Source organism: Archocentrus centrarchus, chromosome 4 (genome assembly GCF_007364275.1).
Source record: "Archocentrus centrarchus isolate MPI-CPG fArcCen1 chromosome 4, fArcCen1, whole genome shotgun sequence".
NCBI lineage: Eukaryota > Metazoa > Chordata > Actinopteri > Cichliformes > Cichlidae > Archocentrus > Archocentrus centrarchus.
In genome coordinates, this window is record NC_044349.1 from 38,407,958 (window position 1) to 38,523,138 (window position 115,181).

The following is a 115,181-nucleotide window of genomic DNA, read 5'->3' on the forward strand; positions in this document are numbered from 1 at the left end:
CCTACAACATCCAGAGCCTTCAGGAACTCAGGGCGAATCTCGTCCACCCCAGGGGCTCTGCCACCAAGGAGTTGTTTAACTACCTCAGTGACCTCACCCCCAGTGATGGTCAAGTCACTGGGGGTGAGGTAAGAGACTTACCTCATCTCCCGTTCCCTTGGGAGAAGGGAACGGGAGATCGACAGGCGGATCGGGGCTGCTTCTGCAGTGATGCGGACGCTGCACCGGTCCGTCGTGGTGAAGAGGGAGCTTAGCGTAAAAGCGAAGCTCTCGATTTACCGGTCGATCTACGTTCCTACCCTCACCTATGGTCACGAGCTTTGGGTAGTGACCGAAAGAATAAGATCGCGAATACAAGCGGCAGAAATGAGTTTCCTTCGAAGGGTGGCTGGCCTCTCCCTTAGAGATAAGGTGAGGAGTGCGGCCATCTGGGAGGGGCTCAGAGTAGAGCCGCTGCTCCTCCACATCGAAAGGAGCCAGTTGAGGTGGCGCCGGCATCTGATTAGGATGCCTCCTGGCCGCCTCCTGGGTGAGGTGTTCCGGGCATGTCCCAACGGGAAGAGGCCCCGTGGTAGACCCAGGACACGCTGGAGAGATTATGTATCTCGGCTGGCCTGGGAACACCTTGGGGTCCCTCCGGATGAGCTGGAGGGGGTGGCTGGGGAGAGGGAAGCCTGGGCTTCTCTGCTTAGGCTTCTGCCCCCGCGACCCGGCCCCGGATAAGCGGAAGAAAATGGATGGATGGATGGATGGATGGAAAACACATCATATTAAAAGAATCTATGATTATGAACACATATGCTTCTGGTGGATTAAACTTTCTTGATTTTACTACCCTTAATAATACTTTAAAATAAATTGGATTAAACCATTTTTACATAATCCCACATCTATTTGGAACTTTATTCCTAAACATATCTTCCCTGTCATTGGAGGTCTTCAATGTGTACTTTTATGTGATTAGAAAATAGAAAATCTTTCCCTCATCCTGTCAAATTTCCATAAGCAAATATTATTTATATATTACCAAATCAGGACAAACAGTCCCCTCAAGGTGCTTTATATTGACCCTACGATAATTCAATTGTGATTTGCTGTTGTCATGTATCCTGTTCCTTCTGGCATCCTAATGTTACAAAGAAGTGCTAAAAATCCCGCTTCTGTACCTTCCTTTGACCCCACATTAACATCAGTGGGCCACATATGTTTTTCTGTCACATCCGCAAACAACCGTAATATTAGATCATTATTTCAAAAGGATATCATTACTGCCCCCGCTGTGGTTCAGTACTTGTCTGGTCTTTTTGGTGATCTGGACTGAAGCATGTGTGGAAGCTCCCGTATGATACCTGCTGACAAACACAGGGAAGGGAAGTGTCTCATAAGCTGATTCATAGATATTGCCCTGTTACTCTACTGCCACCTTCTGGTCAGAAGTAATCCGTTACGTTAAAATGAAGACCGATGTGCTGTTTGGTTTCCACCATATCAAAAGTGAAAAAACCGAAAGACTTATATGTTATAAATCTGATAATAATTCTAGGGAAATATCCTAAACTTAAAGCAAATTTTGAATTTGTCCCTTTTAAAATTTCAAAAGGAAAGAGAACAGTACAGCAAAAGCATTTCTGATTCAGGTCGTAAAAAAAGCTATTAAAACATATCATTTGTGTTCCCTATTTGATATATTTATTTGTAAACACCCTGGCTAATGTTATTCTTATCTGTTCAAATGTATATTAATAACTGCTTGTATGCTGGTTAATGAGATTAATTAAAATAACAAATTACACACTACATCAGAAAACGGTTTCCAACCGCCAGGAGCTGAAACATATTTTACTATCCTGAATGTTTAAAGGGTGCTGCTGCACTTCAGGTACAGGCTGGGGGACAGCGGAGCGGAAGCGCCTAGAGAACACGTGACCACAGGTGACACAGGAAGTGGCTCTGAGCAGTGGACCTTTACAGTACATACACGCGCACGGAAGGTGAGTCCGTTCACGGGACGTCCGACTTTAATCTTTAAAACCGACAGAAATCACTGACTGAAGTGCAGATCCACCTGTGAGCGCTGCGCGAGCCTTTCTGTGACCTCCAAATAAAACCAATTAAATCTGACCTTGATTTGTGACCTCTGTTGGTGGTTTGCTGTTGGATCACTGCAGTTGTTGCCAGATTTTGCGATACAAACAAGCAACCGGGGTGGGGGCACAGGAGGAGGGGAGGTGTTTCTGTCTGATTTCTCAGACTTTTCTTTCTGAAAGTGCTGTAACTAAGTTTAAGGATCTAATTCCTTCATTGTTATGCTCTTCAGTGCCAACACAGTGCAGAGCAGCTACCTAAACTCTGCTCCCAGTGAGGTTGATTATCTCGTCAATAGTTTTACATCCTCACTGCGTATAACTTTGGATACTGTGGCTCCTCTGAAAAGGAAAGCTTCAAATCAGAAGTGCCTGACTCCGTGGTATAATTCACAAATGCACAGCTTAAAGCAGATAACCCGAAAGCTGGAGAGGGAATGGCGTCTCACTAAATTAGAAGATGCTCATTTAGCCTGGAAAAAGAGTTTGTTGCTCTATAAAAAAGCCCTCCGTAAAGCTAGGACATCTTACTACTCATCATTAATTGAAGAAAAGAAGAACAACCCCAGGTTTGTTTTCAGCACTGTAGCCAGGCTGACAAAGAGTCAGAGCTCTGTAGAGCCGAGTATTCCTTTCACTTTAACTAGTGATACTGTTGATCATAACATTTTATTACAGAGATTAGAGCTTGCTATAGGTATTAAAGGTACTGCACTGCAGTGGTTTGAATCATATTTATCTCATAGACTCCAATTTGTTCATGTAAATGGGGAGTCTTCTTCACACACTAAGGTTAATTATGGAGTTCCACAGGGTTCTGTGCTAGGACCAATTTTATTTACATTATACATGCTTCCCTTAGACAGTATTATTAGAAAGCATTGTATACATGTTCATTGTTATGCAGATGATACTCAGCTTTACCTATCAATGAAGCCAGATGACACACATCAATTAGTTAAACTGCAGGAATGTCTTAAAGACATAAAGGCCTGGATGACCTCTAATTTCCTGCTTCTAAATTCAGATCAAACTGAAATTCTTGTTCTCGGCCCCACAAATCTTAGAAACATGGTGTCTAACCAGATACTTACTCTGGATGGCATTACTTTCCTGCTCCAGTGAGGAGCCCAAGTGCTGGAGGCAGTGTGGAAATTCAGAACCCAACCACTGGCATATATTTTGGGATTGTACAGTAATAAGACAATATTGGATAGAAATACATAAAAATATCGAAAGTATCTTTAATATAAAAATACTTTTTAAATTTACTTTATTTTAGGAAACACAGAATGACAACATAAAATACTTGTATCAAATCTTAATTACACTGTGTTGTTGTTTGTTTTGTCTTATTTTTTCTTATTGTTGTAAATGGAAATGTTAACGTGAAGGAATTTTGAAATTGTTCAGACCAGAACTTTGACCTTGAGGTCATTTCAATCTTTTGCCAATGTTTCAAAATTAAAGAATACACACACACACACACACACACACACACACACACACACACACACACACACACACAGACACACACACACACAGACACACACACACAGACACACACACACACACACACACACACACACACACACACACACACACACACACACACACACACACACACACAGTGGCTCAAAAAAGTAGTTAGCCAGCCACTGATTGTGCAAGTTCTCCTACACAGAAAGATGAGATGACTTTACAAATAAAGTCTTTAAAAATCCTACAATGTGATTTCCTGCATTTTTTTCTCATGTTGCCTCTCATAGTTGAAGTGTAGCTATGATGGGAATTACAGTCTCTCATCTTTGTGTAGGAGAACTTGTACCATCAGTGGCTGACTAAATACTTTTTTGCCCCACTGTATATATATATAAAAAAAGGGCAATAAACAGCAACAGGCAGTTAGACCTCTGAGTGATGAGTAAGTCAAACGACCCTCCTCAAAGGTAATTAAACTGCTGTTTAATCAGAGACTGAAGACTTGAAGCACCAAAAATAGAAATTTCAAAAGTCTCTTACCAGAAAGAGCAGCCACAGAGTCCAAAGGGTCATTGAGCCTGTAGTTAATCTGTGTGAGTGACTCTGCCTGCCTGTACAGGCAGCTGAGAGAAAGGAAGGGTCGCTAAAGAACCACCAGAGCCGGAGCAGGTTAGAAAAGGCTGAGTATGGAGGTCCACTGGAGGAGTTCCTGTCACAGATACAGGGACTAATGACAGAAGTCATTCAGACAGCTCTGAATACTGAGGACCTGTGTGTGAGCTGAGCATCAGGATATTTGAGATATTTAACAGGTGAAAAGCTCCTGGAAACTCTGCAGGACATAATCCGGGACTCTGAGAGCCCCTCCCTTATGAAACATGTCAGGAGCTCATGATTTTTTAGTGTTAATGGATTATGTTGATTATAATCTTACAGGAGACCATGGAAAAGAAGCTGGTGATCATCGACACTGACTGCGGCATAGACGACGCTCAGGCGATAATGATGGCCTTGGCGGCGCCTAATGTCGAGATCCTGGGCATCACCTGCGTGTTCGGGAACGCAGCGGTCGACAACGTGTGTCAGAACGTTCTGAGGGTGCTCTCAGTGTGTGAGCGTGGAGGGGTACGTTTACTGAAGCCGAATAATGATTGTAAAGGTAATAGGACGACACTGTTTTAAACACATCCACAGAGGCGGTGTGGACTCCTCAGAATCAACTTTCAACATGCAGAAGAAACGTGTGCAATAATCAACACTGAAATCTAATGCTTCTAAAGTTTTAATGAGACATAAGCACAAGATGCAGTTCAGTTCTGCTGACTTTGTTCAGCACATGAGGCTTCCAAGAAGACCTTCTGGCAGCAGGCAGGGTCTCCTGGGCCTGTGTGTGGAGGAAGAGCCACAAAGCCTGAACAGCTACAGAAACTGTCTCAGTGGCAGACCTTCTCTGTGGAACAGTTTCTCTACAAAAACACATTTTAACAATAGAAACCAAACATTTCACTGTTTAAACATTGTTCTTAGCATTGTTGTTTAATAGTGACAATAAAAACGCTATTCTATTTAAACAGTGAGTTTTATCTATAATTAGACGTGCAAATTAAGACCTACTTAAATTTGTACCTTTCCACTGCTGCACAGCAGTGTGATCATGTTTCACCTGTTCTTAAATTGCTGCACTGACTTCCTGTGAAATGCAAGATTCATTTTAAAATCTTCTTGCTCACAGAGAATTCTTGCATGGGCTTGCTTCGGGTTATTTATCAGATCTTTTACAATCCTGTGTCCTACACTGCTCACTTAGGTCCGGCGATCAGCAGCGTTTAGTAATTCCAAATTCATTCCCAGTTTCTGCTCCAAAGCTTTTCAGATGATCTGATTCAGTATTTAAATCCTAAACTTGAACCTTTAACAGCGTTTTCACATTCAGGCTCGTTTTAACTTTTCTTCTCTTCTCTGCCTCACGGATCTCCCGGTAACCTCCGTATAGGAAGTCTGTGAGTCTGATTCCAAAGGGTATTCCCCAACAGGCAATGCAGAACCTTATTTTTATTATTGATTATTTATTTTTATGTTCTTAAATGATCTGTTTTGTTTATTGGAAGTGTTACTTGCTGTGCGACTGCAGTCTGTGGTGCTACAGAAATAAATGTGACTTTAACTGAATTTATGCTTTTTTTTTTTTTTCCTTACTTTTGTTCTCTGTACTTTCTGTGCTCATTATGAGTATAGCTGCAGATTCAGAGTGAGTACAGAGTAGGTCTGCAGCAGTAAGCACACACACACTCATGGGACTGTGTGATAGGCTGCTGTAATTAAGACTGCTGTAATGGCTGCTGGTCAGTGCTCAGGGCTGCAGTTCACATGGTAACAACATCAGTGACAGCATGAGACACAAAACTGAAATCTGTCTCTGAACTTCTTCTTCTTTGGGTTGCTCCCTTTAGGGGTGCCACAGCAGATCATCTGTATCTGATGTAGAGATGTTGAAGTCTTCGCTTTCTGAAACAGGCCATCCATAGTGACATTTTCTAAACAGCTACCAGCAAGTTGCAGATAATTGTCCTGCTTTCCCCAGCTTTTATCATCAGTGTGGCTTTGTTGCATTGTGGGTCACAGTGTAGACTCTATTGTCAAAATTAGAATAACCCAGACCTCCATCTGATCAGATATCAGCCATTTAATAATAAAAAAACAGCACCATTCACATTCTCACACACACACACACACACACACACACACACACACACACACACACACACACACACACACGCCACACACACACACATTCGGAAACAATGACCTTTCTTGGCACAGCCCCTCACTGAGGCCCCTCTGAGGGCTTTTAAACATTCCTGTAAATTGTCCATTGAGTGTTCAAACAGATGAAATTTGCCTGCCTTCGAGGGTCATTAACACCCTGAAACCCTGCGCGGTTTCCTGCTGTGCTTGTTCACAAAATGTTGGTTTAACCCAACTAGGAGAACACCTCCTGGATCAGCACACAAGTTCAAGGAGATTTGGACTCATAGTTTTTGTGAAATCTTGCTAACAGACACAAAGTGATCTTCTTACTCCAAAACCATCTTTGGTATTTGTAACTAATCTTGCTGAGTATGATTACTGAGGTCAGGCGATGTGGGTGTGTGATAAGGAAACCTGGCCGGCAGGGTTTACAGCTCAGTGTGGTGCCAGCAGAACTCAGGTGCTAACTTCTTCCTGCAGATTCCAGTATTCCGAGGCTCTCCCAGCCCTCTAGTCGGAGCTGGAAACTCACCCAGGGACCACTTTGGAAGCGATGGACTCGGAGATGTGATAAAGGAGAAGGATCCGCAGTGGGAGGAGAAAATCCAAAAGGAGCACGCAGTTAATGCAATGATAAGACTGGTGTCCGAAAACCAGAAGCAGGTTCCAAAAATCCTTCATTTAGACGTGATCACGAAGTGTAATATGGTTTACAGCGTTTGGTTTCTTAAACCACAACAGCTCTCTCTGCTTAGTTAGGCACAGATTATGATTTCCTCTGAGAAAACACTCATGAGGAAAGCGTGTCCTCCACAGGTGTCCTTGGTGGCCCTCGGCCCACTCACTAATCTGGCGCTGGCAGTCAGACTTGATCAGCATTTTCCTCAAAAGCTCAGGGACCTGCATATCATGGGTGGCAACATGGAAGGTAAGACAGTCACACGGTGCTTCAGTCCCAGATGTTTAGGAGTAATTAACGGTGCTTTTGTCTTTGCAGGAAAAGGAAATCTGTCTCTGTGTGCAGAGTTTAACTTTGCCATGGATCCAGAGTCGGCCTATATCGTTCTCGAAGAGTTCCTCTGCCCTACTTACCTGGCATCGTGGGAATACGCGTGCAGAAACGCACTGTCGTGGGTAAGACATGTACTTTTGGAGAACTGCTTAACCCTGCAGCGTGTCTCACTTCAAACTGAGATGCCTGATTTGTGCAGGACTTCTTTGAGGAGCTCATCAATCAGGACGCTCCAGCTGCACGCTTCATGAAGATGATAACGTCTAAATGTTGGGCCTACTCCAAAGAGGCCATGATGAAAAAGAGAGATGTGTATTTTGGGCCGGGCTTTGTTTCTTATGACGCCTATGCGATGGCTGCCTGCATCGACAGCAGCGTGGTGACAGACAGCATCGAGAGTCCCGTCCGGGTGGAGCTGCAAGGCTCCATCGCTCGAGGCATGATGGTGCTGGATCGCATGAATCAGCTGCAGAAGAGCCACAGTGTGTTTGTTCTGGCTAAATGTGATGCAGCCAAGTTCAGTGAGCTTCTGAAGGAGTCCCTCAGACAACCCTGTAAGAAGTAACGCTGGGACTTCCTTCATTTTACAGCTAAATGTGTATTTGAGCAAATTACTACAAATGACTCTTTGACCTTTCACTCAATCAGCCAATTTTCTGGCCACTAGGGGGCAGCAAAAACATTAAAACTGTGTTATTAGACTGAAAAATATTCCCAACACCTCATAAACTGATTTTTTTTCTTTTTTTTTTTTTTTGAACACAAATTTTGTTTTTTTTAATAACGTAATGCAACATTTTACTGTTACAGGCTACGGTGATTATTATTTCCTGAGTTACAGGCTCTCAAAGACATCAGGGTGGAACCATCCATCTATCATCATCTGTTGTGAGAGGCAGGTACACCTGGGCGGGTCGCCAGCCTGTCCCAGGGCTGACAGAGACAGCCATTCACACTCACTGCTGACACCTGCAGCAGAAATCTACATATTTCCAGGGCTGAGAATCACATTTTAGCGCTGTTACACCCACTCAGTGACACATGCTAAAGATGAAAGCTGCACCCATGTGCGTTAAAATGCAAATATTGACACAGGAGGAATTAGAGCTGGAAGATGAGCCAAGCATCCACATGTAGGTAAAAACGAGCACAGTCACCTGTCACTTTAAAGTTTACCCAGGATGCCCTTTGTGCCATTTTCTTCAGTGAATGATCAGAAAGCAGATCAAACATCCAGGGTCCCAGTTTAACAAACTTTGAGCAATAACAATAACACTGGTCCCTGTGGTAATCACTTGGGGCAGTGTCCCCCAAACTGGGAGAGGGGATCCAGCAGATTCCTGGAACGACATCTGAGGTCTCTGTCCAGAAGAGCACAGTCCTGGGAACAGCTAAGATACTGTGCAGGACCCTCAACCTCCCAGGCCTCTGGTAGAGGACCCGAGCTTGGAGGGCAAAGACCGGCCGCAGGGCGAGTGGGGAATTCTTATATATTTGTGTATTTAACATTATAGGCTTTGATTATAAATTTTTCCACTTGTAATCCCTACAAAACGTTTTGCAGTGCAGCTCAAAACTGTAGATAAATCGACTTTAAACCAGCTCCCCGTGTCTCAGTCTAAAGCCAAACCATCAGGGAAGTTATACTCAGATGTTTCCCTCAGCAGAGCTGAGTGAAAGTAGGCCTCAGGTCTTCCACATGTCCAGTAACACAGCTCCTGATAAACAGTGGATGAAAACATCACTGAGAACTGACAAATGCTCAAAACAAGCCTTTTCATGATCAACATGTCTTCAGACAAATAATAAAAGACCAAATATAAGGAGAACCTGTCATATCTCCTGTTCCACTGTTTGATGTTCATATTAAATGTGACCAAGGTTTCTAATAATGAGCTCAGTGTGTGTGTGTGAGCTTCAGGCTGCCCTGCACACTCATGTTTATCTCTGGTTTTTGGGCCCTCGGGTCATAATGAGAGCTAACAGCTTGCTTCAGACAGAGGATGAGCTGAAGGGCTGCACTGGGGCCGGTATCAGACAAAGGAGGATTATTTTGAGCTGTAATCATACAGAGCTGCTCTGGTAGACTGAGAATAAAAACCTGAAGCTTGAAATAAGCTTCCTGTCCTGTTTAAATGTAATATAAAACCCAGATGCACAAGTTTCTGCTGAAATCCTTTATTTGAATTTGCTGACAAATTGAGGTGATGTACAAGTCAAACCTCAAACTTAAATATTTTTTGATCACCTGACCAGTTTATTCCCACAGACAGCTTTGATATTTGGAGGGCTAGGCCCGTGCTTGAAAAAACAAAGAGGGGAACATGAATTTCAGATTTATTTAAGATCTCTGCAGCCAAATAAAAACCTGGTGCAATGGTGCAAAAACTGACTTCAAAACTGCCAACAGGAACCAAACTGATGGTGAAATCAGGACATATGGCTTCAAATACGACGTCTGTTCCAACATTAATACTGAACTTTAGAGATTCTGCTCCATGTTCCGCCTTTTAAAGGAGGAATGCAGCATCATCAGCCTTTCTATATCAGCAGGGGTTAACGTTCACTGTGCCATTACCTCTTTAAATTTAGGGGCACCTGTTAAAAGAAATCCAAATAAAAGTTAGCATTTCTGCACCCCCACCCCTCGTGAATAAAAAGCTGCAGAAACCTAAACGCAGCACCGGGCTGCTGATCGCTCCAGGCTGCTTCCTGTCGAGACCCTAATTACAGAAGAATCTGATTTAGCGTACAGAGGGCTTGTCTTAAGTGCTACGGCGTGGCCTTTTAGTTGTTGTTGTTGAAGGAGCTGGGCCAGGGCTCAGAGCTGCGCCTGTTCAGGCTGGGGCCCCACATGCTCCAGGTGTTGTAGGTGCGACTCATCTCTGTGGAAGCCACCGCGGCCGGAGATGGTGCGGAGCTGCTGACCAGATCGGTCAGAGGTGTCGAGTTGGTGGTTGGAGGGAAGGGGTTTAAGGCTGGATCTGCATTTGTTGACCAAATGGAGCTGCTGAAGGGTGTCGTCGTAGACCAGGGGTTGCGGCCACTTCCCAGGAGTGACTAAGGGGAAAAAAATATATATTAATAAACAGGAAGTGAGAGTATGTGTGAGCTGCAACAAGCCACAGACGGGGTCTTACTGTGGTCGGGGCGGGCGGGGGGCTGGAGCTGCTGGGCCAGGAGTGCAGGGGGTCGCTGGGGGTCGGTGTGTTCCAGATGGAGGAGGAAGGGACGGCGGTGGTGAACTCGGGCCAGCTCTGCGGCGGCTCAGATGGCTTTTGGAGACTCATTCCACTGAACACTAAAACCAACACACACGTTTTAGCTCAAAGGCGGTGAACACGCTGCCAAACACGCTCTGCGTTCCTCTACTTACCCGTCAGGTTGAAGGGGTTGTTGGACCCAAAAGCGGAGAAAGAGTTGGCTGACTGGTAGTTTGGACTGCTGGCTGTGTCGACTGGACTCCACAATCCAGAGCTGTGAGAGAGAGAAGAACCAGTAACCAGTGTAAATCTGGCTCTAAGATACCGATCCTAAGTTGAGTTATTGTGAGGCCACAATCACAAAAATGCAGAAGTGGAAATTTCTGCAACAATGTGCTCATCTGTAAACAAAGACTCAGCCAGTCCAGATCATGCTGCTCTTGTTTTTTTCTGCATAGCATGTGAAGCTGCAGGTATTTATAGAAGCCAATATTACATACAGCCAGGCCCATACGCGTTTGGAAAATGACCCGAGCTCTGTGGGATTCAACATCAAGCACTCAAGATGTGTTTGAAGTGGAGACTTTCAGCTTTAACTGGAGGGTTTCTGAATGTGAGACTGTTTACAGGCTCCTGTTTCCTGTCCTGTGGACAGATCTGATGCTGCAGAGCTGCTGAGGAAGAACATGCAGAGCTTTCATTGTTTTAATTGTGGACTGATCTCTGAACTGAAATGTGACTAAAAACCTGAAGCACTACCAAGTAACTTGGACTCTCCTCCTCCCTAAAATCCCCCTCGTTAAGATCAGCTCACTGAGCAGCAGCTCAGGGTACTGCGTTCCCAGCTGTGAGCCATCCACCTGTGCCAATAACTCGTCCTGATAATATCTCCCTCCTAGTGGCAACTATCACAGCCAGATCAGACACAGACAACAAATACTTATTTCAGCCCAGCAAACTGCCTGCCTTTGGATTATTTCTCCGTTCTCCTCCTAAAACATTAAAAGTGAAACTCCTACAAATACACTTCCAATAGTCCTCAATATGCTCGTTTCCATGGCTTCCAGGAACAAGCTGACCACAGGTTTTAAATGCCATACTTGCGCTGGTGCAGGCTGTAAGTAAATCAGGTTATAATGCGCTTTATTACCTGTCCGAGCTGTCGCTTTCAAATGATCTCATGTGCTCCAGACTCTTGCTTTGGCTGTCGGTTTTACCTGGGCCAGAGCCACCTGAGGGGAACAGAAAACATCCCATAAACAAACCGCTGTAAGAAAATGTTCACACTAACAAAGGATTAATTCATGCTACATATTCACCTGGGCTTTTGTCATAACCTTTAGTTACGGCATCAGCAAAGGTGAGGTTCCCATTTTTGCCTGGCTGTGGCAGGACTGCAGAGACTTTATTTCCTGGGGCCTTCTTCTGGTTCATCTCACTGTGAACACACAGCAAACGTTACCAGAACAGCATGCACACAGTTCCAGCACGCTGTCTTTGAGCTCAGCGCCTCACAGTGCTAATGGGAGTATTAAACGGCTGCATTTGCTCCTCGTGAATCAGTGGATACCTCTTGCTGCTGACCACGCTGCTATAGGTGCCCCGGGACAGTAAGCTGGGGGAGGTTGGTGGAGGGGAGCAGGCTCCAGCTGTGGCTGATCGCTTCAGGAAAGGATCGGCGTTTATTGTCTGGATGGAGATCTGTTGAAGACTGTCTGCCGCTGTACATGGAGCGCAGGAGCAAAGCAGCTTGTTAGACTGGCAGGAGACCGGTCTGAACGCGATGTGACTGAGTGGCTTGGGTCTGGACTTACGGATGCTGTTTGGGGGGAAAGGGACGTCCCACTCGGGTGAAGCGCACTCCTTCTCTCCTTCAGAGCTGCTGCTGTGTCCCGGCTCAGTCACTTTGGGGAAAAAGGAGGTTCCCCCGTCCTCCAGCCTTCCATCTACTGTGAAAAAAACCACATCAAACCACCAAAATCATTCCACAGGAAGTACCCCTGACATGTCTCTGAGCTGCATACTGGCCCTCATGCAAGCTGTGAGAAAATTACACAGAATAAAAGCACTGTGTCCATCTGATTTAATATCTCTGGCTCATTCCATAAAAAACAAAAACTCACCCGACCCCCTCACAGTCAGCTGACTCAGTGTTTAATGAAGCCATGCAAAGTTTTACCTTCATCATAAGAAAATACTCAGAGGTATAGGCTCTCGAAGTACATGGGGTTGAAATTTGGCACTTTTTATTCAGGAGATGCATTTAAAGCTATAAAAGGAGATTTTTCATATGCTGCAACTTTGTGAGCAGCAAACATCAGATCACACATCGAATGCTGGTTTCTGCTCCTCTACGTCACAGACATCAACCCGCTGCAGGTTATTCACTCTGATCATCACAAAAAAGATCATGCAGAACTAAAATATTATATATTGGCTTTAGACTGTGACACGTGGAGTGTAGCATTGATTCAGTTAAAGTGATGAGCACTGTGATGCGTTTTTCTGTCCTGGAAATTTCATGTGGATTTCTGTACTGTACTTATGAAGTTATGACGGCTGGAAAAGATAAGTGCTCTGAGGTTAAAGGTCAAACAGCTTCATTAAATATTGTAAAGCTAGGAAAAAGAGCTGCTTCTGAGGGGGTCAGATATGATCGAGGAAGGAGCCTCATCTAAAGCTGAAGAGAGCAGCAAGCAGATAGCATTTAAGGAACTCACATCTCTGTTTCTGTAGAGGTCTCGTCTTTGTGATGTTGGTGAGAGGGTGGAGAGACTTGGATGGGAAGTTCTTCCGTTGTTTGGTCTCCAGCGGTGTTACATAGGGCAGCTCCAGGGAACTGAGAGCAAGAGCGATTTGTCAAAGAGAGCACTAAGTGAAAGCAGCTGTGCTTACTTTAACCTTGAAGTTACCAAGTGGATGAGCCCAACATTATATTTCTACGTGCCAATGTGACAGTTTTTAGATATAAATGATGACGTTAGACGCGTGTCGGCCTTCAGAGCTCTGCTGTCAGAGGCTTTACTTCTACGGGGTGGCTGTAGCTCAGTAGGTAGAGCAGGTCACCTACTGATCGGAAGGTCAGCGGTTCGAATCCTGGCTACTCCAGGCTACATGCCAATGTATCCTTGGGCAAGATACTTAACCCCAAGTTGCTCTCCGACCGTTCTGTCGGAGTATGTATGCGTGTGAATGTTAGTTAATTAAAAAGCACTTAGCTTTGTAAAAATGAGTGCATGGGTGAATGCAAAACAGGTTGTATAAGCGCTTTGAGTGCTCTGACTGAGTAGAAAAGCGCTATATAAGAACTAGTCCATTTACCATTTACAGTAGGTGACAGATTGGAACGGAAACTAATGTGGCTGCAGCTCGACCGTCACTGAGCAGATACTTTATTTTGTTACAAATCTAGAAAATTTGTAACAAAATAAAAACATCAGATATTGAAAATTTGTTAAACATCAATCTACAGTATTTCTGGAAAATTTATGGAAAACCAAAAATCTTTCTGCAATATTTTGTTGACCACTGCAGAATTAATACTCATGAAGAACAGAGCAGCGAATTTAGGTCACCGGGCGGCTCGATACCGGCTCAGCTGATCGTCGTCTCATCGACAGCGGCCCTAAAAACGATTTCTGTGGAGAAGGTGAGGTCATAAATGTTTAGTCGTTTAAGGCAGTGGCCCCCAGCCTTTTTTGAGCCACGGACCGGTTTAGTGTTAGACGGTATTTCCATGGATCGGCCTTTAAGGTGTTGCAGATGAATACGCCACAGCACTCTCTGGTTGCCATGGCAATGTTTAAACATGCCTTCAAAATAAGATGAACAAACACAGCAGAGATCGTCTCAGTCGGAGTCAAATGGCCCAGGAATTTCATCCAACTTGTAAAAAATCTGGCTTAAGTCTTCCACTTGGACTTCAGACAGTTTGGGATCTAATATTGAATTTTGCTGTAATCGCTTCATTTCTGGATTTGCTTCTCCAAATTTTATAATCTCAGACTCAGATAATAAGTAAAACTGAAGTAATGTAAGTTATTTATTCTTTAAGCGCGGACCGGTACCAAATGACCTGTGGACCAGTACCGGTCCGCGGCCCGGGGGTTGGGGACCTCTGCTTTAAGGTTCAAATTCAAACCTGGATTTTTCTGCTGGGTTCTCCTTCTTTGTGGTTCCTTGTTTCTTGGTTTTGAGTTTAATGAGAAAATTTGAGGGTTCTTCTTTTGCCGTTTCCGTGGTTCCTGTCCCTCCTTTCTCTTTTGCTGGCTCCTGGAAAAAGTGATGCACATTCAGAAACAGAAATCAACACAGACTTGACGAGCTGGGCTGTACTGCTTTCGTTTGCATGCACCTCTTTAATGTTTGTCTCCGTGTCTGGATTGGAGGTCTCTGTAGTCGTGGAGGAGTTGTCGTCATTGTCGTCTCCCTGAGTCTTTACTGTTGACTTTTTCTCCTTCTCTTCCTTCTTCTTCTGGGCTTTTACTTTGCGCAGCTTCCCTTTGGATTCCAACACTGCAAACAATATCAGCACACACTTTAAAAGCCTGTGAGAAGCTACACAGAGTTTCTCCTCTGATTCAAACTGGCGTGTGTACCTTTGCTTTGTATGGAGTTCTGCTCCCGAAGCGCTTCGGTACTGAGCGACTCTGGACGGTCGAGGTCGTTGTCCATGGCTCCTATGAGGTTGGCATACTCGGCTTCATCGGGGCAGATGCCTCTGTGAGGCAGTGATGAGCTGCCTAAACTTTGACTCTGGAGGTCCAACTGTTTGGTGCCGCGACCTTTGCGGTTGGTTAGCTGGCAGGCGGGTGGAGGGCCTTCTTGGCCTGAGGCTGAACTTCCTTTGGTGAGCTGGGAGGAAGGAGCTTGCATAGATGGGCGGGTGAAGCTGATCCTGGACCTGTTACCCTGGCTGTCGGAGTCTGACGAGGTACGGCTGCTGCCCTGTCGGCCTCCACGAGCTGCTCCGTTGCTGGACGCGTATAGACCTCTGGAGCTCTGGGCTGAGTCGCTGTAGTCGTTCAGCCTGAGTGTTCACAGAGAAGTCCGGTCAGTTACTCTGTACATGCTGCATCTTTACGGTTTCATTTCAGGTTTTTACTGTGCTATATTCTTTGTGTCATTGTTACACATTTCCTCTTTCTCAGGTGTGTCAGGTGAAGTCTTTCAGGTGGAGCGTGAGAAAGATGTTTTCCCTGCAGGGAGCTCATCAGATTCCTGCTCCTTTATTGAAGGTCTAATTTAATCTTGGGACAGAGGACCATGGCTTTATTTGCTGTTAAGTTCATTATAATTAGCTTCAGAGGGAAGTTCAGGGTTTTTAAGGTATTTTATTTCTGATGTAAATAAAAGAACTCTTGTTGGTACACCGAATCTCGGCTGTGCCGTCCTCTTTACACATCGTACTCGTGGAGACAAGTTGAGCCTCCATGTTTTTCTGGGACGTGTACCGGGAGAGACCCATGCCCCTGCACAGCCACAACCAGATCTCAACATGCAGAGGATGCCACACCAAAGACTAAGAGTACCAATGAAAGTTATTTTATTTACCCCAGAAACAGAACAAAGGGAGACCTGCCACCCAATGGGCCGCAGGACCTGGATCGTTCCCTCCCAAAACTAATTAAACTGTAAATGAACTAAAGAACAAATAAAGCCAAGAAAAAAACAGGCTAGCTGGGCCTCCATCCCCAATAGGCCCAGGAAAGGAGCAGCAATCTGGGTAAGGAAGAGAGACCTTCCTTTTGCAGCCTCCTGTCCATACTCCACAGATACTCCAGCTGACACACCTGAGAAGGAAGGAGGAGATGAAGAGAGTAGAGAGAAAAGACACAGAGGGTCAACCTGTAACAGCCACTGATTTCCACATGAATTTATAAAGTAGTGAAACTGTCAGTAAGTACTGCTGTGGTGCAGCTTTCTGCCTCTGCAGCAACATGCCCTCAGAGACCCACAGAGAGATGTGGGCTGCCTCACCGCAGGCTCTGCTCGTGGACAATTATCAAGACGCTAACTGGCGGTAATCGAAGATGAGAATATGTAAATAAAAACATAAAGACAACAAAAGGCACAAGCTTTTTCATACCATGGTGGAATGAGTCGGAGACATCGTGAGAGCACCACGCCACTCAAAGTATCCTGACTGAAATTTCTGGGGAATTCGGTAAACAGGGTGACAGGAGTTAAAACGTTCAGGGGGAAAAAAAAAATCTTATTTTGGGGCAAAATGAGAAAACTTCACAGGAGGTCTGTTGATTCTATAGTTAATGAAACGCCTAAAGACGGCTGCTGAGTGCTTCTAGAACAAGTTTGCTCTTAATTTGAATTCTGGCCTGGATTAGGACAGCATGTGATAAAGAAATTACTGCCACTATAAAGTTTTGCTTTGTGCTCTGACTCAGAGCCTCAGATTAAAATGCAAAATGTGTGAATGGCCGGAGATAACAGATAATGAGCTGTTACAGAGCCACACATGGTAAAAACTGTGGGCAGCGGTTAGCCACAACCAAACGGCCAGCAGCTATCTTCTCAGTGTCAGAGGCATTTAATCCCATTAAAAAGGAGCAAATCTGTGTTGAAGAACAAGCAGCTCCTGCAGCAAACGTGCTTTAACAAAATGAGACCTTCTTCAGTTGTTACCAAAGTTTCACTGCAGAAAACAAATTCGGTAAACCATGTCTGGCTCTGTAACTGCCTTATAAGAAAGGTCATGAACTGAGGAAAATGTGTCTGACACATCTGAGGTGGTGCAGAGCTCATGAGCAAGCATGGAGAGTCAACAGGAAACCTTTAGCTGCTTCCACCTCCCAAAGAACTGAAACAGAGCTGCAGACACACGAAGCTGCTTTTGTCTCATTACTTGTTTTGAAGAATAATTGAGGGTGAAAAATATGCTGCTTTGGGGTTGTGTAAACGGGACAGAAAGGAGAACTAAAGAGCCTCTAAGTCTCAACATCGTGGGGTTGGCTGAGAATGTGAGACTGAGGAGAGTCCAGCTGCAGGCACGAGGAGATCTTAAAGATGGCTAAAATTCTTAAAAGAAGACTCAAATAGAAAAAAAAAAAATCTGCCAGCTGTGGTACACAAACATTTGCACATGCCACAGATCCCATGTACAGTGGTGTGAAAAAGTGTTTGCCCCCTGCCTCATTTCCTGTTTTTTTGCATGTTTGTCACACTTAAGTGTTTCGGAACATCAAACCAATTTAAACAATAGTCAAGGACAACACAAGTAAACACAAAATGCAAGTTGTAAATGAAGGTGTTTATTAGTAAAGGTGAAAAAAAATCCAAACCATCATGGCCCTGTGTGAAAAAGTGATTGCCCCCTAAACCTAATAACTGGTTGGGCCACCCTTAGCAGCAACAACTGCAACCAAGTGTCTGCAATAACTTGCAATGAGGCTTTTACAGCGTTCTGGAGGAATTTTGGCCCACTCATCTTTGCAGAATTGTCCTAATTCAGTTACATTAGAGAGTTTTCGAGCATGAACGGCCTTTTTAAGGTCATACCACAACATCTCAATAGGATTCAGGTCAGGACTTTGGCTAGGCCACTCCAAAGTCTTCATTTTGTTTTTCTTCAGCCATTCAGTGGTGGACTTGCTGGTGTGTTTAGGATCATTGTCCTGCTGCAGAACCCAAGTACGTTTAAGCTTGAGTACACGAACAGATGGTCTGACATTCTCCCTCAGGATCTCTTGGTAGACAGCAGAATTCATAGTTCCATTTATCACAGCAAGTCTTCCAGGTCCTGACGCAGCAAAACAGCCCCAGACCATGACACTACCACCACCATATTTTACTGTTGGTATAATGTTCTTTTTCTGAAATGCAGTGTTCCTTTTACGCCAGATGTAATGGGACACACACCTTCCAAAGAGTTCCACTTTTGTCTCATCGGTCCACAGAATGTTGTCCCAAAAGTCTTGGGGATCATCAAGATGCGTTTTGGAAAAATTGAGATGAGCTTTAATGTTCTTTTTGCTCAGCAGTGGTTTTCTTCTTGGAACTCTACCATGCAGGCCATTTTTGCTCAGTCTTTTTCTGATGGTGGAGGCATGAACGCTGACCTTAACTGAGACAAGTGAGGCCTGCAGTTCTTTGGACGTTGTTGTGGGGTCTTTTGTGACCTCTTGGATGAGTCGTCGCTGCGCCCTTGGGGTAATTTTGGGCGGCCGGCCACTCCTGGGAAGGTTCACCACTGTTCCATGTCTTCGCCATTTGTGGATAATGGCTCTCACTGTGGTTCGCTGGATTCCCAAAGCTTTGGAAATGGCTTATAACCCTTTCCAGACTGATAGATCTCAATTACTTTCTTTCTCAATTGCTCCTGAATTTCTTTGGATCTCGGCATGATGTGTAGCTTTCAAGGATCTTCTGGTGGACCTTACTGTGTCAGGCAGCTCCTATTTAAGTGATGTCTTGATTGGGAACAGGTGTGGCAATAATCAGGCCTAGGTGTGGCTAGGGAAATTGAACTCAGGTGTGAAAAACCACAGTTATAGTATGTTTTAACAAGGGGGGCAATCACTTTTTCACACAGGGCCATGATGGTTTGGATTTTTTTTCACCTTTACTAATAAACACCTTCATTTACAACTTGCATTTTGTGTTTACTTGTGTTGTCCTTGACTATTGTTTAAATTGGTTTGATGTTCCGAAACACTTAAGTGTGACAAACATGCAAAAAAACAGGAAATGAGGCAGGGGGCAAACACTTTTTCACACCACTGTAGTCTTTGTAAAAATGTTCTGCACATATTTGCTGCATGAGTTTTATGTCCTTCATCTCAAAAATCAATTATCTTTACCCAGATGCGCCTTCACCTTTCAATACACCCGTTTACGTCCCGTGATCGGGCTTACGGGTTACGGCTCGACCTTTACACTTACTTTGAGTCACTGTGAATTTGCACAATTTCCCTGAGATTAAAGGGTCTCCCCGTTTCCAAGGTGGAGTTGGATTCCACGGACACACGTCTCTTGAAAGGCTCCCATATGCTTTGAGCCTCCAGGTACGCTGTGGTGATCACCAGCAGAAACATGAAACTGCAAGAAACAAAACAAAATGAAAACAAAATGAACCATTTGTGAGGCTCAGATCAAGTTTTATGGAATCTTCATTTGTTCTTACCAATAAATCATATTCCAAAGCCACGGCAATGTGAACTCAAACGCTGCTTATAAAACACTCACGGGCTCAACACACGCTCACACAGATGTGACCTACCCTAAACCTGAGTGCATCACAGGCTGCCTGCTCTGCTTTTTGGGCTGATGGAAGGAAGATTTTTGTACATCTGGCTCATTAATAAATACCTGACTGCTGCAAACTCTACACTGCAGAAAGCCAACTTAAACCCCAGAACTCAGCTCTGTGTGCAGCTCTGGTTTCAGCGACACTCACCTCATAATGACAGACACAATGATGTAGAGCTCCAGCTCCCAGGTGGGTCTGGGCAGGGTCTCTGCACATGTGGCTAACATGTGATAGGGCAGCGAGGCGTTGAGGACAAACACAAACTCTGAACCGCCGCACGACACCAGCTTCAGCTCCCGGATCACTCGAGAAGAAGTGAAGTCGGGTGTAAACCTGACAAGAAAAAGACAGAAAGCCCTGAGCAGCGTGCAGCGTGGGCCACCTGAAACCTGTTTCAGGAGAGGAAACACCTAGAAGGTATCTTTGGGATTTATGAGCTAATTTATGAGTTATTTATAGACACCGAGATGTGTCCATTTAAAAACTGAAGGGTGTGGTTGCTATGAATGTTGTTTGTCTTTAATGAACATCTGAGAGGCTTTTGTTCGAACGAACACGCCTGACAGCACATTTCTCTTTCTGTTATTTCTTCCTGTGCTTCACCTGCCTGAGCTGCTCAAGTCCAGGTTCACAGACACAGAAGTAAATGAAAGGGTCGCCTGTGTACAAAAACAGACAAATACCTGCAAAACGTGCAGTAAAGTTCAAACTTAATAGTCAAGCAAATCAATTAAGCCAATAAAACCAATATACCTGTTATTAAGGCTACAGTAACAAATATTACTGAGACATGAGAAGCATATCTGAATTGTATTCAGGTGTGTCAGCAGCTGGGCGTTTCTGTGTTAACACAACAACAACAGTGCTGTGGAAAAGTACCGGGGAAACAAAGAAACAAGGTCATGAAAACCCATTTATGAAACGCCACTCAGCTTATTCTTCTCATATAAAAACACGCTTCTGTTCATTGTTTGCTTTTACATTAATTTGTTCGAGTCATGACTTGTAGGACTTTATTCTAGAAAACCCTTTTTATTTTCACTGCTTTCAGATATTATATATTCTTTCACATTCTGGTAACCAGCAATTCGTCAGTTTGGTGCAACTTTTATTGTGAAATTAGAAAGTAATGGCAGTGAAAATATTTCATCATCCATTCATGGCTGGCACTCTTCAGCCTGCAGGTGTTTCCACCTGTTTTGCTTATCTCACTGTTGTCATGCACCTGGCAGGGCAGGTAAAGCACACCATTACAGGTGAGTGAAGTTTAGCCTTTGCTGCTTCACAGGAGTCTTAAAACTGTTTTCAGTAATGATTCACTGAAGCAATGTTAAATTACACACACACACACACACACACACACACACACACACACACACACACACACACACACACACACACACGTGCAGAGAAAACACTGATGTGGAGGTGTGTGCAGCTCTCTTACAGTATGATGAGGTCTTTCGAAGTATTTGGCTTGAGTGAAAACTCTTGGCAGTTGAGAACTTTGAATCCGAAGCCTTCGCAGGCCTGCCCGTTGATTTCTGCTGATTTGATGGTGATCGGGAGCAAGCCCGTGTTCTCCACTCTGAACGTCCTTTTCAGAGTGAAGTTTGGCTCTTTTACTTTTGTTTCTGAAAGAAGGACGGGCACGGTAAACACTTAATGTTACTCTGTTTCAAAAGAGGAAAAGACAGAGAATGTACTCATAAACCTACTGGACTAAATCCTGTTAACAGCACGGCTCACTGTGTATTTGGATGCTTTTAAGATAGTATTTGTAAATGAGTAATAATATTACCTTTTCCCTGTATTAACTGACATTTTTTATTTAATTTCATTGAATTTACTGAATTAGAGCTATTTGACTTTATAAAACAACTCTGTTTCTGCCCTCATAACTGTGTATTAGTTATAGTGGGGCTGCTTTTGAAAATGCAGCACTGTTAAATCCATGTAATGCTCTTTAATAGGCCAAGCACACAGTTGAAACTGACATGAACCTCTACTGCTCAGCAACATGTTTGACTTGTGTTTCCTGGGCCGGCTGCTGATTGGCTGAAACCACCACCTTGGCTGTCACAGATTTCTATAAGAACATGTGTTGCGTTTCTGATATAAACTCACTCTCTGTACAGTCTTTCAGCAGAGCTTCAGTCATCTTAAACCTCAGCGAGCTGCCTTGTCCTGGAAGTTTCCCTCCAACTTTCAGGCTCTCTGTCGTGCCTCGTCCATGAAGTATGATCGTGTCGATCACAGTCAGGTTGTTCCTATTCCCCAGTAAAGTGATTAACTTCAACAGAGGAATGCATTTTTTAGGTTTGTACCATTAAAATGTGGTGCTACCTGACTATTAGGAGGGAGGAGACACTGTGGTTGCCAACGGGAGTGAACCTCACGTTGAACGACTTAACTTCTCCAGGCTGCAGGAGGAGGTTGTACACAAAGGGCCTGGTTGGTCCTTCTACAAAGCCTGTACTGCTCCTCATTAAGGACGTCTGTCACACAAAGACACAGGCTGTTAGAGATAAATGATTTTCCACATGCTGTCACATCCACAGACAAGAGGACAGTCATTAGCAATGCAACGAGCAGCTGATTTGCTGATTTCCTGAATAACCACAAAGTCGACTCACTTGATTTCTGTGAACCTGGAACTCTAAGGTGTTTGTGTCGATGTTGATGTTGGACAAATTTCCTAAAGGAAACCTGGGAAATGAAAGCAGTGAAGAAGATCGTCAGTGTAAGTATAAATAAAGAACAAACTGGGGTTTTGTGGTGACTTCTCACCTGTCGGCCAGTTTTCCAGAAAACACAGAAGGGTTGGGTAACAGTGCCAAGGGGAGCACCTGGACATAAACAGGGACATCTGCAGGGTTCTGCAGAATCACCTCCTCATCCTGTGGAGAAATGGACACCACACCTCAACTTCAAACACTTCTAAACACCCCTGTGTCTGTGTGCTAATGGGAGGTGAGCAGCTTGTACTCACAGAGGAGCTGTTGGTGTTGGTCAGGGGGAACGTGATTCTCTGCGAAGAGTTGACCAGCGAAGGCCACGTCAGGTGTGCGGTTATTTTCGCCTGCACATTTTTCTGGAGGTCTGTGTTAACTTCAAAGACGGCTTCAATCCTTTGGTAAGAAAAGAAGTTAAGTTCTCTAAAAACAAATAACTTTCATTTAATACCAAGCTTGAATCCCTAACATGCTTACTGGTGCCCAGAGTGCTCGTTGAGCTCATTCCATCGTCTGAGGAGTTTTTGGTGAAGATCTACATCAGAGTCCCAGATATCCTCCTGCAACGCCAGCCCGTGAGGTTTGGACTCAGCTGTGGGAGGGGAGGGGAGGGGGGAAAAAGAATCTATAAGCCATTTAATCCAGACCCGCAGGAACGGCACGGATCGATGATAACGGCGAGATGTAAAAATGAAACATCCATATATCTGTCTGATAATAACATCAGAAATAATACAGCGCCGTCAGTAGTTGTTTTTGTGTGCTCCTGAGCAGTCTTTACTGTTACTGACAGACACCTTAGTTTCTCCTTTCCCTGCTCTCAGTCTCGTTGTGTGTGCACCTTCACACACAGAGTGGAGCACAGACGGGCGAAGTGAACCAATCAAGCTGTTATGTTACTGAGTCCCAACAAATTTTAAACTGAACGTAATGAGAGACAGGAGCTGATGGGGAAAATCGTTGTCTGAGCTTTTCAGTTGCATCGTCTCATAGAGACCAAAGTTTGCATTCAAGGAAAAAGAGCAAACAAAAACCCCTCAAAGAAAAGCTTCTTTCATGCTATGTTAGCGCTCCTGCAGCTAACACACATTAAGCACAGAACAACATAGAAATGAACTGAACTGCCTGGCCCACTGTCACTGATATCCAGTCCAGCTTTTTGATCAGACCAATATCAAACCCAAATTTCTGGATGGGTGCATCCTGACTCTGATTCTTCCAGTTTCACATTTAGCAAGGTTAGGGAATTATTGGACAGGAATTATTATTATTATTATTAGCAATTATTTTGTTCCATCCTTTATTTGATTCGTGGGTTCAGCTGCTATCCCATTTGTTCGTAATAATTAAAAACTTGAAAATGAGCACGTTGCTCTAGATGGGATTAAACCTAAAAACGGTGCAGCGAGCTGAGTGGGTGCCAACATTCTGCTGTTTTGGATTTGTTTGTGAGGGTGTCAAAGTTCACAAGATGGTCAGCAAACTTGACCTCTCTTTACCTTCAGGTCGAGGTCAGATTTTTAGTAGATGCATCTATGGTGCGAATTTGAATGTCTTCGGTCACATCGTTCGAGTTATGGCCAACGTTAAAGTTTCTGTTGAACAGACACTGCCGAGGCTACGACAGCAGCTCGACTTTTCCTTTGAAACAGCCGAGCTAAAAATGGCAGCAGCTCGTTGTTTCGTGTCACTGCAGCCTCAGGGTGAAAAACGACACAGGAAGTGACTCTAAAATGACCCCCCCCCCCCCCTCCTCATAGACATAAATCCAGTCCAAAAGGGGTGTTGTTACTTACACACTTACACACACACACACACACACACACACACACACACACACACACACACAGAGTTTAAAAATTAAAACTTACATTTAAGCACAAATGGCAGGCCCACATAACAGTGATCACCACACTGCAAGCCGGCATCAAAATAAATATTTGCCACCTGGAAAACATGAAAAGATTCAAGTAAGTTTGTGTCTAAACAGAAAGAACGGCCCTCGTTTTGTGTTTGTGAGGGCTGGGATGATTTTCCCACCTTAGATTTCCGTCGGGGCTCCAGCTCGTCTTTGCTGTTGCGGAGACGTTTGTAATAAAATCGAATGTCTTCTGTCAGGGAGCGGATCTGCTCAAGTCTCACTTTCTGTGTGAAGGCGCTCTGTATGCTGAAGCTTTGATGAACTACCTTCCCCTAAAGAAGAACACATGTAACTTAATATAAGACCTGAGGGATTAAACAAGAAGCTGGCTTTTTTTTCTTCTTTCAACACCTTCTCATCTTTACTGGTGTGAATTCAGTCACGAAATCTTACAATTTAAAGTTACTTACAGGAAATGAAGGTGGCAAGATGATGTGTTTGGGGGAGCTGTTCAATGTGCCCACTGCGATGACAGCTTTCACCGGGATGGTTAATATCTGAGGCCCCGCCAAAAAACAAACAAAAAAAAAAACATAAAATCAACACAACAGCATTGTAATGAACACGTTTTAATGTTGAAATAACTGCCTGAAAACTGGACTGCAGCCGGCCTACCTCATAATCTGTAGTGAGGTGCACGGCCCCATCGTATGTGCCCTCCAGAGCTTTGGCCACGAGTGTCACTCTGAATGCTGCATAATAGCCGGATGCTAATATGACCTGTAAAGACAAAGTTTCTCTGCTTTTTAGCACCGTGTGGGCAGGCTTCAACTTCTCTAAAGAAACCTGTGAAGTCTCTCTCTCGGTTGGAATAACAATCTTTTATCACTGTGATCGACAGATTGCGTCCATATTTGAGACGTGCAGTAAACTTGTTTTCCACAAAAAGGGAATAAGAAATAATTCATATATTAATGACTGCAGTGACTCTTGAAAAGCCAAAACTAATCAGGCACATATTTCATATCTTCATATTCATATCATATTTCATATCAATGTAGATTTAAGACACTAAGCCAAAAAAACTTAACTCCAGAAGGCTTTTTGGCTTCTTGAGATGCTCCTCGGAAGGGAAAAGTTTAAAACCAAAGAATTCCAGATGAATTCTGAATTTCAAAATAAAAGACAGATTTACTGGATCTTTTTCCTCAGTTAGCAGCAGCAGGATTAAAAATCAAGTCTTGAGCTGCTGAAAGTTTATTCCCACAAAACTGATCAAAACTCCACATTAAACTCATCATTTTTTAAGTCATCACTTTAGGAAGGTTGTGTATTTCAAATCCTGTATCAGATATACATTTTACATGAATTTCAAACTGCTGTGTCTGTTTTTTGAATTGTTATTACCAGATTCATTTAGCTGTATGGCACCGTGGTTAACTGTGCTTTTAGATAAATTGACTTAACTTGAGGAGATGTCCTGTGAGTGCTGCACACAGCTGCAAGAACGACTTTCAGGATCGACTTATGAGCTGAGCTGGTGTGGCAGCCTCAGTAACGTGAGAAGATGCTGCCTCAGTAATCAGCAGGCCAAGTGATGTTTTAGCTACCACCAACACACAGACGGGAAAACATGCTACCACACAAACTTCATCTCAGCTGCATTAAACCCTTTTCTTTTCTCAAACTGTTTTAGTCTATCGTACTACATCAGTGGCCTAAACCATTACCATCTTTCAGGGTGGGGTGATTAAATGGTCTGATACTGTTTTAGTTCAAATAAATACCCCATTATTATTTATTCTTCCACCAGTAATGTCTCATCTATTGGGCTGCTGTAGATTTATGAGACCGCTTATTGTAAAACTTCACACTTCCACTTTTCAGTAACTTCCCGTTCCTCATCAGCTCTAAAGTACTCATAATAACATTAACACATGCCAACCAGCACCCTGCGCTGTGCTACGATCCTCATTCCAGATAAAATCAACACAAACTGAGAAACGCCTCAATCTAAAGCCAGAACCCACAGTTTCAACAAACTGGCACTCATCACTGATGGGGAAATCCTCCCGCCATTAATGAAAATATCAAATAAATGTAGAGGTGAGGACACCGTTACAGCTCCATCTCCTAACAGAAACCCTTCAGCAGACCTCTGATTACCTCCTGCTAAACTATTCTGCCCTAATTTGGAGACCTCGCCCTGAACTTTGATCCAGATCCTTTCAGTCCTCTTTGGGGTAGTTAAGATATAATACGATTCCAAAACATGTTTTCAATATCTACGATAATCATTAAATCAAATCCATTGTAAGCATGCCATCAGAGGTATCCTGTTATCATCTTTAATATTTCTACAAATACTTTTTGGTAACATCCTAGAACAGACATTTCCATGGAAACAGGTCAGAGGAAGTACTGCACTCTGTACATGGGTGTATGGAAGCTTGTTTCCGCCACTAAAAAAAAAAATAATAATAATAATAATTAAAATAAATTTTTTTTCGAGTTATTAACTCAAAATTTTGAGAAAATAACCCAAAATTTTGAGTCAATAAGTCGAAGGTAACAAGGAAATGACCTCTTCCTCAGAGCGTTCAAATTTGCATCACTAAGACAAAATTTCAAGTTATTAACACGAAAATTTGACATACATACAAGGTATTCACCTTACTCATGTGTGTACAATAATATTACTACATAACCTGCTGATATCAATGCATTATGTATGACATCACTATAATCATAAGGCAACCATATTGTTTACATTTGAGCAATATTGCTGAGCAGTAGGTATGGCTTTAATATTGCTTAATGATGAGTCATAGTCTGTACTATTTATAGCCATGAGTCATCCCTGACCAACATGTTAGACAATGCTCAGCCAATCAGAAGTCGGCATCACAGGCTAACCAATCAGGCTGCAGCCTAGAACTGATGTTCCTATAAACAGACTGGATCTTTACCTAGAAGGTTCTCACTATCAGCTACTAGTGCTGGGCGATTTTTAAAAAATATCGATATATTTTCATACGTGATATAAGATGAGACAATATCGTTTATATCGATATAGTCTAGGTCGCGTTACAATCATACTAGTAGCTCCACCAGTTCGCCTTTCTCGTCTCCCAGTTTGCCTCTGCACAGCTTCGCACTGCACTTCACGTACATCTACAGCTGAATGTTAATTAAAAATGTCTGTGACATTTGGGACACAGAGGTTTGACTCTGAAGGGCCTTTTTGTTTATACTGTTAGGAAGAAAATATATCGAGATATATATCGTACATCGCCATTCAACTGAAAAATATCGAGCTATTACTTTTGGTCCACATCGCCCAGCCCTATCAGCTACAGCCAGCTGTTCAGGGACCGAGGTCAGCTGATAGATATGGGGAATCCCACTTTCTCCACTTCACTAAATAATGGCCAAGTAGGTAGCCAACCACACACCACAATATGATCACATGATTCGGCTAAGCCGGGGTCGGCAAGCCGCGGCTCATTCAGGCTTAATCTCCGGCTCTGTGCGGCCCGTGGAAGTAAATTATAAGTATCCAATTGAAGTGCATTTTATTTTTGTCAGTTCGGTTTTTGTTGTAGTTTTAAATTGGAACATTATTGTGATCTTGAAATATTAAAATAAAATCATTTTATTTATTTATTTAAGTTTCTCAATATATGCATCACTCACGGTAGCCGCTACCGGCTTCCGCTAGTATTTGCGGCTCTCACTGTTTTGTTTTCCGTGGAAACCGGGTTCAAATGGCTCTTTCTGGATTACAGGTTGCCGACCCCTGGGCTAAACCGATCGGGCATGAGAAAGAGGCCGCATATAATTAGCATATATACCATAGCATTAGCAGCCTGAAATCCTCCATGGTGTTTACTCTCCACTTCAGATAAATACAGCCAAAGTGTACAAAGGTACTAAACATCCAGGAATACGAATATCATGCTGCACATCTGCACATAGACTGGAAATGTAAAACCTCACAGACAGACGCTCGGAGGAGAAATACTGTTGAATGTGTTAAACTGCACTAAACATCCATAGTTTACTAAAAAGTATTATTTCATGTGAAAAATCAAATTTTTGTCACAAAAAAGGGGAATGACAGACATTTACAAAGGTCACAGATTTCAGTTTAACTTTGCGTGAATAATAAAATACAGAAGTGATGACCTTGTACAACTGTCTCATAAGAAAAAAAAAACCTAAAAACTATAACCACAAATGCTGAAGTGAAACTCAAGTGGCACAGTCGTAGGATTTCATTGGACTGGACTGCGTCTGACTGGTGCTTGCTCTGCTCTCTCTAGTTTCCTGTTAGAGTTACTGTCATGGCGGTCAGGTTGTGGAGGTCTTACCGTTTTATGATGGGAGGCTGAGGTGTTCTGCAGCTCTTCCAGGTGAGTTTGGGCCACCGTTGTGTTTCCTTTTTCTGTTTTTAGCAGCTCCATGGAGAGACTGTCTCCTGTGACTAGCCAGGACTTGATCTCCAGCTGGAGGACAGAAAGGACCAAAGTGAATTGTTCTCTTTGGACTGGATGCCGTTTTGAACTTTTATCAAACAACATGTGACTACTTTAAATAGTTTTCACTATGGAAGCACCACCAGCATCTGTCCATCCACAGTGCAGTTTTTCCCGTCATACCACAACCAGTTTTCAGAAGGGTGATGTCAGTGTCTCAGTCATGTTTGCTGGGTTAGCATAGGCTCGGTTCAACAATACTGTGCTGATGAGCAGAGATGCCACTGATGGTGACACTCTGCAGTCTTGTGAGAATGAGCAGGTGTGTATGAGAAGTATAACTTGCGAGAAATAAAAAACTTTTGAAGCAGTACAAAAAATGCTGAACCATTTTTTTTTTTTTTTTTAAACATGCACTTTTTAAAACTGAGTGACCACTGAAATTAAATTTTCAAATCACCACCTGGATTCATTCTAATAGGCTGAGCTGTGACGGTTTGCAATCAATCATTGAAACATCAACTCATGCAGCTTCTCACCTCTATGGGGTTACTGTTGACCACCACAAATATGATGCTGCTGGTGTCCGTTGCACTGCGGATACCAAAGTCCAGCAGGTTCTCCTTCAGACTGGGAGGCAGAACCAGAGGCTGTAAAAACAGACAGTAAAAACAGTTACACAGACTGACACTCTTGGCCCGCTAAGAGAAAGCCAAAGAGTGACAGTATCAGATTCAACAGCAATGTATAACAGAGCTATAATGCAGTCTGGTTCCAAATGGCATAAGTTTTACTCTATTCAATGGTGGATTTAAAGCGCAGTGGCACACATCTTACACTTGATGTTTCCAAGGTAAAGTTAGAGGATGACAGGCAGTGGACCAAACCACTGAGGCAAGAGCAAAAATGTACTGTTTTGAATCTATAAAGAGTGCAGGAGCTCTCCTTGGATATTATCCTATTAGTTAAGAGCACATAGTTATATTTACAATGATGAACTCAGTGAGCCTGTCTGCAACCACTCTATGTCCACTGTGTACCTCCAAGAAGCCAGTGTATGCCCGAACAGGCAGGTGAAACTTTGAAGCATTTGTGATGAGCAGGATGTTGCTGTCTATGTGGATGGATGGTCGAACTGGTCGGAAGAGGAGGGAGAAGATGTAACGCGACTCGTGTGGGTGGATGAGGATGGGTGTGCTGAAGTTCTGCACCTAAAACAGAGAGACAAATAAAGTGATGTTAGTGTGGTCCCTTGAGATCAGACTTCATAGTCATGATGATCTCTGACAGAAAATCATTGAGTGTTTCCCACCTAACGCCCCAGAAGCAGCTGGTGTTTTTTGTACAATAATAATAATAAAATTCATAAAGGCATGCAAAATTTTACAGTCTGGTATCAAATATAGGCAAAAAGGAGAATTTTCCCCCTCAAGAATGGTCAAACTAATCTACACTTTTATAGAAATATATATATATATATATATATATATATATATATATATATATATATATATATATATATATATATATAGCCACCTACCCCACACACTGACATGAGCCTTCAAAGTTTACCCACAATGCCCTTTTTGAAGTTTTTGAAGTTTTCTCCAGTGAATTACCAGATCAAACATGCGCGGTACCCATGCTTGCTTCTGCTCCTCTATATCACAGACTGTCTATCACAGATATCAGACTGCTGCAGTTTATTCAAACTGATATGAAACTCAAAGCTGGTTATAGAAAAACTGTGTTGAACTAGAACCAGATTTTGTCGTTAGATTGTGTTTTTTGTGTATTTGCAAAATTGTGAGGACTTCAAAGCACTCTGATGCACTTTAAGAGGCTGTAATTTGGCTATATTATTATAATATTCAAATTATTTTCAAACAAGGAAATACGCTTAGTTTCAGGTGGGGGTCAGTTGTTTTTTTTAAACTGAATCACCATGATAAGAAATTTCTGCTCACATTAAACATTGTTTTGGCCTCTTCGGGGAGGGACACGTGGTGTATCCGGATTGCAAAGCTGAAGGCATTTGTCAGGAAGATGGGTCTGTCCACTGGGTCCACGGGGCTGTCCCTGATGTGGAACAATGTGGCTGTGTGGTCAAAGCCCAGGTAGCTGCCAGAAGAGGAAGCACACACGCGCACACACAGCAGTGAAGCTTCAAATCAGCTCTTACTGGAACATTGTCCTTTCTCTCCATGCTCACCCACAGAATAACTTACCCTTCTAAAACATCTGCCTGGTATGGGATTTCGAGCTTGGAATAACTCTTCTCTTTTGCTTTAACAGTTATTTTACCAGAGAACTGATATGGTCTTCTGGCTTTTGAAGCTGCAGCAAAAAAAACAAGATTGAAAGAGCAGATAAGATGATGCATAATACATCCAAGGCCCTGAAAGAGGAAGTTGTGCAAGAGAGGCAGAAAATGAAAGAACCTTCTAGAAACTACTATGGCAAAGGAGAACAACTTTTTTTGACAGTGAGGTTATGATTCAACTCTGTACCAAGAGCTTTAAAAGGAAAGCTGACAAGGATGAATCACGTTTAGAGTTTCCACAGTAAAAATCTGGCTTAATTTGAAATCTTATGAATGCCCACATCATATTTCAGTGTTAGAGCCACCAACAGGTTCAACTTCCTTTGACCTACTAAGGAACATAACTTACCATCAAAACTAATACTTGCAACTTTGGTATATCTGTTCTCTCCAGCTTTGAGTGTAACTGCCTTGAAGTCTATTGTGACGGCTTCGTTTGACGGTGTTGTACGTACACTCTGAAAAACACGAATAAAGGAATGGATTACAAGTGGGGGTTGAGATAATCATGGTGTTTATATTTCCTTTTAAAGTCAGCTCAGGATACACACCGTAATGGGAACATCTTTCATTCCTGAATTTAAAAGGTGCAGATTCAGCAGCTTTGGACGATCTGCAGTACAAAGAAGAGGAAGAGCGGGAGGAGTCAGAGGAACTCATAATAAAAATTAAAATAAAAACTCAGGTGTAGGTTCTTTGAGAACTGCATACCTTGTGATCGAAGTGTACCAAAGTCTAACATCTCTGTGGAGGAATATATGCCAGGGGCTGCAAACAATTAGCGAAATGCAAGTGTTACAAGAGAATAATGAATAAAATGAACTCTCTCACAAGGGTTTGGCAGCACACCTGATGTGACCTCCACCTCTACGGGGAGGATGATGAACTGGTCCTCATTGGGAGCATTGGTTTTGATTCTGATGAAAGCTGTGTGGTTGTCCACATCTCTGGATGAGAAGCTGGCTCTCATCACCCCTTTCGTCTCAAATGGGGGAATCTCCTGAAGGAGGGGAGGGTCAGTCAGTGTGAGTGAGACCACCTACACCTATCCTCAAAAAATGGCCTATTGCACTCGTTCCAAGCTCCATATTTTTACTCTTATCCTTTACCAGAGTAGCTCTGCATGATTCACAGGTCAATGAATCCTTATTTATCTAATGCTGGATATTGTTCAGCCGTTCAGTTCATCCACTGTCTGCAACAACTCTTTACTTCACTTTACACCCTCCCCTCCCCGTGACATCATGCAGAGCCAAGAATAGAAAGAAAAATGGTAATCTGAGCTTTGACTCACAGGGATTACTATACCTCATTATTGTACACATCAGCCATGTTTAATGTGACCAATCACTGCTGAAAAAGTATTTATAAGACAGAGAAAGGAAAATCCCAAAGAGGAACTAACCCATAATTTTATAGTGCCTCCTTGTTGGCCTGTGGGAAGCTCTAGATGCAAATCCCCACCACTGGAATACATCTCAACCACCTGGAGTGTAGACGGGGACGAGCAGCATAATCAATCATCAACAAATATGCAAATAAAATGATCAAAGTTTTAATTTGTCCAAATTACCTGCAGTGGTTCACTGTATGGGTTGTGGATGTTTATAAGAGGTGAGAAACTGCTGTTTACTGGGACTCGGGCCCCAATGAAGGGTCGCAGTCTGTAGGGGTTTGGGATGCCGACCCCGAAAACCTTCAGGTACAACGACGGACAAGTGATATTAGTTAGTCACACTTTCTGCACTAAAAACAGAAATTATGAAGTAGGTGTGTTGCTTCATCTGTACCTGGTATGTAAACACTCCGTGATGCGACGTATTAATAAATAATGTGTTTTCTACATTTCCAACTACTCGAGCGAGAAACACCACATCGAACGACGTGTTCCCTCCTGGGGGTATTATCTGTTGGAAGAACAGGTTTAAACGAAAAGCCAAAGAGATTATAGACGGTTATAGACAAAAAATCTTGAACACACATCAGCAGCAAAGACGGTGGGACAAGTCAAAATTTCAGGGTCAACAAAAGGCTTTTAAAAAACTATTTTAGGTCAAAATGATGGAGCTTTCTTTTAGTTTTTTCCATGAGATTTTACATTTGGATTTTATGTGCTGCTCAACATAAAATTAAAAGTTAATTCAGATAATTCCTCAAAATAACAGCCTAATAACAGCCAGAGGTATACAAGTAAATACAGCCTGAGAACTGGCTGTGAACCATCCTTCAAGGAAACTACACAACATCACCCCTTCAGTTTGAACCACACACAGGTCAGAACAGAAAACACTTTATGGACACTTTAGGACCACAACTTTATTCATACTTTGGATCTGTGCTCAGTATTTTCAAGATTAGTTGATGTGGGCATGCATTTTAATACAGAAATAAGCAAATATTTAAAAAAATGAAAAGCAATTTTACACCAGCGTGATCTGCCATCTGTCACATCTACCAGAATTCATGAATCTGAACCTATTTCACCACTTTGTGGGTCATGTTTCTATTCAGTTGTTCATTAGGCAGACCTTCACTTCCTGACCCTCACGGATATCGTCACTGAGTCATGTTCTGAAAAGAAAACCAAACGGGTCCGTGCACATGTACAGACCCACAAATGTCTAACCTCACAGATATCAATGCTGACTTCCACACGGACCTTACAAAGCTCCAGTGCTATGAAAACATCACAGCTACATGGTAACTTTAGCATTTTGGTGGTGGTGGTGGTTTAAGTGGGCGATGACTCAGGGTGATTTCTGTTTCAGGTTCCACTGAAAACTTCCTGCTGCATTTATAACATCTTGAGTTATCCACCGAGGTGGCTTAAAAAAGAAAAAAAAAAAAAAAAAAAAGCATCTGTGTTTACATACTAAAACCGCTCTCACATGTGGACCGAACTTTATTCTGAAAGCTCCCTATCATAAAGCAGGTGCAATGTTGATTTCATCCCATGTGAGAGTAGCATAAGTAACTGTGCTGCAGGCTGCACCCAAAACATAATCTCCGGTTACGTGTTTGAAAAGGTGACCAAAGCTGTCCATGTACATGTGTTAAAAACTGTCTGAGATGCAAGTAGATGACATGCAATAAAGTAAGAGCACATAACAGAAGTGAAAGCAGCAGAGCTTCGTGAGAAACATAAGTGCATTTTTCATTTATTATTAGACTACATTTTTAACCTTGAACTTTCATCATGCCTAACAATTTGAGCACAAAATGGCAGAAAACGGTACAAAAGAGAAGAAGCTAATTGTGCTGTGGCATGTAGCCATGGACCGATACCAGATAACTATCAGGATTAAGACAGACAACAACATTAATGGTGGTAGCATTTTTTTTTAAAGTGTCAGGGACACCAAACCCAATATTAACATTCACATATGACAGAGGGCAGCAATAAATGTCTACTGCTGATAACCTGAGTAACCAGTTGCCTAATTGTTCCATCATAACAAATCACGGTGAGTGATGCTCTGTTCATGTTTGTTTATTAACTGTGATTTGGTACATACTTGTTTCCCTGTTCAGAGACTTTAGCAAGAAAATAAAAGCACGAATGATGAAACAGAATTTTGTAAAATGTCTCCAATATGTTCAAATCATAAAAGTAAAATGGAGACACTTAAAAAGGCACCGGTATGAAAATGGGGAAAAATGGGGAGCTAAAGCCCTCCTCAGCTCCTGTCACACCCACTTCCAATATGTACCATCTATGCAAACTCCATGCATCAGCTTGTTCATGCACAACTACACACACTAACAATGCCTGGAGATCACTTGAGTGTCTACACAGTCACATGACGTCTGGATTGGCTGCACTGGATGAATCAATTCATTTCACCAGAGACAATCATGGCAAGGGCAGTAGTAAAGAGTAATCTACAAACTCACACTTACGAGCAGAAATACAAGATTATAAAATTTGCGGAAGCAAATCCAGGGATGAAGCAGGAGCAATTGCAGCAAAATTCGATATTAGACCACAAACTGGTATTTTGAAGAATTTTGAAGACTCTAATCTTATCCGACACACACATAAGACAGATTTTTTTTTTTTTTTTTTTACAAATCAGATGAAATTTTTAATCAGTGGCCCATGGACTTAGGCGGTGTTTACTGTACATATAAATATATAATTAAAAATCTCATCTCGCCCTGTGGGCGGTCTTTGCCCTCCAAGCTCGGGTCCTCTACCAGAGGCCTGGGAGCTTGAGGGTCCTGCGCAGTATCTTAGCGCTCTTCTGGACAGAGATCTCAGATGTTGTTCCAGGAATCTGCTGGAGCCGCTCTCCCAGTTTGGGGGTCACTGCCCCGAGTGTTCCGATTATCACAGGGACCACTGTTACCTTCACCTTCCACATCCTTTCCAGCTCCTCTCTGAGCCCTTGGTGTTTGTCGAGCTTCTCGTGTTCCTTCTTCTTGATGTTCCCGTCACTTGGTATTGCAACGTCTATCACCACGACTTTCTTCCTTTGTTTGTCCACCACTACGATGTCCGGTTGGTTAGTCATCACAAGTTTGTCTGTCTGTATCTGGAAGTCCCCCAGGATCTTAGCTCTGTTGTTCTCAACCACCCTTGGGGGCGTGTCCCATTTTGACCTCAGGACTTCCAGGTCATACTCGGCACAGATGTTCCTGTATACTATGCCGGCCACTTGGTTATGGCGTTCCTTGTATGCCCTGCCTGCTAGTATCTCACACCCTGCTGTTCTGTGCTGGATTGTCTCAGGGGCATCTCTGCACAGCCTGCACCTGGGGTCTTGTGTGCCTGGTGTGGTAGACCCCAGCCTCAACATTGTGCTTAGATCTTGTTCCTGTGCTGCCATGATTAGTGCCTCTGTGCTGTCTGTCAGTCCAGCCATTGGTAGGATTTCTCTATGTCAGCCACTTCTTCTATCTGCAGGTGGTACATGCCATGCAGAGGCCTGTCCTTCCATGATGGTTCCTGTTCTTTCTCGGGTTCTACTGCCTGAGGTACTCAACAAAGATGTCAGTGATTGTTGAAAAACTGCCACATTGCATAAACAGTTATGATCGGCCCACATGAAGAAAGCCAAGTGAAAATCTAACTGAATGGGAGGGGGTGGGATGCACTGAAACGTGAGCTCTTGTATTTGTCTGGTTCCCAGGCTAACTCCCTGATGGTTAATAAAAAAAAAAAAAAAACTCTCCCTGGAGATGTGAACTTGTCTGCCCTGGAAATAAAAAGCCTATTCAAACACATCCTGTGACAGAGAAGTCTTAAAATCACCTAACTGATCGCTGGCTTCATTCCCACTGAACATCTGTGTGCTCGACTCTCATGAAGTTGGATTTATACTTTAACATAACTATTAAAAAGGACTTTGATCTTTTTGCTGACTGCTCAAAGATACTTTTGTACTCTTAGGAAATATTTCCTTATGTTATGATCTAGTGCAGGGGTGCCCGATACGTTGATCGCGATCTACTGGTCGATCGCAAGAGGCGTGCAGGTAGATCGCATGGCACCCCCAGTGGAGTTGGGGGGAAAATGTAGATTGCACGGCATTAAACGAAGTAGAAGATGACTGATGAACTGTCATCCATCCGTTTCGTTACCACCCTATACATGCGCATTTAACCATGCTGGCTTTGCGTGTAGCTCGCGAGCTGAAAAAGTGTGGGCACCCCTGATCTAGTGTATGACCATCACAACAAGAGATGAAGAATCCAAGCACAGTTAGATCTACAACCCCTCACTCCAAGGCAAACAGGTCTTTCTATTAGTGCGAGTCAAACTGGCTACTTGAACAAAAAGACCTGACTCAGTTCCCTGAACTGCACACCTGTATGGGTTGTTGCCACCACAAACACCTTGTTCTAGAAGATGATTTCTTGGCAACACTTTCACAGCATCTCAGCCTCAGAGACACAAACTGCCTGCTGTCAGGACACAGAACAGGTTTCTCATACAGAGCAACACTTTACATGCAAACCAGAAAACATTTAAAAAGTATGTTCACATGATGCACGCATCCCCATATTCACAGGCTTTATTTTTTCCTATTTTCTAAAAAAACATAAAACATTACACACAACACTAAACGGGTTACAAAGCAGAAAAAAATACGACCAAAAATCATTCTAGATTTTATTTGGATAATACATTTTTATTAAGCACCTTCTGCCAGACCCCCTTTAAAAAAACTCACCACGGGACCTGTGCACCCTGCCCGGGATAGGGCTACCAGGGCCCCACCCTAGAGCCAGGCCTTGGGAGGGAGCTTGAAGGAGAGCGTCTGGTGGCCGGGCTGATCTGTGGTGCCCAGCCAGGCACCACAGAATCCTCTGTGGTGCCTGGCTGTGCGCAGCCCACAGAGGATTCAATTCAATTCAGTTCAGTTTTATTTATACAGCGCCAAATCACAACAAACAGTCACCTCAAGGTGCACTGTATTGTGGGTAAAGACCCTACAATAATACAGAGAAAACCCAACAGTCTAAACGACCTCCTATGAGCAGCACTTGGTGACAGTGGGAAGGAAAAACTCCCTTTTAACAGGAAGAAACCTCCAGCAGAACCAGGCTGAAAATACTGCAGTTTAGTCCAGGATAAACAGGTTAGTTTGCTGTACTATCGTGAATTTACAGTAAAGCTCTGTGCTGAACTGGCGCAGCGTTTGAACTTAAGCTGATGAAGCTTAGATTCATTCACTGAATTCACTGGCAGTGGAGAGAGACAGGACAGATACAGGGGAGGAAACATGGGCGACGGGCCGGGACTCGAACCCGCACCGCAACACGGCATATGTATGTGGTTGCCAGCTTCACCACTAAGCCACCTGGGCGCCCCTGAATTCAAGCTTTTACACCAATTTTTATACCAAGTATCTTGTTGAATTCATTTGTGTAAATCCACACAGAGCTTTAAGCCTCAGAGCAGCAGCTGATCACAGACTGACACAAAGAAAATCTTATTGTGAGCTGATTATTTTCCCCACGTTGAGCCCCTACAACAGATCTCAGCCCCTTACTTTGAGCACATTTCAGAGCCTATAACTTTTTCCTTTTACTTGAGTAAAGAAGTTGAACCAATACTTCAACTTTTAGCCATTAGTATTTTTTTAATACAAGTATCTGTACTTCTACTTAAGAACAGAATGTCTGTACTTTTGGCACCTCTGATGAGTTTGGGTTTGGTGTTTGCCAGGGGAACGGTACTTGCCTGACTGCATTAGTTTGGTGGCGGGGGATTGTTTGCATACAGGGAAACACAGTTCATGCAGAGTTGTTTTTGTGTACACTCTCACAGAGAGGCAGTGTCAAAACCATGTATAACAACCTGTGGGCTATTCTTGATTATTCTTGTGATGTTGCTTGTTCTCAGCTTAAGCCCTGCAGTGAAGAAGTATCATAAGGTATGAAGAACCTTGTAGAGGAATAAAAAACAAACAAACTTCAATTTGCTACTGCAGCCACTGGTTGTCCTTTCTTGATCATTTTCTTTTTTGAGATTCTTCCTCTTGTCTCAGTGAACTGATATGATCTCCCTTTTTATTGGTAACCTCTGCATTATTCAAACTCCCATAATCCTTCTCTCTGTGCAGCCAAAAATCCACAAAAACTGGCACCAACATGGAACCATAATAAGGATTTAATCCAGCAGACTAGCCGATGGATTCTCAGGTTGTCGGAGGTCAAACTACCCTGAAGACTCTCCATCCATCCACTTCCGCTTATCCGGTTCAGGGTCGCTGGAGCCTATCCCAGCTGACATAGGGCGAGAGGCAGGGTACACTCTGTACAGGTCACCAGCCTGTCGCAGGGCCAACACAGAGAGACAGACAACATCTACACTCACATTCATGCTCTCACTCACACCTATGGGCAATTTAGAGTTTCCAATTAACCTAACCCCAGTAAGTGCATGTGTTTGGACTGTGGGAGGAAACCCACGCAGACACGGGGAGAACATGCAAACTCCACACAGGGAGAGAGAGAGGAGCCTGGAACCCGAGCCTGGAACCCGAACCCAGGCCTTCCAGATGGTATTCCAACTGTGAGGCAGCAGTGCTAACCACCGCGCCACCGTGCTGCCCACTCTGAAGAATCTAACACATAAAACAGATTTTGCTTTGTTTACATAGTTTCATGCGTGTCATTTAATGGGCCTGACTGCTGCCATATCGGTTCTACAACAAAAGAGCAAAAACAAAACTTGTGTTTGCTGAAAAGCATCACATTACCACACAAAACAGCAATCACACTTCAACAAGACACTCAGGTTTATCCTGTCTCAAGACACTTCAGCCAATGTGCTTCAATATTTTCAGGGTGTGTGCATCACTTGGTTCTGCTTACACTCCCTCCTGTCATTTATAAGTGTTTTGGACTACCGTTTATCCATGCACAGCCTCCACGCTACAGTCCCCAGAGATCTTCAGTGTCATGTTATGGGGGGAGAATGTGACACGCATCAACTCATTTGACTCGTGTGAGTGTATGAAAAAACAAAACGCAACATATGTTATTTTTGCTTACGAGGCTTGTTTGGAACATTTATAGAAGTCACTACATTGTTTAAATACCTTTGAAAAGAGATCAAGTTGCTTATATGCAGCTGGGAATAATTTCTTTCCATAACAGAGAAAACTAAGTTCTTCTTGAATTTGACAAAACAGAAATAAATCTGGTCTCAAAGAGGTTTTAAAGTGATGGCTACTTACCCTATTCTGAAAAAAGGATGCGTGAAAATGTGCCGTTGTTGCTGATATTGATATCAAACTAATTTCTTCTGAGCTAGGGTTATGTAAATAAACTTTTTCCATTTTTGGCATTCCAACGGGCCTGGAAAGGAAGAAGAGAAGTCTTTGTTAGAACACATAATATATCTAAAGTGTGCCTGTTATGCTCGTTTTCCAGCTTTGTATTTTTATATTCTTGAACTGTGCTAGAGAGGCTTCGCATGTCTCACAGCTCAAAATAAGTATTCCTGATCTTATACTGGGCCTCAGTGCAGCCCCTCAGTTCATCGTCTGTCTGAAACAAGCCGCTATAGCTCCTTCCTTCTTTAAGATAACTTTATTCTCATTGGCTGCCCCTTATAAACAGTCCACATAACACAGATCAAAGAGTGGAGAAAATGTGAAGACTGAAGCTTGAAACATAAAACCTGAAGGTTTATGAGTTTGAGGAGCCGACAGGTGGAGACTGTCTTACGTAAACACATCCGTCACAGATTTCTGTGCGTTAACTGCAACCTTTCTGTGGAGAGATTTTACATTCAAAAGAGTTACTATCTCCGCATTGTTAACCCAACACCCACAGCTCATCATAAACTCTCTGATTTCCTGCTTCAGAGGTAACCTTTTTTTTTTTTCCCTATCAGCATGGTATGAAAATCAACTCGCAGATGCTTGGAACTTTGGATGTTTGTGATTCTCACTGCTGGAGGTATAAAATGGCACAAGTTAATTTATAAAAGATGTTTTCTCTCTGGGTTAAGTCTGAAATAATCACCTGAATGCTCCTCTACAAAAAACACATTTAATGATTCTAAAGTTGAGCCTGATATACTGAGGCCACTGATTCAAATCCCACCATTGTTACAGTCAGGGAGCAAACCTCTCAAGGTTTCATTTTCATGCCCTCAAAACATTCACCGCTGATAAGCTTTTGTCCGAGAAAGTAGGGCAGGCGAGGTCGGGCCGAGACAGCTGGGTCTCTAAGTGTGAGCGACCCCTCTGAGAGCTCCTGAACCTGAACCTTGGGTCTGTACTGTAAAACTCAGCTGCATCAGGCGGGTGTGCCACGCTGGACCCAATAGGCCCTGCCTAGGTGAAGCTAGGCGCTGCTGCAGGGTTAAAGCATACGTGGTTTGTTGAATGCATTCCTCAGATGACTGCTAAAACACTTCTTAGAATTTATGGGTGACATGCAGATCCAGTTTTGTTGGAGGTTACTGCCTAAAGACTCAATATTTAGGGGCTGTCTATGGCAAAAATGAATAATCATAGTTATGCTGGTTAATACTGTGATCAGTTATTTTACATGTTTACTCAGACTCAGGAAAAAGTGAATTTATTAAACTTTTTATCTTTCAAATGACTGAGTGGGGTCAGCTGTATATTTTTGTGTGCTGTTCTGATATTTTAAATGGTAAAAATGTTTCCCATGAATTTGTCAGTTTACTTCTACAACATTTTAATTGTTACAGGAATCAGCCCATCAGTGCAGTGGGGACACTGAAAGTTATGTGCAAAAAAAAAAAAAAAAATGATCAGATTAGTTTTCTAATCACTACATTGTGATGTTTTGCAGCGAACTGTTGCATTTCCTGCTGCGGAAGTTTGAATTTGAGTGCTAAAAAAAATAAAATATAGCAGGGTCATAAAACAGTTTGGTTACCTGAGGGTTATCTAAGTAACCTTCCTTGAACTTTGATTATAATTCAACTCAGTAAACTGCATAAATACATAAATGTGTTAAACCTGCCACAGCCAGGTGGGGACTGGATTTGAACTTTTTAAATAATTCTTTGGCCTTTGCAGCTTTATTCAACAGTGTGCAGTGGAGAGAGACTGGAAAGCAGGTCGGGACGCAATCCTGGGCCACCTGCACCACCACGAGGCATACATGGTCGCCTGCTCATCCGCTGAGCCACCCTCACACCCAGATCTAAACTTTTTATTGTGAAAGTAAAGATGTGTTCGAAGGCAAAACAGACTGTGGCACAATAATGGTTTTATCTGTATTAACCAGTTTTAAAAATTGTTGGAAGGCAAATTGTGATTAAATTCTGAAGAACAGCATCACCCACTTATTAAGTTTTGACTGGGTAAACTGTGCCAGTTCAAACTGGACCAACAAACAATGCAAAAACCAAAGCGTAAATCACACCACTACAAAAAGTAAGGTAAAGAGAAGAAACTCACTGTTCATGGAAATCCAACATTGGAGGTTCAAATCGTATAGGTCGACAATTCCCACGGTGCGTAGACGTGCTGCGAGAGACAGGAAGGTGAGATAGTAGCAGAAAAAGCAAAATAGGAAAAACAGCTTTCATAATGGCGTGCACTTCAAACGGCTGAGAGGCTAGAAGCATAAGCAGAGACATCACGGTGTGTCTTCAGCAGGGGGGGGTGTCACTGCGCTGACCGACAGTGTGACCACTCCCATCAGCAGTGCATGATTTCCATATGTAAAGTCTCCATGAAAATCCTGATTTAGAAGACAGGAAAAAAATAAGGACAAAAACACTTCTTTGTGTCACCCTCGGTATGAATCGCTCCTCTTACAATGACAACTGCTTCAGAGCATTGGGTGAAACCGGCCCTGTTGTACAGCTCACCAAACCTGTTTGGCAGCAGGTGTATTTTAACAAGAGCGCTGTCCCTAAACACAGGCAACCCGTCTTTTGGCTTTTATGCAAATCCCATGAAAAGAAAAGTTCATGAGCAATGCAGACGTGGCATTCAGCTGAGCTTCAGGTCATTCATGACACCTGAACAACACCGCCCTTATGAAAACCACCATATGCAATTGAAAATGTATTATTTTTCACCTTCTGGGCCAGAAGGCCTTATTGAATCCTCAGATGTAACTACTCTGATACCACCTGGCAATTTACAGGAGCTCAGTTTCACCTTTTTATTACCCAGGCTGTATGCATGGGTATACTGGATCGGCTTCCATCCCCTGTGGCACACAGCAATCATAATCATGACACTTCATAGCATTCCTGCCATCCCATTATCCCTACTGACAAATATTTTGTGGGATTAATGAGTTGGATGGGTCCTGGCTGTGATTTGTAGGTCTGAAGAGTGCAACAACAGTGTGCTGAATGCTGGTGTGTAACTGGAGCAGCCTAAGGAGGTCGCAGAGAGGCCTGAGCCTGCTGGCCTCAGAGCTGTGCAGTGTGATGTGTGCAGTGACAAGCAAGCTTCTGTTGGTTTCATGGTGTATTAAATTATTATTAAAACTGTTTGTGCATCGACAACTGTTTATCCAAGACCTTGAGTGGAGAGGGTGAGCAGCTTTAAGTATCTGGGGGTCTACATCAGCAATGACCTCTCCTGGACACTGAACACCACACAGGTGCTGAAGAGGGCTCAGCAGCGGCTGTACTTTCTGAGGAGGCTGAGGAAATTTGGCACGTCAACCAAAAACCTCAGTGACTTCTACAGCTGCATCATTGAATTCATCTTTACCAGCTGCATCACTGTGTGGTCCTTCACAGTGCTACTGTGAAGGACCACAAACGCCTGCAGACGGTGGTGAAGACTGCCACAAAAATCACCAGGACTGCACAACCCTCTGTGCAGAGCATCTACCATCGCAGAGTTCACAGGAGAGCTGCCTCCACCATCAAAGACCCCACCCACCCCCCACCTAACCCGTTTCCCGCGTTGCCAACGACACATTGATCAGTGGATAAAAACATCGGTCAGCACTTTTTACAGTTACATTTAAGCTAGTCTCATGGCCAAAAATGGCCAAACAAAGTGGAAAAAGGGAATTTTCCAAACAGTTGGGAGGCCGAGGACCTGATCACTGGAGAGAAACCAAGCTGCAGGTAAGACGGCGCTGCTCTTGGATTGCTGACATCGGAGGTAAAGCGTGTGTCTCTGCTCCTGTCCTGCAGATGTGCGGGGAAAAGAGCGGGTTGGTGGGACGGATGTGGGAGAAGATGCAGAGGGAGGCCTGCACAGGTGGGCTGACAGTGCATCACTGCATCAAACAGCAGGAAACGCCGTGCAGCAAAGTCCCGAAGATACAACGTGCCGCAACACACACAGTGAACTTTATAAGAGGCAAAGGTTGAAATCACCAGCAGTTTCAGTCTTTCTGGAGGAAATAGCTTCTGAATTTGGTGATGTGCCTGATCACACAGGTGCGCTGAGCTGCCTGAGCAAATCTGTCAGTTCACAGAAAGTAAAGGGCAGGGCTCCGGGATGAAAGGTGTTGGCCTTTCTCTGTGACATAATGAAGCACCTTAATGCCTTAAACTCGCAGCTTCAGGGACGGCCCCCATGATCGCGCACCTGTTTGATGCACTGAAAGAGTTTCAAGTAAAGCTGCACCTGCAAGAGGCGCAGATGCAAAAAGGGAATTTATGCCACTTTCCATGTAGCCCCCCCCAAAAAATCTGACAGGTCTCCAGCGCTGTGTTTTCAGCTGCACTTTTTGCTGACAAACTGGACACACTGCAGGTTACGCAGCGTTTTTCTGACTGAAGTGCAGAAATTCACCAGTTTTTAGCTAAAAAATGTGCAAATGTTCATCAGCTTGAAATATTCTCATTTTCCCTGATGTTATTTTTGAAGAAAAATATCATTTTATATTTTATTTACTGTGTTGAGGAAAACATTGCTGTTTTCTGGCCATTCAAATTCATATTGCTGATTAAAATAGTTTTAGATGTTCAATAAATGTTTGTCCTGCTCGACTTTGCCCGTTTTTTCAATTTTGGCCCATCCGGTGATTGAGTCTGACTCATCTGCTCTGAGCAGTCACACAAAGGTGGTTATCAAATGTGGCTGAATCAACACAGGGTTTCCTAATCTATCTCCCAGTACATTCACATGAAAGGCCAAGTCCTGATTGGTCAGTAGGTTGTGATTTTGGGAATGCTGATCACTTCAACATGAGCTGCTCCAGAGTAGGGGAGGTGTCTATGGTGATGTACCTAAGAAGTGGACCACATTAACAACACTGAAAATCCCGAGTTAAACCTGAAGGTACCTTGACAGGCACCTAATCCAGCTTCGTATCACAGACCTGCCATTTTGTGTTTCTAGGTTGTGTTTCATTTCTTGCGGTTTCTATGTTCCCTGAGTAGTGTTGGTTGGCATGTTTGTGTCCTCTTGTTTTTAGTATTGTCTGTGTTATGGTTACTTCCTGTTTTAATTTGGTAATTAAGTCTCTTCAGTGTCCAGTTTCACTTCCTTTTTTTTATTTTTTGCTGGATTCCCTCCCTCATGTTTCCTTGGTTTCCACTGGTGAGTTCCCTTTAGTTTTGTTTTCACAGACTGAGTTTCTTGCCAGGGAACAGTGGTGTTTTGGTTAGCACTGCTGCCTCACAGCAAGAAGGTCTGGGTTCGAATCCACCTTGCCCGGGCTGTTCTGTGTGGAGTTTGCACGTTCTCCCTGTGCCCTGTGTTCCTCTGGGTACTCTGGTCTCCTCTCACAGTCCAAAGACATGCAGTTACTGGGGTTAGGTTAATCGATGATTCTAACTTGCCCACAGGTGTGAATGGTTGTCTGTCTCTGTGTCCCTGCGACAGGGTGGCGACCTGTACAGGTGTACCCTGCCTCTTGCCCTATCACCAAATCACAGCAAGAGTCACACTAGCTGCACACACATGTGGGGTAAAGGGGAAGTTCAACATTTAAAAAGGACTTTGAAAAACACACATCACTACTACAACCTCACACATAACTGCCTGGGGAGTGGTCATGCCGTGCCACTAAAGATAACCTTTTTATGGTTTACACGTCGTCTGAGCAGCCTGATAAAACGTACATGTGAAAGGTGTGTGAGTCCTCTGACACATGTGAGCACTATACAGGAACATGATGCAACCGACTGACTTTTTGCACACTTCCTGCATTGAAAACAGTGCCTGGTTGTTTGAGCACTTCTGCCTGCTGTTCTGCCAAAGCTGGGAAACAAAGAGCCTGACTGACTGATTCTAGGAACCAATTGACAACTTCCTCAAAAAATATTTCAATCAGATCACATCTGATAGCATGAAGCAACCCTGTCTGCTTCTAACAGCAGCTACGAGCTGGAAGACTGATGTCACCGCTTTGCTCTGCTGGGCTCGACTCATCGTAAGAAACATGGCCAAAAAAGTGTGCAGGGTGACACAGACAGGGGTTTCTCTGATAAACGGCACCAGTACTTGTGGATCTTCACAATTATCAGCACAGCTTCAAGGTGTGGTCAGCGCCACCGGCTTGTGATTATAATGCTCAAGTTTATCTTTGGCTGTTATATGGTAGTTTACTTTAACAGCACATTTAGGGCCACTAAGAGCTGTGCGCAAAAAGGATAAATGTAAAAGGGAAAATAAAGGGCAAATTTATGAGGGGGAGAAAAAAAAAACCTGAGAAAATTTACAAGAAAATTGTTTGTTTTTGTTAAATGTATAACATTGAAAATCTAAAAGAAAACTGGCAAATTAACTCAAAAACAAATTGGTAAATCTGTGTTAAGTCAGTTTATTTCTAGTAAATGTACAACTCTAGACTTGAAAATCAAGAAAAAAAAAACTGGTCAATTTACAAGAAATTTTCAAGAAAACAAACTGGTAAATCACCTAGAAAAAAAATGGAAAGAAAGAATTCTCAAAAATCTGTTTCTTCTTATAATTTTACCCCCTTAAATGGCCCTAACACAAGGTCGTAGAGGCCAGGCTGAAGCAATAAAACTTGTTGCTTTGCCAGAACAAAACAACCTGTTAGCTTGTTCACATGAACACGGCAGCTGAAAACGCATCGTTTACCGTCAACAACTGAGCTTCAGCGTGCAATCCAGGTAAGTTAATGCAGAAGAACACCTGCCCAGTGCGGTGCTATTTAAATACATAACATTTAATTTTTAAAAGCTGCCAAAAAAGGAGGATTTCTCATACCTTTGTTGATGATATAAACTAAAATCGATGTCAGATTCTGCCTGCAAACAACACAGACATACAGTAAGAATTCATCACAATATCAGCAGTCTAATCAAAGCTTTTCATGCCAGGTGAAGGTGTAAACATAAGTGTCTCAGTTACAGTACCCCTTTAATGCCAGGAAATAATGCACACGTACCTGTAAAAGGCTGCCCTCGCCAAAATGTAGAACTTCTAGAATTGTGTCTGACTGAATGAATGCTGCAAAGAGAAAAACACAAAGATGAGAACCATCTCCATCACCACCAGAGACACAAATTTTTAAACACTTCACATTAAAGAAAACTGAAAGTGGTAAATGTTTAATACATAAAAAAAAAAAAAAAAAAAAAAATCACAATGCACTGATGTGTACTGCTGATGGGCTACCAAGGACTGATTTAAGGGTTGGAGATGGCAGCAGCTGATTACGAAAATAAGTTCACAATAAGCTCATTACATTAAGCTTTCTGGTTTTTTTTTTTTTTTATTTAACCTTTATTTATACAGGTAATCCCATTGTGACTCAGTGTCTCATTTGCAAGAGACCCGTAAGACCTGATAGTGGCTCCTCATAAACAAGCTAGTTATTTGTCCTCTACCAAAGATAAAATGAACAGAAAATAATAAGATAAACGTCTTGCATGAACTTTAATCTTGTGTACTCTCCCTCTGAACTAAAGGCAAGAGAAGCTTCAGCCTTCAGATCTGTGTTCACTTCCTGCTCCGTGTGGTCTAATCCAAAAAGACTTCCACCCAGAATGAATCGCGGCTCGATGCGCCGCCTGGAATCAAGTGTAGGAAAAAGGGAGACCTTTCATATGCTATAACTTAATCTGAGCAGCCACCTCTCCCACATGGTGATACGAGTCTTTACCCAGAATGCACTTTGTGAAGAATTTGTCAGTGAATTATCAGCAAACAGGTCAGATCACTTGGAGTGGCTGTAAAATTGATTTGGTCACAGGTTTTAACAGAGCCTCAATGTGTTTTTCAGCCCTGAAACTTTGATACTTCCTGTACATATGAAGTTATGAGGGCTCAAAAATGCTGGGGAAAAATAAATAATGCGCTAATTTATAACCCACTACTATGTACTAACCAGAGGTGGGAAGCAACAAAGTGCAAATACTTCATTACTGTACTTAAGTGCATTTTTAAGGTATCTGTGCTTTACTTGAGTATTTATTTTTCTGACTACTTTTTACTTTTACTCACTACATTTTTACACAAGTATCTGTACTTTCTACTCATTTTTAAACAGACTCGTTATTTTAGGTTTAACGTTTGAGAGAAGTTTGTATTTCCGTCAAACAAACGATCTGAGCCTAAATGGAGGAACGATAACACATAAGAGACAATCCTACAGGAGTATCCTCCATCCCTGGGGCTTATCGCATACAAACAGATTAAAGAGGAAAACCGTATAATTTATGTATCATTTATAGCGTTATAATCAGGGGTTACAGCGGACCGGACTGAGTCTGTAAGTTGTGCTCACAGTACTTCCAGCATCTTAGCTAGCGCTACTGAAGAGAAGCAAAAATAAAGGTAACATGTGGCAGTGTGTGCAGTTTGTCACACAGTGTGTAGCTAAAAGAAGAGCTGCTGTATTTCAGGGAGAGCAATGAGAGAAGTTCACTCAGAGATGGAGAAAGAGGACAGGAGAGGAAGAAGAGAGGCTAGATTTAAAGGTAAGGACTGAAAACAAACTGAAGTATGCTGACTTCAAAGATTGTATGAAAATACTGCAGTTTAGTGTGTAATAAACAGGTCAGCTTGTTGTACTGTATTTACAGTAAAGCTCTGTGTTGGTGCACAGAGGCTGTGTTCATGGTCAGAGTTACAGGTTACATTTCTGCAGCCTGTATGCTGTCAGTGTAGGGGATGGAGATCAGCTCAGAGAGCTGTGAAATACTGGGTTACATCTTTGTGAGTTCACTTCATCCACACAGAGCAGTAAACCTCAGAGCAGCAGGTCAGCTGATCACAGCCTGCACACCAACATCATTTACTGCAGCTACAATAGAAAGCTGTGGTTCTTCTCCCCATGCAGAGCCACTACAGCTGATCTTAGGGTTCCTCCACCTTCTGAATCCCACTGTAACCCCTGAGTATCCTCATGTTGGTGTTTAGGTGGAGGCACAGTCACCCTCTACTATGGAGGACACAGAGAACAGATCTGTGTTTAAATTCACTTTCACTGTTTGTGTCCTACAGAACAGATTCAAGCTGAGTGCATTCATTAGGATTAAAATTTAGATTGGAATAACGTTTGTGTTCTCATGTATTATTTTATATTATTACAATAATATATAATAATGAGGTTCAGTTAGCTTTACACAAAAATAGCAGGTAGAAACATCCTCCAATGAACTACTTTTACTTTCTTACTTTGAGTACATTTCAGAGCCTGTACTTTTTTACTTTTACTTGAGTAAAGAAGTTGAACCAGTACTTCAACTTTTACCAGAGTATTTTTTTAACACAAGTACTATGTTAACAAATTTGACAAACTAAATGAATGAATTCCTGTATATTTTGTTAGTTTTGTTCTCAAGGTTTGGCAGATAGGGCAGTGTCATACATAAGCGGTCCAACTGATCTGTGGGCCACTCCTGCTTGTGCTGTCGGTCCTTCAGCACATTCACAAAGGCCAAAGCTCTAGAGAACGAAGAGCTGAAGTGAAACTGTTAAAAACAACGATGTACCCACCGCAGTATTTTCATACTGAATTTTATTTTTAATCTTTGATTTTTCTTGTTCAGGCTTCTCACATTCCTGGAGAGCTCCACTGTCACTGCCTTCCCTGTTCCAGCTGACTTATCAACCAATCATCATTTAGACGACACACAGCATCACCCACATTGAGCTGTGCTACAAGATCGACCTTTTGCTGATCATGTTCACAGCTCACTGTCTGCAGGCATTATTCTTCTGGTAAAATAACTGCTACATTTAACGACATCCTGCAGGCTACAGCGCATGTTTTAGATTAAAATAATCTGAGCAGATTTAGGCCTTCTACGCAGTTAAGCAACATTTCACAATTTCATTTATTTCCAAGGAGCTGATTACACACGGCCAACATCAGACCTGTTCCACTGGAGCTCAGCATTAAATGGTTAGAGGTGTAAAAAAGCTACAATTTCTGCTGTACATCAGTAAAACAAGCTTAAACACAGTGAAAGTCTGAATGCACTCAAGCGCTGAATCCACGTGTGCACAAAGTGAAACTGACTGAGTCACTCAACAGGGTTCTTGCACACATTAAGACCTAAAGTTAAGATCGCATTTCTGCAGCAGAGTAATATCAACTCCAGCCTGTCTACTCTATCACAACTGTGTGGATGTCTCCAGTTGATTGGCAGGAACAGCGCCAACAACACCTCTGTGGGTGTTTCATTATACAGTGTCACCAGTCTGTGGTCCACCAGGATGATGTGGCACTGGTAGAGAGGAATCACATTTTTAAATGAAACTCCACTGCGTTAGTTCCCCTTGTGCTAAGTTTAAAGGTGTGTCAGGCCATCTTGATATTGCCTCAGAATGGACAGTTGGAGATGTGTTGCCAGCTTCTCCCAGCAAACAGTGAAACTGATCATGGTATGATGGTAAAACTGCACCGCAGGCGGACGCTTCACACGCAACAGATCCACTCAGACGTCTCTTATAAAGAAAGCAATCTCATTCATATTACTGCGATGTAGAAAACAAATGGGGTGTTTCTGAAAACAATGACATCTGATTAGAATATTATTTGGTTGCTACACACACTCCTTTTAGAGAACACCCTTCTTTTAATATACACAACACTTCTAATGTAATTTCTGTCTAATTTGCTGCACAGTGAAATTAATGTGGTTGTCATAGTCATCACCTCTACCTCTGCTGAGTTCGGCTCCAGGCAAGATGACTAAAAGGGTTAGGGTTATGTCTATGAAGGACATAAAATTCTGTTATATACATGTAATTACAGCAGGAGGAAAAACCTGGGAATCATTTTTGAAACTGCCCCTCTGATTTAACAAGAAGGGACTCTGTTAGGGAGCGGGCTTAGGGGTGTCTTTCACAGGGTTTCAGCCGTCTAACAGCTTCAGCCCTTTAAATCTTGATCCATGATCAATGTGAAGTAATCACCACACTTGAGAATACATATCTAGTCTTAAAGAGCAAAAAAAAAGTGCAGTGGTTTTACCAATCCAACCAATTTGAGACCAAACTGGGCTGTATGTGGGTCATAAACAAAAACAATCTAGAGGAAGTAAAGCTCAAAGTTTCTGTAGGTGAACCTGGAAGGACAATTTAAACCATTGCTGTTGTCTTTTGATTGCTTGGGGTCTCTTCACCCCTAACCAGGGCCTAACCTTCTACAAGATGCTGTTAAATAATAGTGCATATTAAAACTAAATACCTAGGGTAAAATGATTACATCTTGGAGGTCATTTATGAGCCAAAGCTCTCACTTTTGCTCGTGTCAATTTTCTTTCTCCCTAAAAATTCAAACTCACTGTTTCCTTCAGTTTGAGCTGTGATGACTAAAAGCTGAGCTGTCAATCAACAAGGTCAATGTAGAGGAAGTAAAACTTAGCATTTCCTGTGGAAAGATTAAAACGGTCGCCTTTGTCTCTGGATCACTCAGGTCTTTGAACCTTGTACAGGGTCTAATGCTCTACTTGATGATGTTTAAAGTTTGAGGAAATCATCTATAAAACTTGCAACTGCACGATGTTTATCAAGCTAATGACTAATCATGACAAATAAGTGAAATTACAATATCTACCAAAATTGTGATTATAATTGTCATGATTGAGCAATTTAATTTAAAATTGTGATTGTGAGTCACTTTGACCACAATAATGTTGTAGTGAACCTCTGATATGTGGGAAGCCTTATTTTAATCAGCTGACTCAGTTTGCACTGTTGTTAAAAAGCAGGGTGAAGTCACACTCTGAGCTGCTAAATAATGCATGCAATCACCCGAGTGCATGCTTGGTGATGTGCAGGACTGCAGCGTACAAACTTATAGGTCTGTTTCAGGCAGCGAAGTGTTAGTTAATAAAAAGCACGGTTCACTTTACACACCTTTTTTTTTTAAGTTCATTTTAGGTTTAACTACAACCATTTTTTAAGTTTACATTATTACACAGTCTACTGTTACTAATCAAAATTGCAATGTCAACTAAAGCAGCTGGAATTATTTTATTTTTAATCATGACGGAGCCCCTGGATGACTTTGAAGGGTGTGAAAATTGCAGTGAAGTTATTAAACAGCATCACATTTTAGCTATAAAATGTAATATACAGGGAAAGTATTTTAGACCTAGACAAGCATTAAATAATTGTGTTTAGTTACAAAAAAAAAAAATCTACATGTGAAGAGTGTAAACTGTAATATACATGTGATGATAGTGGATTCACCGCTCAAACTGTCCATCTTGTTTTCTGAATACATCACCCATTAAACAAAAAATAATCATTTAACAATAACCCCTGCCAGTTTTTAAAGGTAGTGGTGTCTTTCATTCTCGGGAATGTTTTAAATAAAGGAAGTATATGAATATAAACAATTATGCAGTCTTTTTTCTTGTTTGGCCCGTATGAGCTCAGACTGTGGCCGAGGAGCTACACACCGTTTGACACCTCGGCTCAGAGTTGTTCAACAGCTAACGCAACCACCTGAGTGCACTTCTGGGGAGGTCCCGGCTCATGCGGATTCACAGGCTCGTTTCGGGGAGGGCTGGGGCTACCTTGCCCCGGCTGACAGCTGTGTGCCTGTCACTGTGACCTGACACGATCGGAGGATCAATAACAAGCGGCTGGAGCCCAACCAAACAAACAGCCGAGGCTCTCCCTCACTGAGCCCGGTATGAGGAAGTGCTGCTGGGCAGCTTCTCTTTGCTGAGCTCACACCAGGACCCCGGGGGCTCACACCGGGCCAGCACAAGCTGTAAACCCTGTCACATCTCACAGGTAAATTATTAGCCCAACTAAGCCATATAAGAAAAGAATGACAACATCACAACAAGCTACAAACGGAGCTAACGTCCACAGTAAGGCCAGACACATTTGGCCCACTAACACCAGTTTTTTTTCCCCCAGTTCAGACACCAACCGCCTCCCAGTTAGTGTGAAAGAGTAATTCAGCTCCGCTGGGTCGGTGTTAGTAGCGAGCTGTGATAAAGTTGGCCCGCAAAGGCAGCGCTAACCACTGCACACACTGCCTGCGGAAGTTAGCTCCTGCTAATGCTAAGTTCCAAACCTTGTTTATTCGCCCGCGTCGTGTGAATAAAAGCAATAAATAAGATCCTCAGGAGCCCGGCGCAGGCTACCGTCCTCCGCCGCCGCCGACAGCCCTGTGCTCCGGTTTCAGCCGCCATGCTGCACGTCTTTCTGTTAAGATAACAAACGAGCAAGTGTGCGGACATGCCCGTGTAAACCTCTGCTGACTCTGTCAATCATAGCCGTGAAGAAAAAACTGCCGAGGCGACGGCGGCAGCCAACTACCAACAGGACGTCGGCCTTTCTTTGCGTCTCCTCCCGCTTCCTCTTCCGCTCCGTGTGACGCGTCACCGGCGGCCACGGGTCATCAAACAGCCTCGTTACCGGGAGCAGCCGCCGCATAGCTGAGATAAACGTCAGATTAAACATTAGAGAATAACGACCCGGTGTAATTATAACAATAACTACAATTAAAATTTAAAAATAAAAAATATTTGACAACATAAACTGTCTAATGAGGCCATGGGAGACTTGGGATGTATATTTATTTAAATTTAAAACACTAGAATCAGAGTATCACATGTCTTGGGACCCATTGTAGATAGATTTAAGGATCTTGTGGCTGAATAGAGACTCTTTCTGTTCTGGCAAAGTTTTGATGTGTTTCGGCCTCCCATTTACATGAGAACAGCGTGAAAATGATATGTTTTGAAAACGGGCTCCAGTGTGGAGCATTTTCAAAAGGCTCCGGTCTCCATTTCCGTGTAAACAGTAGAAAACGCTACTTTTTGAAAAACAGGGAACCCTCGCACATGCGCACTATAGTTGCGACTCCTATATCCACACCACCAACTTGTGGCCTGGGAATACGAACTGCAGTGTTTTCAACTTCTTGCGTAAACAGAGGTAATTTCTGAAAGGTTTCCCTCTCAGCGCGTTACTTTTTGAAAACGGCAAAACGTCACCGTTTCCACTGCAAACGCTCGTGTAAACAGGGCCGTAAATACCTTCACCTGGGGCAGGAACTCGTCCCTGAGCCGGAGTGGGCACCCCACCCTTTTCTGTCTCTACACCTCACACACTAGCTCAGGCGCTGTCCTCACCAGAGAGGTGACATTCCATGTCCCGATAGCCTGCCTCGATAGCTGGGGATTGGTCCACCAGGGCCTCCGCCCTTGACCGCCGCTTTACACATATTGCACCCAAACCATATACAGGAGGGAAGGCCCATGTCTCCTCTTCAGGCTGCACCTGGCTGGGCACCCTTGATTGTTCTTCTGTAGGGGTCATTTGAATCGCGCTTTGTCTGGCCTCTCACCCAGGACCAATTTGCTTTGGGAGACCCTACCAGGGAGCAAAAGACCCTGAACAACATAGCTAATGGGATCACCGGGACACACAAACCCCTCCACCGTGATAAGTTGGTGATTCACAGATAATTCCCATCTGGGACTTTGCTCTTTTTTACAGCGATAGGGTGAGGGCTTTGTTATTTGGGAAGAGTTCAGAGCTGAGCCAATACTCGTCCACATCAAAGGGAGCCGGCTGAGGTGGTTTGGCCTCCTGGGTGCCTCCTACAAGGTAAGGAGCTTCTGGCATTTCCAAATGGGAGGAGGCTCCGGGGCAGACCCAGGACACACTAGAGGGGTTACATCTCTTGGCTGCTTGGGAACACCTCAGAAAACCGGCTCCCAGAAAATGGATGGATGGATAGATTGTAGAAAAACTACATTATGATCAAAATGAGAAAAACTGCATTTTCTCTTATTAATCCAATGCTCCTCCTTCCACTTTTGTTTTGTTTTGTAAATGCAGATTCAATAAGAATCCAGAATTTCTTGCTATTTACAAAGGAAATGGAGTAATATGTGTATTTTGCTTTCTTACAGAACAGAAAAGCTGTGCAACCTTTTAATGTTGAAGTGAACTTATTGCCATTTTCCTGCATTTTTGGTCCTCTTTGTTGTCCTTTTCTGGTTGACACACTGTCACATTCCTGTGATTCTATAAACATGTGATTTTGAGGAATTCCTCAGCTCTTTCTCAACTATCTAATACAAAGTTTATTGGGAAAAAATGGCAATTGTTTTTATATGCTATGATCATTTAAATTATAAATAGATAACTGGGTACTGATAGACAGACCTGAAATTTTTGCAGCTCTTGGATGCAGACATGGACTGTGGACAAGGGCTGTCCTCAGCAGGAGTCATTTTCTGCACACAGTTCTTCAGTATCCACAGCAAATGGTATCTATCTGTAGGAGAAACAAGAATTTAATGTGATGTATAAGGTGAAACTAAACCTGATTAACTGAAGTTTCTCTATTAAATGATACCAATTTGTATCTCTAACTTTGGCTGCAATAAAAAAACTGTTGACTGACAGTGAAATGTTCCTGAGCTCATGCAGTGATTTCAGTTTTAATGCTACAAAAGACCAAAATCACTTGTATACAGAGATTTCTCAATCAAATTAAATGTCCCATACAATGAAATTTACATCAAGACACTATTTTTAAGGCAATAATTTCCTGAGCTGTAGTATTTTTATGTTGAATACACCTGAGACACCTCAACCAATATGACAATGAAAACCAGTGTTTACACACTGAATGATGTTTGTACATCTGCTGTGATCTTCCTTTGGGCCAAACAGTTTGATAAAATCTGAAAAGCAGTGAGCATCTACAGTGTGCCCTCCAAGCTTTGGATTCACTGAATTTATCTATATAGAAAAAGCACAGCATGTCATCAGGATAAATATTCCAAGAGAAAAATGAAACTATGGAGTGCAGTGGTTACTGGTTGACAGAGATAAATCCAGGAGAGACCTGGCAGGCGCTCATTAGCTGTTTTACAGAAACACAAATGGAGGATAGACGGAGATCACGGGAACCTACAGACTGTGACAGACCTGCTGCTGCTCGGTGCTCTTTAACCCTCTTACTGTCTATGACTCAGTGTTCACTTTCACTTCACACTTTGTCTTTGGGTGTAAAAACATGTTGCCATGAACTGCAAAGTGTGACTTTCACCACTGTTGTTGTTGTGTAAGCAAAGTAATTTGTACTGCAAAAAACAGAGTTTGTCAGGTTTTAGGGTGCCTCGACTATCTGCAGATCAGAGTATTTATTGCAAGATAACACAAAGATTATGCTTGTTTGATGAGGACAAAGGTTTTGTGATTTACTGCTGGCTGCAAAGCTTCTTTTCATTATCAGTCATTTTACCGAGGCGATAAGCAGTATTATTCATTTTAGATACTGCAGATGTAGCATGCAGTATGGTTAGAAACTTTTGACAGCACAGTTAGCTGTTTGACTTGTACTCATTTATTTAACTTTGTCCTGCTGTCTTTAGCTTATGAACATAATCACTTAAGGTTGAGCTGCAAACAGAATAGACCTGCTAACTGCGAGCCCTCTGTGGCCCCAGGGAAAGGGCTCACAGTTTTTAGTTTGCTCTTTGTGGTTGTTTTTCCGGGTTTATTTTTAATAACTCTTCCCTCGGGTAGCTTAAACTGACTGTGTTTTGTAGATGTTGCAGTTTGTTTGAAGATTCATGTCTTGATTTTGGGAACTGTAGAAGTATTTGCACCCAGATGTCAGATGTCAGACTGGATGCCCAGAAATATTCTTTTATGTCCCTGTTTGTGTTCCTTTTAAGATGAGGTTCCTTAAGGTTGTAAGTTGAGTTGTATTTATTAGAAGCAGTGCAGCACGGTGACATGGTGGCTAACACTGTTGCCTCACAGCAAGAAGTTCCTGGGTTTGAATCCACCATCTGGTTGGGGCCTTGTTGTGTGGAGTTTGCATGTTCTCCCTTTGACTGTGTGGGTTCTCTCCAGATACTCTGGTTTCCTCCCACAGTCCAAAGACATGGAGTTAGTGGGGTTAGGTTAATTCTAACTTGTCTGTAGATGTAAATGGCTGTCTGTCTCTCTCTACGTCAGCCCTGTGAAAGGCTGGTGACCTGTCCAGGGTGTACCCTGCCTCTCGCCCTATGACTATGCTGGGATAGCCCCCCCTCCCCTCCCCTTTAATTGGATAAGGAAATGGATGGATGGATCTAGAAACATACTTCAGTGATGAATAAGGAAATTGTGATGTAATTAGATTTTTTTTATTTGCTTGTGAAAAATAACAGAGGAACTTATCCATGTTTTTTTTTAAACCATAATCATATGTTACTGTAATACCTGGACTAGAACTGTGAGTCACTTAATGAGATCACAGGAGATCACTGGAAACAGAGTAGCTGACATCTATAATGAGGTAATCACGGTGTGTCACTGACAAATAACTGTCTAAATATGTCACAGTGTGTGGTGTGCAGACCCAAATGTGGAATGCCTGAGCCAGAATATTTCAAAATAAGGTAAAATTTAATATCTGATAACCAAATCCAAAAGTCCAGCAGGAAAATTAAATCCAAACAGAATGATAAGAAGCCAGAGAAAAATTCCAAAGAAGTGTAGCCTCCTTTTAGCCTCCTTTTAGTCACTTAAGTGCAGAGCTGCGATATAAAATATTTTGCTATAGGCCAGCTGCAGCTGTGTTTTGTGATTTCAGATGTAACAGTGCTCATGAATTCTTTATATTTAGGGTCACTTTGAATTAAATTTTCTTGCTCCAGCCTCTGACGGGGACGGTCGCATTCTATCTCTCTCCCTGCCCTCCCTATCTTTCCTGCTTGCTGCTTGCTGTGAGAGCGTCTCTTGCACACTGTTCGAATAAGAATAAGATTGAGAGCAATATGGATTTGGCAAACTGGGCCTTCAAGACCATGGATCGAATTTTTTCCACTATGAGATCTGGGAAAGGGGAGCCTGCGTGTCCGAGTGGAACAGACCCGGTTGGATACGTCATCGACTCTTGGAGCTCGTGGAGACCTGTGTGCTTCTCGGCCCTAGAGGTGGAAGACGTGGAAGACGCTTACATATTTGGCTATCTGGTAGCGGTATCTTTTCTGTTTGGGCTTGGAGGATACCTGATTTACCGTGAAATCAAGAAAACCTGGACGGCAGTTCGACATCTGCAGAGGCTGCCGACCCAGGTGGATGGGCTGACCAGAATGGTACAGACTCAGACTCAAAGCCTGATGAACCTGAGCCGTAGACTTGGGGAGTAGCAGGTGAGAGGGGTTCGATCTGGAGATAAGGTACGGTTCTGCTCAGTGAGGACGGTAACTAATGAATTTGGATTATTGGATTTATTGAATGGTTTCCCAGTGAGACTGAAGGCTGTTGAAAAAACAAGCAGCCTGTTCCAAAACAACACCTGCATTATCAGAATTCGGCTCCCTAGCCGGCCTTGGCTGGCAATCATATCTCTCCAGAACTATGTGTGAAGGCCGCTATCCCCCTCAGCCCTCTCTGTGATTTGTGAAGCTGGATCTGGTGTACCAAGGCCGCTGATGAACTTCCATCACTATCAGCAAACTGTTTGCCTGGGAGCTGGCATCTGGGCTCCACAATGCCCCCACCCTCTCGTCTCCGTCTGCGTCCCCTCCTGACCCTGACCCTACCCACCATACTGCTATCCCGGCTTTATATGTGCAATATGCTTTTTGCTGAGGTGTTTTTTGGAACCTCGTAAGGTGTTCTTTATGAACACAGTATGAGATGATTTTTTTGAACCTAACTATCCCAATGTATCTCTTTCTGTCTCTCTGCTAAAGGTAGCGCCGTTGAGAAACGGTTGCATGACCTCAGACATCTGTCCCCCCCCCTGTCTGTGTTATGTTTTTGTTTTGGATGGATGTTCTGTTAACTGCAATTTCCCCATTTGTGGGACTAATAAAGGCATTCTTGATTCTTGATTCTTGATCACCTGTTTAAATCACAGAAAGTTTGATCATCTTGCCTAACTGAAGCTAAATTTGAATAACAAAGGACGGGTGGTTAGCAGAGTCCTCCTTCCATCTCAATTTGTGTATTCTGGTTGTGTACTTTCATTCGCTGATGAGATGGAGAAAGGAACAGAGAAACACAGAGGACAAAAACACCCTGAGGTAGGGCTGGGCGATATATCGATTTTTAAAAAATATCAATATATTTTCATACGCGATCTAAGATATTGATATAGTCTAGTTTGCATTACAATCATACTTGTCAGGGGCGGGGCCACAGGGGCATTGGCCCCATCTGAAATCTGATTGGCCCCCTGAGGTGCCCCTGTCCTGTCACTCATCTGTCCTTTGTCTGAAAGCGAGGATCAAATTATAGGTGGATGCAATTCCATGCTGAAACACCAGTAGTGCTAATGAACCAAATAGGAATGTCCAGCGTGAATAAAGCTTACAGAAGAAAAAGAAGATTTGCACGATCTCGCTGAGAAAGTTTGTTAACCGACAACCAATGCCAGTCTATATTTTGAGGAGTTTGTTGGTAATGATAAGTCATAAATCCCTTTTACTCACAGCTGTCACACAGCGTAAATCTGACAAACTTTAAATTAAGAAGCAAAGTTTGTTAAGAGTAATGTTAACTGAGGCCCTACTTGTGTTTGGACATTAATGTTAGCATTTCACTAATTCATGTACTTCTTTGTAATTTGCATTTGTGTGTTAACATTAACTATAATGTTTGGCTGTGATAGAGAAGAATATGAAAAGAAAGGGTCAGTCTCAGCAGTCCCGTCGCCAGATCTCAGTCTTAAGGGGGGCTTATGAAATCCAACAGGGGGGCACCACTATTATTAGCTTGATTAGTGATCTGGCTTGGGTGGGCAGGCCAGGGCAGGCCCAAGCATATCAGTGGGTGGGCACGGCCCCCTAGGGCCCACCCATAGCGACGGGTCTGAGTCTCAGGCGGGAATTCAGCAGTTTTTGAGCAAAACAGTGAGTCTGCCAGCTGAAAATGAGCAGGGTGAGAGGAGGGAGAGAGCAGCAGGACACAGCAGACCAGAGGCTGGTCAGGAGCAGGACACCTCCAGTCCCTTTTCATCAGGTCAGAAATCATTTAGGGAGAGCAACAACAGTTAATGCTGTAATCTATGAAATGTCTGATATTGTTATTTAGTGAAATGGCACGTAAGTTCACTGAATTCTTACACCTCGTGCTGATAAGATTTACCATAACTTTAATCTAATGAGTTTAATTTTTATTGGCCCGTATATATCGACCACAAATACTTGGCCCCTCTATGAATACTGTGGCCCCTTACTCAGAAAAATCCTAGATCCGCCACTAATACTTGTAGCTCCACCAGTTCGCCTTTCTCTTCTCCCAGTTTGCCTCTGCATGGCCCGGACCCCCAAGAGTCCCTGGCTGCAGGTAAGAGAGCGCCGCCATACGCAGCAGAAGTTGGTTTGTACCATAAGTCACATGACCATAATAGCGGAAGTGGGTCTTTTATGGGTGCTTACCGATGCTGCTTTGAGCCAGTGGCCCGTTGCTGTGATACAGCAGCGCATATGTCTGTGGATTTACTGAGATGCTAAAATCCTGCAGATGGAATTTTGTTCAGTCAGTCTGTCACAGTACTGGATGTACAGGAGTACACACAGGAGGAAGTACTTTCCAGTGAAGTACACTTCACCAGACTGACTCTGTAAAGAATAAGTCAGCCTTTTTGCTATTTTTGCTCTGTATTTTTTCTATTTACATTTTAATAGTACAGCTGTGAGTCTTTTTATAGAGGAAAAAAGCATTAATTTATTTGAGGAGCATTATTATTTAAATGTGCCAATAGTTAATTTTTGAGTAATTTCTCATGTACATCTACAGCTGAATGTTAATAAAAATGTCTGTCTGATATTTGAGACACGTAGCTTTGACTCTGATATATATAACTCCATATATATATCGTATATCGCCATTCAGCTAAAAAATATTAAGATATTACTTTTGGTCCATAACGCCCAGCCCTACCCTGAGGCCTCATTTACACAGTGTCATTTTGATACATTTCGGCCTTCCGCTTACATGGAGACGTTTCAGAAATGATCTCCACTTACAACACTAAATTATAAAACTGCAAAAACACAGGAAAATATTGACATATTGATGGCATATTGACCGTATCATGCCACTCGAAGCGTGAAATATTTAAGGTAAAGTTTAAGTTAATTTCAAAAGACTGAGCAGCACAAAAAGCACTCGTGAGCCCACCATTGCAATTGTTGTTTATCTATTAGTGCACGCGCGGTCGCAACCATAGTGCGCATGTGCGAGTGCCCTCATTTCCAAAAAGTATTGTTTTCATCCGTATACATGGAGATGGAGGCCGGAGCGTTTCAGAAACACTCCGTTCTGGAGGCCGTTTCCAAAAAGTATCATTTTCACTCCGTTCTCGTATAAACGGGAGGCCAAAAAGCATCAAAACGTGTAAACGGGGCCTGAGAAATAATAACTCGGATAAAATAATGCAAACCAAAGGTCAGCATTACAAGAATGATGAAGAAATCACAAGTGTCAAGATGAGACATCACAGTTTCACTTGTTTGTTCTACATTAGTCATGGTGTCCCACAGTGTTTACACATATCATCCTATTAAGAAACAGAACTGGCTTTGCAAGTAGATGCCAAATATAGCAAACAGGATCCTGTTGCTGTTTTCCAGGCATAAATTATAACCCGTTTTTAGTTAAAGTAAATCTGGATAATAGCTGCTTATTTCCTTCTACAACCAACATCAGAACATGAAGGTCTGGTTTTTGGAAATGAGATTCATCGTGACCCAACACTTTTTTTGGCACATGAGCTGGTTTTAGTGATTTTGGGAGACAACATAAACATAAAAGTGTCAACAACCATTTAATTAATTATTTCATCTCTCAGCTCACAGCTCAGTTTGTGCACACCTCATATTCGTGGTATTAGTAAGGGTCCAACAACAAATTTTGGCTGAAACACGAGGAGCAACACCTTTTCCATGCATGCAGGAATGTGCACCTTCAGGTTTCAGGCAAAGGATGTCCTGAAGGAAAAACTGTTCATTTTAGAGATGACTTATCACTTCTGCCTTGTTGGAGTGCCTTGAATATTTAGCAGGCACAAAACTGGCATGCCTTCATTTGGGTCTGAGCTGTTTTGGTGTTTTGAATGCTTCAATGCAGAGAAACCTGCAGCGCCTGCTGTCTGAAGATCTGAAGCCACACTGTAAATATTTGAAAGATTTATTGGTATGTAACTCATTTCCTTCACTTTGCTTTGACTAACAATACCTCACAGGTCACAGTAAAGCTTTGTGTGCCTTACACTGTGACCTCACAGGTCACAGTGTAAGGCACACAAAGCTTTACTGATGTTTTAGGTTATTTACAGTCTGAGGTTTGGATTATTTTGGATGTATTAAACCTTCTTATGCTAAGTTTATTTTGCATTGTGGTAAATACATCGATGTAAATCTCTGAATTGGAAATAAACTTTAGGAGAGAGTATATTATTTTTGTGCTTCCTCAGTGCCTGATGTGCACAACTGGAATTTGTAAAAGTAGCAAAAACAACAGCTACCCAAATTATGTGAGTTGCACATGTGCAGTAAGTGTAGGCATCTCCAGCAATACACCTGTCAAGTTTGCAGTGGAATGATTGCATATGGAAACATCTTCCTGAGAAGGAGCCAATGTTAACTGCTTTTCTTGCCATGACTGATCATAAAGAGAGAACCAACATCATTAGACTACACATAGATTATGTGTAGTCTGATAAGCCTCCAGCAGAGGGCAGACATGTAACACTAGGCCCTCACACATAACAGTGGGTCCTTTTAGCACTTTGTTCATCATAAAATGATTGCAAATACAAATTTGAGATGATGCGAAGCTTGTGGGATGATAATTTTAATCATCTCCAAAGTCTTTCTCACCACAGAAAACAGTTCTCACACTTGATTTTCATCAGATTTATATACACAAATACTGAGTTAAGTTTTTCACAGTATTTGTACTGGATTTTGCACACAGAAGACTACATACATAAACCGCATTGTGCAAAATTAAAAAGACCAGATAAAGCTGTCTTGCTAAAAGTGAACTAGCCTTGCAGAGTAGCAATAATGCGTCACCAGTGGAACTGGATCTGTACTGTGGTTAGGCCATGTTTTATTCAAATATTCCAAAAGGCATAATTAAAAATAACATTTAACTTACACTCACTGGACACTTTATTTCATTTTATTAGTACCTAGTTGGACCTCATTTTACCTTCAGAGCTGCTCTAATTCTTCACGGCTCACATTCATCCAAGTGCTGGAAACCTTCCTCAGAGATTTTGGTCTACGCTGATATGACAGCATCACACAGCTGCTGCAGGTTTGTTGGCTGCATCCATGCTGTGAATCTCCCATTCCAAAGGTGCTCTGCTGGACTGAGATCTGCTGACTGTGGAGGCCATCTGAATATATTGAACTCACTGTAATGTTCAACAAACCAGTCTGAGATGATCTGAGCTTTGTGACATGGTGTGTTATCCTGCTGGAAGAAGCCATCTGTCACAGTCTGTAGGCTGTGACAGACTGCAGTGTTGAAGACCCGAAATGCAGTTAGGATTTAACAAAAAGAGACCCATTTTACTAGGCTGTTGCAAAAAGACCAAAACATAAAGTCCAAAAGGAAACCACAAACTAAACCTACAGAAACACAGAGCAAGGAAGTACACTTAAACATTCCTGATACCTGATTAGAGCACAGGTAAAATGACTGCATTATTACTGGGTCATAAAATAAACATTTTGATGTCTCTGGAAGAACAAAACGTCCTTAACTGATCTCCAGCAGTTAACGGCTGCTTTCCAGCTGGAGTCTGCCACAGACAGGTGCCCAGTGAACCACATCAACTTTGGGTAGCTATACTTTTTTTTTTAATTAGCAGATGTTAGCATGATAATATGCCAAAATAAAATGGTGATGATGGGTAACAAATTTTGCTCATATCACTGCCTCCATAATAAACCGTAAGTCTTTTTAGTTCATGACTCTGTGTTGAGTCCATGTAGGTGTCAGTGGTCAATGTCGGTGCCAGCATTTATGTCATGATCCTGGGTCTGCTGTGTTTTTGTTGGTCTTAGTTTGAGTTTTGTTTTGCCTTATAGTGCCTCTTTTGCTTCATTCACCGGGTTGCTGTTATAGGTTGTGTTCTTGATTTTAGATTATTTGTAGTGTAAGCCTTTCTTAGAGTCTTGTGATAGTTTTGGTTATGTTCTGATTCCTTCTGTGCCTCCTCTTGTGTCGAGTCTGCGTTTTTGTTTGTTCACTTCCTGTTTTATTTTGATAGTCTTCTTGTCCCTGTGTGTTGTAAGATAAGATAAGATAAGATAAAACTTTAATGATCCCACAACGGGGAAATTTACGCATTACAGCAGCTCAGTACAGAGAAAAAATGAAACGGATGAGTAAGAACAAATAACTAAACTAAAACTAAAATAGAATAAAATAAAATAAAATAGCAAAAAAAATATACACATATACATAAGCACTATTTACATAAATATATATATCAATGTCAATACACACATTTACATATACACACATATACACACACATCAAAACACTATATACAGATATCAAAATATTATATACATTTGTAGCCGGTAAGGTACACAGCATACACGGTATGCATTATATGGGTGAGTGTAATAAATAAAATGTATCTGGACTGTATGGATAAAGTGATGGCAGAGGAGGTAAAGTGTCCAAGTGACTCAAGACATTATGATGTGTTATACAGTCTAACTGCTGTTGGGATGAATGACCTGTGAAAGCGCTCCTTCCTGCAGAGAGGATGTTTCAGTCTCTGACTGAAGGAGCTGCTCAGCTCACCCACGGTCTCATGAAGAGGGTGATGGGGGGGTCCATGATGGATGTGAGCTTTGCCAACATCCTCCTCTCACCCACCACCATCACAGACTCCAGAGGACATCCCAGCACAGAGCTAGACCTCCGCACCAGTTTGTCGATCCTGCTCCTGTCCCTTTCGGTGCATCCACCCCCCCAGCAGGCCACTGCGTAGAAAAGGGCAGATGCTACCACTGTGTCATAAAAGGTCTTTAACAGAGTCCTGCAGACACCAAAGGACCTCAGTCTCCTCAGCAGGTGGAGTCGACTCTGGCCCTTCTTATACAGGACGTCTGTGTTTGTAGTCCAGTCCAGCTTGTTATTGAGATGAACACCCAGGTATTTGTAGGAGACCACTGTCTCAATGTCCTTTCCCTGGATGTTCACCGGTGCTGCAGGGGGTGGCTTCCTCCTGAAGTCTATGATCATCTCCTTCGTCTTGCTGGCGTTGATTTGGAGTGCGTTGTTCTCACACCAGCCGGCAAAGTCACTGATGACCCCCCTGTATTCCTGGTCATTCCCATCTGATACACATCCGATGATGGCCGTATCATCTGAGAACTTCCGTAGGTGGCAGTGGTATATAATAACACTTATGTATGTATATATGTGTGTTGTACATATGTGTTTTAGTACCTCATTAAATATTCTTAGTAATTTACCCATGAAACAATAGTAATTTAAAAACAATGTTGTGAAAATCTTTGGTTTGTCATTCATATTTTCTCTGGGATTGTGCTTGGTGTAATAAACAGGGTGCTTGTGTTACTTCAGGTGTTTTTATTCAAGAAAAGTAGTTTTTGCACAGTAGAAGGGCTCAAACAGTTTCTTTTTTTGAGACAATTTCTCCAGCTTTGGAAAATACTCTTTCACAGGGAACAGAGGAGGCTGGTGTGACAAGGAACCATTTGGCTAGGTGGTACAGGTTTGGATACAGAGTTTTGTGCTGTGCCCAATATTTCAGTGGATCCTCTGCTCGCCCCAGAGGAGGAGCAGGTAAGTATTGCTGCACCTCCACTATAGCATCTGCTGTTGCGTTTTTCCATTTTCTTGCATCCTCTGCATCATTGTCCAGAAGCTTCCACAGGTTAATACCTGGGGAGAAAAGGCACATTACAGAATATATTTTCAATGGCATCAATGTGGCATGAGATTGTGTCTTACCTGTGGAAGCTTCAGCAGGTGCTGGCTGTGGTGCTACCGATGTAGATGGTTCTGGTGTTGTTGCTTTCATCAAGGCCGCACATTCCCCTTTCAGGCGTTTCACCGCAGTGTCACAGTTGTTGGGACTGTGAAATCCATGGGTTTTAAATCTCGGATCCAGCAATGTAGCCATGGAGTTGAGACTTGTCATCTCTACACCAGATAGCTTTTCAGTCACTATTTGGTCTAAATTTTGTCCCAGCTGTTTGGCCATATCAATTGTAGCTCCACTTAGCAATTGATTCAGTGTGTGCTTCAACATGCGTATTAGTGGAGCTACTTTGGAGGCTGATACTTTTCGCTCTTGGGAGAGCTCCACAGCCGCTGCCTGAAATGGTGACAACATTTTGATGCACTGAGCCATCGCCTCATATTCATTGGCTGTTAAAGGAGCCAAATCTGTAGACAAAGTAGCCAGAGCTGCTGCCACTGCTTCTCTCTGATCATATATCTGCTGTAGCATTTCAAAAGTGCTGTTCCACCAGGTTTCCACTTCCTGCATCAATTTCATTACAGGGCGGCCCATTTGCACTTGCACCTGCTGAAGACACTCCTTGGCTGTGGTGCTGCTTTTAAAATATGCGACAGTCCTCCGCACCCTTGACCGGATGTCATCGAGACCAGGAGTTGCATCAATGGATTTTTTCACTATCAGGTTGAGTGCATGGGCTATGCAGACAGCATGCCTAACTTTCAGTATTCTGGCAGTGGCTGTCATGTTTTGGGCTGCATCCGTCACCAAGCATCTCACCTTTCCACCAATTCCCCACTCCACCATCAGCTCCTGCACAACAGCTGCAATGTTTTCAGCTGTGTGGCTACGGGGGAAAGGATGGACTCCCAGCAGAGTTGTAGAAAGCTGCTCGTCAGCGCCAACAAAATGGCAGGTAACAGCCAGATAGGCATCTATGTTAATGGATGTCCACATATCTGCTGTGAGGCTGACACTGTCGGTGATCAGTAACTCAGCCTTTGCCTTCTCCTTTTCCTCCACATGCCTCTTCTCCACCGTGGCCTTAACTGTATTCGTACTTGGAATGGTGTATGTAGGATCCAGTTTTGCCACAAATACCCTGAATCCAGAATCATCCACCACAGTGAAAGGCTGGGAGTCCTTCACTGTGAAGTCCTCAAGCGCTTCATCAAGCGCTTGCTTCCTGGATCCTAAAAAAAACAAAAAAACAAAAAAAAAACAAAACAACATGAATAAAGAAAAATAACTTCAATTTAACTTAGACACATTTAATTGACATTCTTTCTAATTCTCAATTTATATCTATGTTACGCTTACCTTGATTGGTGGCACGCGGCTGAGTGTTCTCGTGTTTGGCTCTATAATGCCTCAGCATTGATGACGTATTATTATTATATGTCAGCAGCTGGGGGCAAAGCAAACACTGCACCTGTAAAACCAAGATAACAACCTGTTATTACGTTATTCATCTTAGCTTTTATGTATTTGCCATCAGTAAGAACTGCACCTCTTGGATAACATGACACCATGACTATTACACTACTGCATAGTATAGGCTGTAGGCTTTCTAATAAACACTTCCAATGTACATTACCTTATTAGGTGGCACCAAATTGAAATATTCCCACACTTGGGAACGCTTCCTCGATGGTTGCTCCATGACAGAGTAATCCACCAGAACTCCAAATATCAAAAAAGGAGAGCTGTTCGTAACGTATAATATGTGTAGAACGGGGACATGAACCGGGGCTTGAGCCATCTTAAATACACTGATTCGCGCCAAATGTTCAAAGCTCCACCTGTCAGCTTGAAGCAGTCAGCTGACTCGGTCTGAATGAAGCAGTGAAGTGGTTCAAACATCATCGGTGACATCACATGAAGCAAGCTCCAGCCCACTGCTTCACCATAACTACCCTGTCGAGTTTGAAGCATGCTTCGAAGCCTCTGTGTTGGAGGTAACATCACTAAAGCTGAGTTTAAATTTTTCTTCTGCCTTGGGTGTCCTGCACTGGGGTCCTCTGCCTTGCCTGCCACAATGGTAGATGACAATTTATACCTATACTGCTATTTTGGAAGTTGATTTCAGTCCATTAGAAAAATGGTGGAAGAAGTAGTATCGGAGGAAACAGTGACATTCAACAGATCAGTCCCAATCACAGTGGTTTCTGTGTCAATGCGAGGTTTTAGTGCAGGGTGGCGTTCCCACAAAAATATAAATCTCACAACTTTTAACTTCTTGCTGCCATTTTCTGGACAAATTAATTCAAAGTTTAACCAAATAAGTGAAGAAACTCATTTTTAGCTGTACTGTGTTTTCTAATTAGCTGAGTAAATATGATGGTTTATATGGCAAGAAACCGAAATACATCAGCATGCTAGCATTTAACTCCAGCTTATGAACAGCCTCAGGGGGCTCCTGTCTGGTCCTTTCTTTGTATTAACCTAATCTTGTTATCCTGTTGCAGGCCCAGACCTCTGGCAGCTTCTTTCCGCAGCAATAATACTAATTCACACAAGTGAATAGTGAGTGAAACAAGCAAAATGACAGTTCAGTGTGATGGTCTTCAGGCTAATTCTGCAGTGTTTTTAGGTCATTTTCACTTTCTCTGGTATTAATCACCTGCTCTGTGATAAGATAAGGCAAACTTTGTCATTGTAGGCACGGGCATACAAGGTTGGAAGTGCTGCTGAACTTGGTGTATACAAACTATTATACTATTAAAGTCAAAGAGTTATGAAAACAAACAAGCACACACACCCCTTCATCAAGCTGGCACTGTCTATTTAATGTGGATGAAGAGTTACTCATCAAATATAAATTACATTAAAAAAAAATACATCCATATAGTTGTTTTTAGAAGAATAAATAAACACTGATATGGAGTTTGGCACAGGTCTTAGTGTATCTCAACTGAAACCAGTTATTGATAAACACCCAACCACTAAGGATGAGTGGAAAAGAGGTTTTTATGTTATCATTCATATTCTCTGAAAAAAGGCCATGAAAGCAAAAACCCTGCTGGGGCATGTAAACTTTTGAGCACAACTGTAACTCTTAACCTCATGCTATGGACTCTGCAGCTCAGCATTCAGAGACACTCTTCTGCATACTTTGGTTGTAACAAGTGCTTAGTAAGTGTCTATCATCCTCCGAGCAGCTTGAAGTGGTCTGGCCCTCAACACCAATGAGGCATTTTCACCTGGAGGACTGCTGCTCGCTGGAGATTTTCTCTCTTTCACAGCATCCTCTATAAACCCCAGAGGTGGTTGTGTGGGAAAATCTCAGTGCATCAGCAGTCTCGGTGCTCAGACCAGCCCTTCTTGCACTGAGCGCCATGTTCAAAGTTACTTAAATCACCTTTCTTCCCCATTCTGATATCCAGCTAGAACTTTAGCAGATCACCATGATGGCCTTCCATCCGGCCTTCCATCTTCTTCTGGTCATCCTTCTACATGCCTAAATGCATTGATTCGCTGCCATGTTGTTGATTAGATGTGTGTTAATGAAATACAAAGAAAACCCAACAGTCAAAACAACCCCCTATGAGCAGCACTTGGTGACAGTGGGAAGGAAAAACTCCCTTTTAACAGGAAGAAACCTCCAGCAGAACCAGGCTCAGGGAGGGGGGGTCATCTGCTGTGGGAGGGCTGAGGGGAGAGAGACAGAGATTAATAATAACTAATGACTAAATAAAGGGTGAAGTATAAACAGAGTGAAAAAAGGTGAATAACGAGAAACAGTTCACGATAGAGAGGTATGGGCTACCACTTTATGTCAAAATAAATGATTTATGACATGTCATATTTCTATAACCGGAAATATGCTTCATAATATTTCATATTTCATAAACAGGTAGTGAAAATGTAGGTCAGGAATGCTTGTGTACCACTAGATGAAACTAGTACTTGTGCGTCCACTGATCAGGGAGATTTTATATTTCATTTCTTAATGAACAAATAAGACCAGCTGTTTTTAACCCGATTGACTCAGTGCAGCTCCTTTTCTCATCGACATGGCCAAAACACAGTGCGGCTGTGGACCGTGGTAGAAATCGCTATTTAATTTTATGTGTTTATGTTTTATTCCATCTAAAAAATAACAGAAATTAAAATCCGTTTGAAACGCAGACGCTGGCGGGTCGGTGCGCAGAAGCCATTGTAATTGAGAGGCATTATTTGCAGAATTACCACTGCTGACACTCTGAGGTTGAAAAGTCGAGTGGCCGCCGTGGCGACGCTCAGACACCGGTATAATTGTTTGCTGAGTCTGCTGTTGACACTCTGAAGTCGAAAAAGCCGAATGAATGCAGAGAAAAACTGGTGCCGTTCCCCCAAAGCGCTACCAGTGGGAGGCCACTAAGACTGACCAATCACGAAAGGTCAGAGGGCTCTCCAAAGACCCCCTTCCCTCAATCCAGGGGCAGCAGGTACCCCCTCCCTTGGTTGCACTCCAGACAATGTGTCTGATCTTCCAGCCTTAACCCCTATCATTTATCTGATAAGATGTGATGTGTGATCTTCCAAAATTATGACACCTTAACCGGAGGTCAGGCCAGATGTCTGTCATAAACTCCCCCCTCCTCCTCCTTACCCCCGGATCTCAGGTTTTCAGATGCCTTTCTGGCTGATAACAAGTAGATGTGATTGACCCCTCTTTGCCCTTCCGATCAGAATTAGCACTGAGACTCCTCCGTGAATCGCCACCTTATCGTGGTGGAGGGGTTTGTGTGTCCCAGTGATCCCAGGAGCTATGTTGTCTGGGGGCTTGCCCCCCTGGTAGGGTCTCCCATGGCAAACTGGTCCTGGGTGAGGGTCCAGACAAAGAGCGGTTCAGAAGACCCTTATGAGTGAAAAAACAAGGGAACAGTTTACCCTGCCCGGGATAGGGTTACCGGGGCCCCACCCTGGAGCCAGGCCTGGGGAGGGAGCTCGAGGGAGAGCGTCTGGTGGCCAGGCATTAGCCCGTGGTGCTTGGCTGGGCGCAGCCCAAAGAGGTTACATGGGCCCGCCCTCCTGCAGGCCCACCACCCGCAGGAGGTGTCGTATGGGTCGGGTGCAGTGTGTGTCGGGCGGTGGCCGAGGGCGGAGGCCCTGGCGGACTGATCCCCGGCTATCGAAACTGGCTATTGGGACATGGAATGTCACCTCTCTGGTGGGGAAGGAGCCTGAGCTAGTGCGTGAGGTTGAGAGATACCAGCTACATATAGTTGGGCTCACCTCAACGCATGGCCTGGGCTCTGGAACCAGTCTCCTGGAGAAGGGCTGGACTCTGTTCCAGTCTGGAGTTGCCCTCGGTGAGAGGCGGCGAGCTGGGGTGGGTATTCTTGTATCCCCCCGGCTTGCTGCCTGTACATCGGAGTTTTCACCGGTGGACGAGAGGGTAGTTTCCCTGCGCCTTCGGGCTGGGGAACGGGTCCTGACTGTTGTTTGCGCATATGCGCCGAATGACAGTTCAGGGTACCCACCCTTTTTGGAGTTGCTGGGTGGGGTGCTGGAGAGTGCTCCATCTGGTGACTCCATAGTCTTGCTGGGAGACTTCAACGCTCACGTGGGCAATGACAGTGAGACCTGGAGGGGCGTGATTGGGAGGAACGGCCTGCCCGATCTGAACCCGAATGGTGTTTTGTTATTGGACTTCTGTGCAAACCACAGTTTGTCCATAACAAACACCGTGTTCGAACACAAGGATGTCCATAAGTGCACATGGCACCAGGACACCCTAGGTCGCAGGTCGATGATCAATTTTGTAATCGTATCATCAGATCTGCGGCCGTATGTTCTGGACACTCGGGTGAAGAGAGGAGCTGAGCTGTCAACTGATCACCACCTGGTGGTGAGTTGGATCAGGTGGCGGGGGAAGGTGCTGGACAGACCTGGCACACCTAAACGTATTGTGAGGGTGCGCTGGGAATGCCTGGCAGAAGCCCCAGTCCGGGAGATCTTCAACTCCCACCTCCGGCAGAACTTCGACAGCATTCCGAGGGAGGCTGAGGACATTGAGTCCGAATGGACCATGTTCCGCACCTCCATTGTTGAGGCTGCTGCTCAGAGCTGTGGCTGCAAGGTGGTTGGTGCCTGTCGTGGTGGTAACCCCCGAACCAGATGGTGGTCACCGGAGGTGAAGGGAGCCATCAAGCTGAAGAAAGAGTCCTATCGGGCTTGGTTAGCCTGTGGGACTCCGGAGGCAGCTGACAGGTATCGACAGGCCAAGCGGAATGCAGCTCAGGTAGTGGCCAAAGCAAAAACTCGGGTGTGGGAGGAGTTCGGTGAGGCTATGGAAAAAGACTTTCGGACGGCATCGAAGCGATTCTGGCAAACCGTCAGGCGACTCAGGAGGGGAAAGCAGTGCTTCACTCACACTGTTTATAGTGCGGGGGGGGGGGGTGCTGCTGACTTCAACTGAGGCTATAGTCGGACGGTGGATAGAAATACTTCGAGGACCTTCTGAATCCCACTGACACGCCTTCTGTAGTGGAAGCAGAGTCTGGGATGAGGGGGATGACTTGACCATCACTGGGGGTGAGGTCACTGAGGTAGTTAAACAACTCCTTGGTGGCAGAGCCCCTGGGGTGGACGAGATTCGCCCTGAGTTCCTGAAGGCTCTGGATGTTGTAGGGCTGTCTTGGTTGACACGCCTCTGCAACATCGCGTGGAGATCTGGGGCAGTGCCATTGGATTGGCAGACCGGGGTGGTGGTCCCCATCTTTAAGAAGGGAGACCGGAGGGTGTGCTCCAACTTTCGGGGGATCACACTCCTCAGCCTCCCCGGTAAGGTCTATGCCAGGGTGCTGGAAAGGAGGGTGCGTCCGTTAGTCGAACCTCGGATTCAGGAGGAACAATGCGGTTTTCGTCCTGGTTGTGGAACGCTGGACCAGCTCTTTATCCTCTCAAGGATATTCGAGTGTGCGTGGGAGTTTGCCCAACCAGTCTACATGTGCTTTGTGGACTTGGAGAAGGCATTTGACCGTGTCCCTCGGGGTGTCCTTTGGGAGGTTCTGCGGGAGTATGGGGTGTCTGGCCCATTGTTGCGGGCCATTCAGTCCTTGTACAACCACAGTGAGAGCTTGGTCCGTATAGCCAGTAATAAGTCGGATTTGTTTCCTGTGGGTGTTGGACTCCGTCAGGGCTGCCCTTTGTCACCGATTCTGTTCATAATTTTTATGGACAGAATTTCTAGGCGTAGCCAGGTGGCGGAAGGCTTCTTCCTTGGTGGCCTCAGAGTCTCATCTCTGCTTTTTGCAGATGATGCGGTTCTGTTGGCTTCATCATGGGGGGGCCTCCAGCTCGCAGTGGAACGGTTCGCAGCCGAGTGTGAAACGGCTGGCATGAGAATCAGCACCTCTAAGTCTGAGGCCATGGTCCTCAGCCGGAAAAGGGTGGAGTGCCATCTCCGGCTCAGGAACGAGTTCTTGCCTCAAGTGGAGGAGTTTAAGTATCTCGGGGTCTTGTTCACGAGTGATGAGAAGGGAACGGGAGATCGACAGGCGGATCGGGGCTGCTTCTGCAGTGATGCGGACGCTGCACCGGTCCATCGTGGTGAAGAGGGAGCTTAGCGTAAAAGCGAGGCTCTCGATTTACCGGTCGATCTACGTTCCTACCCTCACCTATGGTCACGAGCTTTGGGTAGTGACCGAAAGAACAAGATCGCGAATACAAGCGGCAGAAATGAGTTTCCTTCGAAGGGTGGCTGGCCTCTCCCTTAGAGATAAGGTGAGGAGTGCGGCCATCCAGGAGGGGCTCAGAGTAGAGCCGCTGCTCCTCCACATCGAAAGGAGCCAGTTGAGGTGGCTCGGGCATCTGATTAGGATGCCTCCTGGCCGCCTCCTGGGTGAGGTGTTCCGGGCATGTCCCAACGGGAAGAGGCCCCGTGGTAGACCCAGGACACGCTGGAGAGATTATGTATCTCGGCTGGCCTGGGAACGCCTTGGGGTCCCTCCGGATGAGCTGGAGGAGATGGCTGGGGAGAGGGAAGCCTGGGCTTCTCTGCTTAGGCTTCTGCCCCCGCGACCCGGCCCCGGATAAGTGGAAGAAAATGGATGGATGGATGGACCCGGAAGTTTCACTGGAGATGGTTGGAAGCTGACTGACCCCACAGGAGACCTCAGACCACCGTGAGCGAAGCCCCGCCTCTGGAGACCTGGGCGCACGGGCCAGTCAGGTGTGCGTATTCCGCCGGGGACAAAAAGAGCGAATCAGCGGTCAGTCACATGGAATGAACCGAGAGCCAATCAGCATGATGTCGTAGCGATAAATTACGAGGTTTGTGTGTGTGTTTAATCATCAGAGAAAATCTGAAAAACAATCCAGGCTTCAAACCAACCTTTCTAACAGCTGTAATTATGGCTCAAACTATCCGTAAAGTTTCTTTCATCAGCCAAACTCCTGTTCAACATTTCAGAGCATTGATGCCACCGCCAGCCAAGAAGACCATGCTGGTCTGCCGCGTTAGAAGCCCTGCTGAGGGAATTGTGGACGAGCAGTGGCATCTGGCATCTGGAGGTGTCTGGGGGTATGGATTCAAAAGCTTGGCTAATGAGATCAACTTTTACCAACTCGAGACTGGAGAAACCTTTGGTCCAGCAACATCCACTGCAACCCTAACGGCATCCGGCTGGGCTGTGTTGTCACTGGTGGTGATTCCGGAAATCAGGAAGAGTCTGGCAACACACCCATGTTTGGCTCCTCTACCCCGGGACAACGGATGTCGCACAAAGGACCAAAGCACCCAAATGGAAAACCTCCAGATCAAACAGGAAGAGGAGGACAACAACTACCCACCAATCTTGGTGATTGATGAAAAAAAGGGGAAGCAAGAAGACCCTCAAGCAGGTCAGCCGAGGCCGCCGCTGCCTCCTGCAGTTTTCAGAGCAAGCCGTTAGATCACAGAGCAACCGGAGCTCCAGGATGAGTTTTTATTAGATTTTTTAAATTCACAGTCTGGGGTATTTCACAATGTACTAAAGGTTCCTCTGCAAGAGTGGCTCAATGTGATGGAGCCCAAAATACCCAAAATTGATGAGCTGTTTAATCACACTCAAAGAGAAAAAAATGACATTTTTGTTAAGAAAAGTATTACTCTGTAATCAAAGCCACGCCTCTCGCCACACCTGTGCTGCTTTAACCCTATAAAAAGACCACTGGGCTTCATTTCAGGAAGCATCCAAACTGCATTACCGACCTGACAACATGGCCTACTTCAACGAGACCGCGGACAACACACAGAGAGCGAGCATGCCGGCAGCCTCCGCTGCACCGCAACCAGAGCCGAAAACTGCCGCTACAGGGGCGGGCACACTGTCACCTCAGGGCTGGAACATGTGGTGGAGCCCTTCGGCGATCTCGGACAATGCGGTGCCTTTCACGCCGGAGGAGTTCAAGCTGGTGGGACTGCGCACCCTCCCTGCAGAGACATGCCAGCTACCGGCGGTGGTTCTGGACCTTCTGAAGCTCACCGTGAAATCCGTGGTGAACATGGTCGTTCAATAGCAGATGCGAGGGCTGCGAAATTTCGCATCCTTTACAAAGAAGGCACAGCTGTGTCTTCCCGCTGGAGAAACAATTTTTTTTTCGACACTACGACCAGCTGTCCAAAAGGTTCTGGAATGGACATTTCATTCCCACGCTGCTGGAGGTTTTGCGTCTGGAAGGTTTCACCCCGGATGCTTACCGGCTGATGGAGACAGTGGAGGCCTATCTACATGAATTAAAGGAAGCCAAAGACATTGAACATGCCCTTTTTGAAATGGAATCTTGTGTTGTTGGGGTTAAATGCACCTCTGTCGATCAGGTGTTAAATCAAAAGTATCAGCTGTGGCTTTAAGAGGGGCCTGCATATCTGTTTTCAAAAGTTGTGTGTGTTTTCAAATGCTGTGTGTATTTGTTTTTCAAATTCAAAGATTTAGTAGTAATAGTTTTGTAATCTTTCTAAGTATTTTGTGAAATAAACATATTAAAAACAAAACTTGAAGTTCCTTTACTAGCATATTATGACACATCAAATTATCTAAAGCCTTGTAGGTGTTGAGAAGTGGGTCTGGGTAAAGTTCATTCACTAAATAAATTACACCATCACATCAAAAATGTTTTCATACTTCAGCAGTACATTAAAAAACACAGATGTGTGAAACTGCTACACTGGAAAAACTATATTATGAACCCTCCCATTCTGCTAGCTTTTGGAGTGTCGAGAAACTGCTCCGGGGTGTACAGAAGAATCAGGTGCTCATTTCAATAAGAAGCAGGTGGAAGACTTCCTCTCAGGGGAGGATGCCTACACACTGCATAAACCTGCAAGAATTAAGTTCCCCAGAAATAGAGTTTTTGTTCTGTGGCCCTTGAATCAATTCCAAGCAGATATTTGCGACATGCAACATTTGGGGAAACACAATAAGGGGTTTAAATATCTATTAACAGTTATTGATGTTTTTTCCAAAAAAGCATATGCTGCTCCTTTAAAAACAAAACCAAGGGCTGAGGTGGCTCGTGTTTTTGCCAACATTTTGAAGCAAAGTGGTATTCCGGAGAAGTTACAAACTGAAAAGGGGGGGTGAATTTTTTAATATCGCTTTCCAGAAGTTTAAAAAAAAAAAGGTATTAATCATTTTTCGACCGCAAGCGAGCTCAAAGCCTCTGTTGTGGAGCGTTTTAACAGAACCCCTAAATCTAAAATGTACATTATACATATTTTACAGCATTCATTACATTTAGGTATATCGATGTATTACCAGACTTATTGATCAGTTATAACAACAGTTATCACAAATCTATTAAAATGACCCCTAATCAAGTAAATTCTGTAAACACACCCCTGGTATTTAAAAATTTGTATGGTTCTTTTCCACACACACAGAAGGTGAACATGAAATTTAAAGAGGGAGATTTAGTTAGACTGTCCAAAGTTTGCAGTGTATTTGACAAGAGATATGAACAGGGCTGGACTAGTGAAATCTTTTCTGTGGCCAAATGTATTCCGACTACACCACCTGTCTATAAAATTAAAGATTATGATGGTGACGACATTACAGGATCATTTTATGAGCAAGAACTACAAAGGATTAAGGTCGGCAAAGACAAACTCTATCATGTGAAAAAACTATTAGCTAAACGCAAATAGGGGGGTGAGAGATTTTGGTTAAATGGAGGAACTGGCCTTCTAAATTTAACAGTTGGATTAAAGAAAAGGACCTTAAAACCGGAGTGAAAGAATTAAAGTTGTCAGTGGATCCTTGTAAAACCTCAGAATGACTCGACCAAATCAAAGTTTTTATGTCACACTACCTTCAAATGCAAGTATGGATGTTTTCATGAATAATACAAGCTCCAGCTTTAGAGTTGATCTTGCTACTCATCTGGATTTAGACGGTGACTGGCAGGTGGCATTAACAGAGATTTCATATCCTAGAACCTGGTTGAATCTACCTGACAAAGTTGCATTTTTCCAGTGGAGAAAGAGAACAACACCACACCAAAAACAACCACCTGTTCATGAAGCATATTTACATGGAGGCTTTTATTCAGACCTCGGCAAGCTGAGAGCTGAGCTGGAGGGGGTTCTACGCAAAATTGACCCAGAGACCAAGATAAGATTTAACCCCTTACAGAGAAAATTTGAATTTTTAGGTAATAATTTGTTTCACATACAAGTACAGCCTCCACTGTCTTACATGCTTGGTTTACATTCAGGTAGCTGGTGGAAGTGTGACAATGTTGCGCCATTCCCGGCGGATATAAATGCTGGTAGTTACCACCATTATTGTTATTCTGTTATTGTTATTATTGTTATTCTGACGTTGTTAGACTGCAGCTGGTAGGCGATTCTTATGTTCCTTTACTGCGCACTGTTAGAGTGGAAGGTGAATAGGGGGACATCGTAACACAGTGTTACCATAAGCCTGATTACGTGGCTGTTTCTAAAAATCATTTGGAGACGATTTAAACTGAAATCAAAACCGATCAGAACAAACCTGTGAAGTTCACTTATGGAAAGACAATTGTGAAATTACATTTCAGACCTGCCAAAAACCTCCAGCTTTTCAAAAATGATCGCTGATAATAATAGGTTTATAGTATATTATCAGGCACAGGCAGGGCATGGTCTGCCTGGGTTTAGTGGGGCCCCTGTGATGTATGGAAGGGGATTGGCCTCCATGTTTGCTAAACTGTTCAGATTTGTAAGCCCCCTTTGTTAAAAGAGGTTTCAGTGTGGCCCAGCCCCACCTCAAGACAGCAGCAAAGAATATAGCATCAGAAGTCCTCTCCAAAGCTGTAAGTAATTTTAATAGACCAGAAAATCAGGAAGGCGCAGGAATAGCCGTGTTATCCAGAAGACCACTGAAACGACCCCCAGGGGTGCGAGCTGCGGGGTATAAAAATCCCCCAAAGACAGAAAAAAAATGCTTCAGTCCTCCTGCATTTGCAAATTACGGAGGAACTCGAATTTTCACCCTTTGCTGGACACCTGCCTGGATTCAAGGACCCTGCCTTAGAGGCACGGCCGTAACACATATTGAGTGAGAAAGATTCCAAATAATTTAAAATAGGAATTGGGGTAAAAGATAAATTTGACAAAAAAAAAAGTAAATTAAAATTGCATCTGTTACTGTCGGGGTTGAATAGACATTGGGAGTCTGCTTAAAAGGGTAACACCCATCGGCGAATGGGTGGCACGCAGACTGGGTCACGTGTAAAAGAGGTTAAAGACAAATTGTGTTGTTTAACCTAAGGTGATTAGGCCTCCTTGAACGTGTCCTTTTTCTCTGTTTTGTTACACGTAGAAGAACCTGTGAGAGACGTCTCACTAGGAAAAAATGGAGATGGGAACGCAGGAGTAGAAAATTAATAGTTAAAGAACTCTGCGGAGAGCGCGATATTAGTGGAGTTTTGAGCGGCAGAACAGCTGATGCCCTAATTAATGGAGTGGCGGTTTTGGGGCCACCTCCATTTGTTGTTACTTGTGATACCTCATCTCTCTATGCCCTTTTTGCAGGCAAATTTATAAGCGCTGAAAATCTCTGACCCAGATCTGGACTCCTGCCCTCCGATCAGACATTGTCCAGACCAGAATGATTGTCCGTAAACATGAGATCCACCACCTCCACCTCTTCATTGAGTCGCTGCTGCACCACAACCTGCAGACATGCAGAACAGCTCCACCTCAGAAGAGCCCTCAACACTGCGCTCTCCTGTATGGAGACAGATAAGATAGGCTGCTCAGAGCAGAGACCTGAAGTGTGACAGCCGTCACACTGAACTGAGTGTCATGTGCAACATGCGCAGGAGATGGTTAATCAGAAGAAGAAGAACCAGAAGAAAAAAGGACAAATAAGATGTTGACAAAGAACAGAAACATTGACTCTGTAGTATATAAAGTGGATCTATTTACTTCAGTGGAACCACTCCCCTTGTTACTGAGTTCACCTATAGGTTATCTGCCAGCGCAGTGATATGTTCTCTGTGAGTCTACCGTGAAGTTAAGTAAAGTCATGTTCAATCTACCTCCGTGTTGGATCATATGTTCATGTCACTATGTGGGAGTAAAGACACAACAAATTGGCGATGAGTAAAACCGGACCCTAAATAACTACATGAAACGGAAAATTAAGACCAAGGGGACGGAGAAACGACGGAACGAAACCTAGCAAAGGATCCGTGAGTAACAGTGCATAGCACACAGTGAAAGGATAAACGGATAAGATTTGCACTTCATGTCCAAAATGGCTTACGTTGGGAAAGTTGAGGAGTTTGATAGCTCAAGTGAAGACTGGGAATCATACATAGAGCGAGTGGAGTTATACTGCGATGCTAATGATATCGGGGATGACAAAAAAGGTCCCGTTCTCCTCAGTCTAATGGGAGCTAAAACTTACAGTCTACTGCGTAATCTCCTGAGCCCTGCGAAACCATCGAGCAAGTCATACAAAGACATCGTTGAGACGTTGCAGAAGCACTTAAACCCCGCACCACTAGCGATAGCAGAAAGATTCAGATTTCATAAACGGAACCAAACACAGGATGAAAGCATATCTGAGTATATGGCCGAACTGCGCAAACTCTCGCAGCATTGTGACTTTAAAGATGGACTTAACGATGCCTTAAGAGATCGATTGGTATGTGGCATTCATTGTACAAGCACACAAAAAAGGCTATTGTCAGAAAAAGAGCTAGATTTGAAGAAAGCACTAGAACTCGCTATCTCAATGGAAACAGCAGCTAAAGGTGCATCAGAGCTACAGAAGAAAACCCTTGAAAACGAAGTGCATCAAATGTCTCTGAATGGGAAAAAGCAAAAATGCTACAGGTGTGGTAAATCCTCTCACCATGCAAACGAATGCTGGTTCAAGGAAAAGACATGTAGGAAATGCCATAAACAAGGCCACATAGAAAGAGCATGCAAAACAGACCAAACTAATACCCAAAAGAAAAAACCTGGAAAGAACAAAGGTTTTAAACCTAAATCAAAGGTCAAAGCAAATGGAATGCACAAAGTAACAGAACATTCAGACAACACAAACAGCAGTGAGGAAGATGATTTATCATGCTTAGAGCTGCATAGCATAACTGAAAAAGACCGGAAAATAATATGGGTCACGACAACAGTGTCTGGAGTGAAACTTAAAATGGAACTGGACACGGGTTCAGCCTTGTCAGTTATCTCTGAGACTGACTATGACAGGCTGTTTTCTCACTTACCACTGAAAAAGACATCAGTGATGTTAAAAACGTACACAGGTGAAAAGGTGTCACCCAAAGGAAAACTTAAAGTGGATGTGGCCTATGGTGATCAAACACACAAGTTAGAGCTCTATGTCCTGAAAACCACAGGCCCAGCTTTACTAGGACGTGAATGGCTAAGAAGAATTCAGCTTGACTGGCATGCAATAAAAGCCCTAAATATCTCGACAAACCCCAAGAGCTCCATCCCCAGCTCTGATCAGAGACTGTCACAGTTGTTGGAGGCTAATGCACACGTGTTTAAGAAAGGCATTGGTAAACTTAAACACCTGAAGGCCAAAATTGAACTTCAAAAAGATGCCAACCCGAAATTTCACAAAGCGCGCCCAGTCCCGTACGCCCTACGTCCCAAGATAGATGCCGAACTGCAGAATTTGGAGGCATTCGGCATTCTCTCAAAGGTTGACTGGAGTGATTGGGCTACGCCCATTGTTCCCGTGATGAAGAAGGGTAAATGTGAAGTGCGTATATGTGGGGACTTCAAGGTGAGCATTAATCCGGTGCTGCGCACAGTACAGTACCCCCTTCCACGCATCGAAGACATCTTCTCATCATTGGCTGGTGGGGAGAGGTTTTCAAAGATCGACTTGTCACAGGCCTATCTCCAGATGGAAGTGGAGGAGTCAAGCAAAAAGTTCCTAACCATCAACACTCATAAAGGCCTTTACCAATATAATCGACTTGTGTTTGGTGTTGCTTCAGCTCCAGCCATCTGGCAAAGAGCCATGAATCAAGTGCTCCAGGATATTCCTGGAACACAATGCTACCTGGATGATATTATCATAACGGGAAAAGATGATGATGATCACTTCCAGAACCTGAGCAAAGTACTCACCAGGCTGAATGAGTACGGTCTACGCGCAAAGAGAGAGAAATGTGAGTTTTTCAAAAGTGAAATCTCATACTGTGGACATGTCATCGACAAGCACGGCTTACATAAGTTACAAGAGAAAATTGAGGCAGTGCTGAAAGCACCTACACCTGAAAATGTGTCGCAACTGAGATCATACCTGGGTCTCGTCAACTACTACCACAAGTTTCTACCAAACCTTGCTTCAGTGCTGTATCCACTAAATGCGCTTCTGCAGACAGGAGCGGAATGGCGTTGGTCTGAAAAATGCAAAAAGGCATTTGCAGAAACAAAAAGACTAATAACATCTGATAAGCTACTTACCCACTATGATCCATCCAGACCCATCCGTCTAGCATGTGACGCGTCCCTTTACGGCATTGGTGCTGTCTTATCGCACACAATGGTTAATGGACTTGAACGCCCAGTTGCATACGCCTCAAGGTCCCTTTCAAGTGCCGAACGCAATTATGCACAGATAGACAGGGAAGCCCTTAGCCTAGTATGGGGTATCAAAAAGTTCCACCAGTACCTCTATGGCCGAAGGTTTACCTTAGTGACTGATCATCAGCCCCTAGTGTCAATATTCAATCCACGGAAAGGAGTCCCAGTGATGTCAGCCGCACGACTACAGCGATGGGCCCTGTTCTTAGGAGCACACTCGTATGACATTGAGTTCAAGGGGACTAAACAACATTGCAATGCTGATGGGTTGTCACGCCTCCCACTGTCAACACATGTGGAAGAAATTCCATCTAAAGAAAAGAAAAGAAACGAAACGCGGAATGACCCAACACTGTCCCAGGTGTATGACATCACAGTACAAGGCTGGCCGGGCCATGGGAATTCATGTTTTCCTGAGTTCTCGGCAAGACGTGATCAGCTGTCAGTTTGCCAGGGAACATTAATGTGTGGATCACGTGTGGTAGTGCCCCCCAAGCTTCGCACCAGAGTGTTGGACAGTCTACATGAGGGTCACGTAGGTACGGTGAAGATGAAAAGCCTGGCCCGTAGCTATGTATGGTGGCCAGGGATAGATAAACAAATTGAGGACATCACCAAAACCTGCCTAGGATGCCAGAGCATTCAAAACGCACCACCACAGGCTCCCCTACACCCATGGGAATGGCCGTCTGCACCCTGGCAGAGAGTGCACATTGATTTTGCTGGCCCGTTCATGAACTCTATGTTTCTCATAGCTGTGGACGCTCACTCAAAATGGCCAGAAGTAGTTCAAATGAAATCAACAACGTCCGAAAAGACTATTTCCATCCTGAGAACCATCTTCGCCAGGAATGGCCTGCCTGAGCAAATTGTGAGTGACAATGGCCCACAGTATACTTCTGAGGAGTTTCAGGATTTCATAAAAAGGAATGGTATCAAGCATTTCAAGTCAGCACCTCACCATCCAGCAACAAACGGGTTAGCAGAACGGTTCGTACAAACATTCAAAAAGTCCATAAAGGCAATGACAAAAGAAGATATCTCTCTTCAACACAAAATTGACAATTTCCTCCTGGTGTACCGAAATTCTATCCATGCAACAACCAATCAGACACCTGCAATGCTGTTTATGAACAGACAGCTGAGATCTCGCATTGACCTTCTAAAGCCGAACCTGAGAGGAGAAGTGCAGAATAAACAGTTCAGCAGTTTTTCAAGTGAAACGGCAAGAAGCTTCGATGTAGGACAGCAGGTACTGGCTCGTAACTACCGCGGGGATAAGTGGACGCCTGGAAAGATAGTCACTAGGTGCAGTCCTCTGATGTACGAGGTGGACACTGGCGAGCATACATGGAGACGTCATGTGGATCAGCTGTTGACTGCTCAACCACGGACGCCGGAGCGACCGACACATCCAACTGATCCTGGGACCGACTTCGACCACAGTATAGTAACACCCACAGTTACAGAGGAAGTGCCCCCTACAGAGAGCACTCCACAAGTTCTGAGACGTAACCCTGAACGACTCAGGGCACCACTGAAAAGATTGGATTTGTGAGTTACTAATGTGACTTATGGACACAATCTAAAAAAAAAAAAAAGTTTCAACATATGTCAACTGAATAACAGATTGTGTCAAATGCATGGGCAATGTTGTATGTTACTTTAGTTATGTAGCATTAATCTACAAGGGGAGGAGTGTAGTATATAAAGTGGATCTATTTACTTCAGTGGAACCACTCCCCTTGTTACTGAGTTCACCTATAGGTTATCTGCCAGCGCAGTGATATGTTCTCTGTGAGTCTACCGTGAAGTTAAGTAAAGTCATGTTCAATCTACCTCCGTGTTGGATCATATGTTCATGTCACTATGTGGGAGTAAAGACACAACAGACTCTGTACTGAACAGTTGCCACTAGGTGCATCGAGATGACAGATGTTACAACTGCAGCCTGACGGGCCATTGGTGAAATGAATGTCCACAACTGGTGACTAACCACACTGTGTCACACTAATTGGAGAGGAGGACTTCAGACAAGTCAGATGAGGGCGAGTTGCTTGATCAGCAGAGAAGGGGAGTGAGATATCACTCACACACACACACACACACACACACACACACACACACACACACACACACACACACACACACACACACACACACACACACACACACACACAGCACTAGCACAAACACCTAAACCACAAACCAAGAAGCAAATGACGGCCTTTTTAGGCCTGTGTACATTGTTTGGCCGACCTTTTAGACTCCCGGTGTACACAGAAGAACAACAAGCAGAGGAAGAGACAGACTTGAGTGATTGGATGAGAAAATTGTTTCAAAGCAAAAAGGTTGTTGATATAAATAAACTGCCGGAAGGCTCTTCTGCTTCTCAACAGGAACACCCGGTGGCGGTGGGAGACTGGGTCCTGGTCAGAGTGATCAAAAAGAAGTGCTGGAACCAACCCCAGTGGGACAGACCCTACAAAGTACTACTGACCACACCGACTGCGGTCAAAATAGCAGAGAGGTCCACGTGGATACACCTCAGCCAGTGCAAAAGGATTGAGCCAACCAACGCTGAGTAGGGGACAGAAGTCGGGGTACAAAGGGGGGGGCGAGCCCTAGGCCACCTTCATCTCAAACCCGTGAAGAAAACAACTGAATCCCCCACTAAATAGGGATGGCTCATTCACATACAATGACCACGTGGAACAGGATCTGCACCCTGGGCCTAAAGGAACCCGGGTACTGATGGACTGGTATTTTGTATGTGGACACCAAGCAAATGTCTCCTTACCACCAGACTGAAATGAACTGTGCAGCATAGCATCATTATCAGACCACGTGTTCTTTATGCAAAGAACAAGCACAACCAGCAGGCACCACCGTGAAGTGACTGGACGGGTCGAGGATGTTCCCAAGGAATGGAGAATATGGGGAACCGGGGAAAAGATAGGACAGAGCCTATTTTCATGGGTCGGAGTCAGACTGGTTCGGGATCATGTCGAGATAAACAGGTACACCCTACTCCGTCTGATAAACGCCACAAGAACTTTAGGCAAAGGAACTTCACAGGAGTTGAGCGCCTTGCGTGCAATGGTGATGCAGAACAGAGTGGTTTTGGACTTGCTGGCCACCCTGCAGGGAGGAGTATGTAAGATAATTGGACAGACTTGTTGCACCTTCATAGAAAATGAAAAAATAACTTTGAGTTGAATCGACCTGAATTTTGCTCTAGACTTTTTTTTCTTCTTATTGTTGAATCGTGACCATTGACCTTCCACGTGAGGCCTGCAGTTGTTTTATTCAACTCAGTTTTATTTATATAGCACCAAATCACAACAGTCATCTCAAGGTGTTTTATACTGTAAGAGAAAGATCATACAATGGTTACAGAGAAAACCCAACAGTCAACAGGGCCCCTGTGAGCAAGCACGTGGTGACGGTGGATGGATTCCTTTTAACGGGAAGAAACCTCCGGCAAAACCAGCTGGTTGGGGGTGAGGGGAAGGAGACGGAGCAACAGACATGCTGTGGAAGAGAGCCAGAGATTAATAATAACTAATGATTAGATGCAGAGTGGTGTACAAACAGAGTGAAAATAAGTGATTGAAAATGTATATTCAGCGCATCATGGGCAGCCCCCAGCAGCCGAGGCCCGCTGCAGCATAAATCAGGGATGTTTCCAGATCACCTGATCCAGCCCTAACTTATTAATGTTGGGGTAGATCTTCCGGGTTTTCTGAGCTCCTGGACAGGTTATCCATATATTCTTGGACTAACTTTGGTAGCCTGGCCACTCCTGGGAAGGTTCATGACTGGTCTGATTTTTCCCATTTGTGGTTAATTTCTTTTAAGTGTGCCAGAATTACACCTATGCTAGTTGCTCAACCACATGTAATTATTCTGGTTTAATCACTGCAGCCATTTAAAATGTCTTATACTTAAATGCTTGGCTATTTGTAGCAAAATGCTGCCACCAGTTTCTATGAAACTATTCATGCATGTCCATGGTGCTGACCGTGGTTCTGACCTGGGTTTCCTGTTTGTAAAGCAAGCGATAGACAGGTGACTTGTCTAAGTTTTACCCCGCCTTTATCTCATGATGGCTGGGATAGAAAATGAAAAAATAGGAACAAATATGTTTGCAGCCAAAAACAGCAGCGAGGATGAGTGCTGTTAAATTGCTGCTCTCGCAGCATCAGTGAGTGACTGAAAAATCAAGAGGGGACTTCTCGAATGGAACTTTGGAATTCTGGCTTTGATCCTGTAGTTGTAACATCTCAAAGGAAACACGAGTGTAACTGCGCAACGAACGGAAATCTGCTCTCACATCGACGTCCGCCTTCGGAGGGAGAGATCGGACCGTCTGCTGCTGGTAGGATGAAGGTGTTTTTACTCTCCTTCCGCGTTTACTCTTCCTGCGTGGCGCTGGCCGAAGGCTAGCAGTCATTTCTGTCACTTGGTGTTGGCTCTCACTGCGGTATTCTATCACTTCCTGCTCCTGTTCGGGAGCAGTCGTGTTTTGCTGTCTGTTAGCTGTTAAATCTGAATAGCTCAATCTGTCTGGATAACAACATATTTCGGTGTAATCTTCACCTCCTTTATCTAGAGCACACTCTTTGCTGAATCACCTGTATTTACATTATTCACTTTATTTGTTTTTAGAAATGCGCTGGCTTAGCGCAGCTAGTAGCTTAGCTCTTAGCCGACTCGCTAGCAGCATAGCTTCTTCTCCTGTCTCTCCTGCACTTTTTGGCTGTCACATGTTTAGTTACTGCTCGGCCTCCTTTAGCAGTAACGGTACTTGTAATAAATGTAGTCTGTCTGTAGCTCTGGAGGCCAGGCTTTCTGAATTGGAGACTCGGCTCCGCACTTTGTTTTTAGAAATGCGCTAGCTTAGCGCAGCTAGTAGCTTAGCTCTTAGCCGACTCGCTAGCAGCATACTCGCTAGCAGCATAGCTTCTTCTCCTGTCTCTCCTGCACTTTTTGGCTGTCACATGTTTAGTTACTGCTCGGCCTCCTTTAGCATCCTTAACCATCTCAAATCTTGATCTTCATGTTCGGCTGCTTTCAGCACTGCTGGTATTTGTTTTGACTCTTTGGCTCCAGTTGATCTTTCAGAGTTAACTTCAATAGTTATTTCCTCCAAACCAGAAACATGTTTATTAGATCCCATTCCTACTAGACTGTTCAAACAAGTCTTTCCATTTATTGATGCTTCAATCTTAAAAATGATCAATCAGTCTTTATTGGTTGGCTGTGTACCACAGGCCTTCAAGGTGGCTGTAATTAAACCTCTACTTAAAAAGCCATCACTGACCCAGCTGTCTTAGCTAATTATAGGCCAATCTCCAACCTTCCTTTTCTCTCAAAGACTCTTGAAAGAGTAGTTGTAAAACAGCTCACTGATCATCTGCAGAGGAACGGTTTATTTGAAGAGTTTCAGTCAGGTTTCAGAATTCATCACAGTACAGAAACAGCATTAGTGAAGGTTACCAATGATCTTCTCACAGCCTCTGACAGTGGACTCATCTCTGTGCTTGTCCTGTTGGACCTCAGTGCAGCTTTGATACTGTTGATCATAACATTTTATTACAGAGATTAGAGCATACTATAGGTATTAAAGGTACTGCACTGCAGTGGTTTGAGTCATATTTATCTAATAGACTCCAATTTGTTCATGTAAATGGGGAGTCTTCTCCACACACTAAGGTTAATTATGCAGTTCCACGGGGTTCTGTGCTAGGACCAATTTTATTTACATTATACACACTTCCCTTTGGCAGTATTATTAGAAAGCATTGCATCAATTTTCATTGTTATGCAGATGATACTCAGCTTTACCTATCAATGAAGCCAGATGACACACATCAATGAGTTAAGCTGCAGGAATGTCTTAAAGACCTAAAGGACTGGATGACCTCTAATTTCCTGCTTCTAAATTCAGATCAAACTGAAGTTCTTGTGCTCGGCCCCACAAATCTTAGAAACATGGTGTCAAACCAGATACTTACTCTGGATGGCATTACTTTGGCCTCCAGTAACACTGTGAGAAATCTAGGAGTCATTTTTGACCAGGATATGTCCTTCAATGCACATATTAAACAAATATGTAGGACTGATTTTTTTTTACATTTGTGCAATATTTCTAAAATTAGAAACATCCTTTCTCAGAGTGATGCTGAAAAGCTCATTCATGCATTTATTACTTCTAGGGTGGACTATTGTAATTCATTATTATAGAAGTATTTGGTCATTGCACCGTTTTTACATTTGCCAGTATGTTGTAGTCCACTCTTTACAGTCGGTGTCTCATTCGTCTCATTTTCTAGTTTTATCTGGTGTTTAAGTGTTAGGTGACGGGCTTGTAGCATTTGTTGTCAGTGCACTAAGAGATAAACAGTTGTGATTTTCTGCCACATCAGCAGAGTTTGAGGGGAGATTCAAACGGTCCAGCGCGCTGTTTGCCGCCCTTTGAATTTGGTAGTGACACTTACCGACAGTGCACGCACATGCTCGGTTTATCAAGGCCTCTGTAGCTATGTAGCTGCGTGTTATATTGTGAGAGTTGTACTGCAGTCTCATAATATAACACGCCGTTTCCCTGCGACCTACAAAGGCAAACAAACATCAGAACCTTATATTTTGATTACAGTTATGTACAACATATTTGCAGACCCTCGCTCTCTGTCCGATGGTGGGAGTGTCCTTACAAGTGTGCGTACACTCGTATGTGTACTTACGTTTGAGTGACACGTGACCTTGTAGAAACACAAATGACACACTGTACTAAGATAAGTAACAAGGCGATTTTTTGGGGGGGATTATTATTATTATTAAATAAACCGACATGGGCTTAATTTGCCTCGTTGTTTAATGTTGACCAAGAAGACCAAGATGTATATCTTGGTAAAGATATACATTATTGTCATTATTTGTGGACTACTGTGGTTGGCAAGACAGCTGTGGTGCAGCTGTGTCTGAGAGAATGAGCCAGTTTACTGTCACTGACTAAATGAAACTCTTTTTGTCTTTGTTTTTTTTGGTCTGATTTATGAGCACATGTAAACCTAAAGGGCACCAGGGTCATCGTCTTATTGGTGAGACGCATTAGCACTTGAAAGGTAGCCCTAATAAATGTTGACTGTTAATTGTGTACTTGGCTAGTTTAATATTCCTTGTTTAATCTGTTCCCACAGGATCAAATCATTGCAGACAACACTGACTTCTCTACTGGAATTTAAGCAGTATTTCAAACTGGACAATCCACAAGTAAGAACACAATCTTTGTTTGAAAGTAATTAGTCTGTAGTTTAAGTTTGTTTTAATTGTTTCATATGCACACACAAATTTGGCATCTAGGCTAACTAAATTCCTGTCTTTAATGTCTGTGCAATTCAGGCAGAAGAAGCACGAGGCACCCTAACAAAGCACATCCCCGCTTCAAAATCCAAAGAGCCGGACGAGCTGAAGTGAACTTTCTTCCCAACTTTCCCCAAGAATAAAACCAGAGCAGTGTGGAAGAAATGAGACTGCAGATGAAACATGAAGTTCAAAAGAGTGACTGAAACCTGAAGTTAATAGAAAACTTCATGCAGATGACCTTTGCCCTCCATCACCAGATCATTCAGGCACATCCATTGGTGAAAGACTTCCTGCAGCCGGGCCTTCAGATCCAATCACAGGTGAAACATACACTCAACTTTTTTTGTTCCTCTTTACCCATGTTTTCTATTTCCCTTGTCTCTACTGACTCGATCTTTTAATATTTATATATTTATTTCCAATAATAATGCAGTTGCCCTTATGGACTGTTCAGGATCAGTATTTAGGCGGTCTGTAGTGTTTCTCTTTGGTTTCATCCAGCCTCCCTCGCTTTTTTTTTTTTTTTTAATGAACAATAATGCCTCTTAATCAGATGATTGTTCCACTGTTGTCCTTTTGCCTTGTGTGTCTCTGGCTTTGTTTAGGTTTGTGCTGAAGTCCACGGTATCCCAAATGTCAGCCTGTGTAACCAGTGTTATGCTGATTATGACAAACGCACACCTAGACTGTCGGCTTTGTAGCGGTACAGAAAAAAGGCAGCACGCACGGGAAAGATATCGGGCACACTGCGTGATGAGATCCAGGTGAGATATCAGATGACTTTATTCTAATGAAGCTCCTAAGGACAGCTGTGTCTAAATGTGTCAGCGTCATCATCAAAATAAATATTGTGTACAATATAATCTCCCAAAACATGCTGACTTGCTTTAAGTCACATTCAGTTATAGACACAGAACAACAATTTACTGTCATTGATGTCTTTTAGAAAATGTTGAGCTCATTTTCCTGTGACATACATGTGGTTTTGGCTTAGGCTCTTTTTTTTGCTCCACTAGCAAAATAAGGCTTCAGCGCGGCACAGCCACGTCAGTCACTGTGTCCAAAAGCATGAAAGCTTTTCCTCATTTTACTTTTTGCCTTTCTTTCCAGCAGTTTCCAGATGTTTGCGTGAAATGTTTGGCGGTCCTTCGTGCCCACCCTGTGTACCTGTGTGAAGGGGACCCACACTTCCTGAAGACATAGAATGTAAGTATCTACAGTTTTGCAGAAAAATGAGTATTTCCAACAATCTACTGAACCCTGTGTGTAGGGAGTGTAGGTAGGTGTACATGGAATTAGAGTATTTGCCTGTAGGTGTGTATGAGTACGCATACACACCACACAACATACATTCAGTATGAGTTAGATGCCAACCTGGGTGTTTTTTTTGTATTATTATTGAGTTAACATTTGTCCCTCTAGTTTTTTTGTTTCTTTGTACAAACTTAGGGGAAGTAGTTTGAAATGCAGGGAAGGAAATGATGGGGAAGGTGTGCTTCAGGTTACGTTGTAGAACTTCAAAAATAACTAACAATATTAGGCCTAAAAAAATATCAGGCAAAGAGTAACAGAGTTATGACATTTTTCTGTAATGATGTCAGGACTGCAGCTCAATCTGGTGACAGATGGCTGCGTGACATTTAGGACAAACATTTAAGGCACCGAGTATCAGTTCAAATCTACGTCTGGTACAGACTAGTGACGATGCCCACCATTTACTTTATCTGTCAATATGCTGTAGTTACAGGTTTGAATTACCTGTGAAATGCTCATATGTAATATCTGCCTCCAGGGCAAACTTACAGTTGGACCCTCTCCTTTGTGCCTTTTTCAGCCGGAGAAGACAGATGCTCATCAACACTCCTGTTGTGCTTGTAACAGCGGTGAACGTGTGTTGTACAAGTCCAGTTAACATCACTCCTGCAAGCACTGCAACGGTGGTGGAAGATGATCATGTAAAAAGTGAAATCCCCATGTGGACCGATGCAGTTACATTGTTGTTTGGATTGACACGTTGCATTTGGACTGCCCGAGGGAACCTGTTCACACTTTGACCTTCATTCAGAAGATCCTGATGGGTCTGGATGGCAAAGAACTGAAACCGTGACTTCTCAGTCTAAATAATGAACTGTTTCTAACAGAGTAAGTAATGTTTCGTGCAACTGTTCTGTTTGTTGTTTGCATGCATGTACACCTGCAAATATGTTTGTGGTTTCAAGTTCCATGACTTGACATTATGCTGAATGCATCATTGGACTTTAATCAAACAGTTTACATTTGATACATAAGTTTATTAATATTTCCTGCTCTCCAAATATGTAGTTGGCTCAAATTTGCACAGTTTCCAAAAGAAACGGATAAAGAAGGGAGATCAATTTGTGAGATATTGTTTAATTTCTTTCTTATTTTGGTAAGTTTTCTGTTTTTTTGTTTTTTTTATCAAGTCTTATGTTTTTTCAGTCTCAATGTATTTGACACAACCAGACCTCATGTTCTCTGTCACACACACACACACACAGCCTCTCGTGCACTCCTACACAATCATCCACATTTGCCCATAGCCATCAAGAGTTGTTTCACTTTGTCTGGAGTCCTGCTTGTGAGTGCAGAGGTGCTTTCTTGTGCTGTGTATGTGCAGGTTTTCCTTTGTGTCAGTGATTTCCCCCTGATTTCTGAGGCAGGGCTGATCTGTAAGTTTTTGGAAAATGAAAATCTGAATACATTTGTTTCTTCATGTCATCTAAGACAGATAGCTAGAGCACTTAGAAATATAAAGAATTTCATGACAATAAAAGTTTTTACTGTTGGGCTTTTGTGTTTTTTGAGTGTTCTGTACTTAAATAAGTTATAAGTATGTTTATATTTTTGGAGTTGCTAGAGCTCTTTTAAAATAAGTACCTCTGCATCAATATTATTATGTATGGTAAACTAATAAATAATATTAATTTTAAAAATTGGGTTTCCAAATAAGTTTTGAGTACTCTGAACTTGTTTGGGTGTACAGTGTAGTTATGCTGCAATAGGCATAGGCTGCTGGGGGAGGGGGCTTGCCGTCAAGCACTCAACATTTCTCTTTCACTCCTTTCTTTTCACTCCCAGTGTGTTTATTTACTTAGACTCTATTTAATAACTTGGAATAGTTTAACTCTGCCTTTTTCACCCATAGTGTGTCTTTTTTCCCGTCTCCCTCTGTCTCTCTTTGCCATCAGCCCAACTCTTCTCCGTGGATGGCAGTCCCTCCCTCAGCCTGGCTTGAGGTTTCTTCCTAGTAAAAATTGTTCCTTTCTACTTTTGCCAAGTACTTGCTCATGGGGGGAGGGGGGGGGGGGGGGTCAACGGATTGTTTGTATTTCTATCTAATACGATCTTCACTTTACAATAAAAAGTGCCTTCTCGATGTGAACTGGTGATATAAAAAAATTTGGTGAACTTTGGTCTGGACTATATATTTTTTTTTATTGTGGAGTGAGTGGCGGCTATCCCAGCCATCATGGGATAAAGGCGGGGTAAAACTTAGACAAGTCACCTGTCTATCGCTTGCTTTACAAACAGGAAACCCAGGTCAGAACCACGGTCAGCAGCATGGACCGGAGTTGCATAGTTTCATAGAAACTGATGGCAGCACTTTGCTACAAATAGCCAAGCATTTAAGTATAAGACATTTCAAATCACTGTAGTGATTAAGCCAGAATAATAATTACATGTGGTTGAGCGACTAGCATAGGTCTAATTTTAGGCACACTTAAAAGCAATTAACCACAAATGGGAAAAATCAAAACAGTCGTGAACATTCATCCATCCATCCATCCATCCATTTTCTTCCGCTTATCCGGGGCCGGGTCGCGGGGGCAGAAGCCTAAGCAGAGAAGCCCAAGCTTCCCTCTCCCCAGCCACCTCCTCCAGCTCATCCGGAGGGACCCCAAGGCGTTCCCAGGCCAGCCGAGATACATAATCTCTCCAGCGTGTCCTGGGTCTACCACGGGGCCTCTTCCCGGTGGGACATGCCCGGAACACCTCACCCAGGAGGCGGCCAGGAGGCATCCTAATCAGATGCCCGAGCCACCTCAACTGGCTCCTTTCGATGTGGAGGAGCAGCGGCTCTACTCTGAGCCCCTCCCGGATGGCCGCACTCCTCACCTTATCTCTAAGGGAGAGGCCAGCCACCCTTCGAAGGAAACTCATTTCTGCCGCTTGTATTCGCGATCTTATTCTTTCGGTCACTACCCAAAGCTCGTGACCATAGGTGAGGGTAGGAACGTAGATCGACCGGTAAATCGAGAGCTTCGCTTTTACGCTAAGCTCCCTCTTCACCACGACGGACCGTTGCAGCGTCCGCATCACTGCAGAAGCAGCCCCGATCCGCCTGTCGATCTCCCGTTCCCTTCGCCCATCACTCGTGAACAAGACCCCGAGATACTTAAACTCCTCCACTTGAGGCAAGAACTCGTTCCTGAGCCGGAGATGGCACTCCACCCTTTTCCGGCTGAGGACCATGGCCTCAGACTTAGAGGTGCTGATTCTCATGCCGGCCGCTTCACACTCGGCTGCGAACCGTTCCACTGCGAGCTGGAGGCCCCCCCCTGATGAAGCCAACAGAACCGCATCATCTGCAAAAAGCAGAGATGAGACTCTGAGGCCACCAAGGAAGAAGCCTTCCGCCACCTGGCTACGCCTAGAAATTCTGTCCATAAAAATTATGAACAGAATCGGTGACAAAGGGCAGCCCTGACGGAGTCCAACACCCACAGGAAACAAATCCGACTTATTACCGGCTATACGGACCAAGCTCTCACTGTGGTTGTACAAGGACTGAATGGCCCGCAACAATGGGCCAGACACCCCATACTCCCGCAGAACCTCCCAAAGAACACCCCGAGGAACACGGTCGAATGACTTCTCCAAGTCCACAAAGCACATGTAGACTGGTTGGGCAAACTCCCACGCACACTCGAATATCCTTGAGAGGATAAAGAGCTGGTCCAGCGTTCCACGACCAGGACGAAAACCGCATTGTTCCTCCTGAATCCGAGGTTCGACTAACGGACGCACCCTCCTTTCCAGCACCCTGGCATAGACCTTACCGGGGAGGCTGAGGAGTGTGATCCCCCGAAAGTTGGAGCACACCCTCCGGTCTCCCTTCTTAAAGATGGGGACCACCACCCCGGTCTGCCAATCCAATGGCACTGCCCCAGATCTCCACGCGATGTTGCAGAGGCGTGTCAACCAAGACAGCCCTACAACATCCAGAGCCTTCAGGAACTCAGGGCGAATCTCGTCCACCCCAGGGGCTCTGCCACCAAGGAGTTGTTTAACTACCTCAGTGACCTCACCCCCAGTGATGGTCAAGTCATCCCCCTCATCCCCAGACTCTGCTTCCACTACAGAAGGCGTGTCAGTGGGATTCAGAAGGTCCTCGAAGTATTCCTTCCACCGTCCAACTATAGCCTCAGTTGAAGTCAGCAGCACCCCCCCCGCACTATAAACAGTGTGAGTGAAGCACTGCTTTCCCCTCCTGAGTCGCCTGACGGTTTGCCAGAATCGCTTCGATGCCGTCCGAAAGTCTTTTTCCATAGCCTCACCAAACTCCTCCCACACCCGAGTTTTTGCTTTGGCCACTACCTGAGCTGCATTCCGCTTGGCCTGTCGATACCTGTCAGCTGCCTCCGGAGTCCCACTTATGGACATCCTTGTGTTCGAACACGGTGTTTGTTATGGACAAACTGTGGTTTGCACAGAAGTCCAATAACAAAACACCATTCGGGTTCAGATCGGGCAGGCCGTTCCTCCCAATCACGCCCCTCCAGGTCTCACTGTCATTGCCCACGTGAGCGTTGAAGTCTCCCAGCAAGACTATGGAGTCACCAGATGGAGCACTCTCCAGCACCCCACCCAGCAACTCCAAAAAGGGTGGGTACCCTGAACTGTCATTCGGCGCATAAGCGCAAACAACAGTCAGGACCCGTTCCCCAGCCCGAAGGCGCAGGGAAACTACCCTCTCGTCCACCGGTGAAAACTCCGACGTACAGGCAGCAAGCCGGGGGGATACAAGAATACCCACCCCAGCTCGCCGCCTCTCACCGAGGGCAACTCCAGACTGGAACAGAGTCCAGCCCTTCTCCAGGAGACTGGTTCCAGAGCCCAGGCCATGCGTTGAGGTGAGCCCAACTATGTCTAGCTGGTATCTCTCAACCTCACGCACTAGCTCAGGCTCCTTCCCCACCAGAGAGGTGACATTCCATGTCCCAACAGCCAGTTTCGATAGCCGGGGATCGGTCCGCCAGGGCCTCCGCCCTCGGCCACCGCCCGACACACATTGCACCCGACCCCTACGACACCTCCTGCGGGTGGTGGGCCTGCAGGAGTGCGGGCCCATGTAACCTCTTTGGGCTGCGCCCAGCCAAGCACCACGGGCTAATGCCTGGCCACCAGACGCTCTCCCTCGAGCTCCCTCCCCAGGCCTGGCTCCAGGGTGGGGCCCCGGTAACCCTATCCCGGGCAGGGTAAACTGTTCCCTTGTTTTTTCACTCATAAGGGTCTTCTGAACCGCTCTTTGTCTGGACCCTCACCCAGGACCAGTTTGCCATGGGAGACCCTGCCAGGGGGACAAGCCCCCAGACAACATAGCTCCTGGGATCACTGGGACACACAAACCCCTCCACCACGATAAGGTGGCGATTCACGGAGGAGTCGTGAACATTCAATTCAATTCAATTCAGTTCAAGAGTTTATTTGCCATTTGTACTCACACATAAGGTTTGGGAATTCTTGTGCAGAGCTTTCGGGTAGGAGTGTAGAAAGAATTGAAAATAAAAATAAAATATAATAAAATAAAAAGTATAGAATAAAATATGTAAATATTGACATAAATATATATATATGTATATGCACACATATACAAAAATACAAAAGATGGAAGGTTGATGGATACTGAACAGCGGTTATTGCACACTTAGTGTTACAAAGAACACAGTATAAATTGCACATGCACACCTGACAGATATTGCACCAACAAGTGTTATTTTAATAACTGAATAAATAAAGAAAATGTTGCACATGAGGTTTTAGCTGTGTGAGGAGTGCTGCACAGTGGATTTTGGCTGTGAGCAGTCCTTTGCTCTGCCATCAGTCTGACTGTGGCAGGGAAGAAGCTTTTGCAGAATCTAGTTCTGTGTGTGATGATGCTGTCTGCTCATCTTTTCCTCAGGCTGTTTGTTGTGTGTTTGGGCCTGAGGAGAAAGTGGGCAGGGTGGTATGGGTCTCTGATTATGTGCTGTGCCCTCTTTTTGCATCGTTGTGTGTAAATTGTGTCCACTGATGGGAGTTTAGTCCTGATAATGTTTTCAGCAGTTTTCACGACTCTCTGCAGAGCCTTCCTCTCAGCCTGAGTGGTGTTGCCATACCACACTGAGATGCCAGTGGTGAGGATGCTCTCCACCAGGCCTCTGTAGGCTTGTGTGAGGGGGCGGCAGCTCAGCCCAGCCTTCCTGAGCAGCCTGATGAAGTGCAGTCGCTTCTGAGCCTTTTTTCACAGTGGCTGCAGTCTTCGTAGACCAGCTCAGGTCAGATGATACGTGAAGGCCAAGGAACTTGTGGCTGTCCACTCTCTGCACTTCAGTGCCCCTGATGGCGAGGGGGGTGCAGTCGAGGGGCTTTCCTCCTGAAGTCAGCCATGATCTCTGTAGTCTTTTCTATCTTGAGGATGAGCTTGTTTTCCTCTCCATGTTTCCCAGGAGTGGCCAAGCCTACCAAAATTAGTCCAACAATATATGGATAACTTGTCCACAGAACCAACAGAACCTGCCTGGAAAAGGCATCTCCGCAACCGCAAGGCCCACCAAGCATGCGGGTTGTGCAGCTGGAACTGGCATGCCCAATAAACCCCAGGTAGTAAGTGCTACCAACTCTCTACGGCCTCCCCTTCACCACATGGCCCCAAAAATACACCACTTCCTGGTTGCTATCTCACCAACCGCAAGCCGCACCAGCATGTGGGTGGCACCAGTGGGACGGGCACGCTCCAAAACCCCCAGCTGGAAGTCGTCCCAGCTCTCTACGGCCTTCCCTTCACCAAAAAACACTACTTCCTGGTTGCAATGCATTCTGGGTAAGCAAAATATCAACATTCTTTTGCTTTAACTCCTAAAGCGCATCTCCTATACTCAAATCACCTATATTGCCGGAAAGGTCTTGCCTGCCTCTATCCACTGGCATGCATACCCCACTTGGCAACCGTGGGTCAGTGCGCCGCTCCCGCAGACGCCTTGAAATTGCGCCGCCATCACACTCCCTGCCTTTCCCCGCCCCTGAGCCTAAAGGGGCCGCCATTCTGGACTCCCGACTTACAAACCAAACAGCGCTGGTTCGAGCCCACTGCCCGACCACTTTCATTTACACTCACCTTTACACACAAAATGCACAACTACAACCTAAGCAAGCCTACAATACCCACAACTCACAAACACATTTACTTAACAAATACACTAACTCACAAACACACACAAACACATGCCACCAACACACACACACGCCTCAGCGCATTCCACTTGGTTGCCATAGGCGCCCGCTCACCGGCCCGAACACTGTCATCACACTCAACGCCACTAGGGGGAGCGCTCCACAACAACTCCCTGCAAAAACAACAGCCCAAACTCACGTTTATCAACAAAAATCACGGCAGCAAAACAATCTGCACATTTCAAGGCGCTCAAAACTTGCACATTTCTCAGCTACAAACTCTCCTGGCAATTTCTGCACTTCACAGTCACAAAAAAAAACGCTGCGCAGGCTGTCCGCTTTGGCAGCAAAATGTGCACCTGCCAACATGGCGCTGGGAACGGCACTGTAGCGCCTATTTATTTCACACCACAAACCAACAAATCAAATGGCCACTGAGGCACCTCAGGACTGGATCTTACGCAGGTCAAAAGTCTCACTCGGAGGCTGAAATTGTAACAGTGTGACCTGAGCTGGTCCAGAGAAAGTAAACACACACACACACAGACACATTGTAGGATAATATATAATATATTGTAAATAGTCCGGCCTGTTAAGGCTCAACACACAGGCACATCATGTACATTGTATATAATATTATTATTATTGGTATTATTATTATTATTAAGGTTAATCTTGTTGTTGTTTATATATATATATATATATATATATATATATATATATATATATATATATATATATATATTCTTAATAGTGTAAATTATTAATATAATTATTAATATAATAACTGCGGCTGCTGTTACACCCAAATTACCCCTATGTGGGACAATAAAGGCTGTTTCTTCTTCTTCTTCTTCTTCTTCATCATCAGGTACATTCTTATTTTACAGTCGTGCAGTGGAGCTGCTGTCTGTCACATCCTGCTACAGTGGGGTGGGGGTGGGGGGGTGAGTGGCGGCTCTCAGCACGTTTTTGTATCGTCCCTCGTCTCCAATAAGCCACGTACGATGAGTCCCATTTGCCTCTTCTAATAGGGACAAGGCATTTCTTATTGTTTTCAATGTTTCCTTTTTAAGACCACTTTCTCTCATCTCCGCTCTTCACTCTCCGCTCAGCTGGCCGGCCCTGCAGCGCTCGTTTGGTGTGGCGGCATCGTTAAGGGTTGTTTACATAGATGATCACATGTGATGCCACGTAGCCAGCAGTGAATGTCGTTGGGTGCGCATTTCACAGCTGGGTAAAGGCATCACCTCAATATTATTCTAAAAAACGTGTGTGTGTGTGTGTGTGTGTGTGTGTGTGTGTTTACTTTCTCTGGACCAGCTCAGGTCACACTGTTACAATTTCAGCCTCCGAGTGAGACTTTTGACCTGCGTAAGATCCAGTCCTGAGGTGCCTCAGTGGCCATTTGATTTGTTGGTTTGTGGTGTGAAATAAATAGGCGCTACAGCGCCGTTCCCAGCGCCATGTTGGCAGGTGCACATTTTGCTGCCAAAGCGGACAGCCTGCGCAGCGTTTTTTTGTGACTGTGAAGTGCAGAAATTGCCAGGAGAGTTTGTAGCTGAGAAATGTGTAAGTTTTGAGCGCCTTGAAATGTGCAGATTGTTTTGCTGCTGTGATTTTTGGTGATAAACGTGAGTTTGGGCTGTTGTTTTTGCAGGGAGTTGTTGTGGAGCGCTCCCCCTAGTGGCGTTGAGTGTGATGACAGTGTTCGGGCCGGTGAGCGGGCGCCTATGGCAACCAAGTGGAATGCGCTGAGGCGTGTGTGTGTGTTGGTGGCATGTGTTTGTGTGTGTTTGTGAGTTAGTGTATTTGTTAAGTAAATGTGTTTGTGAGTTGTGGGTATTGTAGGCTTGCTTAGGTTGTAGTTGTGCGTTTTGTGTGTAAAGGTGAGTGTAAATGAAAGTGGTCGGGCAGTGGGCTCGAACCAGCGCTGTTTGGTTTGTAGGTCGGGAGTCCAGAATGGCGACCCCTTTAGGCTCAGGGGCGGGGAAAGGCAGGAAGTGTGATGGCGGCGCAATTTAAAGGCGTCTGCGGGAGCGGCGCACTGACCCACGGTTGCCAAGTGGGGTATGCATGCCAGTGGATAGAGGCAGGCGAGACCTTTCCGGCAATATAGGTGATTTGAGTATAGGAGATGCCCTTTAGGAGTTAAAGCAAAAGAATGTTGATATTTTGCTTACCCAGAATGCATTGCAACCAGGAAGTAGTGTTTTTTGTGAAGGGAAGGCCGTAGAGAGCTGGGACGACTTCCAGCTGGGGGTTTTGGAGCGTGCCCGTCCCACTGGTGCCACCCACATGCTGGTGCGGCTTGCGGTTGGTGAGATAGCAACCAGGAAGTGGTGTATTTTTGGGGCCATGTGGTGAAGGGGAGGGCGTAGATAGTTGGTAGTGTAACCCGTGTGGTGTTACGCCCGTTAAAATCAGCGTTGTGTTCTGGCGTGAAGTGATGAAATACGAGTCAGAGCTGGATCTCGAGTTCATTTAATGATGACACACTGTAACACAGGAATACAAAAGCCCATGAGCCGTGTGTATTGTGCATTCTGCCAGACCTGGCTCTCCTCCGGCCATGTTGAAAAGCTCTGTGTCTATTCAATAACTCAGAATAACATAATAAGGTAACAGATTTACAAAACAGTCATTTAAACATAAGCTCAGGGTTACCGGAAATGTAAAAATAAATGCATGTCACTGTTAATACAACTTAGAAAAAAGAACACACAAAATACATAACTCAGACATTAATTCAGAAAAGCAAAATCTTCATTTGTAATCAAGATCCTTTTGGCATTTTTAAATACAATATGAAACACATTAATAGTTTAATACTTAACCCTATTGCACTAAAAATCACATTAACAGGCCACTAACAGCCTTTACTATATAACCTGATCCTATTATACAAAAATAAATACCTCCATACCTGTAACACAGGAATACAAAAGCCCATGAGCCGTGTGTATTGTGCATTCTGCCAGACCTGGCTCTCCTGGTGAGAGAAAATGTGCGCCATTAAAACACAGTGGACATCTCCCCTGCTCGCGACCAAGCTAATTTAACACGCTAGCATTAGCCTTGTACCCTCGGGCTGAAACTTGTTAAGAACTTCAAATAGCGAACTCAAACGTCTGCAAAATTTACACAGGACGAGCCAGACAGCAAATAGAACAAGAGACAACAGTGTGATCATATACAGATTCCAATTAATGGCTTTAACAAACTTCCGTCGATCAGAGAGCAACGTGTCAGCAACCTACCCCCGGCCATGTTGAAAAGCTCTGTGACCGGAGCACATGCGCACGTGCCTACGTCATCACGTGGTGCACGCACACACACACACACAGACTCAAAACACACAGGCAGGAGGTTGTAACCCAAAGTAAACATAGAACATAAAAGAGGGATTTTGGTGAATATTCATAAGATTTTTTTCACACCGCTACATTCACCTCCCCTGAATCTCACCAAAATCACTGTACATGTGATTGTCACTACGATAACAGGAGGCACAATGATACTAAACTCTTAGTCTCCCTGACCCAGAAAGATCTCATCCTATAGTTCAGTTCAAAACTATCTGTAAAACAGATTAAAAGAAGTTGGTAAGGTTGATCAGGCCTCCAACTCTTCTAGAACACAGGAGTGCGGCCTACACCCCATAAAACCTGGTCTTTCAACATATATCAAACAGTGCCTCAAATCATCACACACAAAAAAAATATGCCACAAAGTGACTACAAACCGGTTTATGACTAAGCCTACTGTGGCAGTAACAGACCCCATGCAGTGGGTCTCTGGACCATGTTCTCAATGAGTCTATCGACTGGCTTGACCACCCTCCCTGCCCTAGTAACTACTCTGCCTCGGACTGTAACATTATCAGAGTCATGTATTGGTAAGTCTGATGAGCATCTGATTTGTGGTTGACCAGAGGTCTGAGGCATGTCAAGGTCAAGGACAGGAAACGGTCTGTGTCATAGTACTGTCTCTGTGACAGTTGGCCAGACCAGGGACAGTGCCAGGCTGTGTCACTTTGGACACAACAGGACAGTCGACTGGAGTGGGAACTGGACAAAGCTGAGTCTGGTCAGGAGAAGGGGCTGGGATGGGAACTGTGCGAGTCTCTAAGTCAGGCAAGTCAGCAGCACATGCATTGTCCATCACATTCACATCATCACAGGCGACACTATGACCATCCGTGGCCTGTGGAGCATGTTCCCCTGCTACTGAATTTGCGTCAGGGTTGATATCAGATAGGACCCACAAAGAAGTCCTTGCTGTGGAGGGCTCACTTTCCAAACTAGAAAGTCCTTCCGATCCTCCGCGGACACTGAGGTCGCCAGCATCAGATGAACTGACCAGGGACTGAGTTTCCAGAGTTTCCCGAATAGGGAGGAAACTCACATCCAACAGGAGGTTTCTGTGTACAACTTTACACTGTCCTGAGGCATCACTGATCCTGTAGATATGAGTCTTAGGGTTCTTCTCCACAACAGTGTAAACCATAGGTTCCCACTTGTCTGCCAGTTTTTTCTTGCCTCGCTCACCCTTATTAGCAAGCAGAACACGATCCCCGACATTAAGGCAGACACCTTTGAGTTTCTTGTTGTACTGACGAGCCTGATGCTCTTGTTCATTGCTGGCGTGCTGCTGGGCAATCCTGGCAGCCTCAGACAGGTACAACAGTAAAAGTTCGGAGTACTTGTTGAAGTCTGACACGATGGGATCATGCAGGACAGATTTGAACACAATGTCCACTGGAAGCCTAGGAACACGGCCAAACATCAAATAGAATGGGGCATAACCAGTGGTCTCATGAACAGTAACGTTATATGCGAAGGTTAGTGTCTGGATCTGTTGGGGCCATTCCTGTTTGGCTCTAAGAGGGAGTGCCCGCAGCATATTGCCAAGGGTGCGGTTAAACCGCTCTGTGCCACCGTTGCCCATAGGGTGATAGGCAGTGGTATGGGACTTAGCAATGCCGGAAAGCTGCAGAAGCTCGGACACTAACTCGCTCTCAAAGCTGGGTCCCTGGTCCGAATGAATGCGCTCAGGGAAGCCGTACACACAGAAAACAAAGTCCCACAACTTTTTAGCGACCTGCTTTGCAGTCTGATTCCTGCATGGAAAGGCAAAGGCCATCTTTGTGAAATGGTCAGTCGCCACAAGAACGTCAATGGAGCGCGTCTTCCGATCTTCCGCCGACCAGAAATCAATGCAAACGAGCTCCATGGGAGCTGAGGTCTTTATGCTTTCCAATGGGGCTTGTGCAGCAGGCTCTGGGGTCTTGGCGAGTACACATCTTCCACAATGTCGGACATACTCCTTGACATCCCTCTCCATGTTGGGCCAGAAGAAACGTTGCCTTGCAAGGTGGAGGGTCCTAACTTGACCTTGGTGCCCTGCCAAATCATGAACTCCCTCCAAAGCCATGGCCCGTAAACTCGCTGGTAAAACCAACTGAAGCCTTTTCCTCTTGCTCACTGGGTCTCTTGTTTCCCTGTAGAGGATGCCATCCTGTATTCTTAGTTTCTCCCAGTGCTTCAGCATGGTCAGTGCTCTCACATCCATACCATGTCTTTCGCGTCTTGAAGGACGCCTCCGGCGGATTATGAACGGCAGGACAGAAGAAACAGCTGGATCCTGAAGTTGGTGGTCCTCCAGTTCACGCAAGGTAAGTGTTAGAAAGACTAAGGGCTGCAGCCGACAGTTCGCGCATGCGCCCAGATCACACACGACGTACTTGGTACATTCCCCTTTTCCTTTCAAGTGCAGACAGACACAGACGCCATTAGGAGCACTCATCGCCGACTCGCCAGACAATCCAGCCTCGCAGTGCCTGTGACTGCAGAGCTGCTCACCTTGTAGCAGATGCGAGATTGTGTGTCACTGATGATCCGTGAGTGTTTCCATTGTTAATGTTGATTGTTGTATGCCGATGTAGCGCGGTTAGCGCTGGCAGCTAATGTTCGTGGCTAACGTTAGCGATTAGCGTTAGCGATTAGCCTGTTTGTACTTAGCTGTTTGCTGTATTAGAGGCTAAGCTAGCGATTTGTTTGCTGTGCCTGCTATATATTAATCCATTTTTGATTGTTTGCATCATTGTCAACTGACTATATTAATGAGAGCGTTTATTGAGCACAATGTTATGCAGTGGAGCACTAATTCCTTTTCAACCCACTCATAGTTAAATGGATATGTCTGACCACAAACAGGATATCAATGTTAGTTTACTCTACCTGCATTATTGGTGTGTTATACAGTGTTTGATAATATATGTAGTGAATGTATGCATTAGCATTACAAACCATTGTTCATCTTATTTCTCTCTTAGACCACAAGTTGCATCTGTGATCCCTACATGCTGAGCTCTGTGTATAGCCGTGCTGCATGATCCTTATTAAAGTTTCGCCAACATCCAGACTCTCGAGGTGTTCTTACCGACACACCGGGGCGGTCCCATGATACTCCGGCCCAGCCCTTACAGTCCATAAACAGTCAGTCGTCTAAACAGCGGTCCTTCGAGCCGGATTTCGTGAGGCTGCCTTGGATTTACGCCTATGTGATGCAGCCTCCTCGACCTGGTGAGGAGCTTCCTGCAGCTTCTACACGCCCTAAACGTCAGTCTCACCTGCCTGCTTACCTGAGAGATTATGAGGTCCGAGCAGCAGGTTGGGAACCGATAGAGCCACCCCCGGCACCACATGCAGCACAGCATACACAGGGTTCAGAGGACTGGACTCCCAACGTGGCCGCGGCAGAAGTGGGAAGGAGGACAGTGCAGGCATCCCGCCCCACCAGCGCCAGCCCTATCAGCCAGTATGCCGAGTGTACAGCGGAGGAGTGGAGCCCCATGGGGGGGGGGACGATCCGCCACGACACCTACACTTGAGGAGAATGCATGGTACCCTTCCTGGTCCAGTGCACAGCTGATCGGTCCCGCTGGGAGCAACCAGACATCTCCTTCTGCCTTCTATAGACCGTGGGAGGGCCCTGATCAGCAGGAGGCACAGTCAGTGCCTCATGATGGACATGTTGGGTTATATAGACAGTCTGTGTCTCATAGTGATAAGTTGCAGTTGAGTGCTTATGATGATGAGAATGTTATTTCCTTCTGTCAGCCCCCCGGTGGTGCCTCCCATGACCCGCAGCCCAAGTCTGCTTGGAAATCGCATGCAGAACCGGTGCTACGACCACAGCCTCTGAGGTTTAGACCACCTGCGCCTCAGGCTAGTCATTATCCTCAGGGCCCTGGTGAGCACCCCACCTCCGCACGAGAACAAGACCTGATGGACTCCATCAACGGCATGATGCGGGAGTTACAACTCATCAAGGATCAAGCAGAGGGCCGCGTGCTGAGGAATCCACAGGTGGGTCAACAATATCCAGGTGAGCAGCCACACCATGAGCTACCTCCACCCCAGTATCAGCCGAGTGATTATTTTCCTCAGCCATCTTCATTCAGTCAGGCCTACATTCAGGGTTACCTGCACCAACCGGTTCCCGGCTGGACTCCAACCAGACTTGCCAAACCACCGAGCTTAGCTACCCGCAAGCCGTCGAGCGCACCCTCAGGCCCTCAGGTGAGGTATGAGCTAGGGTTTAATATTTTTCCCGAAAATGACATGAATCAAATCCCGGGAAATGACGAGCCATTTCCCGGGAATCCCGGGAAAAAGTTTATTTATTTTTTTATTTTAATTAGGCCTTCTGTAGCCTGTGTCGGCCTTAACCTATTGTGATATTGTAGAGGTAGCTTTCCAGCTATGTCCTGTTATGCCCAGTAGGGGGCAACGTCGGCTTGATTAACGCAATAAAACCTACATCTCGACATTCGAGTGCTCGAGCTATGCGGTGTTGTATCGTTCCTCAACACTCCCTTAACAAATATAATTCGAATATTCCTCCATTGTACATGGAATTATACCAAGATATTTTACAACTGCTGGTGCAAAACAATACGGTTCATCTCCACAGCATTGATAAAGGCTCAGCCACGCTGTCGTGGCGACATCTGTTGCGCTATATCTCCACCAGTGGAACGCTGTAATAGTCATTGAAAAGTTAACTACCGTACTACACTATACTATGGCATAACACAGGGCCTTGAGTAATGCACTACGACTTGGTCATTGCCATTCTGGCAACAACAAATTTATAACACCGTGTCTGAGGGTTAAAGTAGGTTCGCTGTGAATCGTCTTTTGAAAAACTGGCCAATCCTTATAGCCTAAAAAAATATACATTTTACTCAACTCCATTTTAAAAGCGAAATATGTTAAAGCAATCTATTTCATGATAATTACTTCACACATTAGGCCCGTATCCTAATTCATGATTGTTAGTAAGCGGCTGCAAACGAGGAAAAGAAACACTCGAAGTTAAACAGATATTTCTTTATTGTTCAGGGCAGGCATATTTTATAGGCTATATAATGCAATATAACAATATATAATAATATAAAATTATATAATACAATATACCTTAGGCTAAACACATTGCCTACGATTTCAACAAATTAAAGAGGAAAAAAGTACAACTGTGTAATACCTCTATTAAAACGCTTGAGATGAAGGCTGAAGCCAGCCTTAAATGGAAGCTGAACGTACCTGAAATGAAGAGTAATGCTTTTCGCATTAAACGAACCCTTCTCTCAGTATTTCCTTAAATTTAACATTCTGAAGCTTTCTTTTCTTTCTGAAAGTCAAATCGACGCGCGCGACTTTTTTCCCGGTTTCCCGTCTAACGTTTCCCGGGAAACGGGAAATGGTTCTGATCGCATTTCCCGGGAATCCCGGATCCCGGGATTAAACCCTAGTATGAGCCACACCCTATGGCGCACGTTGCACCAGTACACCAACCCCCCGCCTTCCTTAGAGAGAGAACGTACCGGGGACCCGTTCCAACCATTCCCGACTTCGCCAAAGGAGACCCTAGTGAATTCACCCGTCTCAAGATCGCTTTGGAGAACCTTCTACCGCCTGACGCCACCGAGCTGTTCTGTTACCAAATTCTTCTGGACCACCTCAAACTAGAGGAGGCTCGCCTTGTAGCTGATGCCTATTTGAATTCATCTACACCTTATTCGGACACGATGGCTGCCTTGACCGACAGATTTGGTCAACCGCATAAGTTGGCCTTGAAGAAGATCGCCACGGTGATGAACGCTCCAGACATCCGACCAGGAGATTCCCAAGCCTTTCAGAAGTTTGCTTTACAAGTGAGAGCCTTGGTGGGAATGCTCCAGACCCTTGGACGTGAAGGCATAGCAGAGCTCCAGTGCGGGTCCCACGTCGAGCGGCTCTTGAGTAAACTTCCCTCTGACCTGCGATCAGAATTTCGGAGATGTACGTTCCGTCGATCAGGAGTTGGGTACAATCTCACCGACTTCTCCGATTGGCTGCAATATGAGGCGTGGTGCCAGGATAGTGAAAGCCATGCTAGCTTCCAGGACCCTCGGCCCGAGGGGAAACGGCGCTCGGATCAGCGGCATGACACCAAGAATCCTCGTCCAGCCACGATCTTGCATGGGGTCGAGGTTACTCCTGACCAGCAGCCAGTAGAACCACCCCAGTCGAAACCTGATCCACCAGGTAAGAAAAGGAACAAGCACGCGTACTGCCCATATTGTGAGTGTGAGGATCATTTCCTGAGCCAGTGCGACACCTTTAAGTCCTTTGATAAGGCCCAAGTTATCCAGTGGATAAAGTCTAACCGACGCTGCTGGCGGTGCGGCAGAGCACATCAGGCGGCCCAATGTGACCTGAAGAAACTCTGCAGCAAGTGTCAGGGCAAACACCTCCAGATACTACATGAGGTCAACGTTAGGCAGGCAAGGGAGAGGTCCTGTCTGGTCAGCTCGGCTACAGAGACGCTATACCTTGATCGGCCAGCAGAATGCAGCCGGGTCCTCTTGAAGGTTGTCCGGGTTCTTCTTCATTACGAGAACCAGACACTTGATACCTACGCGGTCCTAGACAATGGCTCAGAACGCACAATGATCCTGACTGCAGCAGCACATAAGCTAGGCCTCCAAGGCCACCCAGAATCTTTAGCCCTGCGGACCATCAGACAGGATGTATAAACCCTGGATGGCGCCTCCGTTACCTTCAGAGTTTCATCTACCGTCCAACCCAACCGAACCTTCCAGGTCAAGGATGCCTTCACTGCCGAACGTCTAAGCCTAGCTGATCACACCTATCCTGTGGCTGCACTCAAGAGAAGGTTCAAACACCTCCATGACCTCCCACTCCAAGCCTTCGACAAGGTACGGCCTATGTTGCTCATCGGGGCCGACAACCCTCACTTGATTACACCGGTCGAACCGGTGCGTCTAGGTCCCCCCGGTGGTCCTGCGGCCATAAAGACCAGGCTTGGTTGGACTCTCCAGGGGCCGGCTCGGATGGCAGAGCTCCAGCTATCACCTCAGCAGTGTTTATTCACGTCGCTCAGTCCTCGAGAAGCAGAACTGCTGAGGAATGTAGAGAAGCTCTGGCAGCTCGACCTCTTACCATCGAGGAGCGAGAAGCAGGTGACACGATCAAGAGAAGACCAACAAGCCATTGATCTCCTGGAGTCCAAAACGCAGCGCGTTGTTCCTTTCGATACAAGGGCCTCAGTCTAAATGAGTACCTGCTACCTGGCCCTGCCTTGAGCCCTTCCTTACTAGGCATCCTTCTGCGGTTCAGAGAACACTGTGTCGGTGTTAGTGGTGACATCAAGGGCATGTTTCACCAAGTGCGGTTACTACCAGAAGACAGGCCCCTTCTGCGCTTCCTTTGGCGCAACATGCGAAGAGAGAACCCGCCGGAAGTCTACGAGTGGCGGGTGCTGCCCTTCGGTACCACGTGCAGCCCCTGCTGTGCCACCTATGCCCTGCAGAGGCATGTCTTTGACTACAGCAAGCCTGGAAGCACAGAGCGCTTCTCAATAGAGAAATGCTTCTACGTGGACAATTGCCTCCAGAGCGTGCCATCCACACAAGAGGCCATACAACTGATCAACAACCTTAGAGACCTTCTCCAAAGTGGAGGGTTTGAGATCCGGCAGTGGGCGAGCAACGTGCCGGGCGTCATCAGCCACCTCCCGGCCGAGGCCAGGTCAGAGAAGCTAGAGCTATGGCTAACATGTGATAAGTTGGAAGCGCGCGAGTCCACCTTAGGACTGTGCTGGCAGTGTGACGCGGACACCTTCAGTTACAAGCACAGGCCTATCATCTATGACACGGTGACCATGCGGAACATCTACCGAGTGCTCGCCAGTCAGTACGACCCACTCGGATTCTTGCTACCCTACACCACAAGGGCAAAGGTCCTGGTCCAGCAGCTATGGGACCGGCGGAGGGACTGGGATGACCCCAGTCTCCCAGCAGAGCTTCTGACCGCCTGGCGCACCTGGGAACGTGAACTCGAACACCTACCTCACATACAACTGCCTCGATGTTACACCCCGGCAGAGATGGACCACACTGCAACCAGGAGAGACATCCACATATTCTGTGATGCCTCTGAGAAAGCGTATGGAGCGGTCGCTTACCTGCGGTCTGAAGATCCCAAAGGGAGGATCTGCATTGCGTTCCTTCTTGCACGCTCAAGAGTTGCCCCTTGGAAGCAACTTTCCATGCCCCGACTCGAACTATGTGCAGCAGTCACAGGAGCACAGTTGGCCAAGCTACTAAGGAATGAGCTCACCCTTGAGATTCGCCACTGTGTGCTTTGGAGTGACTCCACCACTGTCCTTACATGGCTACATTCAGAGTCGTGTCATTTCAAAGTGTTCGTAGGCACCCGGGTAGCAGAGATACAGGAGCTTACGGACCTCCAGTCCTGGCGATACATTGATTCCCCACGGAATCCGGCAGATGACCTCACAAAGGGGAAGTCCCTGCAACACCTAGGGGAACCAAACCGGTGGAGTCAGGGACCCAAATTTCTGCATTTAGCCCCCGAAGAGTGGCCAACCCTTCCTTTGCAGCACTCCTCCGAGTCGGGAGACACTACTGAACTCAGACGTTCGGCTTTCTGTGGTCTGAGTAGCACCACTGATCCGCCGAGTATGCACTGGTCCCTATTCAAGACTTGGAAGGAGTTGATGGAAACACTAGTGTAACGGGTCTGTTCCGTGATCGTATAGGTTGCAGAAGAAGACAGCTCACTCATGTGACTTGAGATATTTATTTTCTGCAGAAGAGATTAAAACCACATTAATCCACTTCTGTCTGCCTTTTTCCATGCACTCTGCTCCCTCAGCAGTGCAGAACAACACTGTGTCTAACATATTTTCTTTCTTTTTAAATTCAAGCTTTAACAAATTTCCTCACAAAATGGAAGTAAAGTAACAAGAGGAGAAAAACGCCACCTAGTGGCCACATTAACATATAATGTGGGGGGGCAGAGTTAAAGAAATGAGCGGAAATAAAACATATAACTTAAAATAAAAGCACATACCTGCAGAAGAGATTAAAACCACATTAATCCACTTCTGTCTGCCTTTTTCCATGCACTCAGCTCCTAAACATGTAAACAAAAGCGGTATCTAAGCAACTTGTGCTGCATGAATATACACTGGACGGCGAACTAGTGGTCATGTTCGCGCAAAAAAGATCGACAAGAAAAACATCTATAAAAGTTATAACAGTGGTCTAAACAGCCCAGAAATGCCTCACAACATACAAATAAACAATGGTAAACAACATGTGCCAGAGGTGTCTGCATACATAGCTACTTTCATAAAGAAAACAATGATAAATCACAGCAGCATATTTTCCCGCGACTTACCCTCAGCAGTGCAGAACAACACTGTGAGGGGAAGGGGGAGGGGGGAAGCTACACATGCTAGGGAGGGCTAAGGGAGCCCAGGAGACACAAACAAGGCAGAGTGCAGGAAGGCATTACCCACAAGCTAAATCAATAAAACAATGACAAATTAAAAACAGCCCAGTGAGATAAAATTCACAAATACTCAACATAACATGAATTAGAAATAATAATTACTGAAGTTCACTTTTAACTCTGTTACACTCACCCCCACTGAATTTTATCGAACATGAGCACCAACCACACAGCATACATCATCGAAGACAATGCGAGTCCACAGATTACCTGGGGTTGACAATAGAAACACAGACAACTAATGTATCCCATAAGGATGAAGTGGTATGAGGGCAGCGCCTATCCCTCAATCCAGCAACTGTCTACAGGGTGCTTTGTACACCCCACAAGACCCCAACATATAGCATAGTGCATTCACAGTACCCATTACGCAGTACAGAATGAAAACATTTTAACATCTCATCCAAACAAAAATGGCAGACCCAGAAAGATTATAGGTCAGTTGGTTAAGAAATTAATCAGTAAAAGCCTGGAACATAGATTTGCAGGCAGCTTTAACATCAAACTTGTTCTGAACAACATCCTGCCTGGACATAGTTTGTATGAGCCTGGTCACTGGTTTGACTAGGCGGCCGAATCTGGACCTGACCTGCGTCTGTGTAGTACATCCATCACAGTGCATAGCTGAGGTGTGATCAACAGTATGCAGAATGTCTGGAGCATCGTCTGTGTGAGCCACAACACTAAGAGCGGGGTCAGGTCTTCTCACACCTGCTGGGATGTCAGTCACAGTCACCGGGGCAGAGTTGCCACCCACAGATCGAACAGTCGTGTGGCTCTCAGGTAATATTGAGCAGTGTTTGAGGTCAGAGGTCATGCTCAGTAAGTCAGCAACATCCCCAACTGATGAATTGAGTGCAGACAGCTGTGTTATCCATTCAATGGTTCTCCTCTCAGAATCCACAGGTTCTGGATCAGATAAAGGGTTCTCTTCCTCTTCCACAACTTCAGGCGAGTCCCCAATACTGCCACGATCACAGCTCACACTTGCTTCATGAAGAATCCTTTTGTCACTCTCATCCAAGACTCCTCCATCTCCTCTAATGTCGTCGGATTCAGTGGCTGAAGAGGCATTAGCAGACAGTGAAGCAGAGTCAGATACATCACAAGTGGGATCCACAGGGAGGAAGCTGACCAGCATGAGCAGGTTCCTGTGAACCACCTTCTCCTGTCCAGTGACTGTGTCACAGATCCTGTAAGTATGTGTTGCTGGGTTAACATCCGTCACGGTGTAAATGGTTGATTCCCACCGGTCGGCGAGCTTCCTCTTGCCCCTCTCTTTTTTGTTGGCTAGGAGTACTCTGTCACCGACAGTAATGCTGGTACCCTTAACCCTCCTGTTGTACAACTGAGCATGTCTGCTCTGCTCTTTGGAAGCATGGTCCTGAGCAATCATCATCGCCTCCTTCAGGTCGCTGGCGAGGCATGCCACATACTTGTCATAGTTCCCCACAGCAAAGTCATCAAGGACGGCATGGAAGAGGACATCGACAGGCAGGTGAGGAACCCGACCAAACATGAGGTAAAAGGGGGGATAGCCTGTTGTCTCATGGACTGCACAGTTATACATAAAGGCTAGTGTCTGCAACCGTCTTGGCCAGTCAGCTTTCTCTTCAGGGGACAATGCCCGGATCATGCCACCCAAGGTTCGATTGAACCGCTCCGCGCTCCCGTTCCCCATCGGATGATATGGGGTAGTATGGGACTTTTTGACACCTGAAACCCTGAGGAGCTCACTTATCAGCTGACTTTCAAAGTTAGCCCCTTGGTCGCTATGAATCCTCTCAGGAAAGCCAAAGACACAGAAATAACGGTCCCAGAGAACACTCGCCACCTGTTTAGCTGTTTGGTCTTTGCATGGAAATGCTTGAGCCATTCTTGTAAAATGGTCAGTAATTACTAAGATGTCGACAGATCTGTTTCTGGAGTCTTCAGCTGACCAAAAATCAATACATACAAGTTCGAGGGGCCTGGTTGATGTTATAGTCTCCAATGGAGCTCTACCTTCAGGCTCGATGGACTTGCTGACAATGCATCGCTGACAATGTCGAACATGTTCTCTGACATCCCTGTCCAGATTCAACCAGAAAAATCTCTGCCTCGTTAAGCTGAGGCTCCTGAACTGAGCCTGATGACCTGCTCGGTCATGAACCCCGTGAAGCACCTCGGTTTTGAGTGAGTCAGGGACAATGTATTGGAATCTCTTCGCCTTGGTTTTCTGGTCCCGAGAAATCCTGTATAGCACACCGTTTCGTACAGTTAGCTTGTCCCAGTGCTTTAAGTGCATCGGCCACAATGTTTTGCTGACCTGGGATGTACTTGATATCAAAGTCGTAACTCGCCAATTTAGCCACCCAGCGTTGTTCACAGCAGTCTAGTTTCGGCTTCGTCAGGACATGAGTTAATGGATTGTTATCAGTCCAGACTGTAAATTTGTGACCTTTCAGCCAGTGGCTGAACTTGTCACAGATAGACCACTTCAATGCCAGAAACTCCAACCTATGAGCTGGGTAGTTCTTTTGTGACTGGGACAAAGACTTGCTGGCAAAAGCAATGGGCCTGGCTCGTGTCTCGCCCTCCTGGACCTGAGACAGAACAGCACCTATGCCATCCAAGGATGCATCAGTGGACAGCACGAAAGGACGAGTGAAATCTGGGTGAGCCAAGACAACGCTTTGTGTCAGTGAGGACTTGAGGTGTTCAAATGCATGTTCTTGTTCCAGTTTCCAGTCGGAGGCATGTAATTTCCTGGCTGACAGTTTATTGTGTTGGTGTTTGCCTTTCCTTCTGCCACCCTTTAGCAGATCAAACAGCGGCTTGGCAATGGCAGAGTACCTGGGTACAAAATGTTGGTAGTAGTTGATCATCTCCAAAAAGGATCTTATCCGCTTCTGAGATGGAGTCACACCATCTGGTTCCATGAGTTGGGCAGCTGTCATTTTTGAGATGGTCTCAACCTTGCTGGGGTCTGTTGAAACACCGTGTTCATCAACGATATGGCCAAGAAACTTAACAGACCTCCTGAGGAAGAAACACTTTTTGGGGGCCAGTTTCAAATTGTGGCTATGTAGCCTAGAAAACACCATTTTCAGACGTTGCAAGGCGGTCTCCTCATTAGGTGCAAACACCAACAGATCATCCAAATAGCAAAGTAGGCTTAGATAGTTCTGGTCTCCAAATATGCTGGTCATCATGCGCATGAAACTCCCAGGACTGTTGCAGAGACCTTGCGGCAGGCGGTTGTATTTATATAAGCCCATAGGAGTGGTGAAGGCTGAATACTTCCTGTCATCCTCGTGTAATGGCATGTTGTAGAACCCAGAGGTCAAATCCATTGTACTGAACAGACTGTTTCCTCCCAGTGCTGCCAGACAATCTGCCTGATGAGGAAGAGGATGGGCATCCCTCAAGGTTCTCTTGTTCAACCAGCGAAAGTCTGTACAGATGCGGAGATCTCCATTTTTTTTCCACACCAGCACCAAAGGTGATGCGTATTCGCTTGTGGATTTTCTGATGATTTCCTTTTCTTCCATTTCACTCAGTACTTGGCGCAGCTTCTGGTACTGGCCAGGGGGCACTCGCCTGTATGGAAGCCGGAAAGGTCTGCTGTCAGAGAGGTTAATGCGGTGCACAAAACCCTTCGCTTCCCCACAGTCAAGATGGTGGCGGGAAAATAAACTCTCATACTGCAAAACAAGGTTAGCCATTCTAGTCCTGCAGTCCTCAGAAACTTCACAAGACTCGACATCGACATCACCGAGCCCAACTGATTTGAGCCTGTCTTTGGCCAAACTAGCATCTGCAGCGGGTGACCTGGCAGATTGAGGGCAACAAGCAAGTGGAACCTCTGAGCACTCAGCACCACCCATGTCCTCCAGGGCCACAACAGTGTAGACATCAGCCAGTTTTGCATTGCGCCTCAACAACACAGGTCTGTCAGACATATTAATGAGCTTTAATGGGACCCACCTGTCTCCCCACAATGTAGTCACAATCTTTGCAACCAAAATACCTCTGGGTGCTGAGCGGGATGATGTGAGCTCCGTCATGATGGTGCCGCCTGGAGACACGGGAGTGTTTTTGGGCAGTTTCCCCCACACAAGATATTCTCGCCCAGGCTCAAGGCAAGTAGCTGAGTTACATCTCACAGTGCCGACCTTATGAGGAACATCTCCACCTTTCCAGGGATTGAGACCAGACAGCATGGATAGGAAGTGTTCAGTTTCTGGATCCCCAGATGAGCAGGGGGCAGACACTGTTTTCCAGTAAGACTCACAAAGCTTGGACTGATGTAGGATGTGTTTTATGACATTAGTGCCTAGTATCAAATCATCATGCTGGCCCGGAACAACGAGTGTGGGGACCACCATTTTACAACCATATACTTCCATTTCCACATCAAAAGCACATTTAGGCTTAACACGGAGCCCACCACATCCAAC

At 44.5% G+C, this 115,181-nt stretch overlaps 4 protein-coding genes and 1 long non-coding RNA gene across 10 annotated transcripts; 3 read left to right on the forward strand and 2 right to left on the reverse strand.

Moving 5' to 3' along the window:
• Positions 1 to 1,869: 1,869 nt before the first annotated feature.
• Positions 1,870 to 7,992, forward strand: LOC115779313 (inosine-uridine preferring nucleoside hydrolase). The gene is made up of 6 exons (XM_030727911.1): positions 1,870 to 1,991; positions 4,503 to 4,691; positions 6,795 to 6,977; positions 7,131 to 7,242; positions 7,312 to 7,448; positions 7,526 to 7,992. Exons 2-6 carry the CDS (start codon positions 4,509 to 4,511, stop codon positions 7,889 to 7,891), a joined length of 981 nt encoding a protein of 326 aa, XP_030583771.1. The 5' UTR covers positions 1,870 to 1,991; positions 4,503 to 4,508; the 3' UTR covers positions 7,892 to 7,992.
• Positions 7,993 to 9,496: 1,504 nt separating this feature from the next.
• Positions 9,497 to 53,369, reverse strand: tmem131 (transmembrane protein 131). 2 transcript variants are annotated; one of them, XM_030727075.1, is made up of 42 exons: positions 53,080 to 53,369; positions 46,978 to 47,039; positions 46,797 to 46,837; positions 42,090 to 42,158; positions 39,882 to 40,002; positions 32,982 to 33,098; positions 32,765 to 32,887; positions 32,597 to 32,677; positions 32,041 to 32,191; positions 31,903 to 31,959; positions 31,743 to 31,804; positions 31,541 to 31,649; positions 31,097 to 31,205; positions 30,836 to 30,989; positions 29,909 to 30,079; positions 29,408 to 29,518; positions 28,764 to 28,898; positions 25,066 to 25,170; positions 24,861 to 24,947; positions 24,570 to 24,722; positions 24,401 to 24,476; positions 23,007 to 23,121; positions 22,787 to 22,925; positions 22,585 to 22,694; positions 22,431 to 22,503; positions 22,141 to 22,292; positions 21,922 to 22,064; positions 21,242 to 21,428; positions 19,942 to 20,127; positions 19,428 to 19,583; positions 16,618 to 16,683; positions 15,128 to 15,558; positions 14,884 to 15,044; positions 14,671 to 14,801; positions 13,250 to 13,368; positions 12,344 to 12,478; positions 12,100 to 12,250; positions 11,849 to 11,967; positions 11,680 to 11,761; positions 10,703 to 10,803; positions 10,467 to 10,627; positions 9,497 to 10,386 (listed from the first exon to the last, which is right to left on the reverse strand). In XM_030727075.1, the coding sequence occupies exons 1-42, from the start codon at positions 53,243 to 53,245 to the stop codon at positions 10,114 to 10,116; spliced, it is 5,451 nt and encodes a 1,816-aa protein (XP_030582935.1). In that variant the 5' UTR covers positions 53,246 to 53,369; the 3' UTR covers positions 9,497 to 10,113. The 2 variants fall into 2 exon arrangements, with proteins under 2 accessions (XP_030582935.1, XP_030582936.1); XM_030727076.1 differs by lacking the exon at positions 16,618 to 16,683.
• Positions 53,370 to 65,637: 12,268 nt separating this feature from the next.
• On the reverse strand, positions 65,638 to 67,372 carry LOC115779633 (zinc finger BED domain-containing protein 1-like). The gene is made up of 3 exons (XM_030728392.1): positions 67,315 to 67,372; positions 65,985 to 67,187; positions 65,638 to 65,915 (listed from the first exon to the last, which is right to left on the reverse strand). Exons 1-3 carry the CDS (start codon positions 67,370 to 67,372, stop codon positions 65,638 to 65,640), a joined length of 1,539 nt encoding a protein of 512 aa, XP_030584252.1.
• A 13,240-nt stretch (positions 67,373 to 80,612) lies between these two features.
• LOC115779634 (uncharacterized protein K02A2.6-like) lies at positions 80,613 to 84,609 on the forward strand. The gene is made up of 3 exons (XM_030728393.1): positions 80,613 to 81,741; positions 82,180 to 83,522; positions 84,421 to 84,609. Exons 1-3 carry the CDS (start codon positions 80,613 to 80,615, stop codon positions 84,607 to 84,609), a joined length of 2,661 nt encoding a protein of 886 aa, XP_030584253.1.
• A 1,645-nt stretch (positions 84,610 to 86,254) lies between these two features.
• Positions 86,255 to 92,199, forward strand: LOC115778522 (uncharacterized). Of its 5 annotated transcripts, none has more exons than XR_004019838.1 (6): positions 86,255 to 86,402; positions 89,227 to 89,299; positions 89,429 to 89,712; positions 89,998 to 90,156; positions 90,503 to 90,598; positions 91,227 to 92,199. It is a non-coding gene; the product is annotated as an uncharacterized LOC115778522 (long non-coding RNA). The 5 variants fall into 5 exon arrangements; XR_004019839.1 differs by having other exon boundaries at positions 86,256 to 86,402; positions 90,506 to 90,598; XR_004019842.1 differs by having other exon boundaries at positions 86,282 to 86,413.
• The last annotated feature ends 22,982 nt before the right edge of the window (positions 92,200 to 115,181 follow it).

Bases quoted from the DNA above. Each gene is read 5' to 3' on its own strand.
- tmem131 (XM_030727075.1), bottom strand. From the start codon at position 53,245: ATGTCCGCACACTTGCTCGTTTGTTATCTTAACAGAAAGACGTGCAGC. The intron at 25,171-28,763 runs GTAAGACCTCCA...TTGTCTTTACAG, and splicing joins CAGCCTCCCATCATAAAACG to GTCATATTAGCATCCGGCTA. The intron at 24,723-24,860 runs GTAAGTAACTTT...GTTCTTCTTTAG, and splicing joins TCTTGCCACCTTCATTTCCT to GGGAAGGTAGTTCATCAAAG.
- LOC115779633 (XM_030728392.1), bottom strand. From the start codon at position 67,372: ATGCTGAGGCATTATAGAGCCAAACACGAGAACACTCAGCCGCGTGCC. The intron at 67,188-67,314 runs GTAAGCGTAACA...TGTTTTTTTTAG, and splicing joins GCCGCGTGCCACCAATCAAG to GATCCAGGAAGCAAGCGCTT. The intron at 65,916-65,984 runs GTAAGACACAAT...TTTTCTCCCCAG, and splicing joins ACCTGCTGAAGCTTCCACAG to GTATTAACCTGTGGAAGCTT.
- LOC115779634 (XM_030728393.1), top strand. From the start codon at position 80,613: ATGGAACTGGACACGGGTTCAGCCTTGTCAGTTATCTCTGAGACTGAC. The intron at 81,742-82,179 runs GTCTCGTCAACT...ATCCACGGAAAG, and splicing joins GCAACTGAGATCATACCTGG to GAGTCCCAGTGATGTCAGCC. The intron at 83,523-84,420 runs GTTCTGAGACGT...GCTTCTCAACAG, and splicing joins CTACAGAGAGCACTCCACAA to GAACACCCGGTGGCGGTGGG.
- LOC115779313 (XM_030727911.1), top strand. From the start codon at position 4,509: ATGGAAAAGAAGCTGGTGATCATCGACACTGACTGCGGCATAGACGAC. The intron at 7,243-7,311 runs GTAAGACAGTCA...TTGTCTTTGCAG, and splicing joins CATGGGTGGCAACATGGAAG to GAAAAGGAAATCTGTCTCTG. The intron at 7,449-7,525 runs GTAAGACATGTA...TGATTTGTGCAG, and splicing joins GCAGAAACGCACTGTCGTGG to GACTTCTTTGAGGAGCTCAT.